This window comes from Dipodomys spectabilis, unplaced genomic scaffold (assembly GCF_019054845.1).
Source record: "Dipodomys spectabilis isolate Male_0828 unplaced genomic scaffold, ASM1905484v1 ptg000069l, whole genome shotgun sequence".
In the NCBI taxonomy this organism is placed as follows: domain Eukaryota; kingdom Metazoa; phylum Chordata; class Mammalia; order Rodentia; family Heteromyidae; genus Dipodomys; species Dipodomys spectabilis.
Window position 1 is genome coordinate 5410482 of NW_024870746.1, and position 140643 is coordinate 5551124.

At 50.4% G+C, this 140643-nt stretch overlaps 3 protein-coding genes across 4 annotated transcripts; 1 reads left to right on the plus strand and 2 right to left on the minus strand.

Annotated features, from left to right (window-relative positions):
* Nucleotides 1-35125: 35125 nt before the first annotated feature.
* On the minus strand, nucleotides 35126-60096 carry Sema4a (semaphorin 4A). Of its 2 annotated transcripts, none has more exons than XM_042682186.1 (15): nucleotides 59774-60096; nucleotides 57165-57332; nucleotides 55279-55439; nucleotides 53797-53859; nucleotides 53455-53553; nucleotides 53135-53240; nucleotides 52289-52405; nucleotides 51888-52012; nucleotides 51557-51729; nucleotides 49441-49591; nucleotides 42504-42684; nucleotides 37489-37607; nucleotides 37189-37346; nucleotides 36758-36858; nucleotides 35126-36484 (listed from the first exon to the last, which is right to left on the minus strand). In XM_042682186.1, the coding sequence occupies exons 2-15, from the start codon at nucleotides 57301-57303 to the stop codon at nucleotides 35895-35897; spliced, it is 2283 nt and encodes a 760-aa protein (XP_042538120.1). In that variant the 5' UTR covers nucleotides 57304-57332; nucleotides 59774-60096; the 3' UTR covers nucleotides 35126-35894. The 2 variants fall into 2 exon arrangements, with proteins under 2 accessions (XP_042538120.1, XP_042538119.1); XM_042682185.1 differs by lacking the exon at nucleotides 59774-60096 and adding an exon at nucleotides 58110-58325.
* A 16943-nt stretch (nucleotides 60097-77039) lies between these two features.
* Lmna (lamin A/C) lies at nucleotides 77040-99196 on the minus strand. Its single transcript, XM_042681662.1, has 12 exons — nucleotides 98598-99196; nucleotides 84544-84700; nucleotides 83218-83343; nucleotides 82775-82945; nucleotides 82474-82599; nucleotides 81749-81969; nucleotides 81436-81658; nucleotides 80057-80164; nucleotides 79823-79942; nucleotides 79345-79434; nucleotides 78343-78609; nucleotides 77040-78037 (listed from the first exon to the last, which is right to left on the minus strand). The coding sequence occupies exons 1-12, from the start codon at nucleotides 98951-98953 to the stop codon at nucleotides 78011-78013; spliced, it is 1992 nt and encodes a 663-aa protein (XP_042537596.1). The 5' UTR covers nucleotides 98954-99196; the 3' UTR covers nucleotides 77040-78010.
* A 32175-nt stretch (nucleotides 99197-131371) lies between these two features.
* Nucleotides 131372-136475, plus strand: Mex3a (mex-3 RNA binding family member A). The gene is made up of 2 exons (XM_042682316.1): nucleotides 131372-131825; nucleotides 135226-136475. Exons 1-2 carry the CDS (start codon nucleotides 131372-131374, stop codon nucleotides 136329-136331), a joined length of 1560 nt encoding a protein of 519 aa, XP_042538250.1. The 3' UTR covers nucleotides 136332-136475.
* Nucleotides 136476-140643: the final 4168 nt, after the last annotated feature.

A 140643-nucleotide genomic window follows, 5' to 3' on the forward strand; every position in this document is an offset into this window, starting at 1 on the left:
GGGCACATGGGTGTCCCAGAGGTCTTGGCACCTGCAGCGCTTCTGGGGGCCGCCTGATCCTAGGAGCCAAGGTAGCTAAGCAAGATAGTTAGGGCGAATGGGGCATGATGTTGTCCCTCCATGACAAGACGGTAAGTGAAAGGGTCACCGGCCATGGGGACCGAGGGGGGTGGGAGGAGAGTTGGGGAGATCAGGAAAGAAGGCCGGGAATTTGGAGGGGACTCAGGGTCAGGTGTCAGTGGTAAGGCAAGGTCAGGTTTTGCAGCGTGTCAAGGCCAACAAGGCAAAAAGCAGTGTCCCCCGTGGGATGAGCCCTCGGGATGCCTGCTGGGGACACAGCAGCCAAGGCCAAGTGCCGGTCAGCCCTCCTGACGGAGGACTTACAAGACCAGAACTACTGGGAAACTTAGGCGTGTGGCATGAGCCTAGGGTTGCACCAGATGGCCGTACGGGCCTTCAGAAGGTTTTGCTGTCTGCTCGAAGAAAGGAAGGAGACGCCGGGAGATTCGGAACCCAACACAGCAGTGCTGCGATCTATAGTGGGCAAGGAAGTCCCTCAAGTCCAGGACAGGTGGAAGACACGGGCACCTTCTCCACCAGAGAGACACTGTCTCTAAAAGAAGGAAAACCAACCTCCAAGGAAACAATGCACTTAGGGAACAAACAATCAGCTGGACCCATAGGAAGGCAGGCAGGCATGCAGGCAGGCAGGTGGTGTGGAAGACACAGACACACAGACAGACACACAGACAGACAGACAGACAGACACCAAGGTAGTGAGTCTGTATAACTGAGAGTAGCAACAGGCCAAGCAAGAGGAGTGGAGGAAGAGGTGTGTGAGGGAAACTGCAAGGACAAAAGACTGTTGTGTGAGTGTCCAGGCTGGTGGTGTGGACTTGTGTTTTTCCTGAAGTAATGGTAAAGTATCCGGAACGTGAAGAAAGTGAGCAGAAAGGGAGTAAATCATTGGGATGGGGTGTGTGTGTGTGTGTGTGTGTGTGTGTGTGTGTGTAGCATGAAGAGAAGTAGGCAGGCAGGCTGGCGGGCAGTGTTAGCAATGTGGCAGTCTGTGGGGCAGAGAGGATAGGGTGTTTGTGTGCGTGGCGCGTGTTTGGTGATGTGTGTTGTGTGTTGCGTGTTTGTGTTTGTGGTGAAGGAGGTGGGAGAGGAGGGTAGGGAGCAGCAAAAGAAAGGCTGAGCAAGGAGAAGCGTGAGGTCAGGTGCGAAAAGGTGTAGCCCAGGCTGGTCTCGAACTCGTGATCCTCCTGCCTCATCCTCCTCGTTGATTACCGGCGTGCGCCACCACGACCGGCGGCAGCCGCCGCCGACAAACGCTTCCTTGAGCCTGCTGACGCGCACTCCGCCCGCCCAGCGCTCGCTTGCCGCCCGCCTGCGCCTCCCACTGCGCCTGCGCGCGCTCCAATCCCACCCTCACACCACTCTTCCCCCCTCCCCGCCACCAGCACACACTCACACCCTCCTCTGGCCGCGCCCACCCGACCCTCGCCGCCAGGAGGCGCCAGCCGCTCACCCGACACTCGCACGCCCGACCCAACACCCCTCCCACGCCCCAGCCTCCACCGCCGCCCCGCGCCGCCCCGCCACGCACACCCGCCACGCCGCACCACACCGCACACACGCGCTCTCCCTCACGCCCGCCGCTCACACGCAAACCCACAGCCGCCTCCCACACCACCTCCAGCCGCACCACCCGCCCGCGGCCTTTCGGGGACTGCCGGCCTGGCGGCCGACGCGACAGCGGGCCGCCCACCCCGCCGCGCTGCCCGCACAACCGGCGCCACACCGCCCCCTCACGGCACACACCGCTACCGACACCTACCTGCTGCCCGCAGCCGCCTCCTAGCTCACCCATTCTCTGCTCTGCCCAGCCCTGGCCCAGCGCCTGGGCTCTGGGGCCCCCCAAACTCATCAGGCCCGGGGACCTCCACCCTCCATCCCTGTAGCCCACCCCACCCCCAGCCCACCCCACCCCCTCCCTCCCGACTCTGGATTTGCCTTCCTCAGCCTCCTGACTTGCGCGCCGGGGAATGCTACAAAGACCCTGGCTGCCACACTCCTGCCTCTCCTTTGCCTCCTTTCTCTGCCCTGCCTCCGCCGACCGTGCACGGGGCCAAAGCACAGGTTTGCACAAAACCAACCAACGCTCATCATGGTGCTTCTCAAAGAGACACCTGCCAGCCAGCTCCTGAATGCAAGCCCTGCACGGGAAGGGCCAAATTCCACTTGATTGGCGCTCATTTCCAAGGGCGCCACAGAGAAGAACACGACTTCTCGACAGGGCTGCTTTGGAGGACTAGTTCGGCCGCCCCCTCCCCACTTCTGCTCATCCCTGGCTCCAGACCTTCGTGGCCTTTTGCTTGGTCCACTCTCCACACCTCCTGCCCTGCAGCCAGAGTCCCAGGGCTCAGGGAGCTGCATCGCGCACGCAGCCCAGGCTCTTGCTTTAGGATTGATGGTCTCCATTCCCCCTGTCAGGTTCCATTCCCCTGGGCAGGGATTGGTTGGGGGTTCTCACCCTTCTCTGTGGTGCCACTCTAGTGTGCCTGGCCAGCTGGGCTTCTCATGCCATTTCAGAGACACACTTTGCCTCCCTGGCTGGAGGGGGTGCCGCTGCCCCTCGATTTCCAAACCTTTCCCTCTGCTTCTCACCAAGGCCCCGACCCCGCTCCAGCCCTAACATGAGACACTCTGGGACTTTGTTCCCTCTGCTTAGCCTGTGAGAGCTACACACCTCCTCCGGTCCAACATCCACCCACAAAGACACCCATACATCTGCCTGTCACTTGCTCTGTCCTGCCAGTGCCATTTGTCTCTGTCTCTGTCTCTCTCATCCCCATCTCTTCCCCTTAAGTTATTCTTAATTGTCTACATACTAAGCTTTCCCTTGCTTGCAGCCAGCCAGCCACCCACCCACCCACCCACCCACCCATCCATCCATCCATCCATCCATCCATCCATCCATCCATCCATCCATGGATCCATGTTTCCATTCATCCCAGCCAGCCAGCCAACCAGCCAAACATCAGCCATATCTCATGTCTGAAGAGAGGTTTTGGGATTCCAGCCCCTTGTCTGTTGTGAGCCACACTGCCATGAAATCGATGGTACAACAATCTGGTTGCTCATCCTCCTTTACTTTGCAAACCCTGCTTTACCAAACCAAACCCAGGAAACCAAAGGACCTGCGGGTGAAACCAACAGGGACCCCTTGCTCTCAAAGGCCTCGATGTCTTTGCATTGCTGCTGGATGCTTGATATCCAAGGCCTGGGATATCCATCCTGGGCCAGGGCCACTGTGGCAAGCAATGGAAGGGACTCACTCACACAGGGACTGGAGCCCCAGTGCCAGCTCATCCACACGTGGAGCCTCTTTCCCTCTGTTTCTGACCAAGGCCGGGGCCCTCACATAGGACTCTCTCTGCGACTTCATTGCCTCTGGTCAATCTGGCCTAGATACACACTTCCTCTGGTCCATCATCGACTCACAAATCCATCCATCCATCTGCCTGTTCACAAGTCTGTCCTGCCAGGGACATTTTACATACAATTTGTCTCTGTCTCTGTCTCTGTCTTTCTCTCTGTCTCTGTCTCTCTCTCTCCCTCTCTCTCTCTGTTTGTTTGAATTTCCCTCTGAATTTCTATAGCTCTTTCTCTGTCTCTCTGTATCTCTCTCTCCTGTCTTCTCTCTCTCCCTCTCTTTGTCCCCTCCAGTATCCTTTGTTGGGCTAGATACTACTCTTGCACTTCCTTCTACCCATTGCTCTAAACACTCAGCCAGGAATGCATCCAATCAGCCATCAATACAACTCCATCCTCCCAACCATCCAACAGTCCATCCATCATGCATGCATGCATGCATGCATGCATGGACCCATTCGTCTCTCCAGCTAGCTAGTTAGCCAGCCAGCCAGCCAGTCAGCCAGCCAGCCAACTACCCATCCAGACAGTAGCCATGGCTCATGTTTCAAGAGAGGTTTGGAGGTTCCCACCCCTTGGCTGTTGTGAGCCACACTGCCATGAAATCAATGGCATAAAAATCTGCGTGCTCATCCTCCTTTACTTTGGAAAGCCTGGTTTAACATACCAAACCCAAAAAACCAAAAGGTCCCACGGGTGCAGCCAATAGGGAGCTGTTGCTTGCAAAGCCCTCTATGTCTTTTGCATTACTGATGGACGCTTCATATCCAAGGCCTGGGATATCCATCCTGGGTCCTGGACCACGGCGGCAAGCAAAGGAAGGCACTCGTTAGCCAGGGGACCCAGCCCGGATGCCAGCTAAGACACACATGGAGCCTCTGGACACACCTGCAGGATAAAGCCAGTGGTGTTGGTACAGCCCTGCATTGTATCACAGGATATGAGAAACAGGGAAGTGAGTGAATGCAAAGAGAAGAGCTGCCAGCCAGTGAACTAGGGAGCAGACGGGAGGCACGTCACAGTGAATTGGGAAGACACCAGGATTCCTCCCAGGCCGGGTATCCGTGTAGGTTCTGGGCATAAGAGGAGCCAGTGGCCAACACATGCTTCCTGCCAGTGCTTCCGCGGACTTTCGGGAAAGATGGCACTGTGCATTTGTGGGGCTGGCCCGTGCCAACCTTTGAGTATGGTAGAGCCGACATGCGGGCTGGGAACTGTGGGGACAGGAGCTGGTGTGAGGGGGGCTCTGGCAAAGGAAGTGGGGGCGAGGGCTTCACGGGGCTGAGCGAGCTGCTACCTGATGTTGCCACATATGTAGGGGTGATTAGGGGCCCATATCACCGCAGCAAACCTTTGATGTTGCCGTGGTTGTGGTTGGGTTGTGTGTTCTGTCCTTTGCGCCGGTGCCAGGGCTTCAACTCAGGACCTCCGTAGCTCCTGCTGGACTTGTGCTCTACCACCTGAGCCAAGCTCCCAGTCTGGGCTTTGCTGGTTAATACAACACGGACCCTTTCAGACTGAAATTTCCTTCTCGCGGGCTGCCGGCTTCCATCCACAATGCTCGAGTCTCAACCTCCTGAGCCGCTAGGGTGACCGCTGGAGCGATGCCAGCACCCCGGTGAAGTGTTACTGCCATAGGGACACCAACCCCCCCCTTGGCTCTTCAGGCTTCTTCTCCCATGAGGTAGCTCCACCAGGCTGTAGAGGTGGTCTGCTGTCCGGAAACTCACTCGACTGTCCACGCGGCCCCGGCCTACACAACACCCAGCCACGCTGACCTGAGCGTATTCATTTCCTACCTAGAGAGCACGAGGCCCCTAAAGCGGAGAGAAAACTCTACCAGCAAGGAGGAAAGAAGTATGAGGGGGAAGTGGGTCCATCTGGGGTGGACATGGGCCGGGAAGGATACTGCAGTGTTACAGCAGGTGGGCAAATATCTCTGTCCCACACCCTCTCCACTCGAGTGTGGTGCTTTTCTGTGTTTGTTACTTGTGGTGCTTTGCACGGGAGCTGCTTGATGTCTCTACATGTTTCTTGTCTAGCTATTGGCCGCCACCCCAACACAGCCAGGGGCCCAGGCTTCACTGAAGGGCACTTCCTCTGGGCACCTGATTCCTTCTCCTGTGGGAATGGGCTGCAAAGAATGGGCAGCACAAGCTCCCTTGCTTGCCCACAATATGGGCCCCTGGCTACCTCCCGGCGCTCTGGCTCCAGAGCCCAGCTTCCTTCAGTCCTTCCCCTGGCAGACACACGGTGCACAGCTGGATATTTTTCCCCAAGTCAACCCCTGATCCTCCAGGACCATTCACCCTCCCTCCAACCCCTCCCCAACCCCCACCTCCTGCTCTGGATTGCGTGAAGCCTCCCTGCCTCCAAACCCAGTAAGACTTCACTGCTAGGAGACAGTGTCAGTTCTCTCTCTCTCTCTGTGTCTTTCTGTCTCTGCCTTTCTCTCTCTCTCTCCTACACACACACACACACACACACACGCACACACGCATGCACGCACGCACACCCCAACCATGTGCATGAGGTCTCTACTAGCGATTGACCAGGCTGTAACCGGGAGGTTCTTAGGGGCGTGGCACATCTTGCTCTGTGTGGCTCCTTCTCTGATGTCCCATGCACATCTAGCACCCGGGAATACTCCACGTCACCCTTGTGACCCAGTGCAGACTGCCTGCAAGATGGCAGCACCAAGCTCCAGAGGGAACTTCACTCATTGGCTCAGCAGATTTTGCTGAGCCTCTTGCATGGGCCAGGTGTGGGTAGGGAAGTGCTGAGGACACATCCACATCGGTGAACCCAAATAGATACTGCGATCGCTTCTAGAGAGCAGACTCTCTCCTGAGAGGCACACACAAGACAGACAGAGACGATGGACAGAGAGACGCAAGGAAAGACGAAGGGATGGACGGACGGAAGGACGGATGGTCAGACGGACAGATGCTAGCACCTAGAAACCAAATAGCCTTGGATTCAGTGAGGGTTTATGCTGAGTGCCTCCTCTGTCTCCTTCCCCTGGAGGCCTGGTGCACCCCAGATGAATGCAAGACCCTGTGCGGTAACCTGGAGCACCAGCCAGTCACCAACAGCCAGAAATCTAATCCAGATGAGGCAAAACAAGCAGTTGTAAGCAATGTACCTCACTTCCATCTCTTGCCTGGGATCTGGGCCCCTGGACACATGGGTGTCCCAGAGGTCTTGGCACCTGCAGCGCTTCTGGGGGCCGCCTGATCCTAGGAGCCAAGGTAGCTGAGCAAGATAGTTAGGGCGAATGGGGCATGATGTTGTCCCTCCATGACAAGACGGTAAGTGAAAGGGTCACCGGCCATGGGGACTGAGGGGGGTGGGAGGAGAGTTGGGGAGATCAGGAAAGAAAGCCGGGAATTTGGAGGGGATTCAGGGTCAGGTGTCAGTGGTAAGGCAAGGTCAGGTTTTGCAGCGTGTCAAGGCCAACAAGGCAAAAAGCAGTGTCCCCCGTGGGATGAGCCCTCGGGATGCCTGCTGGGGACACAGCAGCCAAGGCCAAGTGCCGGTCAGCCCTCCTGACGGAGGACTTACAAGACCAGAACTACTGGGAAACTTAGGCGTGTGGCATGAGCCTAGGGTTGCACCAGATGGCCGTACGGGCCTTCAGAAGGTTTTGCTGTCTGCTCGAAGAAAGGAAGGAGACGCCGGGAGATTCGGAACCCAACACAGCAGTGCTGCGATCTATAGTGGGCAAGGAAGTCCCTCAAGTCCAGGACAGGTGGAAGACACGGGCACCTTCTCCACCAGAGAGACACTGTCTCTAAAAGAAGGAAAACCAACCTCCAAGGAAACAATGCACTTAGGGAACAAACAATCAGCTGGACCCATAGGAAGGCAGGCAGGCATGCAGGCAGGCAGGTGGTGTGGAAGACACAGACACACAGACAGACACACAGACAGACAGACAGACAGACACCAAGGTAGTGAGTCTGTATAACTGAGAGTAGCAACAGGCCAAGCAAGAGGAGTGGAGGAAGAGGTGTGTGAGGGAAACTGCAGGGACAAAAGAGTGTTGTGGGAGTGTCCAGGCTGGTGGTGTGGACTTGTGTTTTTCCTGAAGTAATGGTAAAGTATCCGGAACGTGAAGAAAGTGAGCAGAAAGGGAGTAAATCATTGGGATGGGGTGTGTGTGTGTGTGTGTGTGTGTAGCATGAAGAGAAGTAGGCAGGCAGGCTGGCGGGCAGTGTTAGCAATGTGGCAGTCTGTGGGGCAGAGAGGATAGGGTGTTTGTGTGCGTGGCGCGTGTTAGGTGATGTGTGTTGTGTGTTTGTGTTTGTGGTGAAGGAGGTGGGAGAGGAGGGTAGGGAGCAGCAAAAGAAAGGCTGAGCAAGGAGAAGCGTGAGGTCAGGTGCGAAAAGGTGTAGCCCAGGCTGGTCTCGAACTCGTGATCCTCCTGCCTCATCCTCCTCGTTGATTACCGGGCGTGCGCCACCACGACCGGCGACAGCCGCCGCCGACAAACGCTTCCTTGAGCCTGCTGACGCGCACTCCGCCCGCCCAGCTGGCTGCAAGCAAGGGAAAGCTTAGTATGTAGACAATTAAGAATAACTTAAGGGGAAGAGATGGGGATGGGAGAAACAGAGACAGAGACAAATGGCACTGGCAGGACAGAGCTAGTGACAGGCAGATGTATGGGTGTCTTTGTGGGTGGATGTTGGACCGGAGGAGGTGTGTAGCTCTCACAGGCTAAGCAGAGGGAACAAAGTCCCAGAGTGTCTCATGTTAGGGCTGGAGCGGGGTCGGGGCCTTGGTGAGAAGCAGAGGGAAAGGTTTGGAAATCGAGGGGCAGCGGCACCCCCTCCAGCCAGGGAGGCAAAGTGTGTCTCTGAAATGGCATGAGAAGCCCAGCTGGCCAGGCACACTAGAGTGGCACCACAGAGAAGGGTGAGAACCCCCAACCAATCCCTGCCCAGGGGAATGGAACCTGACAGGGGGAATGGAGACCATCAATCCTAAAGCAAGAGCCTGGGCTGCGTGCGCGATGCAGCTCCCTGAGCCCTGGGACTCTGGCTGCAGGGCAGGAGGTGTGGAGAGTGGACCAAGCAAAAGGCCACCAAGGTCTGGAGCCAGGGATGAGGAGGAGTGGGGAGGGGGCGGCCGAACTAGTCCTCCAAAGCAGCCCTGTCGAGAAGTCGTGTTCTTCTCTGTGGCGCCCTTGGAAATGAGCGCCAATCAAGTGGAATTTGGCCCTTCCCGTGCAGGGCTTGCATTCAGGAGCTGGCTGGCAGGTGTCTCTTTGAGAAGCACCATGATGAGCGTTGGTTGGTTTTGTGCAAACCTGTGCTTTGGCCCCGTGCACGGTCGGCGGAGGCAGGGCAGAGAAAGGAGGCAAAGGAGAGGCAGGAGTGTGGCAGCCAGGGTCTTTGTAGCATTCCCCGGCGCGCAAGTCAGGAGGCTGAGGAAGGCAAATCCAGAGTCGGGAGGGAGGGGGTGGGGTGGGATGGGGGTGGGGTGGGCTACAGGGATGGAGGGTGGAGGTCCCCGGGCCTGATGAGTTTGGGGGGCCCCAGAGCCCAGGCGCTGGGCCAGGGCTGGGCAGAGCAGAGAATGGGTGAGCTAGGAGGCGGCTGCGGGCAGCAGGTAGGTGTCGGTAGCGGTGTGTGCCGTGAGGGGGCGGTGTGGCGCCGGTTGTGCGGGCAGCGCGGCGGGGTGGGCGGCCCGCTGTCGCGTCGGCCGCCAGGCCGGCAGTCCCCGAAAGGCCGCGGGCGGGTGGTGCGGCTGGAGGTGGTGTGGGAGGCGGCTGTGGGTTTGCGTGTGAGCGGCGGGCGTGAGGGAGAGCGCGTGTGTGCGGTGTGGTGCGGCGTGGCGGGTGTGCGTGGCGGGGCGGGGCGGGGCGGCGGTGGAGGCTGGGGCGTGGGAGGGGTGTTGGGTCGGGCGTGCGAGTGTCGGGTGAGCGGCTGGCGCCTCCTGGCGGCGAGGGTCGGGTGGGCGCGGCCAGAGGAGGGTGTGAGTGTGTGCTGGTGGCGGGGAGGGGGGAAGAGTGGTGTGAGGGTGGGATTGGAGCGCGCGCAGGCGCAGTGGGAGGCGCAGGCGGGCGGCAAGCGAGCGCTGGGCGGGCGGAGTGCGCATCAGCAGGCTCAAGGAAGCGTTTGTCGGCGGCGGCTGTCGCCGGTCGTGGTGGTGCACGCCGGTAATCAACGAGGAGGATGAGGCAGGAGGATCACGAGTTCGAGGCCAGCCTGGGCTACACCTTTTCGCACCTGACCTCACGCTTCTCCTTGCTCTGCCTTTCTTTTGCTGCTCCCTACCCTCCTCTCCCACCTCCTTCACCACAAACACAAATACACAACACACAACACACATCACCAAACACGCGCCACGCACACAAACACCCTATCCTCTCTGCCCCACAGACTGCCACATTGCTAACACTGCCCGCCAGCCTGCCTGCCTACTTCTCTTCATGCTACACACACACACACACACACACACACACACACACACATCCCATCCCAATGATTTACTCCCTTTCTGCTCACTTTCTTCACATTCCTGATACTTTACCATTACTTCAGGAAAAACACAAGTCCACACCACCAGCCTGGACACTCCCACAACAGTCTTTTGTCCCTGCAGTTTCCCTCACACACCTCTTCCTCCACTCCTCTTGCTTGGCCTGTTGCTACTCTCAGTTATACAGACTCACTACCTTGGTGTCTGTCTGTCTGTCTGTCTGTCTGTGTGTCTGTGTCTTCCACACCACCTGCCTGCCTGCATGCCTGCCTGCCTTCCTATGGGTCCAGCTGATTGTTTGTTCCCTAAGTGCATTGTTTCCTTGGAGGTTGGTTTTCCTTCTTTTAGAGACAGTGTCTCTCTGGTGGAGAAGGTGCCCGTGTCTTCCACCTGTCCTGGACTTGAGGGACTTCCTTGCCCACTATAGATCGCAGCACTGCTGTGTTGGGTTCCGAATCTCCCGGCGTCTCCTTCCTTTCTTCGAGCAGACAGCAAAACCTTCTGAAGGCCCGTACGGCCATCTGGTGCAACCCTAGGCTCATGCCACACGCCTAAGTTTCCCAGTAGTTCTGGTCTTGTAAGTCCTCCGTCAGGAGGGCTGACCGGCACTTGGCCTTGGCTGCTGTGTCCCCAGCAGGCATCCCGAGGGCTCATCCCACGGGGGACACTGCTTTTTGCCTTGTTGGCCTTGACACGCTGCAAAACCTGACCTTGCCTTACCACTGACACCTGACCCTGAGTCCCCTCCAAATGCCCGGCCTTCTTTCCTGATCTCCCCAACTCTCCTCCCACCCCCCTCGGTCCCCATGGCCGGTGACCCTTTCACTTACCGTCTTGTCATGGAGGGACAACATCATGCCCCATTCGCCCTAACTATCTTGCTTAGCTACCTTGGCTCCTAGGATCAGGCGGCCCCCAGAAGCGCTGCAGGTGCCAAGACCTCTGGGACACCCATGTGCCCAGGGGCCGAGATCCCAGGCAAGAGATGGAAGTGAGGTACATTGCTTACAACTGCTTGTTTTGCCTCATCTGGATTAGATTTCTGGCTGTTGGTGACTGGCTGGTGCTCCAGGTTACCGCACAGGGTCTTGCATTCATCTGGGGTGCACCAGGCCTCCATGGGAAGGAGACAGAGGAGGCACTCAGCATAAACCCTCACTGAATCCAAGGCTATTTGGTTTCTAGGTGCTAGCATCTGTCCGTCTGACCATCCGTCCTTCCGTCCGTCCATCCCTTCGTCTTTCCTTGCGTCTCTCTGTCCATCGTCTCTGTCTGTCTTGTGTGTGCCTCTCAGGAGAGAGTCTGCTCTCTAGAAGCGATCGCAGTATCTATTTGGGTTCACCGATGTGGATGTGTCCTCAGCACTTCCCTACCCACACCTGGCCCATGCAAGAGGCTCAGCAAAACCTGCTGAGCCAATGAGTGAAGTTCCCTCTGGAGCTTGGTGCTGCCATCTTGCAGGCGCATGAAGGCAGTGCCCAGTCTGCACTGGGTCACAAGGGTGACGTGGAGTATTCCCGGGTGCTAGATGTGCATGGGACATCAGAGAAGGAGCCACACAGAGCAAGATGTGCCACGCCCCTAAGAACCTCCCGGTTACAGCCTGGTCAATCTCTAGTAGAGACCTCATGCACATGGTTGGGGTGTGCGTGCGTGCGTGCGTGCGTGCGTGCGTGCGTGTGTGTGTGTGTGTGTGTAGGAGAGAGAGAGAAAAAGGCAGAGACAGAAAGACACAGAGAGAGAGAGAGAACTGACACTGTCTCCTAGCAGTGAAGCCTTACTGGGTTTGGAGGCAGGGAGGCTTCACGCAATCCAGAGCAGGAGGTGGGGGTTGGGGAGGGGTTGGAGGGAGGGTGAATGGTCCTGGAGGATCAGGGGTTGACTTGGGGAAAAATATCCAGCTGTGCACCGTGTGTCTGCCAGGGGAAGGACTGAAGGAAGCTGGGCTCTGGAGCCAGAGCGCCGGGAGGTAGCCAGGGGCCCATATTGTGGGCAAGCAAGGGAGCTTGTGCTGCCCATTCTTTGCAGCCCATTCCCACAGGAGAAGGAATCAGGTGCCCAGAGGAAGTGCCCTTCAGTGAAGCCTGGGCCCCTGGCTGTGTTGGGGTGGCGGCCAATAGCTAGACAAGAAACATGTAGAGACATCAAGCAGCTCCCGTGCAAAGCACCACAAGTAACAAACACAGAAAAGCACCACACTCGAGTGGAGAGGGTGTGGGACAGAGATATTTGCCCACCTGCTGTAACACTGCAGTATCCTTCCCGGCCCATGTCCACCCCAGATGGACCCACTTCCCCCTCATAGTTCTTTCCTCCTTGCTGGTAGAGTTTTCTCTCCGCTTTAGGGGCATCGTGCTCTCTAGGTAGGAAATGAATACGCTCAGGTCAGCGTGGCTGGGTGTTGTGTAGGCCGGGGCCGCGTGGACAGTCGAGTGAGTTTCCGGACAGCAGACCACCTCTACAGCCTGGTGGAGCTACCTCATGGGAGAAGAAGCCTGAAGAGCCAAGGGGGGGTTTGGTGTCCCTATGGCAGTAACACGTCACCGGGGTGCTGGCATCGCTCCAGCGGTCACCCTAGCGGCTCAGGAGGTTGAGACTCGAGCATTGTGGATGGAAGCCGGCAGCCCGCGAGAAGGAAATTTCAGTCTGAAAGGGTCCGTGTTGTATTAACCAGCAAAGCCCAGACTGGGAGCTTGGCTCAGGTGGTAGAGCACAAGTCCAGCAGGAGCTACGGAGGTCCTGAGTTGAAGCCCTGGCACCGGCGCAAAGGGCAGGACACACAACCCAACCACAACCACGGCAACATCAAAGGTTTGCTGCGGTGATATGGGCCCCTAATCACCCCTACATATGTGGCAACATCAGGTAGCAGCTCGCTCAGCCCCGTGAAGCCCTCGCCCCCACTTCCTTTGCCAGAGCCCCCCTCACACCAGCTCCTGTCCCCACAGTTCCCAGCCCGCATGTCAGCTCTACCATACTCACAGGTTGGCACGGGCCAGCCCCACAAATGCACAGTGCCATCTTTCCCGAAAGTCCGCGGAAGCTCTGGCAGGAAGCATGTGTTGGCCACTGGCTCCTCTTATGCCCAGAACCTACACGGATACCCGGCCTGGGAGGAATCCTGGTGTCTTCCCAATTCACTGTGACGTGCCTCCCGTCCGCTCCCTAGTTCACTGGCTGGCAGCTCTGCTCTTTGCATTCACTCGCTTCTCTGTTTCTCATATCCTGTGATACAATGCAGAGCTGTAACAACTCCACTGGCTTTATCCTGCAGGTGTGTCCAGAGGCTCCATGTGTGTCTTAGCTGGCATCCGGGCTGGGTCCCCTGGCTAACGAGTGCCTTCCTTTGCTTGCCGCCGTGGTCCAGGACCCAGGATGGATATCCCAGGCCTTGGATATGAAGCGTCCATCAGTAATGCAAAAGACATAGAGGGCTTTGCAAGCAACAGCTCCCTATTGGCTGCACCCGTGGGACCTTTTGGTTTTTTGGGTTTGGTATGTTAAACCAGGCTTTCCAAAGTAAAGGAGGATGAGCACGCAGATTTTTATGCCATTGATTTCATGGCAGTGTGGCTCACAACAGCCAAGGGGTGGGAACCTCCAAACCTCTCTTGAAACATGAGCCATGGCTACTGTCTGGATGGGTAGTTGGCTGGCTGGCTGACTGGCTGGCTGGCTGGCTAACTAGCTAGCTGGAGAGACGAATGGGTCCATGCATGCATGCATGCATGCATGCATGATGGATGGACTGTTGGATGGTTGGGAGGATGGAGTTGTATTGATGGCTGATTGGATGCATTCCTGGCTGAGTGTTTAGAGCAATGGGTAGAAGGAAGTGCAAGAGTAGTATCTAGCCCAACAAAGGATACTGGAGGGGACAAAGAGAGGGAGAGAGAGAAGACAGGAGAGAGAGATACAGAGAGACAGAGAAAGAGCTATAGAAATTCAGAGGGAAATTCAAACAAACAGAGAGAGAGAGGGAGAGAGAGAGACAGAGACAGAGAGAAAGACAGAGACAGAGACAGAGACAAATTGTATGTAAAATGTCCCTGGCAGGACAGACTTGTGAACAGGCAGATGGATGGATGGATTTGTGAGTCGATGATGGACCAGAGGAAGTGTGTATCTAGGCCAGATTGACCAGAGGCAATGAAGTCGCAGAGAGAGTCCTATGTGAGGGCCCCGGCCTTGGTCAGAAACAGAGGGAAAGAGGCTCCACGTGTGGATGAGCTGGCACTGGGGCTCCAGTCCCTGTGTGAGTGAGTCCCTTCCATTGCTTGCCACAGTGGCCCTGGCCCAGGATGGATATCCCAGGCCTTGGATATCAAGCATCCAGCAGCAATGCAAAGACATCGAGGCCTTTGAGAGCAAGGGGTCCCTGTTGGTTTCACCCGCAGGTCCTTTGGTTTCCTGGGTTTGGTTTGGTAAAGCAGGGTTTGCAAAGTAAAGGAGGATGAGCAACCAGATTGTTGTACCATCGATTTCATGGCAGTGTGGCTCACAACAGACAAGGGGCTGGAATCCCAAAACCTCTCTTCAGACATGAGATATGGCTGATGTTTGGCTGGTTGGCTGGCTGGCTGGGATGAATGGAAACATGGATCCATGGATGGATGGATGAATGGATGGATGGATGGATGGATGGATGGATGGGTGGGTGGGTGGCTGGCTGGCTGGCTGGCTGCAAGCAAGGGAAAGCTTAGTATGTAGACAATTAAGAATAACTTAAGGGGAAGAGATGGGGATGAGAGAGACAGAGACAGAGACAAATGGCACTGGCAGGACAGAGCAAGTGACAGGCAGATATATGGGTGTCTTTGTGGGTGGATGTTGGACCGGAGGAGGTGTGTAGCTCTCACAGGCTAAGCAGAGGGAACAAAGTCCCAGAGTGTCTCATGTTAGGGCTGGAGCGGGGTCGGGGCCTTGGTGAGAAGCAGAGGGAAAGGTTTGGAAATCGAGGGGCAGCGGCACCCCCTCCAGCCAGGGAGGCAAAGTGTGTCTCTGAAATGGCATGAGAAGCCCAGCTGGCCAGGCACACTAGAGTGGCACCACAGAGAAGGGTGAGAACCCCCAACCAATCCCTGCCCAGGGGAATGGAACCTGACAGGGGGAATGGAGACCATCAATCCTAAAGCAAGAGCCTGGGCTGCGTGCGCGATGCAGCTCCCTGAGCCCTGGGACTCTGGCTGCAGGGCAGGAGGTGTGGAGAGTGGACCAAGCAAAAGGCCACCAAGGTCTGGAGCCAGGGATGAGGAGGAGTGGGGAGGGGGCGGCCGAACTAGTCCTCCAAAGCAGCCCTGTCGAGAAGTCGTGTTCTTCTCTGTGGGGCCCTTGGAAATGAGCGCCAATCAAGTGGAATTTGGCCCTTCCCGTGCAGGGCTTGCATTCAGGAGCTGGCTGGCAGGTGTCTCTTTGAGAAGCACCATGATGAGCGTTGGTTGGTTTTGTGCAAACCTGTGCTTTGGCCCCGTGCACGGTCGGCGGAGGCAGGGCAGAGAAAGGAGGCAAAGGAGAGGCAGGAGTGTGGCAGCCAGGGTCTTTGTAGCATTCCCCGGCGCGCAAGTCAGGAGGCTGAGGAAGGCAAATCCAGAGTCGGGAGGGAGGGGGTGGGGTGGGCTGGTGGTGGGGTGGGCTACAGGGATGGAGGGTGGAGGTCCCCGGGCCTGATGAGTTTGGGGGGCCCCAGAGCCCAGGCGCTGGGCCAGGGCTGGGCAGAGCAGAGAATGGGTGAGCTAGGAGGCGGCTGCGGGCAGCAGGTAGGTGTCGGTAGCGGTGTGTGCCTTGAGGGGGCGGTGTGGCGCCGGTTGTGCGGGCAGCGCGGCGGGGTGGGCGGCCCGCTGTCGCGTCGGCCGCCAGGCCGGCAGTCCCCGAAAGGCCGCGGGCGGGTGGTGCGGCTGGAGGTGGTGTGGGAGGCGGCTGTGGGTTTGCGTGTGAGCGGCGGGCGTGAGGGAGAGCGCGTGTGTGCGGTGTGGTGCGGCGTGGCGGGTGTGCGTGGCGGGGCGGGGCGGCGGTGGAGGCTGGGGCGTGGGAGGGGTGTTGGGTCGGGCGTGAGAGTGTCGGGTGAGCGGCTGGCGCCTCCTGGCGGCGAGGGTCGGGTGGGCGCGGCCAGAGGAGGGTGTGAGTGTGTGCTGGTGGCGGGGAGGGGGGAAGAGTGGTGTGAGGGTGGGATTGGAGCGCGCGCAGGCGCAGTGGGAGGCGCAGGCGGGCGGCAAGCGAGCGCTGGGCGGGCGGAGTGCGCGTCAGCAGGCTCAAGGAAGCGTTTGTCGGCGGCGGCTGTCGCCGGTCGTGGTGGCGCACGCCGGTAATCAACGAGGAGGATGAGGCAGGAGGATCACGAGTTCGAGACCAGCCTGGGCTACACCTTTTCGCACCTGACCTCACGCTTCTCCTTGCTCAGCCTTTCTTTTGCTGCTCCCTACCCTCCTCTCCCACCTCCTTCACCACAAACACAAACACACAACACACAACACACATCACCAAACACGCGCCACGCACACAAACACCCTATCCTCTCTGCCCCACAGACTGCCACATTGCTAACACTGCCCGCCAGCCTGCCTGCCTACTTCTCTTCATGCTACACACACACACACACACACACACACACACCCCATCCCAATGATTTACTCCCTTTCTGCTCACTTTCTTCACGTTCCGGATACTTTACCATTACTTCAGGAAAAACACAAGTCCACACCACCAGCCTGGACACTCACACAACAGTCTTTTGTCCCTGCAGTTTCCCTCACACACCTCTTCCTCCACTCCTCTTGCTTGGCCTGTTGCTACTCTCAGTTATACAGACTCACTACCTTGGTGTCTGTCTGTCTGTCTGTCTGTGTGTCTGTCTGTGTGTCTGTGTCTTCCACACCACCTGCCTGCCTGCATGCCTGCCTGCCTTCCTATGGGTCCAGCTGATTGTTTGTTCCCTAAGTGCATTGTTTCCTTGGAGGTTGGTTTTCCTTCTTTTAGAGACAGTGTCTCTCTGATGGAGAAGGTGCCCGTGTCTTCCACCTGTCCTGGACTTGAGGGACTTCCTTGCCCACTATAGATCGCAGCACTGCTGTGTTGGGTTCCGAATCTCCCGGCGTCTCCTTCCTTTCTTCGAGCAGACAGCAAAACCTTCTGAAGGCCCGTACGGCCATCTGGTGCAACCCTAGGCTCATGCCACACGCCTAAGTTTCCCAGTAGTTCTGGTCTTGTAAGTCCTCCGTCAGGAGGGCTGACCGGCACTTGGCCTTGGCTGCTGTGTCCCCAGCAGGCATCCCGAGGGCTCATCCCACGGGGGACACTGCTTTTTGCCTTGTTGGCCTTGACACGCTGCAAAACCTGACCTTGCCTTACCACTGACACCTGACCCTGAATCCCCTCCAAATTCCCGGCCTTCTTTCCTGATCTCCCCAACTCTCCTCCCACCCCCCTCGGTCCCCATGGCCGGTGACCCTTTCACTTACCGTCTTGTCATGGAGGGACAACATCATGCCCCATTCGCCCTAACTATCTTGCTCAGCTCCCTTGGCTCCTAGGATCAGGCGGCCCCCAGAAGCGCTGCAGGTGCCAAGACCTCTGGGACACCCATGTGTCCAGGGGCCCAGATCCCAGGCAAGAGATGGAAGTGAGGTACATTGCTTACAACTGCTTGTTTTGCCTCATCTGGATTAGATTTCTGGCTGTTGGTGACTGGCTGGTGCTCCAGGTTACCGCACAGGGTCTTGCATTCATCTGGGGTGCACCAGGCCTCCAGGGGAAGGAGACAGAGGAGGCACTCAGCACAAACCCTCACTGAATCCAAGGCTATTTGGTTTCTAGGTGCTAGCATCTGTCCGTCTGACCATCCGTCCTTCCGTCCGTCCATCCCTTTGTCTTTCCTTGCGTCTCTCTGTCCATCGTCTCTGTCTGTCTTGTGTGTGCCTCTCAGGAGAGAGTCTGCTCTCTAGAAGCGATCGCAGTATCTATTTGGGTTCACCGATGTGGATGTGTCCTCAGCACTTCCCTACCCACACCTGGCCCATGCAAGAGGCTCAGCAGAATCTCCTGAGCCAATGAGTGAAGTTCCCTCTGGAGCTTGGTGCTGCCATCTTGCAGGCGCATGAAGGCAGTGCCCAGTCTGCACTGGGTCACAAGGGTGACGTGGAGTATTCCCGGGTGCTAGATGTGCATGGGACATCAGAGAAGGAGCCACACAGAGCAAGATGTGCCACGCCCCTAAGAACCTCCCAGTTACAGCCTGGTCAATCTCTAGTAGAGACCTCCTCCACATGGTTGGGGTGTGTGTGCGTGCGTGCGTGCGTGTGTGTGTGTGTGTGTGTGTGTGTAGGAGAGAGAGAGAGAAAGGCAGACACAGAAAGACATAGAGAGAGAGGACTGACACTGTCTCCTAGAAGTGAAGCCTTACTGGGTTTGGAGGCAGGGAGGCTTCACGCAATCCAGAGCAGGAGGTGGGGGTTGGGGAGGGGTTGGAGGGAGGGTGAATGGTCCTGGAGGATCAGGGGTTGACTTGGGGAAAAATATCCAGCTGTGCACCGTGTGTCTGCCAGGGGAAGGACTGAAGGAAGCTGGGCTCTGGAGCCAGAGCGCCGGGAGGTAGCCAGGGGCCCATATTGTGGGCAAGCAAGGGAGCCTGTGCTGCCCATTCTTTGCAGCCCATTCCCACAGGAGAAGGAATCAGGTGCCCAGAGGAAGTGCCCTTCAGTGAAGCCTGGGCCCCTGGCTGTGTTGGGGTGGCGGCCAATAGCTAGACAAGAAACATGTAGACACATCAAGCAGCTCCCGTGCAAAGCACCACAAGTAACAAACACAGAAAAGCACCACACTCGAGTGGAGAGGGTGTGGGACAGAGATATTTGCCCACCTGCTGTAACACTGCAGTATCCTTCCCGGCCCATGTCCACCCCAGATGGACCCACTTCCCCCTCATACTTCTTTCCTCCTTGCTGGTAGAGTTTTCTCTCCGCTTTAGGGGCCTCGTGCTCTCTAGGTAGGAAATGAATACGCTCAGGTCAGCGTGGCTGGGTGTTGTGTAGGCCGGGGCCGCGTGGACAGTCGAGTGAGTTTCCGGACAGCAGACCACCTCTACAGCCTGGTGGAGCTACCTCATGGGAGAAGAAGCCTGAAGAGCCAAGGGGGGGTTTGGTGTCCCTATGGCAGTAACACTTCACCGGGGTGCTGGCATCGCTCCAGCGGTCACCCTAGCGGCTCAGGAGGTTGAGACTCGAGCATTGTGGATGGAAGCCGGCAGCCCGCGAGAAGGAAATTTCAGTCTGAAAGGGTCCGTGTTGTATTAACCAGCAAAGCCCAGACTGGGAGCTTGGCTCAAGTGGTAGAGCACAAGTCCAGCAGGAGCTACGGAGGTCCTGAGTTGAAGCCCTGGCACCGGCGCAAAGGACAGAACACACAACCCAACCACAACCACGGCAACATCAAAGGTTTGCTGCGGTGATATGGGCCCCTAATCACCCCTACATATGTGGCAACATCAGGTAGCAGCTCGCTCAGCCCCGTGAAGCCCTCGCCCCCACTTCCTTTGCCAGAGCCCCCCTCACACCAGCTCCTGTCCCCACAGTTCCCAGCCCGCATGTCGGCTCTACCATACTCACAGGTTGGCACGGGCCAGCCCCACAAATGCACAGTGCCATCTTTCCCGAAAGTCCGCGGAAGCACCGCCAGGAAGCATGTGTTGGCCACTGGCTCCTCTTATGCCCAGAACCTACACGGATACCCGGCCTGGGAGGAATCCTGGTGTCTTCCCAATTCACTGTGACGTGCCTCCCGTCCGCTCCCTAGTTCACTGGCTGGCAGCTCTTCTCTTTGCATTCACTCGCTTCTCTGTTTCTCATACCCTGTGATACAATGCAGGGCTGTACCAACACCACTGGCTTTATCGTGCAGGTGTGCCCAGAGGCTCCATGTGTGTCTTAGCTGGCATCCGGGCTCGATCCCCTGGCTAACGAGTGCCTTCCTTTGCTTGCCGCCGTGGTCCAGGACCCAGGATGGATATCCCAGGCCTTGGATATGAAGCGTCCACCAGTAATGCAAAAGGCATAGAGGGCTTTGCGAGCAACAGCTCCCTATTGGCTGCACCCTTGGGACCTTTTGGTTTTTTGGGTTTGGTGTGTTAAACCAGGCTTTCCAAAGTAAAGGAGGATGAGCACGCAGATTTTTATGCCATTGATTTCATGGCAGTGTGGCTCACAACAGCCAAGGGGTGGGAACCTCCAAACCTCTCTTGAAACATGAGCCATGGCTACTGTCTGGATGGGTAGTTGGCTGGCTGGCTGACTGGCTGGCTGGCTGGCTAACTAGCTACCTGGAGAGACGAATGGGTCCATGCATGCATGCATGCATGATGGATGGACTGTTGGATGGTTGGGAGGATGGAGTTGTATTGATGGCTGGTTGGATGCATTCCTGGCTGAGTGTTTAGAGCAATGGGTAGAAGGAAGTGCAAGAGTAGTATCTAGCCCAACAAAGGAAACTGGAGGGGACAAAGAGAGGGAGAGAGAGAAGACAAGAGAGAGAGATACAGAGAGACAGAGAAAGAGCTATAGAAATTCAGAGAGAAATTCAAACAAACAGAGAGAGAGAGAGAGAGACAGAGAGAAAGACAGAGACAGAGACAAATTGTATGTAAAATGTCCCTGGCAGGACAGACTTGTGAACAGGCAGATGGATGGATGGATTTGTGAGTCGATGATGGACCAGAGGAAGTGTGTATCTAGGCCAGATTAACCAGAGGCATTGAAGTCGCAGAGAGAGTCCTATGTGAGGGCCCCGGCCTTGGTCAGAAACAGAGGGAAAGAGGCTCCACGTGTGGATGAGCTGGCACTGGGGCTCCAGTCCCTGTGTGAGTGAGTCCCTTCCATTGCTTGCCACAGTGGCCCTGGCTCAGGATGGATATCCCAGGCCTTGGATATCAAGCATCCAGCAGCAATGCAAAGACATCGAGGCCTTTGAGAGCAAGGGGTCCCTGTTGGTTTCACCCGCAGGTCCTTTGGTTTCCTGGGTTTGGTTTGGTAAAGCAGGGTTTGCAAAGTAAAGGAGGATGAGCAACCAGATTGTTGTACCATCGATTTCATGGCAGTGTGGCTCACAACAGACAAGGGGCTGGAATCCCAAAACCTCTCTTCAGACATGAGATATGGCTGATGTTTGGCTGGTTGGCTGGGATGAATGGAAACATGGATCCATGGATGGATGGATGGATGGATGGATGTTTGCATGGATGGATGGGTGGGTGGGTGGGTGGCTGGCTGGCTGCAAGCAAGGGAAAGCTTAGTATGTAGACAATTAAGAATAACTTAAGGGGAAGAGATGGGGATGAGAGAGACAGAGACAGAGACAAATGGCACTGGCAGGACAGAGCTAGTGACAGGCAGATGTATGGGTGTCTTTGTGGGTGGATGTTGGACCGGAGGAGGTGTGTAGCTAAGCAGAGGGAACAAAGTCCCAGAGTGTCTCATGTTAGGGCTGGAGCGGGGTCGGGGCCTTGGTGAGAAGCAGAGGGAAAGGTTTGGAAATCGAGGGGCAGCGGCACCCCCTCCAGCCAGGGAGGCAAAGTGTGTCTCTGAAATGGCATGAGAAGCCCAGCTGGCCAGGCACACTAGAGTGGCACCACAGAGAAGGGTGAGAACCCCCAACCAATCCCTGCCCAGGGGAATGGAACCTGACAGGGGGAATGGAGACCATCAATCCTAAAGCAAGAGCCTGGGCTGCGTGCGCGATGCAGCTCCCTGAGCCCTGGGACTCTGGCTGCAGGGCAGGAGGTGTGGAGAGTGGACCAAGCAAAAGGCCACCAAGGTCTGGAGCCAGGGATGAGGAGAAGTGGGGAGGGGGCGGCCGAACTAGTCCTCCAAAGCAGCCCTGTCGAGAAGTCGTGTTCTTCTCTGTGGCGCCCTTGGAAATGAGCGCCAATCAAGTGGAATTTGGCCCTTCCCGTGCAGGGCTTGCATTCAGGAGCTGGCTGGCAGGTGTCTCTTTGAGAAGCACCATGATGAGCGTTGGTTGGTTTTGTGCAAACCTGTGCTTTGGCCCCGTGCACGGTCGGCGGAGGCAGGGCAGAGAAAGGAGGCAAAGGAGAGGCAGGAGTGTGGCAGCCAGGGTCTTTGTAGCATTCCCCGGCGCGCAAGTCAGGAGGCTGAGGAAGGCAAATCCAGAGTCGGGAGGGAGGGGGTGGGGTGGGCTGGGGGTGGGGTGGGCTACAGGGATGGAGGGTGGAGGTCCCCGGGCCTGATGAGTTCGGGGGGCCCCAGAGCCCAGGCGCTGGGCCAGGGCTGGGCAGAGCAGAGAATGGGTGAGCTAGGAGGCGGCTGCGGGCAGCAGGTAGGTGTCGGTAGCGGTGTGTGCCGTGAGGGGGCGGTGTGGCGCCGGTTGTGCGGGCAGCGCGGCGGGGTGGGCGGCCCGCTGTCGCGTCGGCCGCCAGGCCGGCAGTCCCCGAAAGGCCGCGGGCGGGTGGTGCGGCTGGAGGTGGTGTGGGAGGCGGCTGTGGGTTTGCGTGTGAGCGGCGGGCGTGAGGGAGAGTGCGTGTGTGCGGTGTGGTGCGGCGTGGCGGGTGTGCGTGGCGGGGCGGGGCGGGGCGGCGGTGGAGGCTGGGGCGTGGGGGGGGTGTTGGGTCGGGCGTGCGAGTGTCGGGTGAGCGGCTGGCGCCTCCTGGCGGCGAGGTTCGGGTGGGCGCGGCCAGAGGAGGGTGTGAGTGTGTGCTGGTGGCGGGGAGGGGGGAAGAGTGGTGTGAGGGTGGGATTGGAGCGCGCGCAGGCGCAGTGGGAGGCGCAGGCGGGCGGCAAGTGAGCGCTGGGCGGGCGGAGTGCGCGGCAGCAGGCTCAAGGAAGCGTTTGTCGGCGGCGGCTGTCGCCGGTCGTGGTGGCGCACGCCGGTAATCAACGTGGAGGATGAGGCAGGAGGATCACGAGTTCGAGACCAGCCTGGGCTACACCTTTTCGCACCTGACCTTACGCTTCTCCTTGCTCAGCCTTTCTTTTGCTGCTCCCTACCCTCCTCTCCCACCTCCTTCACCACAAACACAAACACGCAACACACAACACACATCACCAAACACGCGCCACGCACACAAACACCCTATCCTCTCTGCCCCACAGACTGCCACATTGCTAACACTGCCCGCCAGCCTGCCTGCCTACTTCTCTTCATGCTACACACACACACACACACACACACACACACACACCCCATCCCAATTATTTACTCCCTTTCTGCTCACTTTCTTCACGTTCCGGATACTTTACCATTACTTCAGGAAAAACACAAGTCCACACCACCAGCCTGGACACTCACACAACACTCTTTTGTCCCTGCAGTTTCCCTCACACACCTCTTCCTCCACTCCTCTTGCTTGGCCTGTTGCTACTCTCAGTTATACAGACTCACTACCTTGGTGTCTGTCTGTCTGTCTGTCTGTGTGTCTGTCTGTGTGTCTGTGTCTTCCACACCACCTGCCTGCCTGCATGCCTGCCTGCCTTCCTATGGGTCCAGCTGATTGTTTGTTCCCTAAGTGCATTGTTTCCTTGGAGGTTGGTTTTCCTTCTTTTAGAGACAGTGTCTCTCTGGTGGAGAAGGTGCCCGTGTCTTCCACCTGTCCTGGACTTGAGGGACTTCCTTGCCCACTATAGATCGCAGCACTGCTGTGTTGGGTTCCGAATCTCCCGGCGTCTCCTTCCTTTCTTCGAGCAGACAGCAAAACCTTCTGAAGGCCCGTACGGCCATCTGGTGCAACCCTAGGCTCATGCCACACGCCTAAGTTTCCCAGTAGTTCTGGTCTTGTAAGTCCTCCGTCAGGAGGGCTGACCGGCACTTGGCCTTGGCTGCTGTGTCCCCAGCAGGCATCCCGCGGGCTCATCCCACGGGGGACACTGCTTTTTGCCTTGTTGGCCTTGACACGCTGCAAAACCTGACCTTGCCTTACCACTGACACCTGACCCTGAATCCCCTCCAAATTCCCGGCCTTCTTTCCTGATCTCCCCAACTCTCCTCCCACCCCCTTCGGTCCCCATGGCCGGTGACCCTTTCACTTACCGTCTTGTCATGGAGGGACAACATCATGCCCCATTCGCCCTAACTATCTTGCTCAGCTCCCTTGGCTCCTAGGATCAGGCGGCCCCCAGAAGCGCTGCAGGTGCCAAGACCTCTGGGACACCCATGTGTCCAGGGGCCCAGATCCCAGGCAAGAGATGGAAGTGAGGTACATTGCTTACAACTGCTTGTTTTGCCTCATCTGGATTAGATTTCTGGCTGTTGGTGACTGGCTGGTGCTCCAGGTTACCGCACAGGGTCTTGCATTCATCTGGGGTGCACCAGGCCTCCAGGGGAAGGAGACAGAGGAGGCACTCAGCACAAACCCTCACTGAATCCAAGGCTATTTGGTTTCTAGGTGCTAGCATCTGTCCGTCTGACCATCCGTCCTTCCGTCCGTCCATCCCTTTGTCTTTCCTTGCGTCTCTCTGTCCATCGTCTCTGTCTGTCTTGTGTGTGCCTCTCAGGAGAGAGTCTGCTCTCTAGAAGCGATCGCAGTATCTATTTGGGTTCACCGATGTGGATGTGTCCTCAGCACTTCCCTACCCACACCTGGCCCATGCAAGAGGCTCAGCAGAATCTCCTGAGCCAATGAGTGAAGTTCCCTCTGGAGCTTGGTGCTGCCATCTTGCAGGCCCATGAAGGCAGTGCCCAGTCTGCACTGGGTCACAAGGGTGACGTGGAGTATTCCCGGGTGCTAGATGTGCATGGGACATCAGAGAAGGAGCCACACAGAGCAAGATGTGCCACGCCCCTAAGAACCTCCCAGTTACAGCCTGGTCAATCTCTAGTAGAGACCTCCTCCACATGGTTGGGGTGTGTGTGCGTGCGTGCGTGCGTGTGTGTGTGTGTGTGTGTAGGAGAGAGAGAGAGAAAGGCAGACACAGAAAGACATAGAGAGAGAGGACTGACACTGTCTCCTAGCAGTGAAGCCTTACTGGGTTTGGAGGCAGGGAGGCTTCACGCAATCCAGAGCAGGAGGTGGGGGTTGGGGAGGGGTTGGAGGGAGGGTGAATGGTCCTGGAGGATCAGGGGTTGACTTGGGGAAAAATATCCAGCTGTGCACCGTGTGTCTGCCAGGGGAAGGACTGAAGGAAGCTGGGCTCTGGAGCCAGAGCGCCGGGAGGTAGCTAGGGGCCCATATTGTGGGCAAGCAAGGGAGCCTGTGCTGCCCATTCTTTGCAGCCCATTCCCACAGGAGAAGGAATCAGGTGCCCAGAGGAAGTGCCCTTCAGTGAAGCCTGGGCCCCTGGCTGTGTTGGGGTGGCGGCCAATAGCTAGACAAGAAACATGTAGACACATCAAGCAGCTCCCGTGCAAAGCACCACAAGTAACAAACACAGAAAAGCACCACACTCGAGTGGAGAGGGTGTGGGACAGAGATATTTGCCCACCTGCTGTAACACTGCAGTATCCTTCCCGGCCCATGTCCACCCCAGATGGACCCACTTCCCCCTCATAGTTCTTTCCTCCTTGCTGGTAGAGTTTTCTCTGCGCTTTAGGGGCCTCGTGCTCTCTAGGTAGGAAATGAATACGCTCAGGTCAGCGTGGCTGGGTGTTGTGTAGGCCGGGGCGGCGTGGACAGTCGAGTGAGTTTCCGGACAGCAGACCACCTCTACAGCCTGGTGGAGCTACCTCATGGGAGAAGAAGCCTGAAGAGCCAAGGGGGGGTTTGGTGTCCCTATGGCAGTAACACTTCACCGGGGTGCTGGCATCGCTCCAGCGGTCACCCTAGCGGCTCAGGAGGTTGAGACTCGAGCATTGTGGATGGAAGCCGGCAGCCCGCGAGAAGGAAATTTCAGTCTGAAAGGGTCCGTGTTGTATTAACCAGCAAAGCCCAGACTGGTAGCTTGGCTCAAGTGGTAGAGCACAAGTCCAGCAGGAGCTACGGAGGTCCTGAGTTGAAGCCCTGGCACCGGCGCAAAGGACAGAACACACAACCCAACCACAACCACGGCAACATCAAAGGTTTGCTGCGGTGATATGGGCCCCTAATCACCCCTACATATGTGGCAACATCAGGTAGCAGCTCGCTCAGCCCCGTGAAGCCCTCGCCCCCACTTCCTTTGCCAGAGCCCCCCTCACACCAGCTCCTGTCCCCACAGTTCCCAGCCCGCATGTCGGCTCTACCATACTCACAGGTTGGCACGGGCCAGCCCCACAAATGCACAGTGCCATCTTTCCCGAAAGTCCGCGGAAGCACCGCCAGGAAGCATGTGTTGGCCACTGGCTCCTCTTATGCCCAGAACCTACACGGATACCCGGCCTGGGAGGAATCCTGGTGTCTTCCCAATTCACTGTGACGTGCCTCCCGTCCGCTCCCTAGTTCACTGGCTGGCAGCTCTTCTCTTTGCATTCACTCGCTTCTCTGTTTCTCATACCCTGTGATACAATGCAGGGCTGTACCAACACCACTGGCTTTATCGTGCAGGTGTGCCCAGAGGCTCCATGTGTGTCTTAGCTGGCATCCGGGCTCGATCCCCTGGCTAACGAGTGCCTTCCTTTGCTTGCCGCCGTGGTCCAGGACCCAGGATGGATATCCCAGGCCTTGGATATGAAGCGTCCACCAGTAATGCAAAAGGCATAGAGGGCTTTGCGAGCAACAGCTCCCTATTGGCTGCACCCTTGGGACCTTTTGGTTTTTTGGGTTTGGTATGTTAAACCAGGCTTTCCAAAGTAAAGGAGGATGAGCACGCAGATTTTTATGCCATTGATTTCATGGCAGTGTGGCTCACAACAGCCAAGGGGTGGGAACCTCCAAACCTCTCTTGAAACATGAGCCATGGCTACTGTCTGGATGGGTAGTTGGCTGGCTGGCTGACTGGCTGGCTGGCTGGCTAACTAGCTACCTGGAGAGACGAATGGGTCCATGCATGCATGCATGCATGATGGATGGACTGTTGGATGGTTGGGAGGATGGAGTTGTATTGATGGCTGGTTGGATGCATTCCTGGCTGAGTGTTTAGAGCAATGGGTAGAAGGAAGTGCAAGAGTAGTATCTAGCCCAACAAAGGAAACTGGAGGGGACAAAGAGAGGGAGAGAGAGAAGACAAGAGAGAGAGATACAGAGAGACAGAGAAAGAGCTATAGAAATTCAGAGAGAAATTCAAACAAACAGAGAGAGAGAGAGAGAGACAGAGAGAAAGACAGAGACAGAGACAAATTGTATGTAAAATGTCCCTGGCAGGACAGACTTGTGAACAGGCAGATGGATGGATGGATTTGTGAGTCGATGATGGACCAGAGGAAGTGTGTATCTAGGCCAGATTAACCAGAGGCATTGAAGTCGCAGAGAGAGTCCTATGTGAGGGCCCCGGCCTTGGTCAGAAACAGAGGGAAAGAGGCTCCACGTGTGGATGAGCTGGCACTGGGGCTCCAGTCCCTGTGTGAGTGAGTCCCTTCCATTGCTTGCCACAGTGGCCCTGGCTCAGGATGGATATCCCAGGCCTTGGATATCAAGCATCCAGCAGCAATGCAAAGACATCGAGGCCTTTGAGAGCAAGGGGTCCCTGTTGGTTTCACCCGCAGGTCCTTTGGTTTCCTGGGTTTGGTTTGGTAAAGCAGGGTTTGCAAAGTAAAGGAGGATGAGCAACCAGATTGTTGTACCATCGATTTCATGGCAGTGTGGCTCACAACAGACAAGGGGCTGGAATCCCAAAACCTCTCTTCAGACATGAGATATGGCTGATGTTTGGCTGGTTGGCTGGGATGAATGGAAACATGGATCCATGGATGGATGGATGGATGGATGGATGTTTGCATGGATGGATGGGTGGGTGGGTGGGTGGCTGGCTGGCTGCAAGCAAGGGAAAGCTTAGTATGTAGACAATTAAGAATAACTTAAGGGGAAGAGATGGGGATGAGAGAGACAGAGACAGAGACAAATGGCACTGGCAGGACAGAGCTAGTGACAGGCAGATGTATGGGTGTCTTTGTGGGTGGATGTTGGACCGGAGGAGGTGTGTAGCTAAGCAGAGGGAACAAAGTCCCAGAGTGTCTCATGTTAGGGCTGGAGCGGGGTCGGGGCCTTGGTGAGAAGCAGAGGGAAAGGTTTGGAAATCGAGGGGCAGCGGCACCCCCTCCAGCCAGGGAGGCAAAGTGTGTCTCTGAAATGGCATGAGAAGCCCAGCTGGCCAGGCACACTAGAGTGGCACCACAGAGAAGGGTGAGAACCCCCAACCAATCCCTGCCCAGGGGAATGGAACCTGACAGGGGGAATGGAGACCATCAATCCTAAAGCAAGAGCCTGGGCTGCGTGCGCGATGCAGCTCCCTGAGCCCTGGGACTCTGGCTGCAGGGCAGGAGGTGTGGAGAGTGGACCAAGCAAAAGGCCACCAAGGTCTGGAGCCAGGGATGAGGAGGAGTGGGGAGGGGGCGGCCGAACTAGTCCTCCAAAGCAGCCCTGTCGAGAAGTCGTGTTCTTCTCTGTGGCGCCCTTGGAAATGAGCGCCAATCAAGTGGAATTTGGCCCTTCCCGTGCAGGGCTTGCATTCAGGAGCTGGCTGGCAGGTGTCTCTTTGAGAAGCACCATGATGAGCGTTGGTTGGTTTTGTGCAAACCTGTGCTTTGGCCCCGTGCACGGTCGGCGGAGGCAGGGCAGAGAAAGGAGGCAAAGGAGAGGCAGGAGTGTGGCAGCCAGGGTCTTTGTAGCATGCCCCGGCGCGCAAGTCAGGAGGCTGAGGAAGGCAAATCCAGAGTCGGGAGGGAGGGGGTGGGGTGGGCTGGTGGTGGGGTGGGCTACAGGGATGGAGGGTGGAGGTCCCCGGGCCTGATGAGTTCGGGGGGCCCCAGAGCCCAGGCGCTGGGCCAGGGCTGGGCAGAGCAGAGAATGGGTGAGCTAGGAGGCGGCTGCGGGCAGCAGGTAGGTGTCGGTAGCGGTGTGTGCCGTGAGGGGGCGGTGTGGCGCCGGTTGTGCGGGCAGCGCGGCGGGGTGGGCGGCCCGCTGTCGCGTCGGCCGCCAGGCCGGCAGTCCCCGAAAGGCCGCGGGCGGGTGGTGCGGCTGGAGGTGGTGTGGGAGGCGGCTGTGGGTTTGCGTGTGAGCGGCGGGCGTGAGGGAGAGTGCGTGTGTGCGGTGTGGTGCGGCGTGGCGGGTGTGCGTGGCGTGGCGGGGCGGGGCGGCGGTGGAGGCTGGGGCGTGGGAGGGGTGTTGGGTCGGGCGTGCGAGTGTCGGGTGAGCGGCTGGCGCCTCCTGGCGGCGAGGGTCGGGTGGGCGCGGCCAGAGGAGGGTGTGAGTGTGTGCTGGTGGCGGGGAGGGGGGAAGAGTGGTGTGAGGGTGGGATTGGAGCGCGCGCAGGCGCAGTGGGAGGCGCAGGCGGGCGGCAAGCGAGCGCTGGGCGGGCGGAGTGCGCGGCAGCAGGCTCAAGGAAGCGTTTGTCGGCGGCGGCTGTCGCCGGTCGTGGTGGCGCACGCCGGTAATCAACGAGGAGGATGAGGCAGGAGGATCACGAGTTCGAGACCAGCCTGGGCTACACCTTTTCGCACCTGACCTCACGCTTCTCCTTGCTCAGCCTTTCTTTTGCTGCTCCCTACCCTCCTCTCCCACCTCCTTCACCACAAACACAAACACGCAACACACAACACACATCACCAAACACGCGCCACGCACACAAACACCCTATCCTCTCTGCCCCACAGACTGCCACATTGCTAACACTGCCCGCCAGCCTGCCTGCCTACTTCTCTTCATGCTACACACACACACACACACACACACACACACACACCCCATCCCAATGATTTACTCCCTTTCTGCTCACTTTCTTCACGTTCCGGATACTTTACCATTACTTCAGGAAAAACACAAGTCCACACCACCAGCCTGGACACTCCCACAACAGTCTTTTGTCCCTGCAGTTTCCCTCACACACCTCTTCCTCCACTCCTCTTGCTTGGCCTGTTGCTACTCTCAGTTATACAGACTCACTACCTTGGTGTCTGTCTGTCTGTGTGTATGTGTGTCTGTCTGTGTGTCTGTGTCTTCCACACCACCTGCCTGCCTGCATGCCTGCCTGCCTTCCTATGGGTCCAGCTGATTGTTCCCTAAGTGCATTGTTTCCTTGGAGGTTGGTTTTCTTCTTTTAGAGACAGTGTCTCTCTGGTGGAGAAGGTGCCCGTGTCTTCCACCTGTCCTGGACTTGAGGGACTTCCTTGCCCACTATAGATCGCAGCACTGCTGTGTTGGGTTCCGAATCTCCCGGTGTCTCCTTCCTTTCTTCGAGCAGACAGCAAAACCTTCTGAAGGCCCGTACGGCCATCTGGTGCAACCCTAGGCTCATGCCACACGCCTAAGTTTCCCAGTAGTTCTGGTCTTGTAAGTCCTCCGTCAGGAGGGCTGACCGGCACTTGGCCTTGGCTGCTGTGTCCCCAGCAGGCATCCCGAGGGCTCATCCCACGGGGGACACTGCTTTTTGCCTTGTTGGCCTTGACACGCTGCAAAACCTGACCTTGCCTTACCACTGACACCTGACCCTGAGTCCCCTCCAAATTCCCGGCCTTCTTTCCTGATCTCCCCAACTCTCCTCCCACCCCCCTCGGTCCCCATGGCCGGTGACCCTTTCACTTACCGTCTTGTCATGGAGGGACAACATCATGCCCCATTCGCCCTAACTATCTTGCTCAGCTCCCTTGGCTCCTAGGATCAGGCGGCCCCCAGAAGCGCTGCAGGTGCCAAGACCTCTGGGACACCCATGTGCCCAGGGGCCCAGATCCCAGGCAAGAGATGGAAGTGAGGTACATTGCTTACAACTGCTTGTTTTGCCTCATCTGGATTAGATTTCTGGCTGTTGGTGACTGGCTGGTGCTCCAGGGTACCGCACAGGGTCTTGCATTCATCTGGGGTGCACCAGGCCTCCAGGGGAAGGAGACAGAGGAGGCACTCAGCACAAACCCTCACTGAATCCAAGGCTATTTGGTTTCTAGGTGCTAGCATCTGTCCGTCTGACCATCTGTCCTTCCATCCGTCCATCCCTTCGTCTTTCCTTCCGTCTCTCTGTCCATCGTCTCTGTCTGTCTTGTGTGTGCCTCTCAGGCGAGAGTCTGCTCTCTAGAAGCGATCGCAGTATCTATTTGGGCTCACCGATGTGGATGTGTCCTCAGCACTTCCCTACCCACACCTGGCCCATGCAAGAGGCTCAGCAAAACCTGCTGAGCCAATGAGTGAAGTTCCCTCTGGAGCTTGGTGCTGCCATCTTGCAGGCGCATGAAGGCAGTGCCCAGTCTGCACTGGGTCACAAGGGTGACGTGGAGTATTCCCGGGTGCGAGATGTGCATGGGACATCAGAGAAGGAGCCACACAGAGCAAGATGTGCCACGCCCCTAAGAATCTCCCAGTTACAGCCTGGTCAATCTCTAGTAGAGACCTCATGGACATTGTTGGTGTGTGTGTGTGTGTGTGTGTGTGTGTGTATTTGTGTGTGTGTGAGAGAGAGAGCGACAGAGACAGAGACAGAGACAGACAGAGGCAGAGACAGAGACAGATAGACAGAAAGTGAGGGATGGATTCACACTCTCCCAGAAATTATGCCTTACTGAGTTTGGAGGCTTCACCCAATCCAGATTGGGGTGTGGGGGGCGTGGTTGGAGGGAATGTGGATGGTCCTGGAGGATCAGGGGTTGACTTAGGGAAAGACATCCAGCTGTGTACTGTGTGTCTGCCAGCAGAAGGACTGAAAGGAGCTGAGCTCTGGAGCCAGAAATCTGGTAGGTAATCAGAGGCCCATCATGTGAGCGAGCATGGGAGCTTGTCCTGTCCATTCTTAACTTATCTGATAGAATGATTCAGGGTGTTGAGAGGAAGTGTCCTCAGTGTGTGTGGGGGGTGAGTGTGTTTGTGTAGGAGCATAAGCCACTCCTTCACTCGCCCTTACTAGAATTTCAATCTACATTGAGGGTCTTGTTCCAGTTGTTTGTTGTTATCAAGTGTCAAGACCAAGTAATCATCGTGATTTGGTCAAAGCTGGATCTCATTTACTGGGCTGGGCTGGTGGTCAACAGGTTGATAGGAGAGCAGTAGAGAATTCAAGAAGCTCCTAAAACTACTAGTATATGCAAAGTAATACAACTCTAGAATACTGATTCACAGATATATGTCCCCCTATGGGAACATTCTGGTGTTATTTCCCAGGAGTATTGTAATTCTTCAATGAGCCCAAATTTCTGTCTTGGAAAATCAGGGAATGGTTTTGTTAAGTTAGTGTGTGTGTGTGTGTGTGTGTGTGTGTGTGTGTGTGTGTGTGTGTGTGTGTGTGTGTGTGTGTGTGATTGTAGCTACTCAGGTGTCTGAGAGCTGAAGATAGTGCATTCAAGGAAGCTCAACTATACCAAACCAATCCAGGTGGTATTGATTTATTCCTGTAATCCTAGCTACTCAAGAGGCTGAAATCTGAGGATGGTAGTTCAAAGGCAAGCCTGGGCAGAAAAGTCCCCATGAGACTCTTAATTGGAAAATTAACCCATAAAACCTGTAAGTGGAGCTGTTGCTCAAAATGGTAGAGTGTGATCCTTGAGCAAAAGAGCTCAGAGACAGTGTTCAGGCCCTGAGTTCAAGCCTTTAATGGAGAAAAAAAATAAGATACAAATCTGGGAGAGTATTATACCCCAGATCCATAATTTTGGCTGTTGTATATGTGGTAACCAACTGTTTATAAAGCAACAAGTAGTAGTTAGACAATCTCTCTCTCTCTCTCTCTCTCTCATCCCGGGGCTTGAACTCAGAGCCTGGGCACTGTCCCTGAGCTTCTTTTGCTCAAGGCTAGCACTCTACCACTTGTGCCACAGGGCCACTTCCAGCCTTCTTTGTTTATGTGGTTCTGAGGAATTGAATTCAGGGGTTTATGCATGTTAGGCAAGCACTCCATCACTAAGATACATTCCCAGCCCAGTAGCTCCCATTTTTGAAAATTATTTATTTTTATTTTTTGTGGGTCATGGGATGTGAACTCTGGGCCTGGGCGCTGTCCCTGAGAACTTCAGCTCAAGATAAGCGCTCTGCCACTTGAGCCACAGCACCATTTCTGGTTTTCTGGTGGTTAATTGGAAATAAGAGTTTTACAGATTTTCTTGTCCAGGCTGGCTTTGAACTGCGATCCTCAGATCTCAGCCTCCTGAGTAGCTAGGATTACAGGTGTGAGCCACCAGTGCCAGGCTGAAAATTCTTATTAGAAAAACAACAACAAACACTTCATTAGAATGCATGTTGGAAATACATTACAAGCCTATATTCATTGCAGCATTATTCACAACAAAACTATAAGCAACCAAGTACCCATGTATGCTTGTGGATATAGGTTCATGTTTAGATGGGTGTTATGGCATGTTTCTGTAATGTCATCATTCTATATGTAGAGATAAGAACATCTCAATTTTCAGGACCACAAAAGCTACTTGTTGATGCTGTCTCATAAACCATATAAGAATATTGTAGAGTACTTGTTTGAGTAAAAGGGATTATAAGAAATAGAGACAGAAAGAAGAACCAAGGAACTGCATTGAAATACATAACTTAGGGAATAATAAAACAAAACAAAAAGCAGTTGGGTCAGGTGCCAGTGCCTCACACCTGTGATCCTAGCTATTCAGAGGGCTGAAATCTGAGGATCTAAGTTCAAAGCCAGCCTGGGCCAAAAAGTCTGTGAGACTTTTATCTCCAGTTAACCACAGAAAACTGGAAGTAGCACTGTGGTAGAACACTATTCTTGACCAAAAAAAGCACTAGCCTTGGGGCTGGGAAGGTGGCTCAGCGGTAGAGTGCTTGCCTTGCATGCATGAGGCCCTGGGTTCGATTCCTCAGGACCACATAAACAAAAAGAAAAAAGCTGGAAGTGGCGTTGTGGCTCAAGTGGTAGAGTGCTAGCCTTGAGCTGAAGGGCTAAGGGACACCGCCCAGGCCCAGAGTTCAGGCCCCACAACCAGACCCCCCTCCCCCCCCCCCAAAAAAAGCACTAGCCTTGACCAAAAAAGCTCAAGGTCAGTGTGCAGATCTTGAGTTCAAGCCCCACAACCGAACAAAAAAAGCAGTTAGTTGGGGGATGGCTCAAGTGTGGGACAGCTTGCCTAGGAACATCAAGTGCCCTGATTTCAACCTCCAACAGGGCAGAAACAAACAAATAATTTTAAACTAGGAAAATCTTGGTCCATGCTACAACCTGGATGAAGCTGGAGGACATTCTGCTGAGTGACAGTCTGTCCAAAAAAAAAAAAGACCAACTATGGGGCTGGGATGTGGCTTAATGGTAGAGTGCTTGCTTAGCATGCATGAGGCTCTGGGTTTGATTCCTTGGTACCACATAAAATAACTAATATATATATATATATATATATATATATATATATATATATATATATATATATATATTTAAAAAACTAATACCCAATTCCATGTACATGAGATTTGTAGAGCAATCAAATGCAGAAAAATAAGTGGAAAGGTAGTTGTGAAGGATTGGCGAGGAGGATAAAGTGTTAACTGGGTACAGAATTTCAGTTTTTCAAGATGAGAAAATTCTAGAAAGTGCTGGCATCACAGGTTTGAGCTACCCCCCCACCCCCACCCTATTTTTTTCATATAGGGCGCACATGTAGGTGGGATGTAGGATGTGGGGGCCATGATGGCTCAGATAACTTACAGAACAAATTCCTAACATGGTAGAGAAGGACCTCCTGGCTTGGAGGATGGCCAAATGACTCCCTGATATGATGGAGAGTGGAGAGGTGGTATGGAGGTGTGGACCGTCTTGTTTGTCAGAATACAGAGAGGGATATGGCCAGGATGGGGGTGGCTGCACCGTCTTCCTATAAATTTGTCTACCAAGTATTAAAGCCAACTCCTGTGGGTGGGGGGGCTGAGCTGGAGTCACGAGAAGTGTGGGAGAGCTAAGGACAGCAACAGTGGCAGCTGTGGCCAGGGAGTCACTGGCAGATGAGGTGTAGCCTGTCTGGCAGACACAGAAGAGTTTAGTCCATATGGCTGTAGGGCTGGTGCAGGGGTAGAGTTGGCGGTAATTCCCAGCTCTTCTTGGAGCCCAGGGAAGGGCTTCGGGGCTGGCTCTGGGATGGGGCTGGCAGGGCAGCAGAAGCAGTCAGGAGTTGGCGACAGCACTACCCACAAACCTAGTCCTCCTTCCTGCTCCCTGCACGTGTTGACCACTTGTGTCCAAGTACAGCCCTTCCAACAACAACAAAAAAGCTTTCTCTTTTTAATAAAAAATAAAACTGTCTGTGACAAGCTGTTTTCTGAATCCCAAAACAAAGGGAAGGGGAAATGAACAGTTCCAGGGGTCTGCCAGGGTAAAGGAGTGAACAAGGCTCAGATGACCCCTGCTGTTGGGGGAAGGGCAGAAAGAGTAACAATCTACCCAAACGGGAACAAGAAGGAAGGTAGTCAGACTTCAGGAAAGACTTCGTTGGAGTCAGCAGCACATAGTTGACAAGGGGAACATGAGGGAACAGCTTCCTTCAGGACCCTAGAGACCTCCAGGAGAGGGAGGAGTTGGCGTCCGAGGCTGTAGCTGCTTTCAGAGGGCAGTCTTCGGGGGTGACATCTTAGCTCATGCTGTTGGGATGTTTTGCGCTTATTACCAAAAAGCCCTGGAACTGGTGGTTTTTCCAGGGTCTCCTGGGACAGTTAAGTGTCCAATAAGGTCTCAGCAATGGCCAGAAGATCCTCTCCAGCTCCTCCTGTCATAAGGCAGGGTCAGATCTAGGGCAGCTGGGGTTACAGAGCCTTCCATGTGCTTGGCACAAGGAAGATTGACACAGGGAATGCAGGCTGCCATGTATAGCCCTATGGGGCATTATCAGTGGCACAGAGTGGTAGAAATGGCTTCTGCCATGGGAGCAAGGTGGTCTCTGTGCCATTCCCAGCTTTGTCTGGGAATTGCTCAGGGTGCCTCTGCTGAAGCCAGCATGGCCAGGGGCCTGCCCTTCTCAACAGCCCAGCCTATGTCCAGAATTCAGGCCACCTCAGTGCCTAGGTGGTTGTTGTCAGTGTCCGTGTCACTAGCAGAGGTCCTGTGTTCCTTGGGAGGCTGTTGGCGCTGCTCCCTGCTCAATGGTGCCTTCTCCCCAGGGGGCAGAGTCCCACAGCCCTGGACCTTGCCTCGGGCCCGGAGAGCTCCTAGCGGAGAGGCTAGGAGGATGATGAGGGCTCCAGAAAGCACTAAAGCAAGGAGGACGGTGACAACAAGAAAGTGAGGCCAGTAGGATCGCGGGGCGGCCATGGCAGCCCCGCCAACTCTGGTTAATGGGACCTCCACACGTTCTCGGGGAACGCCAGCCAGTTCAGGATCCATGGCTAGGAGCTGGTCCTGGCTGTCTACCCAGTAAGAAACCACAGGGTATGAAAAGCCGTTCTCAGTGGCCACACATTGGTAGAGGCCTCCAACTCCATCATGAGGCAACAGCAAGAGGGAGCCATTGTAGATGGCAGAGGAGGTTTCTGGGATTGCCGCCTTGCCATGACTCCAGCGGTAAGAGGCCAGCGCTGACATGTGGGGACAGGGGAGCTCCAAGATGGAGTTGGGGACAACCAAGACTTCTTTAACTGGAAGACAGGGAAAAGGGGCAAAATAGTTAGGAGAGAAAGAGGAAAGGAAGACTCCAACTTCCAGGGTCCATTTCAACTCCAACCTCAATGTTCACTCCTCCCAACTATCCTCTAGTCCTTTGAAGTCCAACTCTAACATATTAAGCCAAATACTATCATGAAGTAGCCCTGGCTCAGAACTAAGACCCAGATCTCCTTTGAGTAGACAGGTACATGAGCAAACTGTCCACTCCACCAGAGCCTTTGTGCCGCCCCTGATCCCACACTCACTGAGTTGAGGGCGGCTCTGAGGCCGGTGGCTCCTGCCCATGGGGCCATGTGCACAGGCCCACTCCGGGTTCCCTCGCTCCATGTCCTGCTTCCAGGAGCTCCTGAGAAAGCAAGACAAGAAAAGGTCAAAGGTTATTCCTTCAAACAGGCCTGGGAAGAGCAAGAGAAAGGGAGAGAAGTACAGAGGGAAAGTTGGGAGGGGGCTGGGAAAACTAGATAGAACAAGAGAGGAGGGATGGGAAACTCAGACAGGCTGGAGAAGCTTCAGAAGTGCCTAGTAAAACGCCAGCCCAGGAGGAACCCACCACAGGAGAGTAGACTCTTGGCATGAATGTGCCAGAGATCTCTGGAGAGGGAAGAACGGTAGCAGAAGCTGAGTAAGAAGGATCATGGTGGGCCATATTCAGCCACCATCCAGAACTGGCACTCACAGGTTGGGGTTGGACAAAAGGCGGCAAATTCTTGACTCAGGGTCCCAGGCACAGTGGGGGTCTCGGGCAAGGACACAGTCCACACAGCTTTCATAGACACTACAGTTGGCTCGGGGAACCTTCCAGACCCCTCCTGAGAAACCTACAAATATTGCACCCTGGAAGAGAAATTCAGAGTGTCAGGGAGCCCCCAGATATACCTCGTAAAGTCTCAGTACCCAGCACAGGCCCTGGAATCAGCCCAACTAAGCCTCTAAGGCCAGGCCCAAAAAGTCATTTCATGATCACGTCCTTTCTAACCTGGGTGGGAGCCAACTGCAGGTTGTGAACAGGTTCGGGGTCAGGAAACAGCTGGATTTCTTCCACCAGATAAGCAGTGCTGTGTCCACTCAGCACAGCTTTGTGCAAGGACCCTGTGGCTGTGGAGAGACAGAGAGATCTGAGCTCTTGCCCCTCATTCTTGGATCCCTATCTACCCTCACAAGGCCTCCCCAGCAGCTGGCTGCTCCTTCATTCGAGCATCTGCACTGGGTATGTGTGCGCTGCTCAGCCCCACCTCAGGGAAGAGATAGGGGCCTCTTGTGAACTAAGGCTTAGAATCTCTGCACTTCTCCTTTCTCTGGAATTTCCTGACAAAACTCCATCTCTGGAGAAACCCAGGTGGTCCACAGATGTGGGGGCAGGAATCAGCTGAGCACTTATGTAGAAAGTCATATAACCAGCCTCCTTCAATTCAATCAACTGTCACCGTTCAAAAGCACCTTGAGAAGGTCTAACCTGACCAACTTTTTACAAGTTGCCATCTAGCCAGGCATGGTGATACACACCTGTAACCCTAGAACTCAAGAGGTTGAGACAGGAATTTTCAAGTTCAAGGCCAAACTGGACTAAACATGAAGATATTATCTCTTTAAAAAAATGTATAGTTGTTTTTTGTTTTGTTTTGGATGCCAGTACTGGAGCTTGAACCCAGGATCTGCTGTTGTGAACTTTTTTACTCAAGGCTAGCACTGTACCACTTGAGCCACAGCTCCACTTCTGGCTTTTTTGGTGGTTAATTGAAGATAATTGTCTCACGGACTTTTCTGCCCAGACTGGCTTTGACCTCAGATCTCAGCTCCTGAGTAACTAGGAAAGATGACACTGATTGTGACAGGAAACAGTGGGCTATCGTGGGTAGGATAAGCCCATTTTCAGGAACAAGGCTAAAACTTAACGAAGATTAATGAAAGCATGAGTATGTTGAACCTTATTGCAGATCTAAGAGAATGCTGGCTATTAAGAGATGAAGGCAGGGCTGGGAAGGTGGCTCAGTGGTAGAGTGCTTGCCTCACATGCATGAGGCCCTAGGTCTGATTCCTCAGCATCACATAAGCTGAAAAAGCCAGAAGTGTCGCTGTGGCTCAAGTGGTTGAGCGCTAGCTTTGAGCTGAAGAGCTGAGGGACAGTGCCCAGGCCCTGAGTTCAGGCCCCATGACCGACAAAAAAAAAAAAAAAAAAAAGAGAAAGAGACAGAGAGAGAGAGAGAGAGGGAGAGAGGGAGAGGAAGAAGGAGAGAGAGAAAGATGAAGGCATTTCAAACTGGGAGAAAAGAGGAAAAAGAGGAAAGTAATCTAGTTCTAAGCTGGATGACTTGTGTTAATAACAAAACAAAAATGAGCTGGGCACTGGTAACTCATACCTGTAATCCTAGTTACTCAGGAGGCTGAGATCTGAGGTTAAAGCCAGCCTGAGCAGGAAAGTCTGTGAGACAATTATCTCTAATTAGAAAAAAAAAAAGCCAAAATTGGAGCTGTGGCTTAAGTGGTTGATCGTTAGCTTTGAGCAACTCCCCACTTCACCACACACACAAAAATAGCAACTCAGAGTTCAGAGTGCCCAGGCCCCGAGTTTAAGCCCCAGGACCAGCACAAAAATAATAAATAAGTAAGTAAATAAGAGTTTAGAACTGGATCATTTTCCCCTTTTCCTCTCTGCTCCCAGTTTGTAATGCCTTCCTCCTCTCACTCTCTCTCTCTTTCTCTGGTTAGTCGTGGGGCTTGAACTCTGGGCCTGGGCACTGTCTCTCAGCTCTTCAGCTCAAGGCTAGCACTTTACCACTTGAGCTACAGTGCCACTTCAGGCTTTTTCTGAGGAATCAAACCCAAGGCCTCATGCATGCGAGGCAAGCACTCTACCACTGAGCCACCTTCCCAGCCCTGCCTTCACCTCTTAATGGCCAGCATTCTCTTAGATCTGCAATAAGGTTCAACATACTCACACTTTCATACAATCTTCTTTAAGTTTTGGCCTTATTCCAGAAAATGGGCTTATCCTACCCACTGTAGCCCACTGTTTCCTGTCACTATCAGTGTCATGTTTCCTAGGCAAACAGAGAATCCTTGCCTCTGTGTCACTTTGTGAAACTGGTACTTGCCATACTTTTACAGAAAGTTTGGAGTGTCTGGTTTTTAGGATTATTCTCCCCCCCCCCCCCCCGCCCCCGATCTGGGGCTTGAACTCAGGGCCTGGGCACTGTCCTGGAGCTTCTTTTGCTCAAAGCTAATACTCTACCACTTAAGCCACAGCACCACTCCTGGCTTTTTCTGTTTATGTGGTTCTAAGGAATTGTACCCAGGGTTTCATGCATGCTAGGCAAGCACTCTACCACTAGGCCACATTTTTTTTTGGGGGGGGGGGGGGTCTGGTCGTGGGGCCTGAACTCTGGGCCTGGGTGCTGTCCCTCAGCTCTTCAGCTCAAGGCTAGCATTCTACCACTTGAGCCACAGCGCCGCTTCCGGCTTTTTTCTTTTTTTTTTTTTGCTTATGTGGTGCTGAGGAATCGAACCCAGGGCCTCAGGTATGCAAGGCAAGCACTGTACCACTGAGTCACCTTCCCAGCCCTAAGCCACATTTTTTAGGATTATTAACCATGATTGTGGGAGGCCTCTCAGCACCAAAAGAGTGAAAAAAATTTTAGTCAGGGGTCAGTGGCACATGTCTGTTATTCTAGATACTTAGGATGCTGAGATCCAGAGGCACACAGTTTATAACCAGCTAGGCAGAAATTGTCAATGAGATGACATTCCAAAATAACCAGTAAAAAGCTGGGCTAGAGGTATAGTTCAGATGGTACAGTGACAGTTCAGTAAGCAAGCCAAGTAAGGTCAAAACTCTGAATTCAAACTCCAGTACTGGGAAAAAAATAAAATAAAAAACTGGCAACCTCCCCATGAGTCTACTTGGTTTTCTCACCTTATGACTAACTACCATGTAATTTATTTATTGGAGTTCTTTATTGTCTATCTCCTCCCACTCCACAAGGCCAGAGATTTTTGTCTGTGTTGTTCCTGCTGTCTACCCAATACAGTCACAGCTGACACAAAGGATCCAGAATGCCTTTCAGCACAGCCTAGAAGAATAAACCTGAAGGATTTCTACCATTAAAGCTCAAGGCCATCACCTCAGCCAGGTCCTCAATTTCATGGCAATTGTCACATTCTCCACTCACCCGCTCTCCTCCCGTCTTTCTACACTGACTGAGTTTACCCCTCTCTCCTCAAACCCACCGCCACATCTAGCTCATGACCTTGTGTACTACTTCATGGGAAACACAAAAGCCTTCAGATATGAGGTTCTCCAGTTTCTTGTGTGTACCTAATCTACACACAGCTTCACTCCCAGCCCAGCAGAGACGAGTAGCTCCCTTACCGCTCTCCGGACTCCTCCCTTCACAACTTCTCCTGCCAGTTACCCCTTTCTAACTCATCTCAGCACTGTTCCCCTGTTTATCAAATCCTTTTAGTCTTTCTCATCTATTAAAAAAAAAAAAAAAAGGGTTGGGCACTGGTGGCTCACGCCTGTAATTCTAGCTACTCAGGAGGCTGAGATCTGAGGATTGTGGTTCAAAGCCAGTCTGGGCAGAAAAGTTGTGAAACTCTTATCTCCAATAAACCACCAGAAGACCAGAAGTGGCACTGTGGCTCAAATGGTTGACTAATGAGGCTCAGGGACAACACCTAAACTGAGTTCAGGCCCCACAAAAAAAAAAAAAAAGCTGGTGCAGTGGCTCACACCTATCATCCCAGCTACAAGAGAGGCATGAATAAGAGGATCCAAATCCAGGCTGGCTCTAGACAAAGCAAGACCATATTTAGAAAACAACATGAAAAGGACTACAGTTGTGGATTTTTCTAGGCAGAGTACTACCTAGCAAGCATGAGGCTCTAGGGCTGGGAAGGTGGCTCAATGGTAGAGCGCTTGCGTTGCATGCATGAGGCCCTGGGTTCAATTCCTCAGCACCACATAAGCAAAAAGAAAAGAAGCCGGAAGTGGTGCTGTGGCTCAAGTGGTAGAGCGTTAGCCTTGAGCTGAAGAGCTGAGGGACAGCGCCCAGAGTTCAGGCCTCACGACCTGACCCCCTCCCCCAAAAAAAAAAACAAAAAAACAAATCATAGTATAGTACTACCTCCACAAAACAAGGCCTGTGCTAGTGGTGTGAGCTACTCAGCACTCAGAACTCATAAGGCTAAGGCAGGACTATGTAACTTTTGAGGCCAGCCTGGGTTACATAGTGAGGCACTGTCTTAAAACAAGTAACTACACCACACACATACACACACACACACACACACAGCCTGGCTGGACCTCCTCCAATCACCTTCCCTTCACAGCCCCACTTCCAAAGCGTGACCTCCACACTCCTTGTTTCCAGCTTCCTTCTACCTATTCACTCTTCACCCCTCAACACAGCTTCCCCAAGAAGACAGGCAGTTCTGTCTTTTTTGGGGGGAAGGGTAGGGAGGGGTTGCTTGTTTGGGAAATACTGAAAACTGAACTTAGAGCTTTGTACTTGAGCTTTATCATTTAAGCTATAACCCCAGCCTGTCTTTGTTTGGTTATTTAACAATGCATTTTCAAATTTACACCCAAGCCAGCCTGGACCTTGATCCTCCTATTTAAGCTTTCTGCTGTAGCTAGCTGGGATAACAGGCATATACCACTGCATTAACTTTTTATTGGCTGAGATGGAGTCTTACAAACATTTTGCCTTGATCTCTGATCTCTGCCTCCTGAGTAGTTAGGATTATAGGCATCAGCCACTGTGCCTTACTATGTCTTACTAAGACCACCCAAGCCCTCCCTGTCTATCCCTCTCAATAAACAAAAATAAAAACAAAAACTGAAAGCTCAGAAAGACTAGGGACTGCTGTATCGTAGAGCCACACAGGGCCCAAGACATATTAACTTTTGGTTGAACAAGCAAGTAAACTCAGATTTCCCTCCTCAGGTTGGGTGCATCCCTTGGGGGGGATGTCCTGGAATCCCATACTCACAGGTCCCCAGGTACATGACCAGATGGCTGCGTCCATCAAGGCCCTGGGCTGTCTCCACGGCAAGCTGTGTGTACTCCACCCCAGACTTCACCAGCAGGGGTGCCCCCACCACCTGCTCATCCATCAGGAAATGGTCCTTCATGAAGGTCAAGGCTTTATCAGAGGAAGGGCCCACGGAGCACTAAGAGAGGAAGGAGGCAGATCAGGTTGGCTCACCCCTTCCCTGAAGCTCATATTGCCCACTGCCCTCACTCCCCCTCTGCTGTTCTCCTCTGCCCTCCTCCCTCAACTCAGAACAGTGGTTAAAGCTCATACTTTAGACCTGGCTTTGAGCTCTGTCCTCAGTATGCCTGAGGTTCCTCAGTACCACCACACAAGCTCACCATAAAGGCAGAGTGCACTAATACACACAAGGTTTGGCTTGCAGTGACTACTCAGTGAACATTAACTGCTATCAATGACCAGAAGCAGGATAAAGACTCCTTGAAGACAAACCATGTTTTCTCCTGTCTGCAGTCCCAAGCATAGCCTAGGACCTGAGCTCAGTGAATGTTAGCTGAGTCCATGATTAAAAGAGGATATCACAGAAAGGTGGTGTGGCACGGAGTGTCTCTCATCATGATGGTGCACGAATTTGCTGCATGACTCTGGGAGACTCCCTTCCCCATTCTCAGCCTCCCTTTTCTCACTCATGTGTGAGGGGGTTGGACCGGCTGTTCTTGAAAGGCCCCCGCCAACATCAGCATGCTGTGGCTCAGAGAGAGCTAGATCCTGATCTTTGGGCAGAATCTTTTGTCCTTCCTACCCAGAGCATCATCTTGGGACAAGGTCCAGCTCTGTCAAAACTTGTCTAAGGTGTCCTTACACAAATTATGTCACCTTTTTGAGCCTCATAAGGAAGGTAATAACATTTATATATCTCATTTTGATGCCAGCAAGAATGTATGTACCTACTTTCACTTCTTCCCACAGGCGTTTTTTTAAGGAAAGAAACACCCATATTTTGAAAAGTGCAAAGCAATTGAATAAACAGTCAAAGACTTAGAGAAGAGAAAGAGAGATTAAAAAAAAAAAAAATTTTCATGAGCCAGCCCCAGGGAAGCCCCAAACGAACTGATCACAAGGCAGAATTTTCTAAAGTGTATGAATTACAGCCCCAGCTTCCTGTGGAAGTGAAAAGAAGAAGCTTAAGTAAGGAGGAGTATTTTATTTAGTTTTTTTTTTTTTTTTTTTTTAAGACAGGGCCTCACTACGTATTCCCAGGTTGGCCAGGGATCCTCCTGGCCCAACCTTCCAAATGCTGGGATTACAAGCACACCCCATTCTCTTTCCCTATGATTCCCAGACACCAAGGGCCAGATCATCTCTCTCCAAACAGACCAGAAGAGTCTGGGAAAACTGACTAGAGATTTAAGAGGGAACATTTACATATATCGACATCAAAAGTCCCCAATACAACAGCCTAGCATTACCATCCTCAGTGGAACTACAACAGAGTCCCTATTGCTGATGGACATAGTGTCTTCATAAAGTTTCACATGGCTTTTTTTTTTTTTTTGAGTCCAGTCGTGGGGCCTGAACTCTGGACCTGGGCACTGTCCCTCAGCTCTTCAGCTCAAGGCTAGTGTTCTACCACTTGGACTACAACGCCACTTCCGGCTTTTTTCTTTTTGCTTATGTGGTGCTGAGGAATCGAACCCAGGGCCTCATGCATGCAAGGCAAGTGCTCTACCACTGAGCCACCTTCCCAGCCCCACATGACTTTTTTTTTTAAATAGCTTTTTAATTTTTTTTCTGGTACTGGAATTTGAACCCAGGACCTTGTACTTTCTCCGCCTTTTGGCTTGTTTGCTTAGTTGATTCACTACCACTTGGGACACACCTGTAGCCAATTATTTGCTGGAATCTATCATTATACTTATCTGATGAGGTTGGCCTTGAAGTATGAACTCCAAGTCTTAGTTTTTTGAGTAGCTAAGATTACAGGCATGAGCCACTGGCATCCATCAACAAGTAACTTATAAGAAAAGGAAAGGAGGTACAGAAAGGGGAGGGTGAAATGACAAGTGAAGAGGCAAATTGAAGTGACATAGCTACAAGTTAAGGAAGCCCAAGGATTAGAAACAGCTGCTAAAGACTAAGAGAAATTGATTTCCCTCCTATTTCAAACTCATGGCCTTCAGAACTCAGAATAAATTTCTGTTATTTATTTTATCTTATTTTATTTTTTGCCACAATTTATTTGAGCCACAATGCCACTTCCAGCTTTTTCTGTTTATGTGGTAGTGAGGAATTGAACCCAGGGCTTCATGCATGCTAGGCAATTACTCTACCACTAAGCCACATTCCCAGCCCATTCTGTTATTTTAATTTGAAAAAAAATTAATCTTGGAGCCAGTAGTTCATACCTGCAATCCTAATTACTCAGGTAGCTGAGCTCTGAGGATCAAGATTTGAAGCCAGGCGAAGGAGGAAAGTCTCTGAGACTCTTATTTCCAATTAGCCACCAAAAAAGTTAGAAGTGGCTCAAGTGGTAGAGCGCTAGACTTGAGCAAAAAAAGCTCAGGGCAGTGCCCAGGCCCTGAGTTCAAGCCTCAATACCAGCATATACAAAAAATAAAAATAAAAACCTTGGGGAAGATAGAATCACAGAGGAAGAGAGGCTGAACAGGATATATTGTTTATATGTATGTAAACATCACAGTGAACCCCCCCCCCCCCACAACTAATATATACTTCTTTTTTTTTTTGTCCCAGACCTGGACTCAAACCTAGTACCTGATACTTTTGCTCACTGGCTAGCACTCTACCACCTGAGCCACGCCTCCAATCCCACAACTAATATATACTACTAAGTAAATTAAAAATAAATAATAAACTAAATTAATATTTTTAATTTTCAAGGAGGAAAAGATAAAACGTATTTAGTCAGATCTAGAATGTATGCTCCACCATTCTTTACTATTTTCTTATCAACAAAGAGAGAATATGCTTAACACTTGTAATTTCTGGCCACTACGATTATAATAATTTGCCATAGCTACCAGCAGAAACTAATACAGATGAAATTTGCTTCAAAATGTTAAATGGGTGGTAAATGAATGGAACAAATTTGATTGGCTATATGTTGAAGTTGACCAATGGAGGTCCACTCACTGTTCTGTCTACTTTTTTTTTTTTGGGGGGGGGGTCCGGTCGTGGGGCTTGAACTATGAGCCTGGGCACTGTCCCTCAGCTCTTCAGCTCAAGGCTAGCGCTCTACCACTGAGCCACCTTCCCAGCCCTGTTCTGTCTACTTTTTATGTCTAAAATTCTCTATTTTTATAAAAGGGATGTTCACAGCTCAAAAAAACCTATAAAATTAAGATATTTTATAAGAAATGGAAAATCTGATAGAAGGTACATATGATAAAGTTGAGATATTCTCTAGAGCCAGGTACAATGATATACACCTACAATCAATCCCAGCACTTGGGAAGCTATGGTAGAAGGACTATATGTTTGAGGACAGGCCTAGCATACATAGTGAGACTCAGAAGCCAGTAGCTCATGCCTGTCAGCCTAGCTACTCAGGAGGTTGTGATCTGAGAATCAGAGTTCAAAGTCAACCCAGACCATGAGATTCTTATCTCCAATTAACCTCCAAAAAACTGGAATTAGAGCTCAAGTGGTAGATTGATAGCCTTGAGCAAAAAGTGCTGGGAGATAGCACCTAGACCTGAAGTTCAAGCCTGAGGACTGCACAAGGAAAGAGGAGATAACAGTGCAGTAGATAGTTGAAGCAGTTTAGTTATATAACAAGACCTTGTCTCAAAAAGAAAAATAGTAGCCAGGCTCTGGTGGCTCACACCTGTAATCCTAGCTACCGAGAAGGCTAAGATATGAGGATCGAGGTTCAAAGCTAGCCCGGGCAGGAAAGTCCATAAGACTCTTATCTCCAATTAACCACCAAAAAACTGGAAATGGCACTGTGACTCAAGTGGTAGAGTGCTGGCCTTGAGCTGAAGAGCTGAGAGACAGTGCCCAGGCCCAGAGTTCAAGCCCCACAACCGACCAAAAAAAAAAAAAAAAAAAAGAGAGAAGAAAGGAAGGAAGGAAGGAAAAGAAAGAAAGAGAGAGAAGAGAAGAAAAGAGAAGAGAAGAAAAGAGGAAGCTATGGAATGTGAGACCTGTTCTAGGAAAGGCCAAGGGAATCCCCAGGATGTTGAAGAAGGGAGATTCCAGGATGGCAGCTATGATCCAAACAACAATCTAAAAGGTCTTTAGGATGATGAAACTTTTTTAATAGCTAATGGGTCTGTCTTCAGGAGATACTCATTTCATTCAGGAGGAGTGTGGGGTTGGATTAGAGTTAAGAGCTTGAAAACAAAGCAAGCAAAAAAAATCAAAATAATTACTAACCTCAGGGAAAACAACAATTATGCAAAAAGGAAAAGTAATCATGGCTTTATTACCTGGTTCATCTGTGAATAATAAGATTCATAAATATTGATCTAACCAAAATTACTATAGGACTGGAGTTGTACCTCAGTGGTAGAGTGCTTGCTTGGCAGGTGTGAGGCCCTAGAGTTGATTCCCAGCAATGCAAGAAAAAAAATAAATAAAAGCCTGGTTTATATCTCAATAGTCATACTGGGATTAGGACTTCAGCAAAACTACAAGTGCTACACATTGATGGCTCATACCTGTACTAGCTACTGATGATCCAAATTTGTTCAAGCTAGACTAGGCAGAAAAGCAGCCAGGCATTTGCAGCTCATACCTGTAATCTTAACTACTCAGAAGACTGAGATCTGAAGATCAAGGTTTGAAACCAGCCCAGAGAGACAAATCCAAGAGACTTTTATCTCCTAATAACCAGCAGAAAGAAGAAAGAAAGAAAGAAAGAAAGAAGGAAAGAAAGGAAGGAAGGAAGGAAAGAAAGAAAGAAAAGCAAGCAAGCAGAAGTGAAAGTGTGGCTCTAGTGATAGAGTACCAGTCTTTAACAAAAAAGCTAAGCATGAACTTAAGGCCCTGTGTTCAAGCTCCAGTACCAGCAGAAACAGTATAACATAATCAGAAAACAACAGGACTCTATCAGAAAAACCACCAGTGCAAAAATGGGCTGGAGACTAGAGACATGGCTTTGCAGTCATTTATATGCTTTGCAAACACAAGACCTTGAGTTCAAACCCCAGTACTTCCAAGAAACATTATTGTAAAACTATACTGGTAGATTGGGGCTAGGTTTGTTGGTTAGCCAGTTTGTTTTGGAAGGGAAGGACATATAAAGCCTGATTTGTGGTATTTGCTGGTTTTCCCATTTCCTTCATAGATGATTTCAAGATACCAATGTGGTGTCAGTGAACATGTGATAGTGCAAAACCAGTTCTCACCAGTAGTCTAGCACACTGGGTACTGGTGGCAAACCACAATTCAATTCTCACCTTCCAGAAAAAGGAACTCAGTGCACACTATCTGAAACTAAAATATTAAGATCTAGCAATAAAACATTGTATTTAGCTCAATAGTACAGTGTTTAGCTAGCTTATGTAAGATTATGGGTTCCTTCCTCAATATCATAACTAACAAAAGAACACAGAATGTGGTATATGAGATTTGGATGAAAATATAAAAAGAATCAAGACCAAAAGACTTGAAGGTAGTTGGGAAAGAGAGGGTAGAGAATGGGCTATAAACCAGGTAAGATGGTATACATCTGTAATCTCAGTACTCAAGAAGCTAAAGCAAGAAGATTGCAAGCCGAGCTGCATAGCAATAGCTTGGTTTAAAAACAAGAAAAGAAAGCTGAAGACACTATGTTGAAAATGAACTTCACAACTTGGGGGGAGGGAGTTGGGGAAGTGGGGAGGGAAGGGATGGTTGGGGAAAAACAAATGAGGAGGTAACAATGCTCAATAGGAAATGTACTCATTACCTTACTCATGTAACCTCCCCTCTGTACAGTATTTTTATAATTTAAAAATACAAAAAAAAAGAAAGCTGAGCAGAGCTCAGCTCAAAGGATCACTGTTTCAAACGGGAGCCAGGCTCACACCTGCAATTCTAGCTACTCAGGAGGCTGAGATCTGAGGACTGTTGTTTGAAGCCAGCTTTGGCAGAAAAATCTGAAAGACTCTTATTTCTGCCAAAAAAGCTGGAAGTAGAGGTATAGCTTTAGTGGTAAAGCACCAGTCTTGAACAAAAAAGCTAAGCAGGGGGCAAGGCCCTAAATTCAAGCCCCAGTACTGACAAATAAACAAACAAATAAATAAGGGTCAAGGTTTGAAGCCAGTCCAGGCAATATATGGGTATCAGTTTGGTAGTGTATGCCTAGCATCCCAGCTACTCAGGAAACATAAATAAGAGGATTTCCCTGAGATCAAATCTCAGTACTCCCAAGAAGAAAAAAGAGAATACGGCTATTTTTAGAACCAGTCTTATAGACCTATTTGATTCTTCAAATCATATATGTGTGTGTATGGTTTTTAGAAAAAATTACATAAGAGGTAGGGCAGGATGACAGATTTTTACTCCATGAATGAGAAAAATCCAGTGACACAGGAGAGACCAGATTCTGAAGAGAGGAAGAAAGCCAGGAACCATGAAAGAAGTGGCAGCAAGGTCGACAACTAAGAAAGTTACATAAGAAATGCAGGTGAAGTTATTCAAGATAATGCTTGGCAAGCACCCCAGCTTCCCTTAGTTCCTGAGCGGTAGCTCTAGATATTTGGTGTGCACTTAACCTTGAGAGAAAGGTAATCCTGGCAACGACTCTGAGGATAGGACAGAGTTGGACATCTGTGGAATGTGGAGCACCTGGCCATATGTGTATCTGAGCAGATGGGTTGGGTGAAGTGGGAAGCTTGAACAGTTACTGAGCACTCACCATGTTACAATAGGGGCTTTTACATTCATATTTGGGGCAGGCTTTACTTAGTAGGGGCAAAGTACTTACACTGCCTGGCCGGGGATCAGTCTCATGGCCTCTATAAGTGGTCCAGCGTGAAGTTTCTTTGTTCAGTTCCTTGTACTTTCCTTTAAAGACACGCTCGATGTCCGTGAGCGAGAAAGTACAAACTGCAGAACTCCGGGTCCCTCCAACCTGCCTGAAATCAGCCAGAGAGGACATTGTCTGTGGTTTCCTGTGCCATACCAGCTGATTGCCCCTCCAGCCCTGGCCCATTCTCAGTGAGAAACTCCAGGAGGGCAGCATGTGGAGGGTTAGACTAACCTCTCGCTGCCTCTTCTCTCCCTTCCTGTGATAAGGCCTGGGAGAGCCCCATGGAGTTCACTGACTATGGCCCTTGGCCTGGCTGGAGGCCCATCTTAGGATCTGAAATATGATTATCCTTAATGAGAATTAATTGGGACACAGGCCCTGGGGTGGCTCCTGCCCATCCTGCCTGCCTAGACTAGGCTGTGCCCATAGGAGGGGCAGTATAACCGGCTTCAGGCTGGCTCCACAGGAAACCTCTTGGTTTCTTGGCCTTCAGAGAACCTACCAAAAGCCTGCCTACTCTATGATTTGTATTACTTCAGTCCTGGTCTGTGGAGATAGGGCTAGTCTCTCTTGCTCTTTAACCAGGTTCTCAGTTCTAGATCCTAGACCCTATTTACATCAATGACTTTGGCACCTGACAGATGAAGTGTGGGTCCATTCAGACTACACTGTAGCACCTTAGACACATCAGTGAAACTTTTTCAGCTTCAAAACAGTGCTTTTCTTTTTCTCTAATGATAGTGATGATGTTTCTCTTTTGGCCCTGGCCATTAGGAAACGCTCACTTTTGGCTGGCAGCCAGGGACTTAAGATTTGCTTGTGTAACATAGTGAGCTTATATATGCTCTTCAGCTCAAGGCCAGTGCTCTACCACTTGAGCCACAATGCCACTTCCAGTTTTCTGGCGGTTTATTGGAGATAAGAGTCTCATAGAGGCCGGGCGCTGGTGGCTCACGCCTGTAATCCTAGCTACTCAGGAGGCTGAGATCTGAGGATCGTGGTTCAAAGCCAGCCCGGGCAGGAGAGACCGTGAGACTCCTATCTCCAATAAACCACCAGAAAACCGGAAGTGGTGCTATAGCTCAAGTGGTAGAGCGCTCGCCTTGAGCTGAAGAGCTGAGGGACAGCGCCCAGGCCCAGAGTTCAAACACCACAACCGACCAAAAAAAAAAAAAAAAAGAGTCTCATAGACTTTCCTGCCCAGGCTGGCTTTGAACTGCTTTCCTCAGATGTCAGCCTCCTGAGTAGCTAGGATTACAGGCATGAGACACTGGTGCCCAGCTATATTTTTCTTTTTTTATTTTTTGGATCCGGTCGTGAGGCCTGAACTCTGGGCCTGGGCACTGTCCCTCAGCTCTTCAGCTCAAGGCTAGCACTCTACCACTTGAGCCACAGAGCCACTTCCAGCTTTTTTTTTCCTGCTTATGTGGTGCTGAGGAATTGAACCCAGAGCCTCATGCATGCAAGGCAAGCGCTCTACCACTGAGCCACATTCCCAGCCCTATATTTTTCTTTTATTCCCGTTTCCTTATTCTTTCCCCACCCCCTATTTTCTTTCTTTCTAATCCTGGGGTTTAAACTCAGGGCCTGGGTGCTGCCCCTGAGCTTTTGCTTTTACTCCACATTCTACCACTTGAGTCAGAGCTCCACTTCTGGCTTTTTTGGTAGTTAATTGTAGGGAAGAGTCTTACAGGTTTTCCTACCCAGGCTGGCTTCAAACCTTGATCCTCAGATGTCAGCCTCCTGGCTGTCTAGAATTATGGGGGTGAGTCACCGATAACCAGCTTGATTTTTTTTTCATAGACTTTTGTTTGTGGCAGTGTTTTGAACTCAAGGCCTTGCACATTTGACGCAGGCTTCTCTATCCCTGGACCAAAATTTCCCCACATTCATGAAGGACAGAGTGACATTTCTGGAAGGTGGTAAAGACCAAACGGCTTTCCTGTGACAAGTACAGTGAACTCATGTGCTAGGCTCAGCCCAGTTCGCGCCTCCCTCATCTAGCTGGCTGACACTGCTTTTGTCTTCAGATCCTGTGCCCAGCCCTCCTGCTCCGGGCCCGACTGCTCACCACTGGGAGGTGAAGACTGCATAGATTCTGGGAACCGAGGGAGCTTCTGCGGGCAGCAGGACCGCGTGGCGGATGACGTTGAACGGCAGCTGCCCCTCCTGAGCGCAGAGCAGCTGGGCCTTCAGGAAGGTGGTCCACTTCTTCTGCAGCAGCTTTTCACCGCCCACGTCATTCTGGGGGTCGTGGGCGGAGTCAGGGACGCCCTCTGCCTCACAGGGCCCCGCCCCCCGCGTAGCCCCACTCCCATTGGGTCTCCAGAACTCAAGCTCGCCTCTGCCACCTCCCCATTGGCTTTGCCTCACCAGCCCTGCCTCCCTCCCAGAAGGCTCACCTTGCAGACTCTGGCCACCCGGGATGTGTGCAACCTCTCAAAGAAGTCAAACTCGCTAGCTGTCTCTTCGAAGAAGAAGTAGACAACCTGGGTCGAAGGGATGGCTGCCACGAAGGAGGCGTCCGCTGCGGAGGGCGGGTCAGATGGGCTTAGGGTCTGAGCATCTGGATGCTCTGGGTTCCCCTTTGTGACAACCTGAGAAATAGGCTCCAGCTTGCCCAGGGGAATGATGGGGACGAGGTGTGTGTGACTTTATTTATGCAAAGTGAAAGCTTCGTAGGACCAGGGCTGTGCCTTCCCTGCCTGCGGTAATCCTAATGCATGGCATGTACCCCCAACAGGTTTCAGATCTAAGGGGAAGCGGCCAGACCCATAGTGGCTGAGAGTTAAACGGTCCTTACGGTGCAGCCAGCGGAGAAAGGTGTCAGTCTTGAGAACAGGTTGAGATCCCAGTGTACGCATCAGGATGGGCTCACTGCCCAGGAAGTTGTTCATGGTGCCAGAATAGAGCATCCCATCTAGAGTAGGGAAGGGAGCAAGAGAGAATTTAACAGATGAAGGTAAAGTTACCCTGCCCTGGCCAGACTTGCCCTTGGCTGGGGTCAGCACCTGTCAGTCTTCATTATGCATCCTTCTGCAGAGCCCCAAAGCCAAAGGAACTGGTCAATGTGGTCTTCTGTGTTTGGTATTTCCCCAGCCTTTCTCTGGATACTCCCCCACACACCCAGCTGAACCACTTGTCAAGTAGAATCACTCATTGATGCCAGGTGACTGTTTTCTGATTCCACACTTTCAATCATACCCTTCTCTTCCTGGAACACCTCGCATGTCCTACCTATATTTCTTCTAATTCCTACTCAAAAGCCAAAGGCTTTTTTTTTTCCTCCAGGAAGCCAGGGAAGAAGGTCTATAATGGTCTGTGTAAAAGCACAGGGCCATGATTCTTCTTTATAATTCCATCAAGACCTAACCTAGTGCCTGGCACACCACAGCACCTTTTCTGGTGCATTGGTTAAACAAGTGAGTAAAACTCAAGGTCTTGTCTTTGCCTGTTTCCCATCTCCAACCTGGTGCCACTGAGTCTTCTCACATATGTGTCTATCTTTTACCTCCTCTGTGGCACCGGAACTGCTGGTTGGGATGCCTGACTCTCCCTCTGATTTTGTGCTCTGAGGCTTTTGTCTTTCCTGTCTCCTGTCTTGTTAGTAATTCTATCATAATCCAATTTCAGGAAGCCTGATACTCACCCACCAAGACAGCTGTGTGCTTGTGAGCAGGGTCAAAGGGGCTTTGGCCTTTCCCTTCTGTGACTTTGTCCTCCAAGATGGGCAGCAGGTGGGAATCTTGGAGTCCCTAAAGGGGGGAAGTGGCTGGGGGCCCAGAATGCCAGGATCTCACATCTGGGAAATGAGAAGCATGAGGGAGGAAGGGAAAGGGATAAAGAGGGGCCAAGAAGCTCGGGAGGGTCCTGAGGGACCCAAGTCTTCCAGAGCTACTGAAGATTGGCTGTGGGTAGATGTAAAAAGGGACATTTGGGGGCATGTGAGCTGGGTGTAAGGTAACTCACAATGAAGGTACAAGCCGGGCTGAAGGCAAAGGTCCCACAGGCGTAGAGATGAGTATCATTGAAAGAGACCAGGACACGAATGAAGTTGAAACACTGTGTCTGTAGAGAGACAGAGAATTTAGACCTTGAGACCCCTTATCCCAAGCTCTTCTGTCCCTAGAGATTGTCTCCACACTTCCTAGTGCAAAGAAGGGCTGGGCAATGCTGAACTCTCTCTGTATAACTTTGTACAACATGATCCAAGAAAAAAATCATGCAAATGAGTGCCCTCCTCTGTCTGTCCCACATGTCTAGAGACATTGGGTCTTTACTCAGAAACCTCATTCCTCCACCTCTGCTTACCTCATTGCTCTTCTTCTTTAAGGCACATTCACTCTTTTTTCTGTCACTGGCAGGCCAAGATATCTGAAGTGGGGAGTTGAGAGGGGGGGATGAAAAGAAATGAGGTCTTTGCATCTTCTGTGACCTGCTATCCCCTCACTAGCTCTAGCATAAAATCAACAGTAGGGTCAGGTGCTGGTGGCTCATGCCTATAATCCTAATTACTCAGAAGCCTGAGATCTGAGAATCTCAGTTTTAAGTTATGGGCAGGTCAATCTTCCAGACCCTTATCTCCAATTAGCCAGCAAAAGGCCAGAAGAAGAGGTGTGGTTCAAGTGGTAGAAAAAAGCTTAAAGAGAGCTTGAGGTCCAGAGTTCAAACCTCAGTACCAACATAGTCACTGACACAAACACAGACAGACAGACACACACACACACGCACCCGCACAGGCACACGCACATGCAAACAAATAAATAAAAATCATGCTGGGTGCCAGAAGCTCATGTCTGTAATCCTGGCTACTCAGGAGGCTGAGATCTGACGATTGCTGTTAAAAAAACAGCCGGGTGGAAAAGTCCATGAGACTCATCTCCAATTAACCACCAGAAAATCAGAGGTAGCACTGTGGCTCAAAGTGGTAGAGCACTAGTCTTGAGCTAAAAAGCTCAGGGACAGTACCATTCCTTGAGTTTTGCTGGTCCAGGACTGACTACATGCATACATACATGCATACATACATACACACATACATACATATATACACACAAAAAATCAACAGTAGGATTGCTGGTTAGTGACATACCAGTGGGGAGTTATAATATCAAACTCAAAACTATTATATTCATCAAGACATAGATGATAGAAGACAGCCTTAGGAATGAGACAGACCTAAGTTCAAAGCTAGGTTCTGCCACTCATTGTCTGTTCACTCTCATAGGATGCTGATCTACAACCAGGGTTGTAGATGCAATCATCTAATGCAAAGTATGGTATACACAGCAGCTGCTGTTAAACCACACATTTCCTGGAGCTATTGTCAAAATATCAGTTCCTGTGGCACACTTTGACAATCTGCATTTTTAACCATAAATAAAAATAATAAATAAATAATAAACCTTGGAATGGATCAATAACGAGGAATACTCTCCCTCCCTTCCTACTCTTCTGTAGTTCAAGTTGCTACATACTAGGGTGGTACTAACAGAAATATTAATGATTTCTACCAGTGGGTGGATACAATTAAGTTATTGATACAATTTGAGTCAATGTTTATCTCACGTTGGTAATTTCCCTATCAGCCATTTTAGAATTTGACATTTTTCAAACAATACTTGTGATACCAATGAATAGTGAGACCATAAAATATTTCTTGCTATTACACTCACAAGATGTATATAGCAAAAACTGCTGAGTTAGAGAAAGGCAGTTGGGCTGTTCTGGCACAGGGCAGATGCTGTTCCCTTCTCATTCCCAGCTCACACCCTCAATCCCTGGCCTCCTCACCATGTTCTTCAGCCTTGGAACTCCTGGATCTTGGATATTCAAGGCCAGAATGGCCTCTCGAGCACCCACATAGAGAGTGTTTCCATCGCTACTCAGGAGCAGAGTGTCAAAATCCCGGAGACCTTTCTGGTGGAAGAAGCTAAGTGCCCTGCGTCCATCTCCTGTTGAGAGGTGTGACAAGGAGAAAGTGAGAAGGAGTTGTGGGCAGCATCAGACTCCAGAGACAAAAGGAAGGGAAGGGAAGGGTTGACAGAGCTGGATCTCCAGGCTTTGGCTGCTGGACTCCCTCTTCTCCACCAGCAGGCCCCTGTGCCCCTGCTGGTAGTCACAGGAGCTTCGTGTGTTGAGTCCCCAGTAGAGAAGAGAAGCAGCCAGAGACAGGCAATGACAGCCTAGGGCTAGAGGATGGTGCCTGTACCCCCAGATAGCCAGGAAATGAAATGAGGCTCAATGCTCTTTCAAGTCTGGTGTCTACAGTAGAATAAGACACCTGGATCTCCAATGGAGGGGGGACAGCCGGCAGATAGACAGGAAGGTGTTCACAGCAAGGAAGGGAAGTTTACACAGAACGGTGTCTGAGTAGTTAGGGGTTTTAAGATCCTTCCTGTCACCTCCATTACCCCTGCTGTTTCCTTCCTTCCTTCACTACAGGAAATTTCCACCTCTATAAACACCATGAACAGAAAGGAAGCATGTGTCTCCCTTTCTGAGGTCCATGAGGGCATACCTGAACATCACCTGCAGGGAAAGTGAATTCATTGTGGGAAGCTCACCTAGGGTTTGTTGTCTGCCTTGCGCACATGCTTGCATGTGTGTGTGTGTGTGTGTGTGTGTGTGTGCGAGCGCACGCGCGTGCATGTGTTCCTGCCCTAAACAGGAGTGCTCATCAGCACATCTGCACGTTGACACTTGTTAGACTAACTGTTACCTCTGCAGGCTCAGGGAATCTTAGGATCAAGAGGAGGGATGGGGGAGAGAAAAGATAGGGAAGGAAGGACCTGTATATACTCCACTCTGCAAGAGCACTGTCTGATTACTCATTCTGCTTCCCCTTTGGGATTGTGAGCTCCTTGAGGACAGGCATGTCCATCTTCCTAATCTCATGGCCCACACAAATGAGGCCTCTTCATCAATGGGCAACTGCATCTCCTTTACCAGGTTGTTTCAGGATTACCTGTGCTGTGCCCCTACTACTGAAGGACCCACCTCCTTCCCTGAGTCTTCCCCTGGTAGATGAGGGGCCAGCAGCCTTATAGCCCCAGTGAGAAGTCACCTTAGCTGTGCTGCAGAGCGCCAAACCATATCCAATGGGCTACACTGTATTCTTGTACTCCTGGTGCCCAAGGTACTACACATGACCTGGTCTCTATGGTTGGCTTTGGCCTGGAAAGCTATGGGTCACCAGTTCTACAGATGATTTTCTAGCAGATATCTTGATTTAGGGGTACCCAGGGATGCAAGCATTTTGGGGTTTTTGTTGTTGTTTTGTTTTGGAGCTTAAGTTGTCTTGCTAGGTAACTGTGACTCTTGAGGGAAAGAGATAACACCAGCTTTGGAGAAATGGAAGGAATGATGGTCCTGGATCCTGGACTTTCCTTCTCTTCCCTCATTCTGTGCCTCCTGGTTTGCATTTCTCTTTCCTTCTGCTGGGCCCTCTGCTGCTCCTTGGCATCTCTTCCCATCTCTGTTTCTCCAAGTCCATTTTTCCCATCTCTCTCTCTCTCTCTCTCTCTCTCTCTCTCTCTCTCTCCTCTCTCTCTCTCTCTCTCTCTCTCTCTCTCTCTCTTTCTCTCTCTCTCTCTCTCTGCCTTCTCTCTCTCTCCTTCCTCCACCCCTCTCCAGCGCTGCATCATCATCCCACCACCTCTTGGCCCTAAAACACTTACCTGCATAGTATTTGACTCTGGGCATAGGTCCCTTCCCATTATCCATGGTGGTGGCTGGTGACAGCAGGAGCAGGAGCAGTTGGAAGAAGAAAAGTCCCAGGAGGCTGCAGGGGTCCAGGCCCAGAGCTGAGAGGGCCATGCTCAGCCAGAGGCTGTCAGCCGATGGCTCTGAGGAAACAGGCACGCAGGCACTTTCTGGGTAAGCAGTCCTTACCACATCCCCCCTGAGGACCAATTGGAGAACCCCTGGCAGCAGAAGTCGAGGGGGGGCATAGAAAGGGGGCACTTCCCCATCTAGTATAGCCCTCAGAATCTCACTTCTATCATGCTCCTAGCTCATAGCTTTGCCTATTGCCTCATTTTCCTTCTGGGTAGACGCTCAGGGTTCCCTGTGCTGCCCATTCTGGTCTCCTCACCAATAGCTCTGCCCTGCCATTTCTTACCTTTCCATCAGGGAATTCTATATGTCTTTCTTCCATAGCCATTCAAGGCTCTCAGAGCCCAGAGCCTCCACTAACAGATACCTGAGGTTGGGCAGACGAGACCTGTACTCCAAATAAAAACTCCTCCGATTTTCCTATCACTTTCAGATCTGCTGACATTTATGTTGCCTCCCACTCACCCTGACCCAGACTGACAGCCCAGGTTTGAGCCAACTTGCTTTAAGCTCCCTGTGAGCCCCAGGGGCTCAGGGGCTTTGCAGCTCCCTCAAGCCTACCTGGCCTTCTTCTTTCAGGAAGCAATGTGAATGCAACCCACCAGCGTGGCTCTCCACATTTTCCTGGAACAGCCTGGGCTGGACTAAAGGGGGATTAGGGGGTGTCTCTTAGTTTTGGCAATCCTTCTTGTCTCTTTGCTCCCACTTCCTCCTGCCTTCTGCTTCCCTGAGGCTCTGAATCATCTCCCCCGGCCCCAAGATCACCAACCTCAAGCTGCCCATCTCACCTCACATACTCTTGGACCAGTCACAGTGAGAAACTCGGGTGTCCACACTCTGGGGTGGGGGTGTCATCCAAAAGAAAGAAGGAGGGGGTTCTCAGGCCCCAAAGGCAGGGGGCAGAAGGCTCAACCAGGCTGAAATGGGAGCGCGGCCCTCCAGGCACCCATCATGCCAAAGCCAGCACCAGCTCTGGGCCAGGGAAACCAGAATTTCCACCTCGAGTTGTGACAGATCCTGGCTGGGGCGGAAGTTGATGGATCAGGAAGGAGAAAAAAAAACTCCTTGGCACCACAGGAGACACACCTCTTTCCCCACCTCCACCTGCCTTAGTCTATCCAGAAAGTTTAAAGGGCCATTTCAGGTCACTTCAGTGACACACACACCCCCCCCCCCCCATCTCTTTACCATTTTACATCCAGTCTAACCAACACTCTGCGGCTTCTCTTCTTACTCAAGGTTTCCCAAATAAGGGACATGACATTATGTTTCATATTCCTCTTTTCACTTTATTCAAATGGAGGGGTCTCACTACTCATACTTGCTGGGAAGTCCCTGAAGGAGTCTAATCCTCAAACCTCCCACTTTCAGTTTTAAAAGGTACAACAACTGTCTTAGGCAACTGTCCATGACTTAGCAGAGAAAATCCTTCCTGTAGTACAATCTCTATCAATCTCAGCATGGCTTCAGGCCAGAGAGAAGCCCAGGAAATGCCCCATCTGGGCTCATGCTTATGGGACACATTTCTGAGGCATCCAGCCCCCAAGAGTGGCTGTTTAGGCTCCAGGGTATGGGAGTGGGAACCTCATAATGCAGGGTTAATGAGGCACCAGGGCTCCATGGCCTATAAAGTGGCTAGGTTCCTGCCCACTCACCCAGGTCATCTGACTTCAGGTTAAAAACCATGAATGTCTCAGGGCTAACCCAACTCCAATAAGTAACCTCTCTCCTTTTGAAACACAACAGGAAGTCCTTCCTATAATGTAACTTCCGCCCCTCCTGCTACAGCACCAGCCCAAGTTACTCTTTAGAATGCCTTTTCAGCACCCTTTTTTCCCTAGCCTTCTTTCTGCAAACTCTACTCCATTACCTCTTAGTTCCCCAGAGACTTGGCTTATACAGAATCCCTCCTGACAAGTGTATCTGTTGAGACTTGCCTAAGATTCCCCCAGACTCTGAGGCTGGTTGCCAGGACCCTGCCTAGCTCTCAAAATCAAGCAAAACTTCCATTCTCCTGATCCCAACATCTTCTATGTCTCCTCAACCTGCCTACTGCCACTCAGATCTGGGAAGCCACCATCCCAGGGCTTCTCTACTGGAACAGATAGGCTTATCTGGGTCACTGGGAGGAGCTATGATGGGCAAAGCCAGGGGGATTTTCAGTGCCATCCTCCCTGCCCGATGCCCTATTCCTGTCCCCTCTGGAAGTGTAGATTCCATGCTCTGTCCTAGTTCCTTCCCCTAGCACTCAGAAATCTCCCAGCCCCAAAATCTCTTTTCTCCCCAGCCTCACCAGTCAATATGAAGAGTTGACACTGTCTAGCTTCTTTCTTCCTAATAACTTAGCAGGTAGGTTTACAATTCCATTTACCAAGAATAAAAGTGAAGCTCAGGGAGCCAAATTAAATTCAGATCTTCCCCTTACCTACATGGTATCTCAAGTCCTACTCACCTTCTCCCAGGGTTGGAAGTGCAGTTGGATGGAGATAGTGAGTGGAAGGGTGGGAGGGTAGCAATCTCTGTCTTCTCTAGGCTGTTAAGAAACAATCACTCTAGGGGATTCCTGACTCCATCCTGAGGTGAGGCCGCCAGTTCCTACCTGCTGCCTCCTTGAGGGTCTCCATCTCCAGATCAAATCCAGCAAAGAGCCAGGTGGACATAAGGGTATTCTAAGCCCTACCCCCAGCAGCAGTGTAACCCCTCATGCCTGAACCTCTGGAGTCAGATCCAAAGAGTCCACTGGTAATATCAAGCAGAAACAGAGTGAGCTTCACAGGTACATGACCTGTACAGTCACACAGGGCCCCTTTCTCAGAAGGGCCACACTGTGTCTAATACTCTGCTATTTTGGAAGTCTTGCTAATTTCTAAATAAGAGGCCCACATTTGCCTTTTGCATTGGGCCCCACAAATTATGTACAGGTCCTGCCCACAGCGTCCCAGAGGCTCAGAGCTGGCAGCCCCACACCCTCCCCCACTGCACAAAAGAGGAAACCAAGGCCAGGGAGGGGAAGGACCTGGCTGGGTTGGGGTTAGCGTCAGGCAGCAGGTGGGGGGGAGGGGGTGGCCCCAAGGTCAGATCTTCTGGGACCAGGCCAGAGTGGCAGTGCCAGTTTTAAAGTCTCACTCCAAGATTCTCCCAGCCTATGCTTTCACAAGCCCTGAAGCCCAGCCTGGTGACCCCTGCCCCCCAAGACAACAATATTCAGCTTAACCCCAAGGGTCCACATCCTCGGGAACTTCTCCCAGTGTATTCCCTAAATCCAACTGGGGTACATTCCCCCCCCAAAAAAAAATCCTTAAGACCACATGGAACAGTAGCCCCTTCCTATCTGGCTGTATGGCAGAGTAAAGATTAGATGTGTGGGTGGAGGTGGGAAGGATGATGGAGCAATTGCTTTCCATCTCACCCCATGCTACCTCAGCACTTCCAGCAACCCAGGTCTCTGTGTCCCTGTATTGCAGGAATGCCTTTCTGAAGAAAAAGCTCCTACAGCCAGGTCAAACCTCACCAATGACCTGGCAGGTCCGGTTTCCCCAACTCCTCCTCCTCCAGCCTCAGGGGCAGCCCTCAGAAGAACGCAGTCCTGGGGACCATCAGCTTCCTGCTCTGCTTCCTTAGCCCCACAGCTCTGTTCCTCATCTACCTATCCTCTTCTTACGATCACAAGCAAGTCAAAGCAATTTACATAGATTGAGTGCCTCCTGGGGGTATAGGCACTCGGCAGTCCCCAAGCCTCTATATGCCCTGCATCCTTCCACCTCTTCCCATCCCAGTCTGTCTCCAGCCTTCTGGTTGCCCACACAGACCCATTCCTCCTAACCCCGTACCCAGAGCCTTCTAGCCCTCTTCCAGTCTGGCTAGTGCTAGAAGCTGTGTTGAGTGTTGCACACAATGGCCCGACCCCTCTGTCTGCCCCCTCCTTAGGGCAGAGCCGGCGCCAGACAATGGCCCGCCCCCTCCTTTCAGAACTGTCAGCTCTCTGCCTGGAGATCCCTTACCTGGGGCTTGGGGATGCCGCTGCTGCGTTTCCCTCCTCCTGGAATGCCAGGCAGGCTTCCGGTCTCCCAGTGCCTCTCTCCCTGCCACACCCCCACCCCCATCCCCAACCCCATCCCACCTCACTGGTCCTTAGTCACCATGGCGACCGCATCTCTAAGTGGGAGGGACTAGAATCTCCCCATATTCTTCCTCCTCCTCTCATGTCCCACTGCACCCCACCTTCTGTGGCTCCTGGATCCACATGTGTGGAGGAAGAAGGGCTCCAGATGTGGAAAGAGAGGCAAGGAGGGAACACATTAGCCCCTGAGTCCAGTCCCTGATCAACTCCCTTGCCCACCCTCAGGCTGGCACCACTGTATAATGTACCCCAGCTGGATTTATGGGATACATTGGGATGAGTCCCCCCCCTCCCCATAGCCAGTTTCTGTGGGTCTCCTCCTCCTAGGAAACTGTTTTTAAGTAGGGGAAACATCTGGACACTAACATAGCCCCATGCAAATGGAATTTACTAATGAACACTATATATACATGCAAATAATCCAAGGGTCAAGGTTTCTGTCAAGAAGCTGTCTTTGGTAAATGTATTCCGACTTTTGAGGGAGGGCTATTCTCAGGTTCCAGTTTTGCCTGCTCTCCTAAGCTTCCTTACCAAGAGGGCTTTTCAGAAACCTTCACTGGCTAACACCAGTTAGGAGGGAAAATTTCATGCTGTAAGAGGAGAGCTAGTGGGCAGACTTCAAAAAGGACTTTCCAAAGGTCTAGACTAGATAGAAAAAGAAACAGAACTGAGCTGGATTTTGTTCTCATCTGGGAAACATCAGAGGTAGGCAGAGGTTTGAATGATGGCTTCAGGAGCTGGCTTGGTGTCCCCTTTATCTGTGATCCTAAGTAACCCTATCACTAAAATGTCCTTCTGTCCCTTCAAGACCTCCACTTCTTCTGGTCAAATGAGAAACTTTTTTAAAAAAAACCCCTTCTAGACTGGCCTCTGTCCACATATAGAAGGGCAGAGTGATAAAAGAGTACTACGGGCTGAGAAGCAAAAACCCTGGGTCCTATGCCTGACTGCCTAGAAACTGACTATATGATTCCAGCCAGGCAGGGTCCCGGACCTGCCTGACTTATGAAAGTAAAAGAAGGGCTTTCTACCCTATCAAGGAGCAGCTTGGCTCCTCTGTAGACTTTATTGTATTTTTAGGAAGAAGGAAGTGAATGGGCTAGAGTTGGCCCCGGGTAGAAGGTTTAACAGGTCAATTCTGGTTTCCTTTTGAGTCTAGGTTGGGGTGGTGGGTAAGTATTTCCTTCTGGGGACGGGCAGGGAGGGCATGCCATGTGTTGAAAGCAGAAGCAGACTCAGCAAAACTGTCATCACCCCTTCCAGCCTCCTACCCCCATTTCCGGACACTCCATCCTTCCTGACCCTCAGTACCCTGCCTGCTTGTTCTGGCTCTGCTGCCCAATATGGGTACATGAGATGAGATGGCAGGGACTAAAGGCAGCTGAACTGGGACTGAAGGTGAAGGAGGGACGTTGAGCTGCAGGAAGATTGCACATTCCCATCGCAGGTTCTCGGGTCCCTAGCCCAGCTCTTCCACTTTTAGGGGAATTCAGCCCATGGAAAAGGGCTGCATTTCTGAAATGATACAAGGACCTTGGGGAGTCTACTGGTCTGAGTTAGGGGGCCTTTCCTGGCTTTGGCACACAGGTCTGAGGACCTCTAGAGAGGGCTTGAGGGGTCCTGATGAACGAGCAAAGTCCCAAAATGGCGGCTCTGGCTGTAGTGGGAAACTCACTGGGGTGGTCTGGACATTCCAGTCACTTGTTCTTGGGGAAGTCAAGGAGAGAGCCCTCCCCCAGCCTACTCTCCAGCTTCCCTGCTGCAGTGTGTGTCAGTCCCATTGCTTCTAGTTTGTCTAGCCTCAGTTGCCCTACAGGTGAGAAGATGGCGTGTCAGCTCTAGGTCTTTGATTGTGAGAGGAGCAGAGAAGGGCTGAAGAAGTTTAGCAAATGTTAGTCCCAGGGGAAATGAGATGGGGGGGGGAGTGAGGAGACACGGGCATCCTGCCCCTCAATATTTGCCCCTCCAGGTCCCTGGAGCTGCCCCTCCCCCACTCTGAGTCCAGAAGACCACCCCTTGCTGTTAAACTGGTACACAGACACTCCATGTGTATGGCCCCAGAATGGGGTAACACCCCTCCAAACCCCACCCCAGGGACCATGGTCCCTTTCCCCACCACTTTCAAGCCTTACCCCTGGGCCCAGCAGTGGAGACCCTAACCCAGGCTTCAAGACTTCCAGCAGAGTCTGTACAGAGCAGGGGTGGAGCTGGAGCTGGGTTGAGCATGGGAGGGGTGGGGGTGCCTGCCAGCCCCCTCCAGTGTCCCAGTTCCCAGGCGGCTCTTAAAGAGACCAAGAAGAATTAGTCAGGGCAGCTTAAGGGGTGAGGGTAGAGGAAAGGAGGTGGTGGGGAGAGGATTGGATTTGCCAGGGATGGGAGCAGCCAGGGGGCTGGCACCTCCCCACCTCCACTGGAAGACCGGAGATTGTGCTGCCTAGTTTTTGCCTGGCCCATGGCACTGCCATGCCAGCCACCCAGCTCTGACCACCCAGCTCTGACTATCACCTCTCACATCCTTGGGTCCCTGCCCACTTCCTCCCCCTCCCCCATATTCGTGCCACCTCAGTCTCCGGTGAAGCCTGCCAGCTGGCACCGCCTGGTACGAGACACAATCGACACAAGAAGTGGAAGGGCCTGAGGCCTGGACCCAGTTGGGAGGAGGTCCAACCCCTCAGAGTCAAAGAGGAAGGCTAGGAGCAAGAGCACCTGCTTTTCAGTGGCCGCCCTAAGAGGGAGGTAGAGTCAGGGGATACTGAGGCTCTGGAGAAGCTGAGAGGTAGAGGACCCTGGTTCATTTCCTCCCTCTTTCTTGTGGGCTACTGGACCACATGGAAAAGAAAGTGACCTGGACTAGTCATGGCGTACTAGTCATGGAGGGGCTTAGTACAGCTAAAACAAAACACACAGACAAGGAGAAGGGCAAAGAATTGAAAACAGAGCCAAATGTGGTAGTATATACCTGTAATCCCAGCTACTCAAAGACAGAAGAGGAGCTCATTTTCACTCAGACCAGGGCAAAAGGTAGTGTCTTTTTTTTCTTCTTCACATAATATGTTTATTTGAAGGTCAAATCTTTGTTACAATTTTTGAGAGTATTATAAGTAGATTATTACCTAGAAATGATACATTCTAATTAAGTTGCAAAGTTCATAATGATATATTCCAACACTGAAAGTGTGAATCACACTGAGATTTTATTAGCTAATTAATTTTTTATTGATCTGATTTGTGTATTTATCTGTTTGCCATCCTATTTTAAATATTTTTAGTGTTTTCTTTTTAACTATTATTATTATTATTATCTTTAAATAGTTGCAAAGAAGTTTCCATTTTACAAAACAGTATATGAATACAAGGTGTCTGACAACATTGTCACCCATCGCTCCTAACCCATCCCTTCCCTCACTTTTCTTTTCTTTTTAAAATTGAGATTAGGTGATTACATAAATTTCACATATTTCACAGTATTGTGGAATATTAATAAAGTCTCAAACAGCTGGGCACCGGTGGCTCAAGCCTGTAATCCTAGCTATTCAGGAGGCTGAAATCTGAGGATTGCAGTTCAAAGCCAGCAGGATCAGGAAAGTCCGTGAGACAGTGTTACTTTATAATATTTAATTAAGGAAAGTTTTACTGGCCGGTTTCATTCGAATAGAGGCATGAAGAAAGCAAGGGAATGAAGCATGTAAATATGTGTGATACGAGCAGGGCGTTGGTGGCTCACGCCTGCCTGTAATCCTAGTTGCTCAGGAAGCTGAGATCTGAGGATCACAATTCAAAGCCAGCCCGGGCGGGAAAGTCCATGATACTCTTATCTCCAATAACCACTAGAAAACCAGAAGTGGCGCTGTGGCTCAAGTGGCAGAGCACTTGCCTTGAGCTGAAGAGCATAGGGACAGTACCCAGGCCCAGAGTTCAAGCCCCACGACCAACAAAAAAAAAAAAAAAAAAAGTGAGATACAGAAGACCTTGTGGGGTTGAGGGGAATTGGGAGGGGGGCTGATGCAAGAATCCTGTGGCAAACATGTGCATGATAAGAATGAGGGGCATGGTGGCCACTGGTAGTGGGTTTCTCATGTCAGGCTTTGCATGCCATTATAAAGACTTTGGCTCTGAGGTTATTGAGCAGAGCAACAGCCAAACTTAGAGGATCAGTTTCTGCTGTATGGAGGGTGAACTGGGCAGGAGAGGCACAGGAGATCAGTGAGGAAATTCATACCTGGATTGTGTTATCCAGGACCCCACATAATGGGGGCAGAGTGGTGGTGAGAATAGACTAGATTCCACACGTACTTTAAAGATTTAAATAAATCTTTGGAACTGGGCATAGTGGTGTGAGTCTGTAGTTCCTGCTAATCAGATGATTGAGATGAAAGGATCTATTGAATCCTGGACTTTTGATTCCATCTTGGACAATATAGAGAGACAAAAATCTCAAAAAGTAAAAAGTTGAGAAGAATAATGCAGAAGATAGCACTGATCAAGATGAACTGTATTCATAAATGTACATGTTGAGCTGGAATCCTTTTGTACAACTACTTGCAGATAATTTTTTTAAGGTAAGTTTTGTGGGTTGGGAATGTGGCTTAGTGATAGAGTCTTGCCTAGCATGTATGAAGCCCTTGGTTTGATTCCTCAGTACCACATGGTGCTGTGGCTCAAGTGGTAGAGTGCTAGCCTTGAGCAAAAGAAGCTCAGGGACAGTGCCCAGGCCCTGAGTACAAGCCCCAGGACTGGCACACACACACACACACACACAAAAAAAAGATGTTTTGTTTTGTGCCAGTCCTGAGAGTTGAACTCAGGGCCTGGGCTCTGTCTCTGAGCTGTTTTCTCAAGGCTAGTACTCTACCACTTGAGCTATAACTCTACTTGTACCTTTTTGGTTGTTAAGTGGAGATTAAAGTCCCAAGGACTTTCTTGTCCTGGCTGGCTTCAAACTATGACCCCCAGATCTCAGCCTCCTGAGTAGCTAGTATTACAGGCATGAGCCACCAACACCCACCTACTTCTGGCAATTTTTTAAAATAAAAATGCTGTGTTTGCTTCGGCAACACATATACTAAAATAAATAAAAATGAGGAAAAAATTTTAAAAAGTATAAATAAATAAGTCATTTTTGATGCAATTAATGTGCAGTTTTAAAAAAACAACAAAGAGCTGGGCGCTGGTGGCTCACGCCTGTAATCCTAGCTACTCAGGAGGCTGAGATCTGAGGATCGCGGTTCAAAGCCAGCCCGGGCAGGAGAGACCGTGAGACTCCTATCTCCAATAAACCACCAGAAAACCGGAAGTGGCGCTGTAGCTCAAGTGGTAGAGCATTCGCCTTGAGCTGAAGAGCTGAGGGACAGTGCCAAGGCCCAGAGTTCAAGCCCCACGGCCGACCAAAAAAAAAAAAAAAACAACAAAGAATGACTAGAAAACAAAACAGACTTACAATGGAGAGTGGACTTCAGTGTGGGGGTGGGCTAACAAAGAGAGTAGATGAGGATGTATAAAATAAACAGTGAAACCTGTTGAAATTGTTTTTAGAAGAGAGAATAGAATAGGAGAGAGTAATATAGTGGTGAGTTTCATAAGAATACATTTGTGTACGTCTGTGGACTAATTACAATTAAACACCCCACCCCACTCCAAGCTGGGCTCCAGTGGCTCATGCCTATAATCTTAGCTACTCAGGAGGCTGAGATCTGAGGATTATAGTTCGAAGCCAGGCAGGCAGGAAAGTCCATAAGAGACACTTACCTCCATTTAATCACAGAAAAAGCTCAAAGTGGTAGAGTGCTAGACCTGAGCAAAAGGAATGCAGGGACAGTAACCAGACCCAGAGTTCAAGCCCCAGGACTGGTTAAAAACAAAATAAAACAACAGAAAACATGTATACCCTGACAGGATGCAATGTATAAAAGATTTGATTTACAAAAGATTTTTTCAGCTGGGCACTGGTGATTCATGCCTGTAATCCTACTGTAAAGCTACTTGGGAAGCTGAGATCTGAGGACCACAATTCAGACCAGGAAGGAAACTCTGTGAGATTCTTTATTTTTTTTTTTTTTTTGTCAGCCGTGAGGCTTGAACTCTGGGCCTGGGCGCTGTCCCTCAGCTCTTCAGCTCAAGGCGAGCACTCTACCACTTGAGCTACAGCGCCACTTCCGGTTTTCTGGTGGTTTATTGGAGATAGGAGTCTCACAGTCTCTCCTGCCGGGGCTGGCTTTGAACCTCGATCCTCAGATCTCAGCCTCCTGAGTAGCTAGGATTACAGGCGTAAGCCACCAGCACCCGGCTCTGTGAGATTCTTATCTCCAATTAACCTCCAGAAAACCAGGAGTCGAGCTATGGCTCAAAGTGGTAGAGCCTTCAGCAAAAGAGCTCAGGAACAGTACCCAGGCCCTGCGTTCAAGTCCTACAACAAATTTTTTTTAAAAATATTCAAATCATTCTTTATTTTTTTTATATAGCAGTGGGATTTGAACTCAGTACTTCCTGCTTGCTAAGAGATGCTGTACAACTTGAGCCACGCTTGGGTTTTTGTTTTTTTTTGTCTGTTGTGGGCTTGAACTCTGGGCCTGGGCACTGTCCCTGAGCTCTTCAACTCAAGGTAAAGTGCTCTACCACTTGAGCTACAGAACCACTTCTGGGGGGGTTTCTGGTGGTTAATTGGAGATAGGAGTCTCATGGACTTTCCTCGCTGAGCTGGCTTTGAACTGTGATCCTCAGTTATCTCAGCCTCCGGAGTAGCTAGGATTACAGGCATAAGCCATCAGCACCGGCTTTTTGTTTGTTTTGAGAACCTGTCTCCCTATATAGCCGAAGATGGCCTGAAACTCCAGATCTTCCTGCCTTAGCCTCCAGAGTACTGAGATTATAGATAAATATCACCATGCCAAACCCTAACAATAATCTATATAAACTTATATAAAAATTATAAAATTGAAATCCAGACAGGATTTGTGAGTAGATTGAATGAGAGGATGGACAAAGATGCCTCCAGGATTCAGGACTAAGCACCTTGGAGAAAGGATAATGTCATCAGCTGGGATGGGAAGATTATAAGCAGAGAAGGAGGCCATTAGATCTGTAGGTCTGGCACTCAGGGCAGAAGAACTAGCTGAAGGTATAAAGTCACCACCAAAGCACTCAGTATTTAAAGCCAGGAGACCAGAGGAAGCTTCTTAGGACTCGAGTGTCCACAGAGAACTGAGCCTGGAGTGTTACTTCAATCTTGGACAGAGGGAGAAGAAGAATCAGCAATATTGGCTGAGAAGAACTAGTCATCTGTGAGAAAGAGGTCAAGTGAGTTGAGGACTGGGAAGTGGCCAATGGGTTAGAAATGTGCAGGGCAGTGGGCTTTAGTGGCTCAGGTCTATAATCCTAGCTGCTCAGGAGGCTGAGATCTGCGGATTAGGGTTTGAAGCCAGCTCAGGCAAGAAAGTACGTGAGACTCTTACATCCAATAATCTCCTGAAAAGCCGGAAGTGGAGCTATGGCTCAAGTGGTAGAGTTCCATGAGCAAAAAAGCCCAGGCCCTGGGTTCAAGCAAGCCCCAGTGAGCAGAGTCTGTGTGAGGTAGGAAATACTTCCACAGCTCGAAAAAGGGGAGGCTGGAAGACAGAAAGGTGCGAAGTCATCCTCTGGGGACAGGGATGACCAGATCAGGGACAACAGTTAACACTGCAAAATATACAGTCAGTCAGCAGGGGAATAGTCAGAATTTCATCCCAAAAATTGCCTGGAAAAAAATGTATTTTTATTAGCTTTCATTAGTTATACAGAGGGGTATTTTATTATAAAATATTTTAACTACTTACTGTAGTATTATTTACCAAAAAATAGCCTGAAAAATAATCTGAATGCTCAGAGAAGATTGGCTACATGAGTTGTTTATACACTCAGCCATTAAAAGTATATTGAAGGCCAGGTACTCATAGTTCATACCTGTAATCCTACCTACTCAGGAAACTGAGATCTGAGGATCAGGGTTTGAAGCCAGCCCTGGTAGAAAAGTCTGAGAGATTCTTATCTCAAACTAACCACCAAAAAACCAGACGAGGAGCTGTGGCTCAAAGTGGCAGAACACTAGCTTTGAGCACAAAAGCTCAAGGACAGAGCCCAGGCCAGGGCTCTTAAACCCCATGACTGACAAAAAAAAAAAAAAAAAAAAATTGAAGCCTGGTGCCAGTGGCTCATACCTATAATCCTAGCTACTCAGGTGGTTGAGATCTGAGGATCAAGGTTTGAAGTCAGCCCAGCCAGGAAAGTTCATGAGAATCTTATCTCCAAAAGACCAGAAGTGGAACACAATGCCTGCCCAGCCACTGAGAGTATAAGCCATAGCAGCATACTCACACGTGCACCTGCACGTGCATGCACACACACACACACACACACACACAGTATATTGGAAGGAACTAGATGTGGAGGAGGTTAGTTATTTAAAACCAGGAAGTATAGTTCAAGTATTAGAGTACCAGCTCAGCAAGTGCCAGGTCCTGAGTTAATCTTTCTGTCTCTCTGTCTGTCTCTGTCTCTCTCTTGCTCACTCTCTCACTCTCTCTCTCTCTCTCACACACACACACATACACACACACACACACACACACACATACACAAGTATATTGGGGGACTGCATATGGAGGCACACATCTTTGACCCACCTACTCAGGAAAGAGACAGGTCTTCTTTTGGGAGAAAGTTTTTTTATAACTTTTGGGCAAAAGTTAGAAAGACACTAAACAAAGAACTAGGTGTGGCAAGTGATAGGCACTTGCCTAGTGAACCCAAAGTCTGGAGGATGGTTTGGTCCTTAGTCCCAGGAACACTGGAGACAAGAGGATGGCTTGTGCCCAGGAATTCCAGGTTAACCCTGACAACACAATGACAGAAAAAGTAAGTTGTTGGGAGGGTAAAGGATATAATTCTCAGTTTTACAGGATAAAAATGTTTTAAGGAGTTATCCTACAGCAGGTGACTGCAATTAATAGTGATGTATATTGGAAAATTGTGTGTGTGGGGGGGGGTGGGGAACGGTTGTTGGTTTGTTTGTTTTGGTCAGTCGTGGAGCTTGAACTCTGGGCCTGGGCACTGTCTCTGAACTCTTCAGCTCAAGGCTACCACTGTACAACTTGAGTCATAGGGCCACTTCCAGTTTGCTGGTGGTTAGTTGGAGATAAGAGTCTCAGGGACTTTCTTGCCCAGGCTGGCTTTAAACTGTAATCTTCAAATCTCAGCCTCCTGAGTAGCTAGGCTTATAGGGTGAGCCACCAGTGCCCAGCTTGTGTATTTTTTTAATTATAGAATCCTAAATGGGGGCCGGGAAGGTAGCTCAGTGGTAGAGTGTTTGCCTTGCATACATGAGGCCCTGAGTTGGATTCCTCAGCACCACATAAGCAGAAAAAGCTAGAAGTGGCACTGTGGCTCAAGTGGTAGAGTGCTAGCCTTGAGCTGAAGAGCTGAGGGACAGCACTCAGGCCCAAAGTTCAGGCCCCACGACTGAAAAAAAAAAAAAAGAATCCTAAATGTTTTCCATAAAAAATGTGCTAGGTACATTAATTAGCTTGATTAACAACATATATAAATATCAAAACATCACATTATACTCTAAATGTATATGCCATTATTATGTTTGTCAGCTATACTTTAATGAAGCTGGGGGAGTATACTAAACATCCTTTATCAAATATTCATAAAACATATGGTTTAATAGCTACAAATAGAAAATTTAAATTAAAAAATTTTAAAAACTAGCCGGGCGCTGGTGGCTCACGCCTGTAATCCTAGCTACTCAGGAGGCTGAGATCTGAGGATCGAGGTTCAAAGCCAGCCCGGGCAGGAAAGACCGTGAGACTCCTATCTCCAATAAACCACCAGAAAACCGGAAGTGGCACTGTAGCTCAAGTGGTAGAGCGCTCGCCATGAGCTGAAGAGCTGAGGGACAGCGCCCAGGCCCAGAGTTCAAGCCCCACGACCGACAAAAAAAAAAAAAAAAAAAAAATTAAAAAGTAAGGAAAAGATAGCCTTTTCCTCCTCAAGAAAAAAACAAAGCCAGGCACCCATGGCTCATGCCTATAATCCTAACTACTCAGGAAGCTGAGATGTGAGGATCACAGTTCAAAGCTAGCTTGGGCAGAAATGTCCCTGTGAGATTCGTATGTCCAACTAACCACTTAAGAACCAGAAATGGAAGTGTGGCTTAAAGCAGTAGAGCACTAGCCTTAAGCTCAGGGACAGCACTCAGGCCCTGAGTTCAAGCCCCATGGCCACCACCACCACCACCAACAACAACAACAAAAGTAAAAAGAATAGAAATGGGGGCTAGGAATGTGGCTTAGTGGTAGAGTGCTTGCCTAGCATGCATGAAGCCCTGGGTTTGATTCCTTAGTACCACATACACAGAAAAGCCAGAAATGGTGCTGTGACTCAGGCAGAGTGCTAGCCTTGACCATCAAAGAGCTCAGGGACAGTGGTCAGGCCCACAGTTCAAGCCCCAGGACTGGCAAAAAAAAAAAAAAAAAGGTTCCTGTAGAATATACCTGTAGAATAACACTCTATATACATGAACTTTTTTTTAACAAAAACACTTTTCAAAATTCTCTTTTTAAAATGTAGATTAAGGGGCTGGGAAGGTGGCTCAGTGGGTTCGATGCCTCAGTACCACATAAGCAAAAAAAAGCTGGAAGTGGTGCTGTGGCTCAAGTGGTAGAACACTAGCCTTGAGCTGAAGAGCTGAGGGACAGTGCCCAGGCTCAGAGTTCAGGCCCCATGACCGGACCCAAAAAATAAAATAAAATAAATAAAAATAAAAATGTAGATTAAAACATTAAAAATAATAACTTGGTGGGGCTGGGAAGGTGGCTCAGTGGTAGAGTGCTTGCCTCACATGCATGAGGCCCTGGGTTCAATTCCTCAGCACCACATAAGCAGAAAAAGCTGGAAGTGGGCTGGGAAGGTCGCTCAGTGGCAGAGCACTTGCCTTGCATGCATGAGGCCCTGGGTTCAATTCCTCAGAACCACATAAGCAAAAAAAGAAAAAAGCCGGAGGTGGTACTGTGGCTCAGGTGGTAGAGTGCTAGCCTTGAGCTGAATAGCTGAGGGACAGTGCCCAGGCCCAGAGTTCAGGCCCCACGACCGGACCACACCCCCCCCCAAAAAAAAAAAAAAAGAAAAAGCTGGAAGTGGCACTGTGGCTCAAGTGGTAGAGTGCTAGCCTTGAGCTGAAGAGCTGAGGGACAGCCCAGGCCCAGAGTGGACAGCCCAGGCCCAGAGTTCAAGCCCCATGACTGGCAAAAATAAACCTCCTCCTCCTCCTCCTCCTCCTCCTCCTCCTCCTCCTCCTCCTCCTCCTCCTCCTCCTCCTCCTCCTCCTCCTCCTCCTCCTCCTCCTCCCCCTCCTCCTCCTCCTCCTCCTCCTCCTCCCTCCTCCTCCTCCCTCTTCCTCTTTCTTCTTCTTCCTTCTCCTACTGCTCTTTGCCAGTCCTGGGGCTTGAACCTGGGCACTGTCTCTGAACTTGTTTTGTTCAAGGCTAGCACTCTACCACTTGAGCCACAGCCCCACTTCTGGCTTTTTCTGTTTATATGGTACTAAGGAATTGAACCCAGAGCTTTATGGATGCTAGGCAATTATTCTACCACTAAGCCACATTCTTAGCCCCTTTTCTTGGAATTTATTTCATAGAAATGCTCAAGAGATGTGTACAAACAAATATATTCCAGGAAGCATTATTTTTTATTCATTTTTGTAGTACTGGAGATTGAACCCAACTACTCATAAATGCTCGGCAAATGCCCTGTGTCCTAACCCACAAAACATTATATATAACAGCCAGCAGAAATATGCTTATTTGAATACATACATATGTATCATTTACATATACATGTATGAGGTATTTGAAAATTGAAAAATAATTTATAGTTTGATTGATTGCTGAGGGTCCAAGTACAGTGGTTCACACATGTAATCCCAGCCAGAGGGGAGATGGAGATTAGAAGAATTATGGTTCAAGACCAGCTTGGGCAAAAAACTTAGCAAGGCCAGAATTTTAACCAGCAGGCCAGATGTAGTGGTTCAACCTTGTAATCCCAGCTATAAGGGAGGGATGGGTAAGATGATCTTGTCTGGGACTGGCCCTGGAAATAGGACCTTATCTGAAAATAATCAAAGCAAAAAAAAAAAAAAAAAAGGAGTGAGGGTGGGAGTGTAGTTCAAGTAGTAGAAAGCTCTGAGTTCAAAGCCTCAAGCTGGGAGTGTGAGGCTGGGCACTGGTGGCTTATGCTTGTAAGCCTAGCTACTCCAGAGGCTGAGATGGAAGAACAGGTTTAGAGCCAGGCCAGGCAGGAAAGTCCATGATTCTATCTTTAAAACAGCCCTCAAAAACTCAGGTTGAAAGCATGACTCAAGTAGTAAAGCACCAGTTGAGTAAGGAAGCTGAGTGAGCACAAGGCCCAGAGTTCATACCCCAATATCACCATAAAAGAAAAAGTGAGAGGGGCTGGGAAGGTAGCTCAGTGGTAGAGCGCTTGCCTTGCATGCCTGAGGACCTGGGTTTGATTCCTCAGCACCACTTAAGCAGAAAAAGCTGGAAGTGGTACTGTGGCTCAAGTGGTAGAGCACTAGCTTTGAGCTAAAGAGCTGAGAGACAGCTTCCAGGCCCAGAGTTCAGGCCCCACAACCAACAACAACAACAAAAAGGGGGGGCACTCATTGTGAAGTTTGTGGAATTTTATTTTCTTTTTTCTACACTCTGTAATGGTCAAATATTACAAAAACAGACAAAATAATGTTATTTTTAAATAACATTAACAAACTTTGAAGTGACATTGGAAAATGCTTTATAAGTGTTAACTGAGAAAATCAGACTCAAATTTAAACCACAGTGAAATTAGGCTTGTTGGTACATACCTATGATGTCTGCACTTGAGATTTCAACTTGAAGGCCAGTCTGCGTTACATAGGAGACCCTGCCCAACAAAAATAACAGGGAAGCCGGGCACCAGTGGCTCGCTACTCAAGAGGCTGAGATCTGAGGATCGAGGTTCAAAGCCAGCCGAGGCAGGAAAGTCCATGACACTCTTATCTCCAATAAACCACCAGAAAACCGAATGTGGCACTGTGGCTCAAGTGTAGAGTGCTAGCCTTGAACTGAAGAGATCAGAGACAGCCACAAGGCCCAGAGTCCAAGCCCCATAAGCAACAAAAAAATAATAACAACAACAGATAAGGGCAGAGAGAAGGGCAGAAGAGGAGAAAGGGAGGAAGAGAAGAAAATAGGGAAAAAAGAGAGAAAGAACGAGGGAGAGAGGGAGAGCAAGAGAAAGAAGGAAGGGAAAGAAAAGAGGAAGGGAGATAGGAAGGGAAGGACAGAGGGAAAGAGGGTGGGAGGCCCGCCATGAGATCTTAACTAAGTAAACTACAAGCTGAGTTAGAAAATCAGGAAAATCTGATTGAAAAGTCATTCTGAAAGGTCGTATCTGGGCTTTCAGCTTTTCCTACAGAGGATGGGCTACATTGTAACAATTAAAAAATAGATTCAAAGTAATCCCAGGAGGCCGGCTGAGTAGAGTGGGGGCCCGAGCACCCCCTGGCAGAGCCACGTGCGCCCATGTAACTGCAGCTTCTCCCGCGGGGTGGGATTTCGGCAATGTTTGCTGACTTGCCTTTCTGGCCCTAGGTCCTTCTTGCCAGGGGCCACGGGCTCCCCAGCCCCAGCGCCGCACGCAGCCTCGCGGTTCTCAGCCTGCGCTCGGGCACAGGGCTCTGCAGTGCCGCACAGATCCTTGCCCGCGGTGCGCCGTGGCCTCTCCAGGCCCTCTCCAGAGGGGAGTTCTGGCGCCCCCAGGTGTTGGTCTTAGACGGTGTGTGTGCACATCCTCAAATGACCCAGTGCCTACTGGGATTTCTGTTCTTAAAGCTGCCCATCCAGTCAACTTTTTATTCTTTTTGTCGGTTGTGGGATTTGAACTTAGGGCCTGAACACTGTACCTGAGCCTGTTTGTGCTCAAGGCTAGCACTCTACCACTTGAGCCACAGCACCACTTCCGATTTTTTTGAGTGGTTAACTGGAAATAAGAATCTCACAAGGACTTCTGCTAGGGCTGGCTTTGAACTGTGATGCTCAGATCTCAGCCTCCTGAGTAGCTAGGATTACTGGCGTGAGTCACGGCCCCCCAGCCCTGTCAACTTTTTAGATCCCTTTTGATCCCTTCACTCCCTTCCTTAGCACCCATGGGTTCTCAGCTTAGAGGACACCAGAGTTTCCAGCATGACTTCAAAGGCTTTTCTCTTTTCATTGATTTTAATTTTCCCCATTATCCTAGCTAGAAATGCCCCACCTGTGTTCTCTGGACCAAAGTCCTGGCATGTTAGGAAAGGCTCACCACCAGTGAGCTACAATCCTGGCTTTGACTACAGCCTCATTTCATCTGCCCAGAGGGCATAAACTTACAGTTTACACCCATTTTCTTTTTCTTTTTTAAGACAGCCTTGTTATGCATGTAACCTAGGCTAGGCTTTCAATCAAGATCCTCCTACCTCTGCCTCCAGAGTGCTAGGATTACTGGTATACACCATGATGCCCGGCATCAGCAACCTTTTTGTTCAGAAGGGAGCATGTAGCAAGAGCATAATGTCACAATGCTGCCAGACCCTAGGATCTCTGCCACCTGCTATGTGACCTTAGGTACATTTACTGAGACTCCATTTTCTGGGTCAAAGGGAACAATTAACTACCTCTCAAGACAGTATAGGGGTTAAATAAGATAGTATCCAAACCTAGACAAGAAAGCCCTTGAGATTCTTATCTCCTACCACCAAAAAAGCTGGAAGTGGAGCTATGGCTCAAGTGGCAGAGCACTCGCCTTGAGCAAAAAAGCTCAGGGATAGCACTCAGGCCCTGAGTTCAAGCCTCAGGACACACACACACACACACACACACACACACACGTGTAACTAGAAAGGATGAAGAAAAGTGACTAGTACAACTCATTTTCCCTGTTGGGAGCTAGTAGGAAGCTTCCCTTGGGTCGGTTCCTCATACCAGGAGGCCATAAGCCATCTGCTCCAGAGGCTTCTACTTTTCCTGGCACATCCCTTTGTCCCAGCAGTGCGTCTTCCAACTCCCACTGGAACTTCCCTGAGGACACGCAATGTGTTGTCTTGCTCATTTCCCTTTCCCTCAAGCCAAGCATAAGTTGGTGCAAAGGGACATTAACTGCCTTTGCAAAGTAAGCTCTACTTTCTGCCTGCCCCCTTTGCTGTCTTCTTCATCCATCCTTGCCTAGGTTCTGAATGACGCCATTCTCAGATTGGGTCTATATCATGTCTTTATATTCATGCTCAGGCAGGGACTCCCATTTTGAAAGTGCTCCCTGGTTGGAGGTTAGGAAGGAAATGTTCTCCTCAACTCTGCCTCCAGTGTATGGGAAATTCACATGGCAGTCCTCTCCCGTCAGCCCAGAGAGTACCAAACATGCATTGTGAAGCAGGGAGCAGCTAGTCAGCAATGAGCATGAAGATGAGGTGACCATGCGGCATTTGTGTATGTGTGTCCCCCCCTCGGGACACATGGAGACGCCCATCAACAAACAGACACCACAGAGCCGGGAATAGAAACAACTAGTGTATTGATTTGGGGAGGGGAAAAGGAATGCAGATGGGAAGTGGGGAGGCAGGAGGCTCCTTAGTGTTTGCCAGGTTAACTAACTACTGCCATAGCCCTCTACTTCTCTCACCTTCCTCCTCTTCCTTCAGTGGGGCTCCAGCATGGTCTCGCACTTTCCAATAGTCTTCCTCTTTCTCCTCTCCGCACCCCACTTGACTTTGACCTCCAGTGCCTGGACAGAGCCACTGGGACTCTAAAGCTGGGAGAAGGCAGGCTTCCCTCCTTCTTTCATTCCCCTTTTTTCTACCTCCCATCTCAATTCCCATCTCTTGTCTAAATAAAATACAGAAAAAGCAAGTGCAGCTTGTACCTGGGAGAATGGACTTGCCCCGGGGTCAGGGGAAAGGGTGGGGACTGGGGACAGGGCAGGGCAGGAGCCTCAGCCAGGTAAAGCAGAACCTGGAGGAGACCAGGCCCTTGGGCCTAGCTCAGCGGTTCTTCCTTTGGAGGCTGGTCTGGCAGTGAGCCAGCTGTCTGCAGGAGGCTGGTGGAGACAATTCCATCCTGCCTCTTAGGCACCATGTCTCAGGATCCCCAGGGCGGGGGGCAGCAGCCAGGGCAATAAAGCAGAAACTAAGCTCTGTAAAAGCACCCCTTTCCCTTGGCTCCTAGAGGAAGCCCTCTTTGGTTTTAAGGCAGATGTAGAGTTTCCCCCAGAATCAGGGAAAGGAAGGGGGAGAAATTAGCATTAAGATAGAGGCGCTTTTTTTTTTTTTGCTGTGTTTTTCCTTCAGTATAAAACCACTGTAGAAAATAACTTCTCTTAGAAAAAAAAAAAAATATATAGAAGAAAACCAAAGGGGATATTTTTCTTTGGCTTCAAGCCTGCTCCCATGAGGCGTTGGGCAGGGGGTAGGCATGAGGTAAAGAGGAAACAAGTAGCTTCCATCCCTACCCCTGCCTAGCAGGTCCCAGATTACATGATGCTGCAGTTCTGGGGGTTCTAAGAGAGAAAAGAGGGGAGAGGCGTGAGCTTCAGCACCTGGGTCCATCCTCTCCCTCCCTCATCCCAAGAGGGGGGTGTCCTCTCCTCATCCCTCACACTCTAGCCCTGCACTCCAGTCTGGGGGCTCAGACAGGAGAGACAGGATTCAAGAGTGAGATGCCCCGGACTCTGGCTGCAGGGGTGAAGGCTCCCACTCCTCCGGGCTGCGGAAGAGAAGGCACTCCCCACCAGAGGCCACTTGTCCTAATGTTCAATGACCAGGATTCTGCCTAGAGGAGGTGGAGGCAACTGAGATGACTCACCTGGGTTCGGGGGCTGGAGTTGCCCAGGAGGTAGGAGCGGGTGACCAAGTTGTCCCCGAAGCTGCCACCCCCACTGCCCCCCACACTGCGGTAGCTGCGAGTGACCGTGACACTGGAGGCTGAAGAGCCAGAGGAGATGGATCCGCCCACCTGGGCTCCTGAGCCGCTGGCAGATGCCTTGTCGGCAGGCTGCCCACAAGTCCCGCACAGCACGGTGCGTGAGCGCAGGTTGTACTCGGCAGGATCCCCCGAGCTGCAGTGAGAGCCCTGGGGAGGAAGACAAGGCTCAGGCGGAACAGCGAGTCTGGGACTGACTCCCAGGGACTAGGCTGTGGAGGCTCCCAGCCACTGGGCAGGAAGTTGGAGTTCTGCACCCAGGGAAACCATTGGGCAATGGAGACTGGGGGGAGGGGGGGGTGGGCAGAGGCTGGGAGGAAGGACATGGAAGGCAAGAATGGTCAGGAAGACTTAGGAACAAAAAGATGTCACTTTGATTCAATTTTAAATCATCTAAGCTTAAGAGGAAAGTGGGGGAGAGCAAGCTTACAGGACAGCAGACATGCAAAATTAACTTGAGAAGGGAAAGGGAATGAAAGAAGACATTGTCCCAGGTCCAAGGAGTGAAATGAAGAGATTGGCATGCAACAGGACTATGGGAGGGGCCAAGGAAATGCATGCAACAGGACTGGGGGAGAGAGGCGGGGCTTGGGTGCCCCTCCTCTGTCCTCCCGTCCCCCCTTCCCAGGAGACAAATCTAAACCCTTGTTCATTGCTCCTGTGGGAATAGTTCCACTCCCCTCCTTACCAGAGAAGGGAACCCAGACACCTGGGTTCCCTGTTCAAGGTATAGGGAGGAGAGAGAAGAAAGGCCAAGGCAGCAAGTGAAGTTCCAAAACATTCTTTAATAATGAAAAGACTTTGGCATGGAAGGCAGGGAAGGCTAGCTCAGGCCTGGCTGGGTTTCCCGCTGCAGGCTGAGCCTCAGCGGCGGCTGCCACTCACATGGTGATGATGGAGCAGGTCATCTCCATCCTCATCCTCGTCATCCTCAACCACAGTCACTGAGCGCACCAGCTTGCGCATGGCCACCTCCTGCAGGGACAATGGACAATTAGGCCTGAGGGTTGGGGGTGAGGTCTGGGAAGGGATATGCAGCATGTTTCTCCATCTTGTTCACCTGGTACCTTTCTGTGTGGCCTGTCTTGGAGAGCCTGCTGCTCATTCTGTCGTCTGTGGTACTAAAGCTATGGAACTTGCTTGCATGGCTCTATCTCTTAACAACGCTCACTGGCTAACTTACTCCTGGGAGAGTCTGGGGGGGGATTTTGGTTTTGGTTTTGGTTAGCTCACTGGAGATGATGGGGGAATCCCACCTACACAGAGAGCTCAGGGAAAATGACACTTGAGTTGGTAGCTTGCTCCAGTTTTTGGCCACGAAAGGGAGCTTTGCCCAACAAGAGGCCAGGGACAGCATACTCACTTCCCCAGTGGAGTTGATGAGAGCTGTGCGTAGACTGTTCCCACAGCCCCAGGTATTCTGCGCCTTCCATACCAGGTCAGTAGGAGGGCTATGAGTGGCCCCAGCTCCTGAAGCCCAGATCTGAAGAAAGACGATTAGAGAAGGTTGCTCATTTCAGTGTCTCTGTCCTAACCCAATCCATCCCTAAGTCCACTCCAAAGGTCACCCCAGAATCCTGAGCATCCTACCACTCACCGTCACCACCTGCCCAGCTTTCAGAGTGAACTTTGGTGGAAAGCGGTAAGTCAGCAAAGGATCATCTCCATTCTGGCGCTTTATCTGCCAGTTGCCCATGGACTGGTCCTGCCAGGAAGTTGGAGGAAAGAAAAAGAGGGTGGATCAAATCAGCTCTTAAGTTCATCTCAATTGCCAAGGTAGGTTGAGTATTGTGATTTACTCCTGTAGTCCCAGATGCTTGGAAAGCTGAGGAGTTCAGAATCAGCCTGGGCCTCTTGGTGCTACCCCCATCACAAAGTAATAATAATAGCGGGCTAAGAAGGTGGCTCAGTGGTAGAGCGCTTGCCTTGCATGCTTGAGGCCCTGGGTTCAATTCCTCAGCACCACATAAGCAAAAAGAAAAAAGCCGGAAGTGGCGCTATGGCTCAAGTGGTAGAGCGCTAGCCTTGAGCTGAAGAGCTGAGGGACAGCGCCCAAGCCTAGAATTCAGGCCCCACGATCGGACCCAAAAAATAAATTAATTAATAAATTAATAATAATAATAATAATAATAATAGCTAAGCACTGGTGGCTCACACCTATAATCCTAGCTACTCAGGAAGCTGAGATCTGAAGATCTAGATTTGAAGTCAGCATAGGCAGAAAGGTCCATGAGACTCTTATCTCTCATTAATACCCCCAAACTGGAAGTAGAACTGGAAGTGCCAGAACATGAGCCTTGAGCAAAAGAGCTCTGAGACAGCATGCAGGCCTTGAATTCAAGTCCTGCAACTGACGATGATGATGATGATGATGATGATGATGATGATGATGATGATGATGATGATGATGATGATAATTAGAAAGCCAGAGCAGACTTGCCACGTTTAATGGCTTCTCCTCCACCAGCTGCCCCCACCCATGATTGTCCTTCCCCCTCAAGGCTAACAGCTATGTTCATGGACGCTTGGTCTATGCCATACGCTGATTGTGTATGGGGCTTGTTTAGGGGCTCAGGCACTGTCTCCCGAGTTTATTTTTTTTTTCCACTCAAGGCTAGCTCTATACCACTTGAGTCACAGTTCCTCTTCTGGATCCTTTTGGCAGTTAAATGGAGATAAGAATCTTACAGACTTTCCTGTCCTGGCTAGATTTCAACCATGATGCTCAGACCTCAGTCTCTTGAGTAGCTAGGATTATAGGTGTGAGCCACCAGCACCCCACTACCCTGATACTTTCGTCTTTCATCTTCCTAACATCTCAGATACTTAGGGACGGCTAGTCATCCTCATTTTACAGATGAGGAGAATAATGCTCGCTGAGGCTAAATTACTTGGCCGACGTCTCACAGCCAACCAGTTCAGGAGCTAGAAGTGAAACTCAGCTGTGTTCCATTAGACCCTGACCTAGGAGCCTACCTCATTGGACTTGTTGCGCAGCCGCACGAACTTGCCCTCTTCATCCACCTCCTCCACAGCCACACGCCCACTGGTACGAGCATGCTGGGAGAAGCTGCTGCGGCTCTCGGTGGACTCCAGTTTGCGTTTTTTAGTGACGCTGCTCCCACCCTGAGTCTGGGATGAGTGGGAGGAGGTGCGGCCACGGCTGCGCTGTGAAGTAGGGCTGGGGGACAGGCGTAGCCTGGGGAGGGGAGACAGGACAGGGGGCTTAGTCAAGGTCAGTCAGAGGCTAGAGGCCACTGTCAGAACCTCCTAGCTCCTCCTAGCTCACCTTTCCTCCTCGCCCTCCAGGAGCTTGCGGTAAGCATGGATCTCCATGTCCAGAGCCAGCTTGATGTCTAGCAGCTCCTGATACTCATCCAGCTGCTGCTGCATTCTGGCCCGCATTTCAGCCATCTCCCGCTCCTTCTCCGCCAACAGCCGTCGGCTAGTGTCCCGCTCCCGGGCCAGTGAGTCCTCCAGGTCTCGAAGCTTAGCCTCCTTGGCTGCCAGCTGGGTGGGGGGAAGAGGGGAGTGAAGGTCTAATGAGCACCCAAGGGCCCAGAGTATGGAGGATTGTGGGTAAGGTATAGGAGCACCTGGACCGCTCCAAGATCTTCGTGCTCTTATCAGAGCCCATAGCAGGTTCTAATGTGGCTGTGGCCAGTGAACAGGAAGCCCTTGCCAATATCTAACTGAAATCTCATTCTGCGGCTAGACCCCATCTCCTCCTGTCACACAAGACATAGCCAGCTAGAATAATAAAATAGGAATAACACAAAGCTCTTAATACCTCACAGTGCACAGTGTTATGGTAGGTCTGTGAGTTAGGGAGGATGTGAATAATCTCCATTTCAAACAAAATCAAAGCTCTAAATCCCCAGCCCTCTCTCCCATCTGTGGTCCTTTGAGCCTGTTCTGTCCCTCCATTTCCCCTTTCCTCTTCAGGAGGCTTCCATATCCATCCATATCCACCCAGAGCAGCGGCCCTTGGTGGGAGGGGTGAGCTGGGCTTACCTGCTTCTGCAGCTGGCTGAGCTGGGCCGAAAGGCTGTCGATGCGAATGCGGGACTGCTGCAGCTCCTCATGGGCAGCTCCGACGAGATTACTGTTCCTCTCTGCAGACTGCCTGGCATTATCCAGCTGCAGGGAGCACACAAAGTTAAGACTACATGGAAAGAAAGGGGGTCTGTCTGAGGACAGCATCAGTGCTGCACCTCAGAACCTCAGCCACTATGAGCTCACTGCCTGGTACCATCTGACTGGTAGTAAGGCATATTCCAGTGTGGCAGGGAGGAAAATGGGGACGAGCAAACACCTTGGCAGAATAAGTCTTCTCCAACTCCTTCTTGTACTGTTCCACCTGGTCCTCATGCTGGGCCCGCAGCTCCTGCAGGGCATCTGCCAGCCGGCTCTCAAACTCACGCTGCTTCCCATTATCGATCTCCACCAGCCGGGTCTCATGGCGGCGCTTGGTCTCCCGCAGCTCCTGGAAGTGGAGAAGCAAGGACAGAGAGACCAAAGTCAGAACTGGTTCCTTAATAGCTGAGATCCAGAAAGCCAAGCTTCCTCCCCTGACCTTACCCACAAGACCCTGTCAGCCCCACTTTAACCTGGGTGATGGCCATTCCTCACTCCATTCACACAGGTTCAGGGGTTCAGGCAGATGAGTTCTGATCCCCAGCTAGCTGATCCCTATCCCTACAACAGATGTCAATAACCACCTATCCCAGCCTTTGGCCTGCACAGCACACTCCTCACCTCACTGTAGATGTTCTTCTGGAAGTCTAGTTCCTCCTTCAGGGTCTGCAATCTGTTCTCAGCATCTACCCGCCGCAGCATCTCATCCTGAAGTTGCTTCTTGGCCTCACCAAGGGCTGCCTCAAGCTGAGAGGAAGTAGATAGAGGTTAAGGAGAGGGTTTCTAAGAATAAGCTGGAAGGAAGCTGAGCAGGGGCTGTACCCAGGAATCCTTTCTACCTGACTAACAGGTCCAGGGGTAGTGATGGCTATGGGTGCCCAGGGAAGTAAGGCCATCCACTCATTCACATTAAGTAGTCTGGGGCAGTACTGTGCTGCAGAACCAAAAATAAACCCTCACCATCATAAGGCTTCCCTGCCCTGGCATAATACAGTAGTTGCCATAGAGCCGGTGCTGGTGGCTCACACCTGTAATCCTAGCTACTCAGGAGGCTGAGATCTGAGGATCACGGTTCAAAGCCAGCCCAGGCAAGGAAAGTCCATGAGACACTTATCTCCAATAAACCACTAGAAAACTGGAAGTGGCGCTGTGGCTCAAGCAGTAGAGCGCTCGCCTTGAGCTGAAGAGCTGAGGGATAGCACCCAAGCCCAGAGTTCAAGCCCCATGACCTACCAAAAAAAAAGTTGCCATGAAGAAAATCTGCACAAATGGGAACATGAGGAAAGGAACCAAAATGTACCTGTTGGGGTAGGGGATCTGGGAAGGCCTTCAACAGGCTGAGGTTTCAGAGACCAGGGGAGGGGCCCTGTCCTGACTGCAGGGACAGAGAATCAGCCTGATGGGTTTTTCCTGGGATCTTCATGATATACTATGGGAGCAGGGCATGGGAGGTAGAGGCTTAGCTTGCCAGTTCCCTCTGAGCAGACCAGGTTCTGAAACTGGGAATAAGCCAACTTCTTCAGTTGCCCTCGCTTGCAACATGAGGAATGAGAGAACACAGTGTTTTGAAAGTGAAGGCTGTCATACATATGCAAAGCATTATTAACATATACCCCATCCGTAGCCATTATCTCCCTTCATAGCCAGACTTCCCCGCTGTGGACTTGTACTCCACTCTTCCTTTCCTTTCAGAGGTGAAAACTGTCATAGGAAGGCCAGGAGGGGAGGGAAAGCCAGGCACAGTTCAGTGCAAGGTTAAAGGGAAATTACTCTGAAATAGATTCTGTAAGTGGCCCAAGAGGGAGATATGGTCAGGATGAGCAAAGTGATAGAAGGATAGGTATATGGTTCTGGGACTATGTGACAGGGTCAGACCAGGCACCTCCAGAGGCTGTCGGGGTAATTCATCAGGTTGGGACCATGGGAATGCCGGAGAGGATAGCCTACCTTGGCCACCTGTCCCCGCAGATCATGCAGCTCGCCCTCCAATGTGCGTTTCTCACTGAGAGCAGTGCTCAGTGCTGCCTCCTTGGAGTTGAGCAGAGCTTCCAGATCCTTGAGCCGGGCCTGGGCCGCCAGCAAGTCACCTTCCTTCTTGGTATTGCTAAGGAAAAGAGGGAAGAATGGGTTTCAGAGATGTGCATGTTCCCGAGGTTCAATGGAGGATGACTGCTGTTCTCCTAACTGCCAGGAGAGGGCATCCATGCACTACATTCTTCACATCTGCTTGTCTGGGGTTTAGCTCCCAGGATCCCCCAAAAGCCCCTTCTTAGCTTTCCACCCTTCCCATGACTCAGAACTCAGGAACTTGCCTGGGGCCAAGGGCAAAGCTAGATCCCATGATAAGAATGTCTCCCTCTCTCGCCTCCCATTCCCTCCAAAAGAGACAGGGGCACCTTTGTCTCCAGTCCCCTTCCCACACAGGGCCTTAACTTTCTCCTCCCTGGACTCCACCCATTTTCCATTCAGCCAAGCTTCCCACCCTCTGAGAAGACGGACAACAGACTACTAGGTTCTCAGTCCTGAGAGCCACGAAGTCCCTAACATTTGAGTCCCAAAGGTACTGGTCCCTGTCCTTGTCCTATGGAAAGGGGATTGGAGCTTAGGAAGACCTAGGACATGAGGTATGGTATTGAACTTTCTTTCTTAGGACCCAGTCTAGATCATATTATCAGGGCAGAGCAGAGGGGTTCCAGCCTCCACTAGGGCCCTGAGAAAAGTCTAAACTTGAGCCATCACCCTTAAGCCTTGCAACTGGCTCCAGGTGTGGCTATTGGGCCTCCAGATCCTGCCTTAGGCCTCCTCAGACCTCCAGGTCCGTGGGCTTCCTTGTTCCTCTAAGTAGGCAAAACTTTAGCTGGACCCCACCACAAAGACTGCCTTTGCCTCCCTCGCCTTCTGGATTGTTTTTGCTGGTGAACTGAAAAAGAAAAAGAGAGAGAGAGAGAGAGAGAGAGAGAGAGAGAGAGAGAAGGAGACACTCTATTCTCTAAAAAACAAAAACCTTGGGGGACCTCAGGAACTTTCCCAACATTACAATCGCTTCACAAATATACAGTGAAAGAGTCCGTAGACACAGAGAAAGATCCAAGGGCCTGGTTCCAGCTGCCTTCTCTAGCACATCCAGTCCTCCTCAAGTACAAGCTCACCAGGGCAGGCAGGAAAAAGGAAAACCCCAAGTGGGCAGGCCGGAAAGATCCACGCCTAGAAAGAGAAGCCTCGTCCTACCAATGTTTTGCTATCGCAAAAGCCTTAAGCTCCACGAGGCCCTGCTATTCCCCGTGAAGCCAGAGAGAGAAGGTTAGACTCTTACACAGGGATTTTACACAGAGCCAACTGGACTTCACTGGTTTGGAGAGGTGTGTGTAGAGGGACACCCAGAGGAACAGGGGAAGGGAGCTTCCCAGCCTATGTGCCTATCCACCCCTCCGGACAATTTGCTTAAGGTGACTGTGTCTGTCACTGTGGCTTCTCCTGCAGAAAAAGAAGCCCTTCCAGAACCAGATGTCTCCCCTCCTCCGTCTCAGCCTGAAAAGCTAAAAATAAAGTCAAAAACCCAGCTCAGGTTTTGGCTGCCATCCGGCCCAGCCCCTGGCTGGGAGCACAGCCCCAACTTTCCATGACTTCAGAACTTTTCCGAAGCTCAGGCAGCAGCAGGGGGAGGAGGCAAAATGAAGAAAAACTGCTGGTAAAGTGAAGCGACCCTGCAGACACAGACTCTTAGCTTCCTGGACTGACTCCAAGACTGGCAGAGGCTTCCCAAAACAGGCCTCTCCACCCTCAAGGCCAATGGACTGCAGATGGCTGTGTGTAGACTCAGAATTTAGAGATCTAGAGTCCCTTCTCTAGACCTCCTCCATTTACAGATAAGGAAACCGAAGCACAGAGGGTAGATGGCCCTGTGTCAAGGGCTGCAAACCCATGCAGGCAGTGTTCCCAGTCTATTCTGGTCACTGATCTAGGACTCCTCTGCATCTACCTCACTACCTTCCTAAGTCACAATGTCTACACAGAATGCAGAAGTCAGGAGGTTGAAGAGAACAGACCCTGTGCAGCACATTCCCCGGCCCAGCCAGACATAGAGGCAAGAAGGAAGAACCAAGTCTTATGGGGATCTCCTCCCTAACCTGCCTTCCCATCCACCAGTGAAGGAAATTCTAGGATTCTCTTTGGTGATAGTTTCCTCAATAAAATCCAGTAGATCCTAAAATGTACAGTATCTGTCCTCTGGGATCTTATGGTCCAGCATATGTACATATATTTTTTATATTTTTTTGCTGGTATCAGGATTTGAACTTGGAGCCTCAAATTCTCTTGGTTCAGCTCTCCCACTATCACTTGAGCCATGCCTCCAACCTGGCTCTTTGATGGTTATTTTTGGAGATAATCTACTTAGAGACTTCTCTGGCTTTGAACTGTGATCCTCCAGATCTCAGCCTCCTAAGTAGCTAGGATTACATGTGTAAGACACAAGCACTTGGCTACAGGGTTGTCTCATTACATTCTGCCACTCCCAAAGTTGGTGGTATTTGTAATTGTAATAATATACAGTCGTGTGTTGCTTAACAATGAAGTTATCTCCTAAGAGGTGTCATTAGTTGATTGTGTCATCATGTGATCATAGTGTGCTTACACAAACAGACAGCTGTCACTAGACAACAGATAGAATCTATGGGACAATGCAGAACCACTCTTTATAATCTATATGGTGAGTTGTTAACTAAAACACCATTATGTGGTGCATGATTGTCAGAACAAACACTTATTAGAGCTTATCATATACCAGGTATTGCTCTAAATATTATAGCGCCAACTCAGTTAATCTTTACAGCCACCCTCGGAGGGTATAATTACTATGTAACTGTGGAAACTAAGGCAGAAAGTGAGCTTCACCCAAGGACTGCAGCAGGTAGATAGCAGAACTGGAGTTCAATGCTGTGTCAGTGCCACACATGCTATGATATATTAGTCGCCAACTAAATTAAGGGGTCTGTTTCTCTTTCCATCTTGGACATTTGGTTAGCATTGGAGAGAGACTAAGAGGACTAAGATACAGCCTGCAGATGAGAGCCACCATGTGCAAAGGGAGGTGAGCAAGAGCTTTTGTGGTTTCCTTAGTCAGAAATGGGGAGCTCCCCCCACACACAATCTGTGGGGAAGAAGCCACTATCACCCATGGGCTCATGACTCAGACTTCTGAAACTGTGGCAAGGGAGCCACTGGGCTAAGCAGAACCTAGCCTCTCCTATCTCCTTCCAAGTCCTGCCACTACCAAACACCATTTCCTTCTTAAGAGAGGTGCTCATACCTAGCAGGGCCAAAACAGGTACTGGCTGGCACTCAGCCCCTGAGTAGTGGGGCTGCCCAGGCAGCACTGAGGGTGGCATGGGGGGAAGCTGGACACATGCTCAGCACTGTGGCCCTGTGCTGGTTTGGCAGGGCTGACAGGGTGGGGCAGGCCAGAGGATCTAGGAAGGGGTGGGGGCCTGGGGATCCTCAGGTGACTCATGTTCAGACAGACAATACCAGGGCAGGGGTAGGGAAATCCTCTAGTGCTCACAGGGGAGACCCTGCTTTGCTGAGTCCTGCTCCAGGCCTGGTGCCATGCTACAGAGGGCCAGCTCTTCCTGCTCACACATCCTCCATGTACCCCAAGCACAGGAGAGGCTGAATCCCAGATGCTTTTGGAAGCAAGAAGGGCAGGGCATCCTGTTTAACCCATCCCAAACCTGGCAAGTCCCATAGCTGAAAGGGGGTGGTGGGGAATAAAAGGGGAAAAAAATAAGGCAGCTGGGCATGGCAGTATGTACCCAAGCAGGTAGTCCCAACATTCAGAGAAGGCTGAGGCAGGAGGATAGCAAATTCCAAGCCAGCCTGGGCTGCCTAGCACAACCAGATCTCAACAAAGAAGAAGATAAAGGTCGAGTGTGGCAGTCAAAGAAGAGCAAGGCTGAGATCTGCTGGGCTGAGTCTGGCAAGTAGGGAGCCCGGCTTCTTTCAAGGCTGCTTTGGGGAAGAAAGGCACCAGTGCCCACAAAGACGCTGGGTGGGCACCCTGCCAGGCCTGGGCTCTGCCCCGCCCACTGAGTCATCCTCCTTAACCCAGCACAGATGCCAGATATGGAAGGCAGGCGGCCGCAGGCCTGTTTGGGCCTGGTTGCCAGGAGCAACGTGCTAGGCCTGGCGGGAGAGGCCTGTATTTCCTCTCCTGGCCTGGGAGAGGGAAGGCGCCACAGCCTCCAGACCAGCTAAAAATAACAAGTGGGAGGGGAAGATGGACGAGGGGCGGGGAAAGAGCCAGCCCGCCCGGCACAGGCTCCTTTGCACCCGTTTCGCCGGGCCGGCCAGACCGCCCATCCCGCAGTAGCCCGGCCTCACCAGCTCGGAGTGTTCCCCATGGCTGGGCACGCAGTCACCTGGGGAGGGCAAAGGTCTCAGAGCCCCTGGGTATTTCCTGCCTCACGCGGAAGGGCGCCCCCTGTGGCTGGGCAGAGCTGGGGGGCTCCCAAATTCCCAAATAGACCGGATAGACCTCGACCATCACCCTAAGCGCCAGAACTTCCTATCACCCTCTGGTTTGGTGTGTGCTAATGCAAGCGTTTTGTTGTTGTGGTGGTTGTTTTCTGTTTGGGTTGTTGCTGTTGTTGGTATTTTAGCACTAGGGAGACTGAGGCAAGAGAATCCTGTTTAAAGAGAGAGGCTGGGTTGTATGTAGTTCTGTGGTAAAACGCCTAACCAAAAGGAGGTCCTGGATTCAGTCTCCAGGAGAAAAATAAAAGGGGGAAAAAAAGTTTGAGAATACTTGGGCTTGGCTACATAGGAAGACCATGTATTTAAAAAAAAAAAAAAAAAAAAGGCCAGACACCAGGGGCCCTTGCTTGTTATTCTTGCTACTTAACAGGCTAAGATCAAAGGCCTCCCAGGCAGGAAAGTCCTTGAGACCCTTGTCACCAATTAACCAGCCAAAAGCTAAAAGTGGCTCAAGTGGTAAAGGGCTTGCCTTGAAAACAAAAGATCAGGGACGGCACCCAAGCCTTGAGTTCAAGCCCCAGGACCAGCACCCAAGAAAAAAATATAGTAATTTCCTCTTACTTAAAATTGTATGTGCTGAGAATCCCAGTTTGAAGCCAGCCCAGCAGACTCTTACCTCTAACAATAACAAAAAGCTGAAAATGGAGGCATAGCTCAAGTTGTAGAGCTCTTGCCATGAACAAGCAAGAGCTCAAAGTCCAGAGTTCAAATGCCAGTACATATATGTGTGTGTATATGTGACCTTTATAATGCATATTCACTATAGATAACTATACATTTGATCCATCCCTTCATTTTTTTGTTCAGCAACTCCCCCCTCTACTTTCTCCCTCCCTCCTTCCTTATATACCCATTCTCCATACCTCAGAACTCAGGCTTTCCCTGCTTCTTTTAGCTAGTGTTTTACCTATGGGGTCTGAGGCTTTTTCCATATTTCCTCTGAATACCTTCAAGGTGATAGTTCATATGCTCAGGGCTGCTATAGAGACCTCCTCCGGGGCCAATTTCTGTAATTTTACAGATAAAGAAACCAAGGCCTGGAGAAAGAGCAGACTCAGATACTAAAAACCTGCTGACCCGGTTACCTGGAAATATTCATAGCAGGCTGAACATAAAAGGCAGAGGTGGTGGTATATCTCAGTGATAGAATACACACTTAGAATGTATTAGGTCCAAGGGCTGGGAAGTTGGCTCAGTGGTAGAGCGCTTGCCTTGCATGCCTGAGGCCCTGGGTTCGATTCCTCAGCACCACATAAGCAAAAAGAAAAAAGCCGGAAGTGGCGCTGTGGCTCAAGTGGTAGAGCGCTAGCCTTGAGCTGAAGAGCTGAGGGACAGCGCCCAGGCCCAGAGTTCAGGCCCCACGACCGGAACCCCCCCAAAAAAAAAAAATTTAAAAAAAAACAAAAGAATGTATGAGACCCTGTGTTCAATCTTCAGCAAGAGAAAAGAAAGGGAGGGGAGGAATGGAAAAGGGAAGGGGAAAGGAAAGGGGAAAGGGGAAAAAATGGTTGGGTGTGATGGCACACATCTGCAATCTCAGCACTCAAAAAGGTGAAGTGGGAGAATCTGAGTTCCAGGTCAGCTCCGGCTACATAGCAAGCTCTCGTGTTAAAAAAAAAAAAAAGAGGCTCAAAACAGGCAAGCTAAGCCAAGAATAACAGCCAGACCTAGTTAGAAGCCTCGATCTCTGCCTTGCTGGAAGACTCCAAAGTAACAAAGGCCTAGTGAATTCAACACTTCTGTCCACCCTCAAATATCACACACATCCACAACTGTGTGCTATCACTGTGTGCTTGGTTTCTTGGCTGGTCTGTGGGTCTGTGACCACTTTCAGGTAAGGGCAGAATGTGGGTAACCAGCTTCCCCTCTCTGATATTCAAGGCACTGGCTCTGGAAAGGAGACTTTGAAAACAGGAACAGAGAAGAGCAAGCGTTCCAGAGACTTAGAAACCTCTGGAGACTTCCCCAAACCTCACTCTGTGAAGTTCTGAATGTTTTCCACTTGGAGAGCACATGGCAGGTGCCCTGTATGGATACTCCCAAGTTCCCCACACAGGCACATGGGCCTACAGCTGGCAAGGCTCTGTTTCCACATGCCTCTCTTGAGCATGACACCCGCCAACCATGCCTGGGGTCTGAGGGCTCTCAGATCACCTTCCAGAGCAGCCAGACTCGCAGCTGTCCTCCCTAAAACAAAGCCAGTCTTAATTCCTGCAGAGGGAGAGACTGTGGAAGGGGGCAATGGTGCCCAGAGGGGGCTAGGAGGCCTGCTGACATGTTCAGACAACTCCAGCAGAAGCCCTGGATCTGGCAGGAGGCCAGGCCTGAGTCACAGCTGCTGGGTGTATCAACGTGGCATTGTACAGTGGAGAAGTCTAGAGCCAGAGGCTAGGGCACAGGGGTCCTGGAGTATATAGGAGTATATAGGCAGCGGGCCTCTTCACCAACTCCATTCTGCAGAGTCCCCAGCCAAAGTCTACTTCCTATTTGACTAGTCCAGGTCTCTAAAAATCATTCCTGCGTTGTCACAAAAATGCAAGGGTGGGCCAAAGAGAAATGAGCAGGAAGGTGGAGCTGGATAGCTTAAGAAGTCCTAACTGGGGAGAAAGGAATGCCCCTGGCCAAAAGGTAGGATATCCTCACCAGAAGCTCACTCAGCAATCCCTTCCTGGGACTTATTAGCCTCCCATCTGGTGGCATGTAGTTATTAGCTTCAACAGCTCCAGGAGAGAATGGGAGCCACACCCCAAGCTCAGGACAGGAAGTGAGGGAGGGCCTAGAAGTTCTGGTCTCGCTGCATTCCAGCTAAGCCTGGGGAGATGTAGCCACCTCACCCAGCCAGCAGGGGTGGCAGTGGAAGAGCTTATGGAAGAAGCCTTTTCTATCCTGATAACCTCCTGGCCATGCCCCAGAGCATGGACCCCTCACCCACCCCACCGCCAGAATAGTCTCTAGCTCCCCTATGCCAGCCCTAAAGGGAAACCACTTGTCCTCCACCAAAAACACTCTATGATCTCTCTTACTGTAACCTGAATGAATTATCAAGGAAAGCCCACCCTTCAGTCAACTCTTCCTGATTGGACAAGCCTTGAGTCTGTGGTCACTCTGCACTCTGCCCTCTACCGTGACTCAGCTCCCATGCTGGGCCTGGGATCCTAGCCAGAATTATTCCTGGCTACAGCATGCAGGATTCCGGCTTTCTCTCTCACAGCTAGACTCTCCACCAAGTAGGGGAGACCCCCCCCTTCCCCCAAACTGCCCTCTTTCTTAAGGGACTGGTAGGGGACAAGACCTCTTCATAGCCTAGCCTCAGGTTAGGGAATCAATATACGTAGAAAATGGGCAAGTCAAGGTCGCTGTGCACCTCCCTCTGGCTCCAGGCTTGTGGTCTCTAGTCACATATGCTCTTAGCTGGCCAGCTCAAGGTACTGTTTTCCTCTAGGGCCTCTCTTCCAGCCCCCAACTCAAGGGAATCTCTGCCAGTCAGTTGTTACAGGGCTGATACTCCCTGTCCTGCTACATGATACAGCCCTTTGCACTGTCCGGAAAGGAGAGGCAACTGAAAGAGACTTGTCCTTTCTTACCAGCCACAAAAACAAAGCATATGCCAAGAGAGTAATGTCCCAATAATTAACCGTTTCTGTCTTTGGAAAATTGAGCACTAGTGGTTTTAATTCCACCACTGTGGGAAATAATTCTAGTGAGAATTCTAGTGGCTACTATATTTGCATTGATTATATTTAGGTTTACTACTAATACCTTAGTATTTTGAAGGTCTGTTTTTCTTGCTCTGTACTACTTTGTACTATTGTACTACTTTGGAAACTAAGGAATCTCTGGAGATCTTCTGCTTTAACTTCCTTTTCTTATTATTTATCTATTTTTGAGATAGGGTCTTGATATTCAGCCTAGGTTGTCTTTTTTTCCTTTTTCTTTCTTTTTTTTGTGCCAGTCTGGCTTGAACTCAGGGCCTTGGTGCTGTCCCTTAGCTTTTGTGCTCAAGGGTAGTGCTCTACCACAGTGTCATTTCTACATTTTTGGTAGTTTCTTGGAGATAAGAGTTTCATGGTCTTTCCTGACTAGGCTGGCTTTGAACTCAGGTTTCAGCCTCAGAAATAGTTAGAATTACAGCATGAGCCACCAAGGCCCAGGAAATCCAGACAGGGGAGGCTATTAGCTCAAGGCCATATAGCAATTTAGTGACAGAGCTAAGCCTGGAACTAGGGACACTGACTCACACAATCTACTGTTTTGTTGGTGAATCATGCTTACTCTTACTAAGGGACAAAAGATCCTGCGACTTTCACAATGTCTCCAAAGAATGTTAGAGCTTGGTCCATGTCACCTTTCAGTACACTTCTGGGAGCCTAGGAAGAAAGGATGAAAAGAACTCTCTTGTGTCCTGGCCTCTGAGACCTCAGGTTTGGCTTCTGCAGCTGCTAAGTAGTGAGGGGCTACAAAAGAGGAGGGAGGAGAAGGGAGCAAAGGGCACAGTTGGTGGATGAAGGCATCTCCTAGCAGTTGTCATCCCAGCTGTCCCAGGCTTTAGCCTTTACGCTGTGCTGTTAAATCACCAGAGGCAAGACTAGCACAGGCAATGGTCTCACCCAAGCAATACTCCTGAAGGGCAGGGACAGACACTAGGGGGCCCTAGTGAGGCTTGACTCTGACTTCCCTTGGATTCCTTAAGACTTCCCGGCCTAAGCTTTTTTCTTTTTTCTTTTTTTTTTTTCCGTTCAGTGACAAGATGGACTGGTGTGAAGGAGGCAGGAGAGTTAATACCAGGAGGCATCCTCAAAAAGCCTGGGGCTGGGAAGGTAGCTCAGCGGTAGAGCGCTTGCCTTGCATGCATGAAGCCCTGGGTTTGATTCCTCAGCACCACATAAGCAAAAAGAAGAAAGCTGGACGTGGAGCTGTGGCTCACGTGGTAGAGCGCTCGCCTTGAGCTGAAGAGCTGAGGGACAGCGCCCAGGCCCAAAATTCAGGCCCCACAACCGGACCCAAAAAAAAAAAGCCCCACTGCCGTTAACCAAAAAGCTCCGCCAAAGGGCACAGGCTCCTTCCAATCTAGGCAATTCTCATGACAGTTTTGTTTTGTTTAACTGGTAATGGAACTTGAACTCAGGGCGTGGGCACTGTCCTTTCACTTTTTTTTTGGTCAGTAGTGGGGCTTGAACTCTGGGCCTGGGCACTGTCCTGAGACCTTCAGCTCAAGGCTAGCACTCTACCATGTGAGCCACAGTTCCACTTCCAGTTTTCTGGTGGTTAATTGGAGATGAGAGTCTCACGGACTTTCCTTGCCTGGACTGGCTTTGAACCCTGATCCTCAGATCTCAGCCTCCTGAGTCACTAGGATTACAGGCATAAGCCATGGGCGCCTGGCTTGTACCTTAGTGTTTGTTTGTTGGGCTTTGAGCTCTGGGCCTGGGCGCTATCCCTCAGCTCTTCAGCTCAAGGCGAGCACTCTACCACTTGAGCCACAGCACCACTTCCGGTTTTCTTAGTGGCTTATTGGAGATAAGAGTCTCACAGAGTTTCTTGCCCCAGCTGCCTTCGAACTGTGATCCTCAGATCTCAGCCTCCTGAGTAGCTAGGATTACAAGCATGAGCCACGGCACCCTGCTCCTTAGCTTTTTTTGCTCAGAGCAAGCACTCTATCACTTGAGCTACACATCCACTTCCAGCTTTTTGGTGATTAATTAAAGATATAGGGTTTTAGGGGGACATTGGTGGCTCAAACCCATAATCTTAGCTAATTAGAAAGGTAAGATCTGAGGATAGCAATTCGAAGCCAGTCTAGGCAAGAAAGTCCAGGAGACCCTTATCTCCAATTAACTACCAAAAAAGCCAGAAGTGGAGCTGTGGCCCAAATGGTGGACTAAGAGTCTTGACAAACTTGGAACAACACTCAGCCCCTGAATTCAAGCCTTAGGATTTAGACAAACAGACAGACAGATAGACAGACACACACACACGCACACACAGAAAGTTTCAGAGACCTTCTTGCCCAGGCTCTCTGTGTGTGTGTGTGTGTGTGTGTGTGTGTGTGTGTGTGTGTGTGTGTGTGTGTGTGTGTGTTTAATGGTATTCGAGTTTGATTGAACAGGGCATCCCCACAAACCCCCTAACCCCTACTTGCTAGACAGGCATTCTACTGCTGGGCTATGTCCTTAACCAAGACAATCTTAAGACCTGAATCCCAGTCTCCCACAGTTCTTATCTCATGACTTATGGCCTAGAAGAGTAGGTACAGACTAGGGCAAAGGCTATTGATCAGTGTTAATAGGCCATTGACATTAGAAGTGTCATTAAGGCACCAGAGCCCCAAAGCCTCAGCCACCCCTCCTTACCTTACCCCCAGGCGCTTAATGAAAGTCAGAAAGCTCAAGTCCTTACTTATCACCCCTTGTATGTCATGGGACAAGCTTTGCTATTCCTGCTCTGATCAGAGCCTCCATGAATCTGCACCTGCATTTTCTTGCCTGTCTACATGAGGGCTGAATAAGGCGGGCAATCCAGGAAGTTGTCCAGCATAAGGGCCTCCTGAGGGGAAGAGATGCTTCTGCTTTGAGGGCATGGGATCTCCCCATTTCTGACTCAGCTTTCCTCCAGTGGTTCTGTTTGTAAAGGCATAGACCCTGGCACCATTCTGCAGCCCAAGCCATTCTCTAGAATCAAATTGGTATTCTTTTACTTGTGCACAATGCCTGTCCAGAGCCCTGGTTCCAGACTACACCAGAGATTCTACAGAAGGAAGCAGGAAACAGAGCTTCGGACTGCAGTGAGAAGAGGGACAGAAGATACAGACATTCAGGCCTCCATGCCTCCCTTTTAAGGTATCTGTGGTCTCCACCCTGTCTCTTTGGTCTCTTGTAAAGCCACCAGGATAAAAGGAAGGAGGAGACCGCATGAGTCACTCACACAGCTGTCCTGCCTGTGGTGAGGCCCAGCTCCAAACCTGAACCCCAGGTGGGACTTCCCTCATGCTTTCAACCTTCCCATTCTCCCCACACTGAAGTGTCTAAATCCCTTGGGTTCCAGAAGAAAGGAAAGAGAAGGGGAAGAGAAAGATAGGGGAAGGAAAGGGAAGGGAAGAAAAGAGGAAGGAAGGGAAGAAAAGAGGAAGGAAGGGAAGGGAAGGGAAGGGAAGGGAAGGGGTAGGAAAAGGGAGCGAAAGGGAGGGAGGGAGGATTTTTTAAATAATTTTTTATTATCTCTAAGTAGTTGTACAAAACAGTATATGAATACAAGTGTCTGATAATATTGTCAGGAAGTGGGTTTTTTGGGATTACATTATAACTAGACAAGAAGGGACCCCAAATTCCTGGGTGTGGTTGAGGTACCCAGGCTGAGCCAAGGATTGTCACAAAATCTCACAGATAGCTCTGCATCCCAACTCCAAGTCTGACCCTGAACTCTGAGTTCTAATTAAACATTAAACTAGAGACCTTCTTTCCAGGCTTTGGTGGGAGGAGTTGGGACAATGTCTTTTTCCCTTCCCCAAACTGTTCATTCTAGCCATTTCTCCACATCAGTCTGAGCACCACCAATACTAAAACAAACAAGAATCCTGGCTTCTCTTACTGTGGACCTAGGAGGACAGACACCCCAACCTGAGTCTTCTCTATCCCTCCCCCACCAGCCTTCAAGATCCAGGTGTTCAAACCCACCCCCTTTTCCGGAAGCCCAGCCTCTCCAGTTAAGATCGTTGGGGAAGAATAGAAGCAGGTTGCTAAATATAACAAGTACACACACATCACCCCCACTTCTACCCCATGTGCTCATGCACACATACACACATGCCTGGTGTCCCAGGCCTGGACAGCTGCACCAGGAGGCCCAGAAAACAGACTGGCATGACTGGTCAACCAAGGGGCTATAGACTCCACAGACCCCCATCCCACATTGTTTTCCCAGCTCTTTTATGAATATCCTTTGTAGAGATGGGGAGCAGGGGGGAGTTGATAGTTGAGTAGAATAGTTTAGAACACTAACTCACTGGGACTTCCTTACCTTTCTTGCTAACTTGTTTATACCGCTAATGGAAAGAGCAGGTGATCCCTTTCAGAAGAAATAAAGGTTGACCCCCATCTCCCCATACAACTTTCATCCATCCTTCAGAAGGCTGATGAATCTGCCATTGATCACCTGGGGCTATTAAGGGTAGAATGACCATGGTTACCTAGAAGGGCTCCTGGAACCGCATGAGTTTAAAGGTAATGCAAAGAAAGAGAAGGAGGAGATGTTAAAGCCATCAGTCTGTTAAGGATCTCCAAGATCCTTCAGGACTCTTTGGCTTGGATCTACAAAGAAAGGGGCGCATGGAGAAGGAAGCCAAATTATTAAGGGCTGAAAGAAGGCCTAAACTTCCAGGCTTCCAAAGGCCTTTTTAGAAAAGAAGGTGGAGTCAAATAGGGTGGGGTAGGGTGGGGCAGGGATGGGTGAAGTAGGAGTGGCCTAAAGCTTCCAACGGCTGGATTTCAAAAATGTCACTGTATTCCAGCAGTTTAATAAGACAAAGATCAAGACGTCAGAGGTTGAGGATGAGCCAAAGCAAAGACTGCTCTAAGCTTGGTTGGAAAAATAAAAGTGGCTCACCCCAAAGAGGGAGGGAAAGACAGAGCCCCCAGCCTTCGAAAGACACCAGGCAAAGGGCCAAGTGAGGGGGATGCCCCAGACCAGGGCATAACACAGCTTCCTGAGCTGGGAGCCTCTGCCCTCAGTCTCCCTCCCTCCTTTGCATTCCTGGGTCAGGCAGGCCAAGGGCTGTGGGAGCTGCGGGGGAGCTGATCTCCTGGTGATCTTCTGGTGGGCCTGACAGAGCCCCAGCGAGGTCCCAGGCATTCACGGGGGAGGGAAAGCTGCCCGCCCCTTAGAAAGAACCAAGAAAAGGTCATGCCAAAGGAGCCATCACCATGCTCCTGGCAGAGGACAAGGGGGGGTTGTCCTGCCTTGGTAACTCTTCTCCAGCACCACTGGACAGATGCCAGCCTGGAATTCAGTCCTAGTGGGCATCATATGTTCAGAGCCAGCTTGGATAAAGTTGGCACAGTGCCAAGCAAGTTATAACAGGACCCTTTCACCCATTCCACTGTGCCGCTGGGTGCCCAGAGTTCCAAGACCTGGCAGGGCCAGTTTTGCCCTGCCTCTAGCCCTTTCCCCAGGCTCGGAATGGCTGTTAAATTCTCATCCTGATAGAATGGCGCCTAGTCACCAGCCTTTACTTGCCCAGGATACCCCCAACCAGCCTCTCCCAGAGACCCCTCCCCTCTCGGTCCCGTCTTGACAATTCCCCTTGGCCGTGCCAGTCACAGGCTGGGGGCAGTTCTGGAGAGGGAGGAGACTATACAGCTAAGTTATCAGCTACCGGGGGCCCTCCGGCTCCCTTTCTGGAACCGGCCCTGGGCGCCCGGCGGCCCGCCCGCCCTCTCCACCCCGCGCCAGGCACACCGCCACCTGGCCCCACTCACCGCGCCTTGAGCTCCTTAAACTCCTCGCGTACTTTGCTCAGCTCCAGCTGTAGGCGGGCTCGCTCCTTGGCCACCGAGTCGAGGGTCTTGCGGGCGTCCCCGAGCTCGGCCTCGTAGGCCGCCTTGATGCCGGACACCTCGCGGCTGACCACCTCTTCAGACTCGGTGATGCGAAGGCGCAGCCCGGCATTCTCCGTCTCCAGCGAGCGCACGCGATCGATGTAGACCGCCAACCGGTCGTTGAGCTCTTGCAGGTCCTCCTTCTCCTGCAGCCGGGTGATGCGGGTGGGCGACAGCGGGGTAGAGCTGGCCTGCGCCCCGCTGCGGGTGGCGCGCCGCTGGGACGGGGTCTCCATGGCCGGCAGGTTGGCAGTGCTGCCCTCGGGGCAGGGGTCCCGGGAAGGGCACGGGGTTCAGACCGAAGGACAGAGACTGCTCAGGGGCGGAGCGCACCGGGCGGCTGGCTCCTGGCAGGCGTGGAGATCGGGGCCGGGCGCTGTCAGACCTCGGGACCTGGGTTGGCTGGGGTAGCTGCGGCGATCCCGCGAACACTGAGTCACCGGCGCCGGGGCAGCGGCTCTAATAGGTCCTCCTCTACTGGGGGGAGGATCCACTGCTCTTAAAGGGGCAGTCACAGGCCGGTAGGGGCAGGGGAAGGGGCAGGGGCATGGGCAGGGACAGGGGCACGGGCGGAGGCGGAGCAGTAGCAGTGGGGAGGGGCCAGGACCGCTGTGCGGTGGCGGTCCGGTCCCGCCCCCTCCTGATCACCCCTGTCTGCCTGGCGTTCGCCCGTCTTCATTCTCCGTGTTCTCAGCTCCAAGCTAGCTCCCACTGCCTCAGGCCTTCTGGAATAGAGTGCAGAGCCAAGGGATGAGAGTGGGTGGGCCAAGGGCAGGGCTGAGTGGAGAGGGGAAGTGGGTGCAAAGCAAGAAAGAGGACCAGGCAGGACCAGAGAGCTGGTCAGGAATGGGGGGAAGGGCTGAGGCTGGTGCCCATCCGAGTGACTCACCCTCTTCCAACGCTGGCTCCCCCTTCCCTCCCAGTAGTAATAGTGAGTCACCTTTCCCCCAACCCCCACACGTGGGCTGCCCATTCAAAGCTGCAGCTCAATATGCCAAGAGTTGGGTGGGGAAGGAATGTCTGAGTTCCTTGCAGGGCTGTGAAGTTTTAGAACCTAAATTCCTTTTTACTCTCAGTTTTGGAGCACGGACCAAAAATCTTCAATTCTTTCTCAACTCATGTTCCTTCAATAACAAATATTGGGTCTTAGACCCAGCAGCAAATCTCAGTCCCCCAAAGAAAGCCAAGAATAGGTAGGTCCTAGGAACTGTCTCCTACCTCCAGCCTCCTTCCTTTGCACTCAGGCAGTTGGCAAAAAATGATGCCTAGGTTCCTCCCCTCAATTTCTTCCTACTGCTTGCCCCACCCAATGCGCTCCAACACTGTACTTATTTTTTTTTCCAGAACTGTACTTATTTTAGTGGATAATTTAAAACAGATACCAGAGCTGTGCGTGTGTTCGTCACATTGCCAGGACACCAAGTCCCAGATATTTGTGGTTCTAAGAAGGGCCTGAAAGGGGAAGCAGAGCCCAGGCTGGCCAGTTAACATAGGGGCTCCATCTTGGTTCCAGCCAGAAAGGGAGTAGTAGAGGTCACAAATAGCAAAGATGGGAATGTGGCTTAGTGGTACAGTGCTTACCTAGCATGAATGAAGCCCTGGGCTCAACTCCTCAGCACCACAGCAGCAGAAAAAGCTGGAAGGGGCACTGTGGCTCAAGTGGTAGAGTGCTAGCCTTGAGCAAAAGAAGCTCAGGGACAGTGCCCAGGCCCTGAGTTCAAACCCCAGGACTAGCAAAAAAAAAAAAAAGGGAGAAGAAGAAGAAGAGGAGGAGGAGGAGTAGCAGCAGCAGCAAAGATCTCTCAGCCTTGATTGATAGCTGGAAAGCCAGCACCTTAGGTCTGATTTGCAGTGTTGTGGAGGGGGTTGGGCCAGGTCATCTCACAAAGTAGTATCATTATGGCCCCTTAGGTTTTCTTCCAGGCTCTGGAACCTCCATACTCAGTTCTCATCAAAGACCCCCCCCTTAATCCACCCTCTGCTAATCCTGGTTGAGACCCCAACAGCCACTGCATCATCTCTAAGAGGTGACAGTACAGAGGTTAGAGAGTCCATCTATGTACAACTGCCCCAGGGCCTCCCACAGTTCATTCTTTTGATGAGGAACCTGGGGAATTGGATATACTGGTAATTCCTATAGTTCCAAGATATACAAGGTTCTATGCACAGGAAAGCAGGGATGAACAGGTCTAGAGTTCCTCAGTTCTGGGTTCTGGGCCAGGCCTCCAAGTGGACCACTGATTTGAGTGGAATAAAGGCAAGGCTTCTGGATCCCTTAAGGAGACACTCTATAAAGAGGATGCTTAGGTACTCACTTCTGGGAAGGTGATTGGTTAGCTAGATGAGAACCCAGGGTACACCTAAGTAAGAGGACCCAGACCCACGACATGGCTTCATTCCCCCCTTCCCAACAGCCCTTTCTCCCAGGGTGTGGCATTAACATAGCTTTCCAGACAAAACATTTTTTTAAGTCTTGTTCTGCTTCTCCCCCTTCTGTTCCTCAAACCAGAAGCAGAGGCGGAGTGAGTGAGGCAGTGAAACGTGAGGGACTGGGCTCGCGCTGTTCCCGCTGTCTCAGCCCCTTCCCTGGCACTAAGTCTTAACCACCCCTTCCCCACCCCCCCCACCCCACCCCACCCCCGCCTGGCCTGGCCTTCCCTCCTGGCTAAGGAAACAAAACCACATTTAACCCTTCCTATCTGAGACCTCTCCATCTTTGGGGGGGAAGAAGGAGTAGGAAAAAAAATAGCTTTCACTATCTTTAACTCTGAGCTCTTTTTTTTTCTTTCTTTTTTTCTTTTTTGGTCAATCGTAGGGCTTGAACTCTGGGCCTAGGTGCTGTCCCTCAGCTCTTCAGCTCAAGGCTAGCGCTCTACCACTTGAGCCACAGCACCACTTTCAGTTTTCTGGTGGTTAATTGGAGATGAGAGTCTTATGGACTTTCTTGCCCAAGCTGGCTTTGAACTGCAACCCTCAGATCTCCTGAGTAGCTAGGATTACAGGTATGAGTCACTGACGCCCTGCTACTCTGGGCTTTTTCTAAAGAGACTCTGCCACCACCACCACCATCATGATCACATAGCCACCACTATCATGGTAACCTAAATCCTCAATCTATACCTCAGAGGGGATTTTTTTATTCTAAGCACTCCATTGTAACTCTGGACTCTAAATGGAGTCCTTCATAGGACCTTCACAGAACCACAGTCTGACACCTGGTATCCTGGCAATTCAGTATGCCCTCCCCATGCCAGTACACAGATCACCAATTCCAGAAGAAGCAGAAGAGAGTGGGGAGGCCAGAGAAGCTGGGCCTTCTGGGCCTGGAAGTATAGGAGCTCTGACAAGGTAGAGACCAGGTTTCAATCCTGCCTCTCATTGGACGTATGACACTACAGCTACTACTGAATTTTACCCAATTTGCCCATCTCACATGGGCAGAGTCGCTACCAAGACCTGGAGGTTGGGCTCTAGAGTATGCAAACTTTTTCCGTAGTCTATGCTTACTCTCAAGGGAGCCTCCCATTGGTGAAGACAAAGGGAGGGGTAAAACCAAAAAGTACAAATGGTTAAAGAGCAGCATAGAGCTCCAAATTGGATAACGAATTCCAAATGAATCCCAGAAGTCTGGGAGCTGGATCATTAGTGAGTAAAACCAGAAGATAGTGCTGAGTCTAAGGGATGGTTTGGGTACCTATAAAAACCAATGCCAGGGGCTGGGAAGGTGGCTCAGTGGTAGAGCGCTTGCCTTGCATGCATGAGGCCCTGGGTTCGATTCCTCAGCACCACATAAGCAAAAAGAAAAAAGCCAGAAGTGGTGCTGTGGCTCAAATGGTAGAGCACTAGCCTTAAGCTGAAGTGCTGAGGGACAGTGCCCAGGCCCAGAGTTCAGGCCCCACGACCGGGCCCAAAACAAAAAACAAAAAACAATGCTAGCTTGGCACCAATGACTCATGCCTGTAACCCTAGCTACTCAGGAGGCTGAGATCTGAGGATCGAGGTTCAAAGCCAGTCTGGGCAGAAACATCCATGAGACGCTTATCTCCAATTAACCACCAGAAAACCAAAAGTGGCACGGTGGTGCAAGTGGCAGAGCTCTAGCCTTGAGCTGAAGAGCTCAGGGACAATGCCCAGGCCCAGAGTTCAAGACCCATGACCGACAAAAGGAAAAAACAAAACAAAAAACAATGCCAGGGCTGAGAATGTGGCTTAGTGTAGAGTGCTTGCCTAGCATGCATGAAGCCCTGGGTTTGATTCCTCAGTACCACATAAACAGAAAAAGCTGGAAGTGGGGCTGTGGTTCAAGTTGTATAGTACTAGCTTTGAGCAAAAAGAAGGTCAGCGACAGTGCCCAGACCTCAGTTCAAGCCCCAGGACTGGCAAAAAATAAAAATAAATAATACCATTGAGGGGTCCTCTCTGTGTTCTCAAAGTACTTTGGGCTTCCCTCAGTATCTCCACCTCCTACAAGTACTGTTAGGGACATGAAGGACCAAGTCTTGCTTAGCTGTGTCCTAATACTGGACTCAGTATCTGGCACACAAATAGTGGTCCTTAGAAGAGCAAACACATCTAGCCTCACTGTGTTTCAGATGAATGACTATAGCTGTGTAAGTTATTTTATTTCTTTTAGCCTCAGTTTCTTCATATGTAAAATAGAGGTGTTCTTCTAGGTAGTAGCATGTATTTGAAGGAAGAATTCTTGCATAAGATAGGTTTATAAATTTACAAAAACACATTATGCATAGATGGAGAATTCACTCATTCAAAAAGTATTTATTAGCTGGTCATGATGGCTCATGCCTTTAACCTAAGCTACTTGAGAACAGAGAATTGAGAGTTCCCAGCCAGCCTGGACAAAGTCTGTGAGACCCTGACTCAAAAAAAAAAAAAGGATAGCTGGATAACAATGTGTGATGCCTATAATCCCCAACTAAGTAGGAGTCTGAGATCTTAACATTATAGTTCAAAGCCATCCCTAGCAGGAAAGTCCATGAGACTCTTACCTTCAATTAACCACCAAAAAGCTGGAAGCAGAGCTGTGTCTCAAGTAGTAGAGTGTTAACCTTGAGCACAAAATCTCAGGGACAGCACCCAGGCCTTGAGTTCAACTCCCAGGACCAACACAAAGAAAAATATTTTTTTAAAGGGATGCTGGAAGTGTGGCTCAGATGGTACAGCACTTGCCTAGCATGACTGAAGCTCCGGGTTCAATCTTTAGTACTGTAAAAAAAATTTTAACACCTACTGTCATAGCACCTTATGAAACACTAGGGATGCAGCAGTGACTAAAAGGAATGAAAATTGGGGCGAAGGATGTAGCTCAGTGGTATAGCACAAGAGCAAGGCCCTGAGATCCATCCCCAGCACTACGAAAAAACAAAACCCAAAGAAAATAGACACAGATCCTTATCTTCATGGAACTGACATTCCACGAGAGAGAGAGAGAGAGAGAGAGAGAGAGAGAGCAATTAAGAAAAGATAAAACTATTGTTTGTTAAAAGGTGATAATGCTATGAGAATAAAACTGGGCAAATATCAGTGAATAATTTACCCTGTTATAACCTTAATAGTTGTGCATTTTTACATACATTCCTACCTTGGTTTACAAAACAGTTTCAGGGGTTTGAAATAGTTTCCCTACTTTACAGGTGAGGCTAACGTTCCCAAAACTAGATAGTAAGTCTCAGATCTTGGACTGGACAGCCTAATCCAAATCAGACACATTTCACTATCTTCTGCTACTTTGGCTGGACATGTGGGAGGTGCACGTCATGGACTGGTGCCAGAAGGAAGTCTGTGCAGAGGTGCCAAGTAGGAAAGGGCTGAATGTGCAGCCTTACATGCTGGAGGAGAATGAGAAGCCACAAGATAGACAGGGGTAGATAGACAGGAGGAGAGAAATGGGTGGTAGAGGTAAGGATCTGTTGTTAGAGTAGAGTCTGAGGGAGAAGGTTCTAGCTTCTTGATAGGATTGGGGAAAGACTGAGCAGAGAAAGACTAAGAAAATTGTGAAGGTTAAATGTGGTTGTGACTTTAATGAAGTATCACTACTCCACAATACTGTGAAATATATGAAATTTATGTAATCACCTAATCTCAATTTTAAAAAAGAATAATAAAAAAGACTAAGAAAGACTGAAGAAAGTAGAGGCAGAAACAGAACATAGTGGCACATACCAGTTGTCCCTGCTGCTCAGTATGGGGTTGGGGGGGCAACTGGCTTTGGCAAGAAAGCCAAAAGTGGGGTGAGCTCCGCAGAGGGATGCAACTTAAAGGCATCCAGAGGCATAATAATGATTCATATAGAAAATATTTGTGGGGCACCTACTAGTTCTAGACACTAAGTATTTGCATTATCTTGCCAAATGTATAAGGTACTGTTATTAGACTTATTTTACAAATGAAGAAATTAAACCCCAGGGAGGTTAAATTATTCATGGAAGGCAGGGTTTCCTAACCTCGGTACAATGGACATTTCAGGCCAGATAATGCTTTGCTGTAGGGGAAGACTTTGTGCACTGTGAGATGTTTTTCAGCATCCCTGGTTTCTATTCATATAATGCCAGTTACCCTTGTCCCCAGTTGTGACCACCAAGAAAGTATTCAGCCAGGCACCAGTTCATACCTATAATCCTAGCTACTCAGGAGACTAAGATCTATAGAAGATTGAAGTTTGAAGACAGCCCAGGCAGAAAAGTCCTCAGGACTCCATCTCCAGTTAACTAGCATAAATACCAGACCGGAAGTCTGGCTCAAATGGTAGAGAACCAGCTGTGAGCTAGCAAGCAAAGGGAGAAAATGAGGACCTGAGATTAAGCCCAAGAGAAGGCAAAATACCACTTTCATCTGAGAACAGTTGTCTAAAGTCATATTGTTAGTAACAGAAGTGGAATTTTAGCACAGATTGGGCTGATTCCAGAAGCGAAGCCTTACCATCAGGCTATATAATCCTGGGCAGGAAGAAGTCAGAGAGAAGAGTGGTCAGGGCTGGGAATGTGGCTCAGTGTTAGAATGCTTGCCTAGCATGCATGCAGCCCTGGGTTCAATTCCTCAGTACCACATAAACAGAAAAAGCCAAAAGTGGAGCTGTGGCTCTAGTGGTAAAGTGTTAGCCTTGAGCGAAAAGACTGGACTCAAGACCAGTGTCTAGGCCCTGAGTTCAAGCCCCAGGATGGCCAAAAAAAAAAAAGCAGTCAGATGTGATCCTAGGCCACTGGAGAGGTAGTTAGGCTCCTTCATAGGGATGAGAAGGGATGACTCTCCAGAGGAGGGCCTAAGGAAGAGGAGGAGAATAAAAAAATCTAAGACCATGGCTTGGGAACCACTTTATAGTAAGGTCTGGAGGATTGGTCCTTGTCTTATTCTTTCTTTGATCACAGAGTCTAGGCCTAAACAATGTTAAATGGCTGAGTCATCTGTGCACAGGTGATAGTTTTAACCTTAACAGGGAGACCTCGCCCATTCTTTAAGTGGCTGCAGACACCAGGCTAGGGCCCTTACAGAGGTGAATTCTATTTACTTAATCTTCACTTTGATATTATGAGGTAGGTATGGTTATCCATACTTTATATGCCAGAAGCTCTTAACTCTGAGAGGCTGAGCAATTGGTCTGAGATAGAACTTTCTAGTGCCAGGCCCTCTTCCCACTGGGACTCAGCAAGCAGGAATGATGTAGACTTATAGCTGATTGGGAAATGGGGCAGTGGAAGCCTTTAGAAGACACAAGTGGTTGACAACTATATGTAAAGTCTGAGAACCCCTCATTTTTCACTTAAACAAAAATCTCACAAAAAGGAAAAGCTAAAGCTGGGTGCAGTTGGCTCACGCCTGTAATCTTAGCTATTCAGGAGGCTGAGATCTGAGGATCACAGTTCAAAGCCAGCCAGGGCAGGAAAGTCAATGAGACTCGTATCTCCAATAAACCATCAGGAAACCGGAAGTGGCGCTGCGGCTTAAGCAGTAGAGTCCTTGCCTTGAGCTGAAGAGTGCAGGGACAGCGCCCAAGCCCAGAGTTCAAGCCACATGGCCAAGAAAAAAGAAAAGCTAAAAACTAATCAGAAGCAGAGCCTCTCCAGTTTTATTGTTTGGGGTCCCTTCCTGGTAATCCCTTGCCATTCCCGGGAAGCCCTTAGGGATCTGAGGAATAAGGTCTTTTCTTTGTAAGTGAGGTTTTGAAGCCAGAAGAGGAAAGATTTGTCCAAGGTCACCCCAGATAGGGCTCTGATCACATGCCCTGATATCTCAGGAGACAGGGCAGTGGCTAGACAGTCCTCCTAGGGACTGGCATTGCTGTTCTTGCGGTGTAGGAGGCAGCTAAGCTCACTTCTCCAGCCAGGCAGGAAGGCTAGCACACCTCACCCCTGGGCAGGTTTTCCAGATGACAACTCTTTCACAATTAAAGCTGCTACTTTTTTCTTTCTTGCTTGCTTGCTTGCTTGCTTGCTTTTCCTGCTTTCTTTCGTCAGTCATGGGGCTTGAACTCTGGACCTAGGCACTGTCCATCAGCTCTTCAGCTCAAGGTTACCGCTCTACCACTTGAGCCACAACACCACTTCTGCCTTTTTCTGCTTCTGTGGTGCTGAGGAATCGAACCCAGGGGCTTATGCATGCAATGCAAGCACTCTACCACTGAGCACCTTCCCAACCCAACACTTCTGGTTTTCTGAGTGGTTTACTGGAGATAAGAGTCTCCTGGACTTTCCTGCCCTAGCTGGCTTTGAACCTCGATCCTCACATCTCAGCCTCCTGAGTAGCTAGGATTACAGGCATGAGCCACCATTCCCAGCTCCATTCTTTTTATTGAAGTGGTAATGGGAATGAACTCAGGGATTTGTACTTGTAAGGCAGCTGCTATACCATTTGAACTGAGCCTCCAGCCTTTTTTTTTTTTTTTTTTGGTTGGTCGTGGGGCTTGAACTCTGGGCTTGGGCGCTGTCCCTGCGCTCTTCTGCTCAAAGCAAGTGCTTTACCGCTTGAGCCACAGCACCACTTCCTTTTTTTTTTTTCTTTACACCTTAACATTTCTAACTTTTTCTTTGAAGAGCACAGCAAATACCATTAACCATTTTACAAATAAGAGTCTCTAGGTTTGGACAGGTTAACTGATTTACTCAAGACCACATAGTTGACAGGTAACAGCAGCAAGCCTCAACCCCCAGGTTTCTGCCGCTTTGAAAGTCTGTCCAGATCACAAGGAACAGCAAATTCTAGAGTAGAAAGTCTTGCCCAGGATCTCTGTCCCAGCATTCCAACCACCTTCCCCACCCTACCTGGCAGACAGAGTAACCCTACCTGGTGGAGTCACCCCACCTGTGTGCGGGGCTTCCTGAACTGTCACAGCATTCACTGCACAACTTGACACTACACACCATAACTACAGCCAACAGAAATCAGACATTCAGCAGTGCCCATAGCCTTCCTCTCTCCAGCCCCAGCTCTGGCCCCTCACCACCTGGCGGTTTGGGGGCGGGGCTTGTGGCGATCCTGTCCGAGGGCCAACCCATTGGGGTGGGTAGTCTGGCGGCGCTGGGGCGGGGCCCCCTTTCCTCCACACCCGGTGGCGTCTGCGCTGAAGGCCGGTGCTGACGCAGGCTGCTGTGTGTGGGCGGTGGCATGTGTCTGTGTGTATCTGTGTGTGTGGTTGCTGGGGCCTCCCCGGCCTCCTAAATGAGGGTTTCCTTTCCCTGTTGTCAGGGTAACAAACAAGCATCACAACTCCTGGGCAAAAGGGTCCCCTCCCCCTGCTCCCACTTCCAGGAAATGAAGCAGAATAGGATTCCATTTTAACTTCACACACACCCCCAACCCCAGTCCAAATGTTTGTGGGGCCTGAAACTAGGGTGCAAAATTGCCCTGGTCTGCTTGTAATCGAGGGATTTCCTAGGAGGGGGACATTAAGTGTTAAATTTGGGATGGTTGTTCATCATCCTACCTAACGCACGCAGTTTTATGGGGAGGCCCTCTTTAAGAAATACAACCGTATGGTTTACAAATGTCACACTGACATATGACTATGTCTCAATTCCTTCCAAGGCCCCAAGGCTTTGCTTTCTTATCTCTGGGGTACATTTGCTGTCCCCAGTCCCTATACCCTCTAAACTCCTCAGGGTTCCCTTTAAAGACTCTCCTGGTACTCAGCAAAGAGGAGGGTGATGGAGGTTTCCTGACCCATTGAGTGGAGCCAGGGTCACTTTCTGGAGAAGCGGGCAGGCACAGTGCCAAGCAGGTTCAGTAGATGGGTAGGATCTCTTCAAGATGAACAGGACCATGGGGATGAGGATGCCTGCACTTGAGCCAGTGTGGAAACATTCCCTGGCTAGAAGTTAAAAGGAACTTCAGAGCCGGGAGGAGTCAGGGGATTATGAAGCCCAGCCCCTCCCCCCTTTCTAGATTCCTTATTAGTCCAACTCCCCAGATTTCCCTATCCACTGTCCTTCAGCCAGCCCACAGGCCTGCCCCCTTAGACACACCCCACTAGCACATTGTCCAGTAAGCTCAAAGCTTACAGAGCACCCCAAGAATACATTTCATCCTGGTCTTGATCCCTGAGGAGTTCTTCATCACTGTAACAGGTAATGAGAAGGTCACTAAGGAAGGAGAGAGGTGATGGGCCTGACTGGGAAGGGTAGAATGAAAGTCGTGGCTCACTAGCTCTTACTCTGGCCTTAAGACTGCTCAGAGCAAGGTGAGGGGCTGTTTCCTCTTGGCCATGGCCCCCTTCCAGAGGAGGTAATGGTGCTAGATTTCTAATGGGGAGTTTCCTGGCCTGGGGATGGAAGATGGGGTCCAGCAAAATATTCTTCTATACTCTCTCTTCTTTTTCCTGGAGCTTCATGGAGAGGAGCTGAGTTATAGAGGAGGGAATATGTACCCTATTGGAGAAAATGGGTGAGGTTCTGGGGGCTCAGTGAGCACTGACAATGTATTAGGCACCATAGCCAGGCTGTGCTTCCAGCCTGGCTTGGGGGTAGATGCCCACTCTGGTGCCTTGGTGGATGGATCAGGGGATAGACCAGAAGGTTGAGTACCAGAAGAGTCAAGAGTGGGAATGAAGGAGAAGTGTAAGTAGGGGAAGGCTGGGGAAGAAATCTCTTGTGAGGGATGGACCTCCATCTGGCTTCCAGGTGGGAGTGGGGATGGCAGAGAGGCACCAAAGAGAGGAGAGGGGCAACTACCCTGGCTGGCGCCAAAGCTTCAGCCCCAGATCTTTGTGGGGCAAATATTTACCCAATGACAACGGTTGCTAAGCAGGAAGGAAGGAGGAGCAAGGCCAGTAGCTGGAGGCCCTTCCAGGATCCTCCCCATCTCTCATAAAACAGCTTAGAGAGGCTGTGCCACCCGCTCTTCTAGGTCCCACACCCCCACCTTGCAGGCTTCACTGTATCCTTCCATGTACATACATCTTAGAGGGTTACCTCTGCTACCTGCCCCCTCCCAAGCTGGCAACTGGCCAGAGGGCTAGGCTAGGGGGAATTTAAGTACTTAAACCATCCCTAGAGCCAGAACAGTTCTGGGGACTTGGAGCTTGCAAAATACTGTCTTCCCAATCCATTGCTCAGTGGGGACTGGGAAGAGATTGCCAGAAAGGCAGCATCAACATATAGTGAGGGAGGGGCTGCTGATGGGTGGAGCCAAGATGTCTGAGGGATGAGGCTGGGTGGGAAAAAACATGGTGCTCCACTAGAGTTTCAAAGGAGCAGGGAGAAGCTGGAGAAGCTAGAGAAAGAGTCACATCGGGCACTTCCCAGCTCTGGCCCCTGGGCAGAAGAGGGGAAGAACAAGGGAGGGGAGGGCAGGATGTGCTCAACTGGAGCCAGATGTGGCCCATGTGATGTGGGCTGTCGTTGGCTTGGGCACAACATGGGCAGGATGTGCCACAGCAGCTGGAAAGGATTAGTCAGAAGCTGGGAGGAGGCATCCCCCAGAATGGACAATGAAGAGAGGGACAGCTAGTCTAGGACCCTCCCCAAAGAAGATGAAGGGATGGGCAAAGGGCTCAGGGCCTCAAGGAGGGATTGGGTAGTGGGCATAGGCCTCCTCCTGCTACCTTCTGATCCCACTGTTTCCCTGGCTGAGCCTGTGGGAAGAGTCCCTGGCACAAAATGTGCCATGATGTGCTAAAGAACTGGCTCAGTGTCCAGCACCCAAGAGGGCCATAAGATAGGTCCTCTTCCTTGCCTAACTCCTTCCTCAGAGTGAGACCTCTGCTCTGCGGGGCTACTCCCTAGAGGTTGGAAGGCTCTCAACCACAGCTACAGGCCTGTGGGCATTGGGAAGCAGAGGGAAGAATTAGGAAGAACACAGAGAAGGACGAAATTTCTGGGAGAACAAGCCCCAGCAGCTCAGGGCTCCTGGTGCCAATGGAGGTTCTTAGGCCCCAGAGGGTTGGCCAGAGTGACTAGAAGAACAAGTTATCCTCCACTGTAGCCTCCATGGTCCACCAGAAGCAGGAATAGATGAAGGGCTATTACTTTGAAATGATTCGAGGAGACATGAAAACTAGACCCAGGAGGGACTTCCCTAACAACTCAACATCAGCACATGCCCAGAGAGAAAAAAAGTAAGGGAGGATCCCAGGAAGAAACAAAGCCAAGCTACTGCAGATGTAGGACCTATAGAAAAAGAATGTAGGGCTGGCTCTGTTGGGAAAGGCAGGTCTAAGCTGGCAACCAAAAGGCTGTTGTTTTTCAAACTCTCATTGGAAAGTTTGAAAAATACACATGGAGATGTGACTCACTGCTTTCCCCCTCCTCCCCCCCCCCCCCCTGCCACCCCCAGGGCCCTGCTTTCCTGGTTTCTGTGATTTTTCTCCCAGAGTTAATTCAAGGCACATTCTCACAGAAACCAGAGCTTGATGAGGGAGGGCGAAGATCTGGCTAAAGGAGGCTGAGAGACGCCTAGAAAGGCTGGAAATAGAGGTGCCTGCTGGGCAGTACATAAATGTGGTGACTTGCCTACCAACTTCACTTAGCCACTCAAGAGCAGAAGTAAAAGGTTTCAGTCACATGACCACCACCTAAATCAAACCACCTTGAAGACCCAATGATAAGACAAGAATGGACACCATGGAGCTCAGTCTCCTAACCAGAGACTCAGGAACAGGAGTGAATCCTGGGTGTTCTACCTGCAATTCTACAGTATATCCATGACACCCTATTTTCCTGTGTGCCCCAAGTGCAGAGTTTGCTTTTTTTGCCCTCCACCTTAGAACTCATTCCCCAAGCCACAATTGAGGCCAGAGACTCCAGAAGTTGACGTCAGGAAGTTTCTCTGAACTTGCTCACCTCTCCACTGCCCCCCAACATGTGTCATGGAGTGGGCACACAGGTGGTCTGTCCTTGTGGATTAGACAAGAACCAGACAAGCCTGCTTCAACAAGGTGTCTCTGAGCCAGGAATTCCCAACTGCTGAGAGACAGGCTGGGAAGGCTGGCACTGGGCCAGGCTGAATGTCTTTCCACTTGAGAATTGAGAGGATACCCTAAACATTCCCAAGCCAAGAGTGATTCCTACCCTTGCCATCCCTCCTTGTTGCCTCATACGCAAGTTGTTTTTTTTTTTTTAATTTTTTTTCTCCAGTGCTGAAGTTGGAACTCAGTGTCTCATCCATGCTAGGCAAGTATTATACTAATGCATTAACCCTCCAGCCCCAGATAGTTCTTCATGTCTCCTCAACACTATGCTGCTCCCTCGGCCCCATCCCCCCCATCTCTCTCAGCCAAGGAACCCCTACATCCTATGGTTCTTCAGACATTAACTTCCTCTGTGCCCTGCCTTCATCTTTCTGGTTCTGCTCACCATTGGCTTACCTGGGTGCCCACAGGTGCCTCCTACCACCTCCTGCTTCCTTCCAGCCAAGCCTCTGGCCATCCTTTATCCTCCCTAAACCTCAGTGATGATCTTTCCAGAAGAGAAAACCTCTTCATGTTTCCACAAGACTTCAAACCAACAATGGATCCCTGATACATTTGGGATGAAGCCCAAATTCCTTGCCCTGGCTTGCAAAACCCTGTGACCTGGGCTCTGCCTGCATCGGCAGCCTCACCATTTGCCAGCTCTCTCAGCCTCTTGTTTCTTTCTAGCCAACTTTCTTGGACTCGGCACATACTTTCTCTTTGATCAACTCCCACTCATCCTCCAGGCTCAGCTAAATGCCACAAAATCTGGGTTAGGTATTCTCACTGAGCCAATATCTTTGCCATGTGACAGTGATACTACCTGTATACTCCTGTCAGTTGGGGACCTCTTTGAGAGTTGAGATTTAATGGGTCTGGCCTACTCCTGTATTCTTAGTACCTGGAACAGTCCTTACTCAGTACATGAATTATTGTTGTTTTGTTGGTTGTGGGGCTTTAAGCTAAGATTCTCAGATCTCAGCCTCCTGAGTAGCTAGGTTTACAGGTGTGAACCACCAATGTCTGGCTTTTGTTTGTTTGTTTGGTTTTCAGTACTGAGGATCAAACCCAGGGCCTGGCACTTGCTAGGTACATGCGCTACTGCATGGTCCATGTCTTTAGCCATTCTTTACACATTTGAGCTAGCATCTTCCCCTATGACCCTGATGAACAAGTACCCTCAAAATGCTCAGCTTCTCCCTCCTCTACAGTTTTCCATGTACCCTACACTTCACTACTCTCTGCCCATGTGCCCCACTTCACCTCCTCTGCCTTCCCCCACCTGAATTTGGGTGTACTGCAACTAGGCCCCAGTCCACACCCATCCTGGGGCATAGTCACAGTAGCAATAGTAACAAGCGCTACTTATATGTCAGGGCTTGTTCTAGGCTTCTCATTCATTGGCTCATTTGATTCCTGACAGGAGCTTAAAGGGGGGAAAAATAAGGTTGGCCCAAGGACCTAATTTCTCTGATGGTTCAGATAGGTGCTCCAAGTTATAATTCCATAATCACTGTGGGTAAAGGAGATGGGGGTATATCCTAGGCCTTCAATAAATGTTTATCGAGGGGAGGAACAATATAATTGCTTGCTTTTATAGCAGGTTCTATAAAACATAATTTCCGGGCAGCCCTGGGAGGTAAAAATGACAAGGTGATTACTCTCCTTTTATAGAGGAGCATGCCATGCCATCCAGGGGTGTGGGGAGAACCCAGCTCTAGTGCACCGGTGGTAATGGGCTCTTTTCCAAACTGCAGACCTTCAGGGACTAGAGAGAAAGGACCTGTGTGGCCTAGGGCAGGGAAGACTGTGCCAGGATGGAGGGAATCCTTCAAGACCATATACTCAGGGTCCTTAATCTTTTTGGGGCATCAAAATTGCTTGGGGGAGGTAGATTTCAAGACTACCAAAGCGGGGACTAGAGTATAGCTCAGAGCAGGGTTTGTCATTAGTTTCATGATTCAGATGAGAAAACAAAGCAAGATAGGTCCAGAATCACAACAATAAATGGTGGGTGGGTCTGAAGTTCAAACCCTAGACACTTGGCTTCAAAGCCAACTTTGACTCCATACCTATCAAATCTAAGTTGCAACTGGGAAAGTGATGGAGCTAGGCCTGGATACTAGGTTTTCTCTGGGAAGAAAAGCCAGAGAACAGGTGAAATCAGGTTAACCACAGTCAGAGAGACCACAGTTCACTGAAGGCCTAGAGGTTCCAATGGCTGGGCAGAAGGGTGGCCTCTCCCTGTGGCTATCCTTCTTCTACCTCCTTCCCCTCCCACACAGTCCTGACCAGCCCTAGCTGAGCTGTCACTTCCCTGTTGGAAATGATGCAGCTTCCTAATTGCCTATCACAAGGAGGTGATTAAGTCCAATTAGGGAGACAGTGCTAATTACTACTCAGCTTCCCACAGCCTCTGGGCACCCCTGGGGTCTGCAGGCACCTGCTGCCCACCTTCCCTATGCCCCAGAGAGAATTGCTGAGTATATGGAACATGTTGAAAGTTTATTTGCATATTTCTTTCTGGATCTTCCAAGAACCACAAGATGAGCAACTTGATTTCTCCCCAACCTTTGTAACACATGGCAGGTGTCTCCCAGGTCCAGTGTCAAAGATTGGTTCCCTGTGACAACTGACAACATTTATGTCACTTCAGAGATCACAAGATATAGGGGTTGGGGGTTAGCCCAGTGGAAGGGTGCCTGCCCAGTGTGCTCAAGGCCCTGGGTTCAGTCCTCAGCCCTGGAAAAAAAAAAAAAAAGAGATCACAAGGTATTTGCCTCCATACCATTCAGCCTCCATGCAAGCCTGGAGGTGGGGTACTGGAAGGAGATAAATAATTTGAATGAGATCAGACAGCCCACTTTGCTCCCAAATGTACATACATGATAAGTTTTCCAATGATCTCACCTCCATGAGTCCAGACAGAACAGGATAAACAGGTAGGTGTGAATGGTATATCTTTCCACATGCTGTAGTATGCTAGGTTGTCCTATTTAATCTGCATTCTCTCACTCTGGTAATCTGTCTGCTTCTATTTCCAAGAATCCATCACCAAATTTCCTTCTGGGTTCTCAGAACTTGGGGTTCTACAGACAGGAATCTAGTTCACTCTTCTACTAACTAACTTGTTCTGTGATCTCAGAAAAATCTTTTACTTCCTACAGACCTCAGTTTCTAATCTTGTAAAACAAAAGGCCTAGAATGGATTTTTTTTCTTTTTTTCTTTTTTCTCTTTTTGTCAGTGTGAGGCTTGAACTCAGGGCCTTTTTCTCAAGGCTATCTATCACTCTACCACCTTAAGCCACAACTCCACTTCTGGTTTTTGAGTGGTTATTTGGAGATAAGAGTCTCATGGACATTTTTGCATGGGCTGGCTTCAAACTGTGATCCTCAGATCTCAGCCTCTTAGCTAGGATTGCAGGCATAAGCCAATAGTACCTGGCCATAATGGATTTTTTTAAACTTTTTTTTTCTTTTTTTGCAGAGCTGAAGATCAAATTCACTTGCCAGGCAAGTGCTCTTCCACTGAGCCAAATCCCCAATCCAGGGTTTTTCTTTTTCTTTCTTTTTTCCTTTTCTTTTCTTTTCTTTCTTTCTTTCTTTTTTTGAGCCTGAACTGGAGATCTTAGATTTTTTGCCTAAGGCTGAGGTCTACCACTTGAAACCACACCTTCACTTTTGAGTCTGAGGTGGGGGCAGGGGGTGGTGGTGGTTAATTGAAGATAATAGACTCGGGGATTTGTTGTTTTGTTTTGTAATGGATCATAGGGCTTGAACTCAGGGCTTGGGCTCTGTCCTTGAGTTCTTTTGCTCAAGGCTAGCACTCTGCCACTTTGAGCCACAGTCCCACTTCTGTTTTTCTGGTTGTTAATTGGAGATAAGTCTTATGGACTTTCATGCCCAGGCTAGCCTTGAACTAAGATCTTCAAATCTCAAACCTCCCAAGTGGGTAGGATTACAGGCTTGAGCCACCAGCACTTGGCCAGGGTGGAATATTTGTAAGGCCCTTCCCTACCTCCATCCATTCTTCTGTGGGAGAGACAGGGTGAGAGGCTGAACTTTCCCCTTGCATGACATCAAGGCCTAGGGTGGAATTGTGATACTCCTTTGTAATGAATTTGTACTTAACTGGGGGCCCTCACAGCCGACAAAATGAAACTATTCTGATAAGGACTACGAGACTGGGGATGTGCTGACATGATAGAATACATACACGTTATTTCTGTCCCCAGACCAGGGCAATGACAGTGGATGTGGAGCGGACAGGAATTAGGGCCTGCTGTCTTGGCAGCCCACCTAGAAGTGGGCTGGCTGCAGTTTCTGGCCCACATCAGGCCACACAATTTGCCAGCCTCCCTCCCTGTTGGGCTTACACAGGGCAAATGGGCAAGGGAGATTGGAGAGATGAAAGAACCCTTCCTCATGTCATTCCAGGTCTTAGCCACAGTCTTACTCCCAACTCCTGTGACTCTGTTCATCCTTTTATGCTTTCTGGGTCTTCCTAATCATGGCTGGAGTCAGACTAGCTTTTTTTTGGTCGGTCGTGGGGCCTGTACTCTGGGCCTGGGTGCTGTCCCTCAGTTCTTCAGCTCAAGGCTACCCAGACTAGCTTTCATTTAAATCTTGACTCTGCTACTCACTATGGCTTTGCCACCATGGGTTAGGGTGACAGTTCTGTATAATGTGTGAGCTCATAAGGCTATCAAGAGCCATAAGTGTGATGTGCAGAGAGCCTGTCCCTTGCCTGGGCTAGTCCCCTCCTCTACCAGGTAGATCAAAAGCCCAAGGGCCAGAAGTGGGGAGTACGTAAAACACAGGGCATCCGGTCCCAGCACTTGGTCCCTCTGCAGCCTTCCTTTTTCTGCAGTGAATCACTGCTTATGGGCCCTGGGGACCCAGGAGTCCCCAGCTTGCCACAAACACTACCACTGTCATGGAAACCGGGCCTCCCCTTCCTTTTTGGCTGATTGATTTCACCACATGGTCTCCCACACTGTGTCTGGTTCCTAGATCTCAGTTTTTGACTCATTGATTGACTTAAGTGTTTCTTATATCTTGTCCCCAAGACAACATAGGTCCCATTATGACTCTCATGATCTGTGCCCCAAACCCCTCTGGCAAGCTACTTCCCTCAGCAGTCCCCATGCTCCCTGCCAAGTTCATTAGGCACCCCATTGGAAAACATCTTTCCAGGTGGGGTGAGCAGGAGTGAGCTCTGATTATCGAGGGCCTATGATTTCCTCCAGCCTCAAGACCTCATTTCTCCTGAGCTTGTTGAGACTCCATGCTTGGTGAGAGAAAGAGCAAGGGCAAGGGAGGTGGCCACTAGGAGAGAATAGCAGGCACTGGCGCCACCTGCTGTCCAGGGCCAGGGAGCAGCCCCACCTTTTTGCCATTGGGTGTGTCAAAGCTGAATGGCAGATAGCCCAGATTGTGTGTATCCGTCCTTTCAGGAAATAGACATTCATACCATTTTTTCATTCACAAGTATTTACTCAATAATCTGTGTGTCCTTGTAGTACAAATGGGGAAATTTCTCCTAAGGGGAAGCCCAGGGTGGCCGGGAGCAGAGACCCAGGTGCCTACCACAGTCTGGGTATGGGACAGGCCTCCCTGAGGAAAAGTGGTTAAGCTGAGTACTGAATAATAGCCAACTTTTTTTTTTAAAAAGCATTTATTAAGCACTTTCTGTGTACTAGACACTATGTCAATACTTTACATGCTTCCTTCCCACTAATCGCACAACAATCCTATGAAGTAATTGCTACTATTATCTTCATTTTTATAGATGGAGAAAACAGGTTCAGAGATGCCAAGTAATTTGCAGAGGGTTCATGGGTAGTAGGCAGGCCAGCCCTCATCTATCAGTTCCTGCTTGGCAGAAAAGAAAGCACATGCCCTGTGGACAGAAGAGGAAAAATAGGCAAAGGAGACCAAAATGAAGAATGTAGAGAGGAAGATGGACTGTCATGGAGGGAATAAAACATTCTGAAAGGAGACAGACACCTACAGGGTCAGAGGTCAGAAGTCAAAGGAGATAAAAACTGAAAATGGACACTGCTTCTACTGGTAGAGAGCCCTAGATAGTGTGGACAGGTGGGGACAGACCTCTACAACTCTGGGACTATAGGCAGAAGTAACTGGGGGTTCCTCAAAGGGGATGAATGAAAGGATGGTGGAGCTAGACAGAAAGTACATCAGAGACCATCTCTAGCTCAAGCCATTTCATCTGCAATGGTGAGCTAAAGGTGGCTTGTATCTGCTGGTGAAAGTCCACTGTCTACACTAAAATCCATCATGGTAGGCCAGGGTGGTGGTACATACCTGTAATCCCCGTGATCATGAAGTTGAGGCAGGAATACTTGGAGTTCAAGCACAACCTGGGCTACATATCATGTCTCAGAAAAAGAAAAGAAGAAAGGAAGAAAGAAGGCAGAAAGAAGAGAAGAAAGGAGAGAAAGAAGGAAGGAAGAAAGGAAAGAAGGGAGGGAGGGAGGGAGGAAGGATATACATCATGGAAACTCACAAATGCCAGAGATCAGGGCTTCTTTCCCTCCTGGTTATCAAAGACTTATCAGCACACCATTGCTCTACATGCTCCTGTTCTCACTGTACAGAAGAGGAAACTTAAATCCAAACATGAATGACATGTTTAGAGAACATGATCATTTTTTTTCCATTTTATTCCATTTCAGTCACTCAACTAATCTGTATTAAGCCCTGTTTAATTTGTATTAAGCTTTAGAGAGACTCATGCCTGTACTGCTCCCATTCTGTAGCATACAGAACATGTGAAGTGGTTTGAGCACTGGGAGCTAAGGGCAAACATAATGTCATAGCAGCCTTGGGGAAATTCACCTAAGTCCATTAGGATAACCAGAGGCTTCTCATGGCTGCTAACCTAAGTCTGAAGGGTGTGTAGGAGCTGGCCAAAATGAGTGCTCTAGTCAGAGAGAAAGCACATGCAAAAGCCCAGGAGTGCAGAGGGAGTGGCAGGAACACCTGACACATGCTTATGTCTTTGTGAAAATTTCCTTTTACCAGCAGTGACTTGGGGGAGGGGCTGACATGTTTAAGATCCTTTCTGAAAGAAAGAAATGTAAGTATCACCCAATGTGGAAGAAATAACTGTATTGTCAAAGCTTATAGAACTCATAAACTTTATAGACCACGATAAAGACAATTTGCCCCATGAAGGTTAGAATGTGTTTGTGACTTTAAGTATCACTATCCCTTAATACTGTGAAATTTGTGAAATTTATGTAATCTCTTAATCACAATAAAAAAATTACTATATTAAAAAAAAGATCCTTTCTGAGCCATTAGCCAAAAGCCATAGTGGTAAGACTGCATTCCTACTGTATATGATTCCCAGTCTAGGTGCTGGAGGGCAGAGGAATCCAAGGCCAGTTAGTATATGCCAAGCCTCATATAGAAAACAACCCTTTAGAGGTCAAATGAGGGCTGGCTAAGAGGGCCCAGGTATGGGTTTGGAGAAGGGAAAGGTATGGTATGGAAGGGAAATATTTGGCAGTGTGTTTGTGTGAGACAGAAGTATAGATGAACATGCACAGCTTCCAAACAGCAAACACCTGCTGTGGAGCCAGGTTCTGAGAATGCACAGGTAGACCAGCTCCAGTCTCTGTGCTCAAGGAGCTTCCAGCACATTGTGGTAACAGAAATGTAAACAGTTTCAGTACAGCAAGATGGGTGATGAGGGACACTCAACGTGACCAAGAAAGACTTCTGGGAGAAAATGACATCCAAGTTGAGTCCTGAAAGATGAATAAGTGTTATTCAGGTGAAGGGTAGGGTAGAGAATAGGAGGAGATTGGTGGACAAGTGCCAGACCACAAAGGATATTATAACCTTACCAAGAAGTCTGCATCTACTGACAACAGGGAGCTAACACAATTTTAAGCAGGAGAATTTTATGACCAAATTATTGTTTGAGAGAGGTGTCACTATGGAACCCAGGCTAGACTAAAATTCTTTTCTTTGGTGGGGGGGTCCAGTCATGGGGCCTGAACTCTGGGCCTGGGCGCTGTCCCTCAGCTCTTCAGCTCAAGGCTAGCGTTCTACCACTTGAGCCACAGCACCAGTTCCGGCTTTTTTCTTTTTTGCTTATGTGGTGCTGAGGAATCGAACCCAGGGCCTCATGCATGCAAGGCAAGGGCTCTATCACTGAGCCACTTTCCCAGCCCTGGACTAAAATTCTTATTCTCCTTGCCTCAACCTCCCGAGTACTGGGTTTATAGGTGTGTGCCATCACTCTTGGCATATATATATATTTTTCTCTTTCAAATCATGTTGTTTTGAATAACCTGGCAGTAATTCAAACACGTGAACATGATTGCCTTACAACAACAGACTCAAAGGCAAGAATGGAGTCATCTCCACGGTGGCCGGCGGCCTCTGGGATCCCAAGGGAGGCAGCTGGTCGCTCCCCCCTCCAACATGGGCAGAAAAGGGGGAAACGGAGTGGCCCTTAGAGGATGGGGCGCGGCTGCTGGGTCATGAGCACCTTGAAGCTCTCTTGACGGTGCTCATATATGTGTGTGTGTGTGTGTGTGTGTGTGTGTGTGTGTGTGTGTGTGTGTGTGTGTGTGTGTGTGTGTGTGTGTGTGTGTGCAAAAGCCCAGGAGTGCAGAGGGCGTGGCAGGAACATATGAGACATGCTTATGTCTTTGTACAAATTTCCTTTTACCAGAGTCACTTGGGGGAGGGGATGACATATATATATATATATATATATATATTTATTTATTTATTTATTTATTTAATGATTTCACTGGCTACTGTATGGAGAATGAATTACATGAATTACAGGGACCAGGAGAGCAAGAGCACAGGCAGGGAGGCCAAATAGAAATTATTACAGCAGGAGTTGATGATCAGGATGGTAGCAGGCGGTGGGAAATTGATAGATTTGGGAAATATTTTAAGGTTTAATAGACAGAACTGTTGATAGAACAGATGGGAGGAAGTTAGAAGAAAGGGCAGAATCATAGATGGTTCCAGACTTCTGGCCTAAGCAACTGGGTGAATGGTGATGTCATTTACCAGAAGCTGGGAAGCTAGAGGAAGAAATGGTTTGAACTATGAGGGACAGAGCTGGAACTAAAACCTCAGGGTTCTTAGTTCTCAAGCCAGCACCTGTTTTCCCTGTAGAGACTACTGGGAAAAGGCACAGAGAATTCAGAATGGAGGAAGAAGAATATGGGAAAGGGGTAAGGGGCAGAAAGAAGGGAACAAATATAGCAGCACTAGCTAGCACTAGCTAATGATATAGACTTTATACCTGTCCAGTGAAATTTTTACAACATGACCATCATTTTTTTTCTTTTTTCCCTCAGTTACAGGGGTTACATATCCTATTTTCTTTCCTTCTTTCTTTCTTTCTTTTTCTTTCTTTTCTTTCCTCTCTCTCTCTCTTTCTTTCTTTCTTTTTTTTTTTTTTTTTGCTGGTCCTGGGGCTTGAACTCAGCCTAGGCAATTTCCCTAGCTTCTTTTGCTCAAGGATAGTTTTCTACCACTTGAGCCATAGCTCTACTTCTGGATTTTTTTTGCCAGTTAATTGGAAATAAGAGTCTCACAGACTTTCCTGCTTGGGCTGGCTTCAAACCTTGATACTCAGATCTTAGGCTCCTGAATAGCTAAGGTTACAGATGCAAGCTTCTGGTGCCAGGCATTTTTTTTCTTTTAGGTCTCAGACCAGATTCAGTCTCAGTACCTGACACTTTCACTCACTGGCTAGCACTCTACCAATTGAGCCATGCCTTCAATCCCTGTTTTATTTTTTCTTCATAGTGTTATCTCTACCAGAAAGGACATCATCTACTTGTTTAGAAAGGTATAGAGTAAACAAGATGTAGGGACCATGTTGACTTTTTCCTAGTGTATTCCCCGTGTCTAAAATAGCACCTAAATTATCCTTACTGAATAAAAAGGGTTTGGGTTTTTTTTTTTTTGTTTGTTTTTTGTTTTCCTTTCTTTTTGCTTGTCCTGGGGGCTTGACCTCAGGGCCTAGGTGCTGTACCTGGACTTTTTTTCTCTCTCAAGACTAGTACTTTAGTGCTTGCCTCACATACATGAGACCCTGGGTTTGATTCCTGAGCACCACATAAGGAGAAAAAGCCAGAAGTGGTGCTGTGGTTCAAGTGGTAGAGCACTAGCCTTGATCTGAAGAGCTGAGGGACAGTGCCCAGGCCCAGAGTTCAATCCCCATGACAAAAAAAAAAAAAAAGACTAGTACTTTACCACTTGAACCACATCTTCACTTTGGGCATTTTAGTGGTTAATTGGAAATAAGAGTCTCAGGGACATTCATCCTGAATCAGGAGTACATTGGTAGCCTTATTGTCCCCTACATTTTGGATGCTACATCCAAACTGAAGAGTCATGTGGAAACTTGAGATGAAACCAAGTAGTTTGGGGTGGAATATGGAGCCCTGGCTTAGCAGGGGAGAAGTACCTGAGCCCTCAGGTCAGTCAATGCCTGGCCTGGAGCATCTCCTGGCAAATGGCCTGCAGCGCCGCCTGGTGGTCACAGTTCAAAGACAAGTTTCTTCAAACCTATCATCTGCTTCCTAGGATCTGTAAAAGCTGACAACCTGCTAACCCAGCAAGCCTCCCTGGCGACCCCCAACACCCAGCTCCAGATATCCCTCCAATATCTCCCTTTAAATAAGCCTTACTCAATATGTGGACATCCTATTAGTTCCACTTTATCCAGGGAGCCACCTCAAACTGCTCCAGCCTCAGCAATCACTCTTTCTGCAGCCCTTATGCATTCAAAGTGCCACTGTCCACTTCTGGGATCCAGTCTCTGGAATCAGACAGCTCTGGTTTTGAATACTCAAGTTTCTACTTCCCAGCTGTGTTACCTGAGCAAATTATTCTCTCGGAACTTTCAGGTGTGTCATGGTAGGCAGAGACAGCAATTCCAGCTTCAAGTAATCATGAAGATTGAATGATACCAAGTCTAAAAAAGATCAAGAACAGAGTCTGCATAAAACAGGCTCTTAAGAAATGGCAATTCCCAAGTGGTGCTGTGGCTCAAGTGGTAGAGCACTTGCCTTGAGCTGAAGAGCTCAGGAACAGTGCCCAGGTCCAGAGTTCAAACCGACATGACTGACAAAAATCTAGCTTAAAGAAGCCGGGCACTGATGGCTCACGCCTGTAATCCTAGCTACTCAGGTGGCTGAGATCTGAGGAGCACGGTTCAAAGCCAGCAGGAGAGTCCATAACTCTTATCTCCAATAAACCACTCGAAAACTGGAAGTGGTGCTGTGGCTCAAGCAGTAGAGTGCTCGCCTTGAACTGAAGAGCGCAAGGATAGCGCCCAAGCCCAGAGTTCAAGCCCCACAACCGACCAAAAAAAAAAAAAGAAGAAGAAAGAATTGGCAATTCCCTCATGAAGGTTAAAATGTGTTTATGACTTTAAGTATCACTATCTCACAATACTGTGAAATTTGTGAAATTTATGCAAACACTTAATCTCAATAAAAATTATACATATGCATATATAAATGTGTATATATGTGTGTATGTGTATATCTATCTATCTATCTATCTATCTATATATATATATATATATATATATACATATATATAAAGAAATGGCAATTCATTTCCCACCTTCTCTCTGAATTCCTCTTCCCTTTCCTGAAAAGGAAGCATGGTAGAACCAAAAGTGGAAGTCATAAGACCTGGGTTCTCTGGGCTTGGGGTTTCCTTCTATGTAAAATGAGGTCATTGGTTAACAGACGAACTATTCATTCACTTTCTCACTCATTTAACTTCCATTCCAGTTCTGGTATTCTATACAGTGTTCTATTCTACACACCATACCCATCAATTCACCTTACCAGACTATATTGTGCTTCTCATCTCTATCTAACACCTAGCACAGTTCCTGGCCCAGGGAGAATGGTGGAGAAATCTTTTGAACATCCTTCTAGAGGCCTGTTTACTACCTCCCCTCTCTGCCCCAAGAGAGTACCCAGCGCTGGCTGGCACCAAGCAGCCCTCCCCCTCCCTCAACCCAACCCGAAACCAGAGCTGGCGCCACCAGGTGAGGACCAACTGTCACAGCTCCAGTATCACCCGCCTCCTGGACGCCTGGGTCCAGCCCTGGATCCCAGAGGGGCCCTGTCAGCCAGCTGTCCTGGGGGACCTAGACTCCACCCCAACCCCTCAGAGCTGCTTTCCCTGGGGAAATCAAACAGTGGAGAAGACCTGGTAGGGGTAGTGCTAGGGTGGTCCCAAAGGAGGATTAGTGATGTTTGTCTGTCCAGGTCCAAAGCCCAGACTGGGCCTCGAAAGCCCTTGGATAATCAGATAGATGCACTGTAGGAGAGGCCCAGTGGCCTACGCTCTCCTTCAATCTCTGGCTCTCTATCAAAGATGACCCTGCTCTCACATTTGTCCTCTTGGCCATGTTCTCTGGGTCATGTAAGCTAGTTTTATGTCTCAGTAGGGTAAGAATATTTATTTTGTGTGGTCTACAGAATTCTGCCCCATTTATTCTCATTATTTAAAATGAGAAAGTTGAATGCATTCCAGAAAGAAAGAAAACTGACTGCATAGTCAGCAGGAAGAATAGTTAGACAGCTAGGTAAACTTGTCACAAGAAACAGGCATTAAGGAAAATGGAGCCAAAGTACCAGTGGCCCATGCTTGTAATCCCAGGCACGTGAGAGGCTGAGAATGAGAAAATCACAGTTTGAGGCTAGCCTGGACAGAAAAGTTCTTGAGACTTTGGTCTGTGCCTGTCATATCAACATCTTACAAGAAGCCTAAAATAGGTGCATTGTGGTTCAGGTTCATGCTTGCAGGATGGGAAGCAAGACATTATCTTAAAAATAACCAGCAAAGGGGCTGGGAAAGTGGCTCAGTGGTAGAGCGCTGGCCTTGCATGCCTGAGGCCCTGGGTTCGATTCCCCAGTACCACATAAGCAAAAAGAAAAAAGCCGGAAGTGGTGCTGTGGCTCAAGTGGTAGAGTGCTAGCCTTGAGCTGAAGAGCTGAGGGAAAGCGCCCAGGCCCAGAGTTCATGCCCCACGACCGGACCCCCCCCCCCCCAAAAAAAAAAAAAACAGCAAGGGACTGGGAAGGTGGCTCAGTGGTAGAGCACTTGCCTTGCATGCCTGAGGCCCTGGGTTCGATTCCTCAGCACCACATAAGCAAAAAAGAAAAAAGCCAGAAGTGGCACTGTGGCTCAAGTGGTAGAGCGCTAGCCTTGAGCTGAAGAACTGAGGGACAGCGCTCAGGCCCAGAGTTCAGGCCCCATGACCGGACCACCCCCCCCCCAAAAAAAAGGCATGGAGGCATGGCTAAGCAGCAAAGCACCTGCCTAGTAAGCCCTAAACTTAAATTCCACTACTGCTGGGGAAAAAAAGAAAAGAAGGAAGGAAGAGAGAGGGGGGAAAGAGAGAGAGAAAGAAAGAAAGAGAGAGAAAAAGAAAGAAAGAAAGAAAGAAAGAAAGAAAGAAAGGAAGGAAGGAAGGAAGGAAGGAAGGAAGGAAGAGGATAGACACAGGTGGCTCACACCTGTAATTTTACTACTCAAGAGGCTGAGATCTAAGGATCACAGTTCAAATCCAGCCTGGGAAGGAAAGTCTGTGAGACTTTTATCTCCAATTAACCACCAGAAAACTGGAACTGGAGCTGTGACTCAGTGTGGGGTAGAGTACTAACCTTGAGCAAAAGAGTTCAGGGACAGTGTCCAGGCCCTGGAGTTCAAGCCCCATGACCAATCAAAAGAAAATGGCCATAAACATGGGTGTTGGGAAAATGGAGGAGAACAGAAAAGGAAGAGGCCAGACTCCATCATCAACAGGCGGGACTGTTTATTGAGGAACAGCAAGAGCACAGACCTTCCGTCGGGTGCCAGAGAGCTGGGACAGGAGCTGGGTTTGTATATGAGGTCTGAGCAAGAAGGCAGGGGTTAATGAAAAAGCCACTAAGTCAAGGGAGGTGGGGGGTTTGAGTTGGGCCCACAATGTGATGTTTACAACTGGGCTTAGGTAGATTGCCCTGCCAGCACATCAAACAAGTTCGCACATAACTGAAATTTTGCCTGGCATCTCTATGGGCCTGGGACAATAGAGTCAAGGCCTGGGGGGAGTCAATCCTTCATATTCCATCTTTAAATACATAAAATGACCAGGGCAAGAGGAGAGAGGCAAGTCCTTCAATGGGGAGGAGGCTCAGCTGACTTGGACAGTTGGACAGGCATCCTACAAGGAACAGGGTGATGAAGGAGGTAAGTTCTTTAAAGCTAGCCTGCTTGGCAGAGCAGCCTTAGTATTGGCCTCCTGTGACCCCTTTGTTCTCTAGGACTCTGAGAATGAGGCTGGAGAAAGGCAAGTGTTAGATATAGCCTCCATTCCTTGGCACTCAATGTATAGACAGCCATGATGGGTGCTCAGGATATCTCAAAGGAGAAAAAGAATACAAGTATATAGTCTAGATTTTATACCATGTTCCTGTCCTCCAGTGTCCTGACCTCCACCTTCCACTCAGTCACCTGGGCTGTCCAGAGGGAAGGAGAGGGGAGAGGAGGGGAAGGAAGCAGAGGAGAGGAGAGGAGAGGAGAGGAGAAGAGAGGAGAGGAGAGGAGAGGAGAGTTCAGCTGGAAGTTCCGCTGCATTCCAATGCTTAGCAGGAATTATTTTTGGAATTATCTGCTGTTTGTCTGGATCATCTTATTTCAGCAAGTTGACCTAGAAGTGACTTTGAGTGACACATGTTGAGTCCGACTCTCTCCTATCCTAGAAGCCCATCCTAGGAGCTCAATAGGAATTGGTTAGCTACAGGAATAAATGAAAATTAATTAATTTAGCCACAGTCTGGCTAAAATCAACTGCAAAGAGAGAACAACCAGGGCCAGCATGCTGACACTAATTGAACACCTTAGAGGAACCAGATACTATGCTAGGAACTTCACATATTATTTCCATCTTAGACATGAGGAAATTGAGGTTCAGAGGTAAATGAGTACTTAAGGTGGCAGAACTAACAGGCAGCATATTTGGCTCCAGAAGCCTTCTCCTTTGTCTTATATCAGGAAGTTTCCCTTACTGAGCCTCTGCTCCAGGTAGCTTTTATGCTGGGCAATGAGCAGTCAGGTTGGAGGATAATGGTTCACAAATGTAATCAGCTACTTGTGAGACAGAGACAGGAGTTCAAGGCCAGCCCAGGAAAAGTTATAGAGACCTTGCATATTACAGGTGTTATAGAGACAGGGTTATAACACCTGTAATTCTAGCTACTCAGAGAATAGCAGTTTGAAACCAGCCCAGGCAGAAATTAGAAATCCATCTCCAGCTGACCAGCAAAAAGCTAGGCTGAAGGTATGGCTCAAGTGGTAAAATATCAACCATGAACAAGCAAAGTGGAGGAAGTTTGAGGACTGAGCCAGGCCAAAATAAATAAAATAAATAAATACAAAAAGGCTAGGGGGGGGCTGGGAAGGTGGTTCAGTGGTAGAGCGCTTGCCTTGCATGCATGAGGACCTGGGTTCGATTCCTCAGCACCACATAAGAAAAAAGAAAAAAGCCGGAAGTGGCGCTGTGGCTCAAGTGGTAGAGCGCTAGCCTTGAGCTGAAGAGCTGAGGGATAGCACCCAGGCCCAGAGTTCAGGCCCCACGACCAGACCCAAAAGCAAAATTAAAAAAAAAAAAAAAAAAGGCTAGGGGTGTGGCTCAAGTGATAGTCCCAGGTTCAAAAAATAAGCACCTGCCCACAAGATCGGCAAGCACGCACTCTCATGCATGCACAAAGTCTCACACCTAAGTACACTTACATTCATACTGCTGCCCTCCAAGTGCCAGGTTCACATGTGCCCTCTCCTGACTTGGAGAATATTTGTGTGGAGCTGCACTGTGACCTTGAGAATGGACATTAACAGCCAGAGGGCTGATTCCTTCTTCTTACATTATGATATGGGTCCAGTAGGGACCTCACCTTGCCCACCCTATCTTTCAGTTCTTCAGCTTGCTCCCTTCCCCACAAACACATACTTGTTTCTGCCCTTTGTTTTCCTCCCAGACCAAATCCCCAAGGCTTCTTTGGTCATTAACCTCCTCCTTTAATTGGCTTAGTGGTGGAGGAAAGCAGCGCCCTAGCAAATTCAAGGTGGGTATCTGGGGGGAATCTCATTTCATGGAGATAGGAAAGCTCAGGCCAGCTGGTGGCCCACAAATGTGTGGCCCAGAATAAATCCTATGCAACTGTTTGCCATCACTATTAGTATGAAAAGCAATCACCTTGTCCACAATAGCCCCAGTAGCACAGATCCTCCAACCAAGGTTCCTGGGACAAACAAAGAGGAACAAGAGTTACAAACAGCCCACTCTCTAGGACTCCATCTCTCCAATTCTTCCTAACTCTTGCTCAGTGATAGTAGCACCAATTCTTCCTAACTCTTGCTCAGTGATAGTAACACCCAATCTCACAATATTTTGTTGTTAATCCAGTGTTAAATCCTTGATTTACAGGGCACTCCTCCAACTCTGGATGGGGCAAGGACTCAAGGGAGCACTTCCAGCTGAGCACTGGTGGCTCATGCCTTAATCCTAACTACTCAAGAGGCTGAGATCCAAGGATAGAGGTTCAAAGCCAGCCCAGGCAGGAAAGTCCACGAGACTCTTATCTCCAATTAACCACCAGAAAATAGGAAGTGTATCTGTGGCTCAAAGTGGTAAAGTGCTCGCCTTAAGCAAAAAAGCTGGGGCTAGGGGGAGGGGGGAGGCTGGGAAGGGATGTGAAGGGTAAACCAAAGGAGGAGGCTGCAATGCTTGGTAAGAAATGTACACATTATCCTGCCCATGTAATTGTAACCCCTCTGTACAGTATGTTCACAAATAAAATTAAATTTAAAAAAAAAAAAAAAAAGCTGGGGTTAGGAAGGTGGCTCAGTGGTAGAGCGCTTGCCTTGCATGCCTGAGGCCCTGGGTTCGATTTCTCAGCACCACATAAGAAAAAAGAAAAAAGCTGGAAGTGGCGCTGTGGCTCAAGTGGTAGAGAGCTAGCCTTGAGCTGAAGAGCTGAGGGACAGCGCCCAGGACCAGAGTTCAGGCCCCATGACCGGACCCCCCCCCCAAAAAAAAAGCAAAAAAGCTCAGGTGCCTAGGCTTCAAGTTCAAGCCCCACAACAGAGAGAGGAGAGAGGGAGGAAGTGAGGGAGAGGAAGAAGAAGAAGAACCTCTTTCTAAGGTTCTTCCAAATCAGCCCAGAAAAGAAAAGAGTGTGGCAGTATGCCAACCCTCACTTGCTCCAGAGACCCACCATTGGTGTGCAAATTCACTCCTACCAAGAATCACTTTTAGGAGACCAAGTAGGCTTAAGTTCAACCCTCATTGCCTCAATGGGTCTCATCTTGTCTGTGGACTTCTGTTCCCTGCCTCCAAATAGTACTTCACCTTGAAAACTAGCTCAGCTTTTCCTTTTCCAAGAAAATCCTTTCCAAAAAACCACACACACACACACACACACACACACACACACACACACACACATACATTGTTTCCAAACTTTTAATGTCAAGTCTGACCTCAAACCCTCAAAATGCAGGTCATCCCTTCTCTTGAGAAAAACACAGGCATAAAAAGGGTAAAAAAATAAACGTCAAGTTTTGGGAGAAGGGAAAAAGAAATGAATGCACACACCTCCAGCTTACTCAAGTGTCCAAGTGTTCAACTCCAGCTTTACAAGCATTTTCACACTCACCAAAATCATTTAACGGACTGAATTAATAGGAGTGTCCAACGGAAGGGGTGAGTGAAACAGAGGAGAATGATGAAGAGTTCTAAGAAACACATCGCCTCCAAACTGTCCTCGCAGCGCAGGCCTGAAGGAAGCCTGGCCTCCCGATCTCGTCTCTCCTCCCTCGGATCGCACCTAACTTCAAGTTCTTCACCCCAATCTGTTAAATCACACCACGCCCCTAAGACTTCTTCTGCCTTCCACTCTGGCCCACCCTCCCTCCACGCCTCGCCTGCCTCACCTCACCCCTCCGAAGCCCTCCCTGCCCCCCTCCAAGGGTCGCCTTACGCGAACTAACTCACCTCCCAGTCAGTGCCTCTCAGATCGGGGAGCTGGGGCGGGGGGAGGGGGGCGGCTAAGGGTGGAGTGGGGAGAGGGTTTGTTGCTTAGGGCTTAGGGGGACCCCATCCTTTGCAAGGGCGATACTCCTCCCCGGCCCCCACGAAGCGGGAAGGACTGTTCTCCTCCCCCATCGCGGCTGCGGGCTTTGTCTACTCGGCCGAGAGAGAACCTTTTCCCCCACGGCCGGGAGCCCGACCGACTCCGGGAAGAGCGGGAGGGGGAGCGGAGAGCGAGCGCCGCCGCGGGGAGCCGCGAGGGAGGGCGAGAGCCGCAGTGACCGATCGGGGCCCCTCCCGCCTCGGCCCCCTCATTACCATAAGAAAGAGGGCCTCGGGACCCTCCGGGCTGGGGAGGGAGCCGGCTCCTGAGGGGGGTGCTGCATTAGCCCTTTCAACACCCATTCCGTTTCTTCCGGTGCTCCTTCTCCGCCTATCCTTCCGCTTAAAATAATTTTTTTCTTAAAAAAAAAAAAAAAGAGGGACTTCGACTTCCATCCTACCCTTAGCTGGGCCCGAGAGCGGTGGGTAGATACGGAAGGGCACCTCCCGACCCTCTTCGGGTCAAGGAATTCGTCCCCGTGCCCGAGGGCGGGAAACTACAACTCCCGGCATGCCCCGGGCGCCCCCGGCGCGCCCCCCTCCCGTCAGTTCCATGCTGCTCCATCCAGTTCATTTAAAACAAAAGAGTTTGAGCGCTGGAAGGGGCTGGGCTCTATTGGGGGCCGCTGAGCGCCGCTCCAGGACTGGGGCTCGGTGCGGGAGCCTAAAGGGGGCGTCTGGACAGCGGAGGCTAGAGACTCACGGTCCGAGGAGGGAGGGGTGGGGGCAGAGATACTGCAGCCCCCCGCCCCCCGTCACCCCGGGAGAGGAGAGGAGATCTGCTTTCTTGGTTTTGCTTCTCTTTTCCCCCACCCCCACCCCGGGGGCTGGGGCGAGGGGAGTCGGGTTACAGGGTGCTTGGGGAGGGGGGCTTAGGGGGAGGGTCTATCTTTCTATCTCGCTTTCTTCCCCCCTCCCCAGTTCTTTGTTCCCCCTCCCCACACACCCCCTCCTCTCCTCTCCCCTCCCCTCCTCTCTCCTCTTTTCCCTTCCACCACCTCTCTCTCTCCCTCTCTCTCTCTCTCCCCCAGCTTTTGTTTCGCCATGCCTAGTCTAGTGGTATCTGGAATAATGGAAAGAAATGGGGGCTTTGGAGAACTAGGATGTTTCGGGGGAAGCGCTAAGGACCGTGGACTGCTGGAAGACGAGCGCGCCCTTCAGCTGGCTCTCGATCAACTCTGCCTCCTGGGTTTGGGGGAGCCCCCCGCCCCCACGGCGGGCGAGGACGGGGGAGGTGGGGGGGGCGGCGCCCCTGCGCAGCCGGCCGCCCCCCCGCAGCCGGCCCCGCCGCCGCCGCCCGCGGCGCCCCCGGCCGCCCCGACAGCGGCCCCCGCGGCGCAGACGCCCCAGCCCCCCACCGCCCCCAAAGGGGCGAGCGACGCCAAGCTCTGCGCTCTCTACAAAGAGGCCGAGCTACGCCTGAAGGGCAGCAGCAACACCACGGAGTGTGTACCGGTGCCCACCTCTGAGCACGTGGCGGAGATCGTGGGCAGGCAAGGTAAGCGGGCGCCGGGACCACGGAGCGGGCTGGAGTGGGGATGGGGGGGCACCCCGTCCCCAGCGCGGAAAGTTCATTTCTTCCCTTTTTGCCCGCCTCTGGCTCGGTCCCTTCTCCACAAAGGGTCCGCCCCCCTCCTCTTGATTTCCAAGTGCCACAAAGTTCCCCGCTACCCTAAGTCGGGACTGTTCTCCAGACCCTTCCTCCCCCAGGGCTCTGCGGTTAAACAAAGAAATATCCTCGAACTGAGAGTGGGAAAGGGGAGGGGGAGCAGTCTCCAATCCTGGGATGCTGTCCGGAGGGGGTGTCTACTCCTAGCTAGAAAAACTGATGGAATGTACAGAGTTACTCAGAATCCTCTATTCCAGTATCTGCTTGAGGATTGGGGAGGGGACACCACTGGGACCCCCCAGTCTCCTAGAGTTACAGACTTTGGGGAAGACGTGGTCCGTAAAGCCAGACTGAGTATTTGTCTCTTTGTTGGGCTGAGTGTAGGAATGGAAGGGGGTGTGGCTCAGGGGAGGGTCCCAGCCCTGGGGGAGAGGTAGTAAGGGGGAACTGTTGAAAGAGGGGGTCCTGTGGTCACCAACACGCCAAAGTTGGAGGGTCCGTGGGGTTTTGGAAAGACTGTCTCCAAGGAAGTACTAGTCCTGGCGTGGACCTCTCCTCTTCCCTCTCTGGCTTTTGTTCTGGGCTGGCCACGGCCTGGGGCCAGGCGCTTGAAGAGGGGTCTCTTCAGTGAGTGAGTGAGTGGGACAGGTCAAGAAGGCAATAAAGCTGGAAGATGAGAAAACATCACTTGGAAATTTGGTGGAGGGTGTGTGTCTGGATGTGTTGGGAGGGGTGTAGAATTAATTCAGTGTACTATGTCTGATACCACACCCTCAGCCCAGCATCCCTGGGTGGGTGGGTGTGCTGGGTAAAGGTCCAGATTGAGCAGATGGCATCTCAGCGACCCTTCTCTCTCCTGGTTTCCCAAGGGGTGGGGGGGGCTGGATTCAGAAATTGCAAAGGGACTGGGCTGGGGAGGTGGGGGAGGAGTGGGGGAGGAGCTGTCCCACAGTGGGGAACAATAGAGGAGCTGCATTCCGGCCTGGAGTGAGGGAGGAGGACGGCTCCCGGCCAAGGAGGAGGGGAGGCAGACTGGGGGGGCCCTGCTCCACATCCCACCTCATCCAACTGGAGTCTAGGTGTTGGGGGATTATGAAGGGAAACAGAATGGAGGAGGGGAGGATGCCACTCCCCTGTGCGGCCCTCCATCCCAAGGCGCTGGCTCTCTTGAGATTTCTGATTGAGAAAGTTGGATTTCCTCTGGTTGCCAGACACTGGGGATCCCGAGCCTGGAATTGGGTGGGGGCACTAGTATCTTTACTTGGACGTGGGGGTGGCCTTGGGAGGTCCCGGAATGTAATGGAGTCATTCTTTAGTCTTCTGCCTCCGCATCAGATGGTCCTGTCCCTCATAAAGTAGGGGGATTTTTTCCTATTTAGAAATGTGCCTTCCCGTCCTTAAGTATATGGAAGTCCTCCTTCTTGGCTGACCTCCCCACTCCTGCTGCTGTGTTAGTGCTTCTGTTTGACCTCTAGGAAGGTGAGGACCAGTGGGTCTTCCTTCAAGAGATGCTTCAGGGTTGCAGAGCCCCAGATGAGGCGCACCCACAGGCCTCAGCTTTTCTTCTTAGCCTTATGCTGTAGTCTGACATCCTCATCCTGGCCCTCAGTGTTATCTAGCTTCCACTTAAGTTTATGGACCCAAAACTCAAGAGCCGGAACCCAGGTGCCTATCAGAGAGCTTGTATGTAGAGGTGGAAGGAAAGCACATTTTACTTTCCACAAGCCACACAAATAAAACAATAGTTTACTGACATTAAAGCACCCAGGAGTTGGACAACAGGTAGCACCTCTTAACTGCGAAGAGGTCCAAAGACAAAGAGGCAGAGCAAAATTTCCTTCCTGATATCTTTTAAAGACTTGTCCAACCTACTCGATCTCCCCAGCCCCAAACTGCTGGGGTTGGAGTAGAGAAGGGGGAGGTGGAATAACTCAGACCTGTTGTTGGAAGAATGGGGTTGAATCAGAAAAATAGATCACTATGATTGTGAATAGGTAGTATAGTGGAGGATGGAGAAGGTTGGTCACATGTAGATGTGAGCATCTATATGTGAATGAGTTCTAGGCTAGCCTGGGCTACAGAGACTATCTCAAAAAAAAAAAAAAAAAAGTTGTAGGTATGTATAGGAATGTGTAGTTTGTGTGTGGGGCAGGATGAGGAAGCAAGACTGAAATACAAGGATCCCATGTGCACATGAAAGATGAAAGTGGTATGTGCTGACCCCACAAGTACTGTTTAGATAAAAGCACACTGCATAGCAGTGGCTCTTAGGTGTCTATGTGCAAACTCACACAGAAGAAGGGTGTGAGTCTCAGGCTCTGTGTGGAACTAGGGGCAAGAAAGGGGAATATGAGAAGAAAGGTTGTCCAGTAAGCCATCAAGGTCAGTAGCCTTTTCTGACTAGATAAAATATGTGGCACCCTAGTCTTCCACACTTTTCTCTCTCCCCTTCTTCTTTGTCTCTTTGTCTCATTTTTTTTTTCTTGCCTCCCTCTCCAACCTCAGAGTTTTAACTAGCTCCTCCTTCAAAGCAGGAGTATGGGTCTAGAATGCCCTCTCCCTCATCCCGCTCAGCCCTCAGACCATCTCACCTCTCTCCCAAGGGACTGGAGGGGACAGGAGTGTCATGGGTGGGGTGATGCTCCTCCACGTGTGATTTTCTTTATTTTCTTATTCTTCCTTCCTCCCTTGAAATTGATTGTCAGACTCTCCTCACTCTACTGCATTGGACTAGTTGCTGATCTGGGGACCCCCCCAGACACTGTGGGTTGTTATAAGGCATAGAGCAGGTCACAGAGAGATGAAGGTCAGTCAGTGTCCCTAAGACACTAGAAGAAACTTAATGAATGAAAGTTAATGGAATAGATTGTAGGGTTTATGAGTACATTGGGGTTCTGTGCAGGATCGCTGATAGATGTGGGGAAAGTGATCTGGAAATTTTTGAGTAGTCAGAGAAATTGAGGGAACAGCAAATATTTGGGGAACTGATTTGAACTTAGCAGCTTCTTTGGGAGGGTCTAATTATTTGAGGTTTTGGAGGAATGAATGGACTTGGAAAGTCCTAAATATAACATCAGAAAAGTCGGTGCGTTTTGAAATTGTGGTTGATAACAACACCGAGCAGATGAGTGGATTCTTTCAGTCAGGTGGGCTGAGGGTTTCACTGTGCCGACTGAAGGGTTCCTAGAAAGCTGGGTATCTGGGTAAAGATCAAGCACTTACTGGTTCTAGCACAAACCTCCTTGTCCTATGAATTTCTTCCACTCTCCCTTTTCCCACTCTACCCCAGGATGCAAGATTAAGGCTCTGAGGGCCAAGACTAACACCTACATCAAGACGCCAGTGCGGGGTGAGGAGCCAGTATTCATGGTTACAGGGCGGCGGGAGGATGTGGCCACGGCCCGACGGGAAATCATCTCCGCGGCTGAGCATTTCTCCATGATCCGTGCCTCCCGCAACAAGTCAGGAGCTGCTTTTGGTGTGGCCCCAGCTCTGCCCGGCCAGGTGACCATCCGTGTGCGAGTGCCCTACCGCGTGGTGGGATTGGTGGTGGGCCCTAAGGGGGCAACCATCAAGCGCATCCAGCAGCAGACCAACACATACATTATCACGCCAAGTCGTGACCGTGACCCAGTGTTCGAGATCACGGGTGCCCCGGGCAACGTGGAGAGGGCTCGCGAGGAGATCGAGACGCACATCGCTGTGCGCACGGGCAAGATCCTCGAATACAACAATGAAAACGACTTCCTGGCGGGGAGCCCCGAAGCTGCGCTAGATAGCCGCTACTCGGATGCCTGGCGGGTACACCCGCCTGGTTGCAAGCCCCTGTCTACCTTCCGGCAGAACAGCCTGGGCTGCATCGGCGAGTGCGGAGTGGACTCCGGCTTTGAGGCCCCGCGCCTGGGCGAGCAGGGCGGAGACTTTGGCTACAGCGGATACTTGTTTCCGGGTTATGGCGTGGGCAAGCAGGACGTGTACTATGGCGTGGCCGAGACTAGCCCCCCTCTGTGGGCGGGCCAGGAGAATGCCACGCCTACCTCAGTGCTCTTCTCCTCGGCCTCCTCCTCTTCCTCTTCTTCGAAGGCCCGAGCTGGGCCTCCCGGCTCTCATCGCTCTCCTGCCGCCTCTGCAGGCCCTGAGCTGGCCGGACTCCCGAGGCGCCCGCCGGGAGAGCCGCTCCAAGGCTTCTCCAAACTTGGTGGAGGCGGCCTGCGGAGCCCTGGTGGTGGGCGGGATTGCATGGTGTGCTTTGAGAGTGAAGTAACTGCCGCCCTTGTGCCCTGTGGACACAACCTTTTCTGCATGGAATGTGCAGTACGCATCTGCGAGAGGACGGACCCAGAGTGTCCCGTCTGCCACATCACAGCCACGCAAGCCATCCGAATATTCTCCTAAGCCTCCTGCCTCATGTTTCCTGGGGCCCCCTCCCCGCAGGACTTGTTTTCCACTAGGGCCTTTTGGAAATCAATGATTTGTGAGGGGCAGTGTGCTTGGAGATATTCGCTCGCTGGGGAGGGGGGACAGGGAGGCGGTGGTGGCTGGAGGGTGGGCCACTTTCAGAGCCTCTGGTTACCCTGCCTTGGGAATTGGGAAGGGGGCCAGACCGAAAATTTTACTAGAGTTACAACTCTGATACCTCAACACACCCTTAAATCTGGAAGCAGCTAAGAGAAACTTTTGTTATGCCAGAAGTGGCCGCTAAAGCGTTTTGACCCCCTTTGCCCTCCTCCCCAACTGTGTGTTGCTTGATCCCTTCCTTGTGGGGGGTGGGGGAAAGGGAAAGGGAGAATTGCCATTTGTACCTAGAGGTGCTCTTTGGGATTCCCAGCCCTCTGGTCCTGACCTCCAACCTCCTAACATGACCCTTTATAGTGTCCCCCCTCCCCCCTTATACTGTTTGGGAAACTAAGAGTTCCCAATAGTATAAGGGAGTTGGGGCCCTATCAGAAGTTTGCATAGATCACCTAAGGAATGTGGTGTGGGAAAAACATGTCAATAAAGGGCTCAAACTCATTGTCCCCACAAAGCTGGGCTAGAGGAATCAGGAGAGGGGGGCTCCTGTGTCCCCTGCAATTTTCCCCTTCACTCTTCTTTCCCTGTCTTTCCTTCCTCTGGGTTCTCCCTTTGCTTTTTCTGTTTCCTCCTGCTCTTTTTTCTTTGCTTCCCAGGGTGGTTTGTTATTTCTAGCCCCTTGTTGTTCTCTGCCTTTCTTCCTTTTCTCTGCCTCCCTCCTGCCCCTTCCAGCCCAGCTTTGGGGGTACTATCTCCTGTGGAGAAGCTGAGGGAAGAATTTTTTGATGCCTCCTCCCCCAGTTCCTCTTCAGGCATTGGACAGCAAGCCCTCTCCCCACTTTCCCAAAGAAGCAACTCCAATTCCTGATAGAATGTATCCCCATTTTCAGTGGTGATTTGAGAAGGAAGTAAAACTGGACATATAAAGGGTCAAATCCCCTACCTTCATCATCTATGGGCATTATATTTAGGGAGCAGTTCTTGGCCTGGTTTTCTGGCTCTGGGAGGGGGGAGCCAGAAGCAGGAAAGCCTGGACAAGAGAGACCGATGACTAGAAGGACTTCCCTCCCCTGCAATGACCCACTCCCTGACCCCTCTCTGGACCTAACTGAACCGCTATTGAATCCTTATTAGTGTGCAAATCATGAAGTCTCTGTTCCATCCACTGTGGCTGAGCAGAGAGGCCAGGTCTTCAGAGAGGGGTCAGACCAGGGCAAAGCAGGACTGGGGTACAGCAGGGCCTGTTCCACAAATCTTGTATTGTGACAGGCCTGGCTCCCCCAGTGTTGCCTCCCTACAGCTCACTTGGGGTTGCCACCAGCCTCTCACTCTCCTGGTTCCGCTGGCCGGGCTAGGAGAGGATGGGGGGGATGGAAGGCCCAGGGGGCCCTGGAGATGCTTGTATATAATGGGGTGGAACTGTTCTCATGATCTCTGAGCACTTATAGCTCAGGAGTCCCATTCTTCCTGGATGGAGCTGGGGTGCAGGGATGGAGGTGCATAGGGGATTCCCCACTCCTTCTGCCACCGGTTGTGAATTAACTCACCTCTCCTCAACCTTCCCCTCCAGACCACCAGCCTGGGAGGGGAGAGGAAGGAGATCACAGCCCAGAAAACTGGCCTGTGGCAACTTCCCTCCTTCTTGCCAATGTGATCCATCCTGAGATGTCTGTACAATAGAAACCAAACCAAATGGGCACCCTTAGTTACCAGAGGCTCAGTGGGAGGGGGGGTGGGAAGAAGGGATGTCTGTCTGTCAATCCCCCTCCCCCTCTCCAGTCCTTACCCATAAAGGCAAAAGACTGTTACACTAGGGGGCTCAGCAGATTCAATCCCACCTTTACTGGGTGAGCCAGACCTAGAAACAATCGCAAAACAGTGAGTGACAAAACAGGAGAGAAAGCAGAGAGCAGGAGAAGGCGCAAGATTGGCAACCAACACAGAGGAGAGGAAATAAAAATAGCAAAAAAAAAAAAAGAAAAAAACAGTTCTTTATAATTTAATATTCTATTTTAATAAAGGCGTTTATTACCATATAAATGTAGCAAAGAACCTGGGCTAATATGAAAAAAAGACTTTTTATTAGGTAATTTATTATATGAAAAGGATATTTTATTTTATGATAAAGTGATCCTTAAAAAAATAAAAAAACTTTAGAAGGTTTAGAATATATGTAGGGAGAGAAGAAGAAAAAAAATACATTTGTATTCAGAGTTAAATCTTAAAAAAAAAGTGTTTTTAATATATGTTCGGGTTTACGTTCCTTTTTTCCCCCACTTTTTTTTGGGGAGGAATGTCATTTGCTTTTCTTCGGGGAGCATCCTGAGATGGATGGTGGAGAGAGGGGCTGGGGGAACCTGGTCCCTTCTGGGGCCCCCACTAGTAGATTGGATTTCACTCAGTGGGCTCCTCCTCCTTTCTCCCCCTCCCCCTCAGGGGAGCCGGCAGAGCCAAACAAAGAAAGGGATTAACCAGAAAGAAAGAAGCTGTGGGACTAAGGACTGAGGATCCTGAGGTGTCCCCCCTCCCCTTCCCCTGCCCTGTCCACAGGGGTAAGTGAGGAGGGAGAATCCAGAACAGAGGCCTAGCAGGCCTATGGGAACCCTCAGAGAGGTGAGATTTTAAGAGAAATAGATTTTTTTAACCAAAAAATGAGAGAGAGAGAGAGAAAGAAAAAGAAACCGAGGGGTTTAAAAGAAGAGAATACTACAAAATAATAATAATTCAAATTTATTTCATATAATCCTAGAGAAAGAAAAAGAATTACTAGTTACTTAGTAGATGATATTCAGATAGCTTAAAGTTTAGTAGCATTGAGGGCCCCTGGGTCCAGTAGAATGTATAAAAGTATGGAAAAGAATAGAGGAGGGAAGTGGCTGAGTCCACCCTGAGCCACTCCATCTTCAGGGGTCATGGTTGGAGCAGGTTAAGATTGGGAGCTTCCAGTCTGCTGGGGTTGATTCTGAGAATTCTTGAGTTTTTCACTGTGGGATACGTAAATGAGAAACTCAATCCCCAAGGTCTTTGAAAGGATGCATGCTGATCATCTCAACCAGGGCTGGGGGCTGAGCTGGGGGCCCAGCTACCATTGTATCTGTTGGCTAGTCCCTACTCTAATGTGATCCAGCCTCTCCTGGGGCTCTCAGGGAGGATGGAGACTGCTTAGCTCCAACCTTTCCAAGCCAATTCCTCCTTGGCCTGTGTAAGTTACGTCCTTGAAATGTAACCTCAATTCACTTCATTATAGATTGGTTCAAGATCTTAGCCATTATACAAATAAATACACATGCTTCCCATCTCAGATCTTCATGAGCATTGAGGGGATTGGTCTCTCATCCCTGCTCCCACCCAGCACTCCAGTCAATATTGTCCTCCATGGAGGCAGTTGAAAGTAGCAATCTTGGAAGCTGTTCTTAAGTCTGTATGGTGCTTCACAGGTTTGCAAGGTATCTCATAGAAATTAGATTCCAAGAAGGACTTCCTTCACTGGGAGGTAGGATTAAGACACTGCCCTTGAAGGCTTTGGGGAATAGATCCCCAAGAGTGCAGAGGTAGGGGAAGGACAGTAGGCCTTGGGTAGCCCTTCTATTAGATCCCTTCTATTCCATCTCACCTTGAGCTGTAGATGTTCTAATTGGGGTCACCCAAGGGTACTTCACCTTCCTCACAGAAAATTGGGAGCCTGGTTTCTGCATGTGAGGAATGCACATTTTTTTAAGCACTTGCCTTCTAGCCCCAGCTGGCAGTCAGATCAAACCCTTCTATTGGGGGGGAGGAGAGGCCCCTTGGCTCTCTTTTCAGCAAGCCATGCCTGCTCCATTATATCAATGACTGCCTCATCCCTCCCAGACCCTAGACCCCAAACACATCTCCCTCTTCCCAATTTACTCTTCTTGCCCTATCTAGGGACAGATAAACACTCCCACCCCCACCCACCCCCCTGCTCTTTTTGTCCTAGAACCCTCGATAGTTTGGGATGGTAGTGTCTGGGATGGGCTTTGCCCATTCGAGGGTGCAGGTTGGGTAGGGGAGGTGGGTGGAGACAGCCCTGGGGCAGGGGGGGATGGTCTCTCCACTGTAGAAAGTAGAATAGGATTGTGGTCAGACTTAATTTGAGGCATCTAGTGAAGACACATACAAATCCAGCAAGGAAAGATTTCAGAAGCAAAATAAAGGCGGGAAATGAAATTGACCC

Bases quoted from the DNA above. Each gene is read 5' to 3' on its own strand.
- Lmna (XM_042681662.1), bottom strand. From the start codon at position 98,953: ATGGAGACCCCGTCCCAGCGGCGCGCCACCCGCAGCGGGGCGCAGGCC. The intron at 82,600-82,774 runs GTGTTTGCTCGT...TGCTCCCTGCAG, and splicing joins AGAAGACTTATTCTGCCAAG to CTGGATAATGCCAGGCAGTC. The intron at 81,659-81,748 runs GTGAGCTAGGAG...TCCCCTCCCCAG, and splicing joins CTGGAGGGCGAGGAGGAAAG to GCTACGCCTGTCCCCCAGCC.
- Mex3a (XM_042682316.1), top strand. From the start codon at position 131,372: ATGCCTAGTCTAGTGGTATCTGGAATAATGGAAAGAAATGGGGGCTTT. The intron at 131,826-135,225 runs GTAAGCGGGCGC...ACTCTACCCCAG, and splicing joins GGAGATCGTGGGCAGGCAAG to GATGCAAGATTAAGGCTCTG.
- Sema4a (XM_042682186.1), bottom strand. From the start codon at position 57,303: ATGGCCCTCTCAGCTCTGGGCCTGGACCCCTGCAGCCTCCTGGGACTT. The intron at 53,554-53,796 runs GTAAGCAGAGGT...GTCTCTCTACAG, and splicing joins TAAAGAAGAAGAGCAATGAG to ACACAGTGTTTCAACTTCAT. The intron at 36,859-37,188 runs GTGAGTGCCAGT...TTGCTTTCTCAG, and splicing joins CTTTTGTCCAACCCCAACCT to GAGCTCCTGGAAGCAGGACA.